The 133,944-nt window shown below is 50.5% G+C and overlaps 6 protein-coding genes, 1 long non-coding RNA gene and 1 other non-coding gene across 32 annotated transcripts; 5 read left to right on the top strand and 3 right to left on the bottom strand.

Moving 5' to 3' along the window:
* Positions 1-15,664: 15,664 nt before the first annotated feature.
* On the top strand, positions 15,665-15,736 carry Trnap-agg (transfer RNA proline (anticodon AGG)). Its single transcript has one exon. It is a non-coding gene; the product is annotated as a tRNA-Pro (tRNA).
* A 5,580-nt stretch (positions 15,737-21,316) lies between these two features.
* Positions 21,317-22,466, bottom strand: LOC111758372 (uncharacterized). The gene is made up of 2 exons (XR_002792557.2): positions 22,315-22,466; positions 21,317-21,694 (listed from the first exon to the last, which is right to left on the bottom strand). It is a non-coding gene; the product is annotated as an uncharacterized LOC111758372 (long non-coding RNA).
* A 38-nt stretch (positions 22,467-22,504) lies between these two features.
* Ccdc136 (coiled-coil domain containing 136) lies at positions 22,505-51,914 on the top strand. Of its 18 annotated transcripts, XM_063241030.1 has the most exons (19): positions 22,505-22,643; positions 23,386-23,493; positions 25,346-25,588; positions 25,672-25,746; positions 31,585-31,908; positions 34,982-35,093; positions 35,569-35,737; positions 36,550-36,687; positions 36,974-37,132; positions 37,545-37,715; positions 38,126-38,311; positions 40,346-40,540; positions 41,046-41,270; positions 42,643-43,131; positions 43,487-43,708; positions 45,035-45,307; positions 45,918-46,229; positions 48,185-48,291; positions 51,593-51,914. In XM_063241030.1, the coding sequence occupies exons 1-18, from the start codon at positions 22,586-22,588 to the stop codon at positions 48,284-48,286; spliced, it is 3,561 nt and encodes a 1,186-aa protein (XP_063097100.1). In that variant the 5' UTR covers positions 22,505-22,585; the 3' UTR covers positions 48,287-48,291; positions 51,593-51,914. The 18 variants fall into 18 exon arrangements, with proteins under 18 accessions (XP_063097100.1, XP_013013791.2, XP_063097103.1 ...); XM_013158337.3 differs by lacking the exon at positions 48,185-48,291; XM_013158338.3 differs by lacking the exons at positions 22,505-22,643; positions 48,185-48,291 and adding an exon at positions 22,779-22,966.
* A 6,525-nt stretch (positions 51,915-58,439) lies between these two features.
* Positions 58,440-85,852, top strand: Flnc (filamin C). 6 transcript variants are annotated; one of them, XM_013158346.2, is made up of 49 exons: positions 58,440-58,991; positions 63,373-63,621; positions 65,056-65,153; positions 65,305-65,455; positions 65,546-65,664; positions 65,865-65,942; positions 66,139-66,301; positions 66,471-66,671; positions 67,050-67,112; positions 67,961-68,098; positions 68,471-68,597; positions 68,724-68,860; positions 69,086-69,279; positions 69,375-69,488; positions 70,096-70,239; positions 70,440-70,563; positions 70,682-70,842; positions 71,118-71,208; positions 71,291-71,460; positions 71,657-71,774; positions 71,867-72,129; positions 72,481-73,078; positions 73,593-73,766; positions 73,865-74,027; positions 74,301-74,461; positions 75,013-75,180; positions 75,259-75,382; positions 75,803-75,959; positions 76,032-76,221; positions 76,380-76,403; positions 76,521-76,768; positions 77,122-77,220; positions 77,527-77,626; positions 77,910-78,050; positions 78,300-78,428; positions 78,513-78,686; positions 79,301-79,462; positions 79,542-79,745; positions 80,081-80,233; positions 80,319-80,441; positions 80,546-80,788; positions 80,950-81,219; positions 81,318-81,455; positions 81,707-81,822; positions 83,083-83,215; positions 83,303-83,479; positions 83,644-83,862; positions 84,633-84,842; positions 84,942-85,852. In XM_013158346.2, exons 1-49 carry the CDS (start codon positions 58,637-58,639, stop codon positions 85,127-85,129), a joined length of 8,244 nt encoding a protein of 2,747 aa, XP_013013800.1. In that variant the 5' UTR covers positions 58,440-58,636; the 3' UTR covers positions 85,130-85,852. The 6 variants fall into 6 exon arrangements, with proteins under 6 accessions (XP_013013800.1, XP_003475226.1, XP_013013802.1 ...); XM_003475178.4 differs by lacking the exon at positions 67,050-67,112; XM_013158348.2 differs by lacking the exon at positions 77,122-77,220.
* A 2,749-nt stretch (positions 85,853-88,601) lies between these two features.
* On the top strand, positions 88,602-90,717 carry Atp6v1f (ATPase H+ transporting V1 subunit F). The gene is made up of 2 exons (XM_003475181.5): positions 88,602-88,820; positions 90,286-90,717. The coding sequence occupies exons 1-2, from the start codon at positions 88,663-88,665 to the stop codon at positions 90,485-90,487; spliced, it is 360 nt and encodes a 119-aa protein (XP_003475229.1). The 5' UTR covers positions 88,602-88,662; the 3' UTR covers positions 90,488-90,717.
* A 170-nt stretch (positions 90,718-90,887) lies between these two features.
* On the top strand, positions 90,888-93,490 carry Spmip1 (sperm microtubule inner protein 1). Its single transcript, XM_003475053.4, has 2 exons — positions 90,888-91,613; positions 93,323-93,490. The coding sequence occupies exons 1-2, from the start codon at positions 91,043-91,045 to the stop codon at positions 93,430-93,432; spliced, it is 681 nt and encodes a 226-aa protein (XP_003475101.1). The 5' UTR covers positions 90,888-91,042; the 3' UTR covers positions 93,433-93,490.
* On the bottom strand, positions 93,182-96,776 carry LOC106028813 (collagen alpha-1(II) chain-like). Of its 2 annotated transcripts, XM_063240995.1 has the most exons (4): positions 94,176-96,755; positions 93,997-94,086; positions 93,793-93,884; positions 93,182-93,711 (listed from the first exon to the last, which is right to left on the bottom strand). In XM_063240995.1, exons 1-4 carry the CDS (start codon positions 95,148-95,150, stop codon positions 93,645-93,647), a joined length of 1,224 nt encoding a protein of 407 aa, XP_063097065.1. In that variant the 5' UTR covers positions 95,151-96,755; the 3' UTR covers positions 93,182-93,644. The 2 variants fall into 2 exon arrangements, with proteins under 2 accessions (XP_063097065.1, XP_013013783.2); XM_013158329.3 differs by having other exon boundaries at positions 93,648-93,711; positions 93,793-94,086; positions 94,176-96,776.
* A 3,639-nt stretch (positions 96,777-100,415) lies between these two features.
* Positions 100,416-122,415, bottom strand: Kcp (kielin cysteine rich BMP regulator). Of its 2 annotated transcripts, none has more exons than XM_063240974.1 (42): positions 122,177-122,415; positions 119,790-119,956; positions 119,176-119,365; positions 119,013-119,089; positions 118,296-118,380; positions 117,018-117,085; positions 116,693-116,789; positions 116,493-116,575; positions 116,219-116,312; positions 115,316-115,404; positions 114,356-114,449; positions 114,171-114,250; positions 114,001-114,094; positions 113,677-113,762; positions 113,523-113,604; positions 113,212-113,364; positions 113,033-113,139; positions 112,862-112,955; positions 112,195-112,368; positions 112,033-112,115; positions 111,844-111,937; positions 111,577-111,768; positions 111,194-111,364; positions 110,006-110,119; positions 109,213-109,298; positions 108,881-108,971; positions 108,664-108,746; positions 108,483-108,576; positions 107,350-107,523; positions 107,052-107,134; positions 106,376-106,496; positions 105,409-105,488; positions 105,146-105,245; positions 104,422-104,510; positions 104,056-104,152; positions 103,833-103,975; positions 103,434-103,606; positions 103,242-103,353; positions 103,057-103,158; positions 102,016-102,180; positions 101,006-101,312; positions 100,416-100,846 (listed from the first exon to the last, which is right to left on the bottom strand). In XM_063240974.1, the coding sequence occupies exons 1-42, from the start codon at positions 122,256-122,258 to the stop codon at positions 100,578-100,580; spliced, it is 5,019 nt and encodes a 1,672-aa protein (XP_063097044.1). In that variant the 5' UTR covers positions 122,259-122,415; the 3' UTR covers positions 100,416-100,577. The 2 variants fall into 2 exon arrangements, with proteins under 2 accessions (XP_063097044.1, XP_063097034.1); XM_063240964.1 differs by having other exon boundaries at positions 109,943-110,119; positions 122,177-122,414.
* Between the last annotated feature and the right edge of the window lie 11,529 nt (positions 122,416-133,944).

Below are 133,944 nucleotides of genomic sequence, written 5' to 3'. Positions count from 1 at the left end.
TATGTGAATCTCACTGAGTTAGAGCTGGGTAAACATCATGCTTTCCATTTGTAATTCCCCAAAAGCTGCCATGGTAGGACTAAAATCTGATCTACAGTAAAGATTTACCTGGAGGAAGGAGAAGCACCCTTTCCTGGCACCAAAGTCCAAGCACATTGCTAATAGAGACTGCCAACCTTGGCAGACCACCTTGCTTTAGGGCTTCTACTGACTGCAGGTTGTGTGTAAAGGACCCTGGGGGACCCTGGGAGACCCTCAAGCTATTCAGTGAAGACAGTGACCTTTGAGAATGTGGCTGTGAACTTCACCATGGAGGAGAAGGCTTTGCTGGATCCATCACAAAAGAAACTACAGAGATGTGATGTGGGAAACCTTAGAAATGTGGGTGGTATGGAAATGAAGATGTAGAGAAATGACATTAATATGAATTATGGTATCAACACAAAGAAATGGTTTTTTGGACTCTAGATGGTAATGTGTACATGAAAGTAATTGGTATGAAACCATGTGAAAGCTTTGCCTATAGAAAACTCCAATTGTACCCATCATAGCTACTACTGGACTTAAATCATCAGAGATTTGAAGAGAAGCTGTCTAACTATAGCAAACATAGGGAATCCTGCTCTGAATTCCAGTCATTTTGGAAGCATACTAAAACAGTTTCTAGAAAGAAAGCCATTATTCAATAAGCAATGTCTAAAATCCCACTCTGATTACACTGAAGAAATTAACAGAAAGAGAAGTTCTTTGAATACAAGCAAGATGTGAAAGCCTTTAGTACATTGAACTATGTTCAAATTCAAGAAAATATCATAGTGGAATGGATACATGTGTGTGCATACAGTGTCAAAAAAATTTCAGTTCTCACCATAATATTCAAATGCATGAAAGAGCTCACACTGGAGAAAAATACTAGGTAGAAGCAAGCACCTCCCCTCCCTGATAAGCAGTGGCAGTGTGGCAGACTGCAGCCCTTCCAGGGGGAGAGGAAACCAGCAATGTCTCCTGAGATCCTCACCATGCTGGAACTTCGGAGGATGGGAAGCCAAGCAAGCACCTCCCCTCCCTGATAAGCGGTGGCAGTGTGGCAGACTGCAGCCCTTCCAGGGGGAGAACTAGCAGCAGCTCCTGAGATCTGCACCATGTTGGAACTTAGGAGCTGTGAAACCAAACGACCAGCCTGCCTCCCTGCTAAGGAATAGTGAACCTACTGATACACAGCCTAGAGTCAAACATCCCACTTCCCCTCTCCCCCTTATCCTCCTCCCTCCCTGCGCCGCCCATTAGCAAATGGGAACCAGAAATCTGAGCATCTCCTGGGAGGCTGACCATAGCAAATAAGGGGCACTTCCTTCTACCATCTCTTTGAAGGCAAATATTTTTATTGCTGTTTTGCTCTATTCTGATTAATGGTACTGCTCTATTCAATATTCTGTTTTGATAAGTTCTATAATGTTCTGTATTTCATCTCATTTTGATATATGTGATTGAAAAAAACAACTATTATAAAGATAACGAAATATATTGTGGTATCTATTACTGTTATCCCGGTAAGCTGCTGTGAAGTTCTGTACCAATTTCACTGTACAATCTTAGTTGGCTTTATTCTGTCTTGTTCTGTTGTATACTTTCAAAATAAAATTTAAAAAAAGAAAAAGAAAAATACCTTGTATGTAACTACAGTGGGAAATCGTTAACTAGTAACTCTTCGTTAACTTCAAACTCTTCGTTTGAAAGAGCAGAAACTGAGAAGAAATGCTACATATGTAAGCAGTGTAGGAAAGCTTTCCAAAAACAGTGATTGTAGAAGACTCATACTGGGGAGAGACTATGTAAGCAGTGTGGGAAAGCACTTAGTACACAGAGGTATTGGCAAAATCATGAAAAGATTCACACTGGGGAGAAACGCTATGTATATACACAAGGTGGAAAAGCATTTGGCACACACAGGTATTGTCATAGACATGAAAGAACTCACACTAAGGAGAGGCTCTTACCTGTGCAAGCAATGTGGGAAAGTTTTCAAAGACACTGTCATTGTAAAAGACATGAAAGGACTCACAATGGGGAGAAACCCTACGTATGTAAGCAATGTGGGAATGCTTCTTGCACAAATAGTCACTGCAAAGCACATAAAAGAACTCACATTGGGGAGAAACTGTGTGTAAGCAATGTGGGAAAACTTTCATCACATGTGATGATTGTCCAATACATTAAATAATTCACACTGGAGAGAAACCCTATGTATCTAAGCACTGTGGGAAAGCTTTCAGTGCACAAGGTAACTGTCAAAATCATTAAAGAATTCACACAGGATAAATCCTATGTATATAAGCAATGTGAGAAAGCATTCTCCACAAAAGGTAGTTGTAAAAGACATGAAAATGCTCCCATTGAGGAGAAACCCTATGTACACAGCTCGTGTGGGATAGCTTTCTCCACCCAGAATAGTTGTCAAAATCATGAAAGAACTCACATTGCTGAGAAACTATATAAGTGATATGGGAAAGTTTTCAACAATAGTAATTGTGAAATACATTAAAAGGTACATTAGGGAGAAATTCTATTTATATAAACAATGCTGGGATGCTTTACACACTGGTGTTGTCAATTACATGAAACCAGTCGTACTCGGCAATATGCAGCAATTACCTTAAGCAAAGTGTAAAAGACTTCACAGTAAGCATCAGACATTAAAAAAGTAAGAAAAGGAATAGCTATGAATACATAAAATGTCTTGCACTGATACAAAAGGACTGACAGTGGAAAGAAGCCCTTTTGCTGTAGGCAATGTAAAAAAAATCTCTCAGTATACAGAGATATAATTACATATATGGAAAAATTCATAGTGAACCAGAATCTAAACATTATGTGAACAACATCAGAAATAATTCGTTTTTCTCAGTGCATCCTACTACATAAAAGAATTCACATGGGAGTGAAGCCATATGTAATCAAATGTGGGAAAGCACTCAGTTTTTCTACTTACCTTGAAATACATTAAACTCACACTAAAGGAAACCCTATGTAGATAAGGTGAGAAAGCATTTCATGATTTCCATCATCTTAGAACATGTACAAAAACTCTCAATGAGAGTTAGTATAAATACAGAATGTGAGAAGCCTTCATTTTTAAGTGGCCTTTCATGGAAACATGGTCCTGCATGGTGGAGAAACTTCTGTCAATGTTTGTGGAATACCTGTAGTCATTTTTTTTTTTTTTTTTGGTCTGTTTCCTTTTTATCGGTACCGGGGATTGAACTCACGACTGCCTGCTTGCAAGGCAGGCGCTTATGCCGCTAAGCTAAATCCCAGCCCCTCCTGTAGTCATTTTAATGTTATTCATGTCACAAGCAAACAGTATTGTGAGAAAACAATTAACTGTTATCTATAAGTCTTGAGTTGTTTTACATGGCAGATTGCACATTTGATTGAATCACTGAGACTATACAAAATCAGTTATAGGTCACAATTTGAAGACCCTCAAAAATTTCTCACATGATGAAAAACCTATGTAAGTAAGTCATATATAAATATGACATCAATTATTTCTCCAGAAAATACAAAACTATTGGGGACCAGGCTGTGGAAGGGTTAAGTTGCTGCACAGAGTGCTCCCTGGATGTACTGCAAAGTTCATATTCACAGCCTCTGAAGACCACCATGGTTGCTGAATCTCACTCAGAGGATTAAAGAGCAATAAGCTGTAAACGTTAGAGATCAAATAGCTTTCTTCATTAGCAAGATTTGCTGCCTTTGTTTTAATTTCTGAAGGCTCTACTTTTGCCTTAGCTGTGCCTCCACATCCTACACCCTCCTGAATTGTGAAGGACCCAGTAAATACAGGCGATCCAGAGAAAGCTTTGTCTTAGCTCCAAGAGAGTTCTGACCTCCCCAACGAACAACAAACCACACTTGCATATTGTCTTTATTTAATCCTTTCCGTAAGCTCAACCAGAAGATTGGGAGCCTGATCAGTTCTCAATACAAAACCAGATGAAATAGTTTAAATATAAATACAGTAAACTCCCTCTTAAATTAGATCTTTGGAGTAAATTCATTTTTATGAATGAATGTTGTGCTTACATAATTCTGCATATTCTTATAAGCAATAATAGGGAAATTAAATATTGTCTTTTAGTCAAACTGGGTGACAAATTATTGTTCATTTATTTTGCATCAGATTAGACCCACAGGTGAATTAAACTATTTTTCATATGACAGTAGGCTCAGTATTTTTGTTTGTTATTATTTGTTTTGTTTTATTTTTAATTGTGGAGTAATATGGTCCTCAAACCAAGTTTCTGTTAATTGTCTTCTTCCTATACTTATACTTAAAAGTTTGCTGCATATAATCAATTTTCCCATTGTTATAACAAAGAGTTTTTAATGGATATTGTTTGTATCAGGAACCAAACTCAGGACCTCATACTTGCCAGGTAGGCACTGTACTTTCTTACATTAATTGTTTTCTCACAATACTGTGTTTGTTTGTAACATGAATAACATTAAAATGACTACAAGTTTACTCCTGGCTTAATTGGATTTTATATTTTATAATTAAAATGTCTATTTTAAGAAAAAAACTTACCCTGAGATTAAGAGCAAAAACAAAACTTACACACACAAAAAGGACATGAGTAAGCCTCAAGAAGATCGAAATGACCAAAAGAGGTCTGGGGGCATATAATCCTAGATGCATGCTGAGGCTGAGGCAGGAGGATCACCAATAAGTCTGAGGTCACATTGAGCTATCTAGTGAGTTCAAGGCCAACTTGAACTACATAGTGCGACCCTATCTCAACTAAAAAGTAAAAATAAAAAATTTTATTTTAGGGTGGCCAACTAGCAATTTAACTGCCTGTTAAGATGAAAATCAACACTCCTCACTGGAAGACAGCAAAACACAGTATTACATGTACTATCTACCATGACTACTATATTATAAAAAATTAAAAGGCAAATGAACAACAACAAAAAACCTGTAGCAAAATGTGAGGAACAGCCAAAAGAAAAAAAACAGTAAGTAGAAATAGACCCTAAGATGACCTAGAAATTGGTGCCATTGGAAAGGAATTTAAACAGCTACTATAAATATGTTCAAGACCTATAAGTAAAAAAATGGTCATCATCCGTTAAGAGATCTCCACAGAGGAACAGAAAGAATAAAAAAGACCCAAATGGAAATTCCAGGATGGAAAAGTGCAGTCTGTGCAATGGAGAGCTTGGTTAATAGCAGATTGGAAAACATAAGATTGGATCAGTGATCTTGAAGACTGAACAATAAAAAGAGATCTAGAAAGCCCCAAACTCTTATAAAGTAACAGTATATATCTAAATATCCCATGGTCTAAAGAGAAATCATAAGAGAAATTTGAAAGAATTTGGGCTAAATAACAAAAATGTATCAAGATTTGAGAGATGCAGCTAAAATAATGCTGAGAGAAATTTATAACTTTAAATATTTATATTAGGAAAGAAGAAATGCAAAAATTTAAACCTTACCCCATCCTTCTCCCCTGCAAAAAAAAATTTTTTTTAATCTTCTACCTTAAGAAGCTGCAAAGAGAAAAACCCAAAATAAGGATGAAACTTTAGGTCAGTAGTAGAATATGGGCTTAGCATGTGCAAGGGGTTGATCCCCAGACCTGAAAAAAACATAAATAATCTTAAAATAAATAAAAAAGAGATACAAAGGGGCTGGGGGTTTAGCTCAGCGGCATAAGCGCCTGCTTTGCAAGCAGGCAGTCGTGAGTTCGATCCCCGGTACCGATAAAAAGGAAAAAGACCAAAAAAAAAAAAAAAAAAAAAAAGAGATACAAAAGGTAAGAGAAGAAAACAATGAAACTGAAAATGAATGAAGAATAGAGGAACCAATGACCCAGCATTCAGTGGCCTGAGGCAGAAGGATCACCACTGTGAGTTTGAGGCCAGCCTGAACTCCATAGGAAACCCTGTGTGTGTGTGCGTGTGTATGTGTGTGTGTGTGTGTGTGTGTGTGTGTGTGTTCTCTATCTTATTAGAATACAAGTGAAATCACAACAAACCCTTCAGAAATCCATCTATACCTACTTTAAAAACTTGTATTCTAATAAGATAGAAAAGACAGAAGAAATGGACAGGTGGGATACATATGAATTGCCAAAGCTGAATCAAGAAGATATAAAAATCACTCAGTTCCTGTGGAGGTGCTGGGCAGGAGAGAGCCCTGTGTTGCTTTACTTCAGGTTTCAATGCTCTCTCTCTCTCTCTCTCTCTCTCTCTCTCTCTCTCTCTCTCTCCACCCCCCCCCAATTGTTTGCCTTCCCTGGTGGATTCATTTTGTTGGGGTTCTTGGAGATGTAGTCTTATTATCTCTTTCCAGAATGTCCTTCAGAACATTTTGGAGTGCTAGTTGACAGTCATAAATTTCCTCAGAAGTTCTTTATCATGGAAGTATCTTATTTCTCCATCAATCTTGAAAGACAGCTTTTCAGGATACATCAATCTGGGTTGAAAGTTGTTTTCCCTTAGAACTTGGAGTACTTCATGAAGATCTCTTTGACTTAGTTTGTATTGAGAAGTCAGTTGTGATTCTAACAGGCTTTCCTTTATAGGTGATTTGTTTCTTTTCCCTAACAGCTTTTAAGATTCTATTGTTATGTTGAATTTCTAATCTTGGCTATGATATGCTTGGCTGCAGGGATTTTCTGATCATTGTTAACTGGAGTTCTATATGGCTCATTTATTTGTATGTCAAGTCTTTTTCTCTCTCAGGAAAGTTTCTGTCATGATGTCTGTGAACATTTTTTTTTTTTTTTTTTTTTTTTTGTCTTTTTCCTTTTTGTCAGTACCAGGGATCAAACTCACGACTGCCTGCTTGCAAGGCAGGTGCTTATGCAGGCTGAGCTAAATCCCCAGCACCGGTGAACATTTGTGGTATCTCCTGCTTGTTCATTGACTCCAATTAATCTTAAATTATTTTTGTCTCATTTAGCAGCTGCTGGGTTGATTTCTCAAAGTCCCTTGCTAGTTTTGAGAAATCTTTGTTTTCCTGGTCACTAACTGCAAGCCTGTCTTCAGTATCTGAGATCCTATCCTTACATTGGCCTAATCTGCTTTTAATATTTTCAATGGAGTATTTATTCTCCTGGATATCTGTTTGAATCTGCTCTATGGATTCTGGTTCCCTGTGCTTCCACAATTTATGTAAACTCATCTATTATTTTTTTGTCTATGTCTGCTCTAATGTTGTTAAGCATGGTGTGTATTTTGATAATCTCTGTAGTTATCTGAGAGATTATTTCTGATTTCATTTCATGCAGAGCCTCAGTCAGAGTTTTGCTGTTGCCACTTTAGAGAGACCTGGTGGGGGGCTTTTGAATTGTTCCACCTCATTGCCCCCTGGGTTTGCCTTTGATGAAATGGATGTCTGGGGTTCCATCTTGTTTAAGTGTCTTCTCATTTCTTTCCTTTTTTAAGTTTCATTCTTGGGGTGATGCTTGTAAATTGCCTATTGGTTGCTTTACTGGTGGTATTTAGGACTCTCAGGCGATGATTACTTCTCTGAGGTGTCTTCCGGGTGTAGCTGGTTTTTGAGGTTTGAATCTGTTGGAAGATCTTACCTCTTCAGTTTGTTGAAGATGAGAAGTTGTTGCTCTTTTGGCCTAGTCCCTGGTTCTTTGGCACTGTGCCACAGTATTTTCTGTGACTCTTAGTTCTCAGTCATGGATTAGCAGGACCAACAGTTTAGAATTATGTCAATTTTGGCGGTAGTGGTGCTGATAACATCAAACACAGCATATAAAACAACAAACTGAGCTAACCCTTAATTTGCAACGTTTAATCATATGAACTATATTTGTGATTATATAACAAAATGTAAAACAAACCAGATAAGTATATGCAATATATAAGCCCATAATGTGTTAATTTTGCCTTCAGGGTTAAAATTTAAAATAGATTAAGGAGAAAATAGAGAAATGGAAGAAAAGAGATTATAAGTAGGTTGAAAGACAAATGTAGATTATGCCAATTTGGGGAAACTTGCAGAATAGGAAAAGAGAAACGGCAGAGATAAAAGGAAGAACAGAACAAAACTTCACCTTCAAAGGAGGTTAGGAACCACTCTCGCATACATAAAAAAGACAATGAAGAAGAAAGAGAAAAGAAAAAAAAGTAAAACCAAGTAAACAATCAAATAAAAAAGAAAAAGAAAAACAAATAGTCTGTTTCCAGGATTCTCTCTGATTTCACTAGTAAACAGCCTGTGGAGAGAGTCCTGGATCATGCTGATCTATCCTAGCAAGCCAGCAGTTGCTTTATGGCAGAGTAGTAGATAATGCCAGTATGCCTGCCCTGAGACCAGACTCACTGGGCCTGCTGCAGTCCAAGCAGTTTCCACAGGACTGAACCCAGCTAGGAGCTGCTGGAGGAAGCCAGGAGCAGTTCTGGTTCCGGGCTTATCAGGTGTGACTCCAAAATGGCTCCCAATCCCTCTCTCCCAAAGAAGGACTAACCCTCTGCACTCATTGCCAGCCAGTGCAGTCCGCTGCATCCGCCACTCCCCTCTACTGCTGCGTCTCTCTGCAGAGGCCTCTGGGGTCACCAGCTCCCACCTCATGGTGACCGTGCGTCCCCAGATACTAACAGATCCTCTCACGCAGAGTCCAGCTCAGGGTGAAGGTGCCGCCTGCTACCACCTTCTTCTTAATTGAAGTTTTTCTTTTTAGGCTCTCTGTGAGCTTCAATTCACTCTTCAGATTCTTCCTGGGTCCAGGGGACCAGCTTCCTTCCTTCTTGTCTTCCTCATGATGCTATATTCCAGTGTCTGGACAGTGACTCTCTGAAAGGCTGTTTTCTCTACTGCTTACCACTCCACCATCTTCCAGGAACTGTGTGAGCATTAGAGTTTTCTAGTCCACTCATCACACGAATTCACCCACCATCACCTTTAAAGTTTGTGCTTTTGCTTTTGTTTGTTTATGCTGGGGGTGGAACCCAGCGCCTCTCACATACCAGGCAAGTGCTCTACCACTAAGCTACACTGCTAACCCTGTTTCAAAATTTTGCATTGATCATAATCATACACATTCATAGCATATAGTGCATTATTTCCACACATGTATCCAATGTGTAATGATAAATAGCCAATCCATCATTCAAATATGTATGTAGTCTTTGCACTGAAAACATTCAAGAGTCTCTTCTAGCTATTCTGAGGTATACTATAAATCATTAACTGCAGTCTCCTTTCTGTACTATATGTCTTCTATCTAACTATATTTTTATGCCCATTTACCAGCCTTCTCTATCCTGACTTCTGCCTACCTTTTTGGGCCTCTGATCATTGCTATTTTAGTCTCTACTTGTATAAAATCAGCTCGCTTAGCTTCCCTGTATGAGTGAGAACATGTAGCATTTCTCTTTCTGTATCTCTTTTATTTCGTTTAACATGTCTTCCAGGTTCATCTATATTGCTGAAAACTATAGGATTTCATTCTTTTTTATGACAGAATAACATCCCATCATGTACATATGCCACATTTTCTTTATCCACTCATCTATCAATGGACACTTAGATTGATTCCCTATCTAGGCTCTGTGATTAGTGCTGCAGTATCATGAGGGTATGGATACCTCTTTAACATAAGAATTTCATTACTTCTGGATATTTACTTACTAGTAGAATTGCTGTATTAGGACTATCAGCAGTTTGTATATTCCTGGGTACTACAAAAAAAAAAAAAAGGCAAGTATGTGCTATAAACTAAAACTTTGAACTTTGGAAAGAGTCTCAGAAATTTGCCAATGAGGAAAGAGAGGTTCGAGGAGCTGCTTGCTGTCACCTGCAGAGAGGCCTGGGCAGGGCCAGGACAAGCCCTAACCTCCCCTTTGTTGTGGCCACTCTCCTGGGTCTGGTCTGCTCTGGGCTTTTTGGCAGCTGTGCACAATGTGAACTCAATTGAATTTACAGTCAATAAAAGCAATGTTTTTCACATGTTGTGTCACATGAGCATGCCTGTGGACAAGGGCCAAGAGTAGGCCTTGTGTTGGCTCTGAATCTTATTTTGTTGGATGCATCCTACCATTCCAGTTTAACCAGAGCCTGCAGAGTCTCACTGGTGTATTGGCTTCAAATCTCAACTCTAGCCACTTCCTAAATACACAGCTCACAAATCCTCCAAGGGAGGGAAGAACTTGCTAGAAGGAAAACTCTGAGCATGGGTGCTTGGAGATTTCGCGGGGTGGGGTCCCAGGTCTGACACTCTGAGGTCCACCACCTGGCTGCCTTTGCTGGTGGCTCTTCTCCCACCCTGATCTCTGATGTTGTCTCACAGCAGGCAGTCAGATAACAGGCGCTACTGCTCCCCTTTTCTTTGAAGGACAAAGATGAAACTCAACCTCAGCACAAGCGTTTGTCAGGAGATGCTTTACCAGCTCGGGAGCAAGGGACGTGGGGTTCTTCTTCCTGCAGCTTTCTTCCTCCTTTTGGCTTCACTGCCTCCAGGAAGGAGACGGAGGAAAGCTGTAAGCCTGGGGGACTCTGGGGATTACTGGGTCAGCCCGAGTTGAAGGTGGAAATGGTCTTATTACAGAAGAATAATATGGGAGAAAACCATTTGCACAGAGACTTCTCTTCCCTCCCCATGGAAGACATTAGACAAAGCCAGAGACAGCGCTCTGTGGCACTCACTCCCCTAAAAGCCTCAACCCTAATTACATCTTTGGGGACTGTCCTCCAGCCATTCCTTCATCCCTCTACTATTAGCCAGCTGATACTCATTTTTTCAACCAATGTGTAAAATGTTTTCCTAAAATGCAAATACTCTCTCCTTAGGGTCTTGTTTGATAAGTCATCTTATTGGCCCTATGAACACCATTCTTAAAAAGGAAATGAATGGGGTTGGTTTGACATGATTCTTTTTTTACTCCAGGCCGGCTCCTTCCTGTTCTACCCTTTTCCTTTCTTCTCCTTTACAGAAGTGTATGTATTACAGCCAACCCACCGGGCCGGGCAGACCCCGTGTGAGCTGACTCTCACAGGGCTTGCCTATACAGATCATGCAACCTGAATGAGGCCTGCAGTGTTGCCAGCCACCAGCCTTCTACAGGCCTCCTCTGCCGCATATATGAGTTAATAGAAGCAAAACCATATCTTAGGGTTACAAGGATGTCTTCTAAGTTCCTTGAATCCTGAGCTAGAAGGCCTAGAGGGAGACTAATGAGCCACTCCTGAGAGACCAGCATTCCATGTGCAGCCATACAGGGAACTCCACACACAAGCTCTCCCACAGATGGGATCCTGGAGATTACGGAAGACATCCAAGGGTTCAGAAATTGTAAGACCACTTTGTCTCCAACAGATTGCCTAGGCAGGACCTGCAGACCAGGACCAAAGGGCAGCTAAAGAAATTTCTGCCTGAGCAGAGCACATGGCCCCGTATTAGTCTGACTTGCATGAAACAAGTTGCCCTCAGCTGTCTGCAGCCCTCTGCCAAGGTGCCCACCTCTGTAACTGGCTCTCACAGGAGGCTCTGTCATAGTTACAACTTTCTTTCCCTGAAAATAAGACGAGTCAGAAAATAATCAGCCTTGGGCTGGGGATTTAGCTCAGTGGCATAAGCGCCTGCCTTGGAAGCAGGAAGTTGTGAGTTCGATCCCCAGTACCGATAAAAAGACAAAAAAGAAAAAAAAAAGAAAATAATCAGCCTTAGCTGGGCACGGTGGCGCATCCCAGCACTTGGGAGGCTGAGACAGGAGGACTGCTGTAAGTTCAAGACCACTACAAAGTGAGCTCAAGTCCAGCCTGAACTGCATAGTGAGACCCTGTCTCAAAAAGATAATAAATTATATATATTATATATGAAAATAATCAGTTTTGAAAACTAGAGATCAAAAATGCCAGCCCCAATCAGCCTATCTTTGCTTTACCTGCCTTACAGAATCACCACTGAGCGAGAGAACAGTGATGGCAAACACTTCCTTACTGGGGTCACCATCCCGTGCATTGTGTGTGTATGGGGTTAATAGCATCCTGGATCTTTCAACTAGATGCAAATCACCATTACCACCCCAGTTGCTTTTTATCACCCCAGTTATGATAACCAGAACTGTCCTGAGGAGATGAACTCACCCACCCCTCCCCTCTGGCTGGCAGTCCCTAATTTAGATTTAAACTTCTAAGTGACCAAAATGGAATGGAAATAATCAAGGGGAAACTCATTTTTCTGGTCATTCTAATTGTTAAAGGAGGGGGGTGGTAGAGGAAAGTCCTAGAAAACGTGAATAGCTTCATGATTTATTGGATTTTTTTCCTCTCTCTATTCTCATTAGTAGTGTGTTTTTCCCCGCTCTTTATCCAGAAATAGACAAGGAAGGTTTTTAGGACTATATGAGACACAAGAAACCGTGACTCTAATCGGAAGCAAGACAGCAAACACCACCGAGTAGTTAAGAGTCAGGAATGGAAGTGAAATACTATCACCCTGGGAACTTGCTGCCCACAGTTCCAGAAGCTACTCATTTACACAATTCCAAGTGTCCAGAGAGTCAATGCAAACCAACTGTTATTGGGACTATGACTGACAAGACTGCCTCCCTGGGGACTTCTTAGAGAAGACAGCAGTGGGATACAGTAAACCACTTCCTGAACATAGTTTGCATCAAGTAAACACAGCAACCAGCTTGCCAGGATTGCATCTTTCACTGACCTCCATCAAGGACGCAGTGCAGCACCACGCACAATGTTAACTGCACAGAAGCCAAAACCATTAGGGGAAGGGCCAAATGTGAGTCTCTGCTGAGCTCTGATCCAGGGGGAATTTTGGTTACCTGCAGGCTGAATTGCATTTTCCTTATCCTAATTACTGCTTCTCTTTCTCTTAGTATTCATTATAATTTTGAGTGAAATATAGAGACACATTGATTCATAGATCAAAAATCAAAAAGTAAAAAACAATATGGTGGAAAATGTTATCCACTCCACCTCCATTTGGTTTTCCTTTTCAGAGGCACCAGTATTAGTTTTTGTTGTTGTTGCTTTGTTTTGTTTTGTTGCCTTTTTGAGACAGGGTCTCACCACACAGTTCAGGCTGGCCTTGAGCTCACTTTGTAGCGCAGGCTAGTCTCAAGCTTGCAACAATCCTCCTGCCTCTGCCTCCCAAGTGCTAGGATTATGGGTATAAGCCACCACATCCAGCTCCCCAGTATTAGTCTTTTGTTGTGGAGAAGGCGAGAGTGTGCTTGTGAAAATGTGCTGTCATCTGTTGAGTACTGTCCTGCAAGCATCTCTAGACAGGTGACGAGATAAAAGTAGGGTTGGCATGAGGTTGTAAAAATGAGGAATCACTCAAAGATTTGCCTTGCTTAAAAGCTATCCTCATGCCTCAGAGGAGAGTGGGGATCCACAAAAATTCTATCCATGGCTTCTTTGATACAGAGACAAACAAAAGATGCGGAGCCTAGAATCCTACTGCATGGTGGAAGGGCACAATAATTTCAGCTTGGAAATAAACTGAAAGGGGATACTGATGGATTTCCACCAAGCTCACTCTCCTCCAACACAACCTCTACCACTCAGAGAATTTTAAAGTGTGCAAGGGGTGTTTATGGCTGTCATAACAGCAGAGAAAGGATGACTGGTATTTAGTGGACAGGATGCTACAGACAAGACCATGCAGAGAACGACCTGGCCCCAAATTCAACATTACCCCTCAAGATGAGCACCGACTTGAGACCCAGCCTCAGTCTCAGCTCTGAAACATTTTCAGCAAAGCCTCTCTCTGAGCCATAGCTTTGAGTAGCATCACTTTCTGGCACACCCATCAAGAGGAACAATTTAGGGAATGCGTGCTGAGATGACGGAATGACATGTTAGCATGCTTTTATTAAAAGTCAGTTTAAATATTGGGAACAGCTACCCAAAAAAGTCTCTTTGGTTTGAGAATAGATGAGGCAGTTGCGTCTCTCTCTGACCACGATTAGATGGAGGAGCCAGTTGTCTGGTAGAGACACTCCTGGATGGAAACAGTAACTCTATGACTTAATGACAAAGGAATGCTGGCCAGTCCATTGTTGCAAGTGGGGGCCATTCTCCCCACCTATCCAAGACAGGTAATAAAAGCCTGCTTAATGGAAGAGGGTAGGAGCGTTCCTCCAGGTATGTATTTTCCACTCCGAGCCAGGTGGAAGGAGTCACCTGAATAGCTGTTGCACTTGTGATTGTTTTGTGCACACTCCTGAGACTTTCACTCATTCATCCGTTCACTCCACAGACATTTGCAAAGCCATGACTACAACAGTTGTGTGAGGGTTAAATGAGATTGATCTGGCTAAGGGCTTACCCAAGCTAGGCACACAGAGTGCTTGGGAATTGTTTGAATGATGGTAGGACTGCCAAGGGTGAGATACACGGTTAGACCCTATCTAAAGACCACCAAGACAGGGCTCCATCCCCATAGAGCCCCACACACAAAGAAGGCAGCCCACGGAAGTGAGCCAAACAGGAACTGATATGACGGGTGTGGTACAGCCACTGGGTAGGTACAAAACAGAGAAAGTCGGGCTGAGCCCACCAGGGTCTCCTATAAGGCCCTGCTATCTGAGATGTGACCTCATCCTTCACTCTCTTTTGAGGTGGGTTATCCCCATGGGAAGAACCCCTAGCCAGGCCACTCTTACACAGTAGGCAAATCTTTCCCTGGCAAGATGAGCAGGGCAGGCTGGGAAGGGGGCAGTGTGGGTATGTACAGGAAGTGTTCCCATCTCTGATTTTCTAGGGAGTCTAGGTAGCCGTGTGCTGCATTTAAAACAGGCTTCAAATTGAGACAAATGTGAATAAGCTGAATTTAGACAAGTGTAAGCACTCAGATAAACATGAAATGAAAGCAGAATTCAGGCAAGCTTCTTTATGTCACAGCGGGGGTGACACTGACCTCACCAGGTTGTTATAAAGTTTAAAAGCTCTACAAAGTACAGAGCATACTGTCTGGCCCTCAGCAGGCATCAAAGGGCCCCTTTCCTGTTGTGTGCTTTCCCTTGCCTTGTGTTGCTGTCACAGCCCACTTCTTGGTAGCACTTCACAGGTTTGCAGAGTGCTTTCACATGGGCCTCTTTCCTCTCAACCTGTAAGGCAGAGCGGGCAAGTGCTGCCTTCCCTGCTGGACAAACTGAATGATTTAGCAAACTGCCTTCCCCAGATGCACAATCTGAATAATTTAGCAAATGTCACCTTGTTAAGGGCAAGCTTTGTGGGCTTTTGTGTCCCCAGTTTTGAGGGCCCTCTCCTAGGATTCTAATGGATTTGGAGAACTTTTTCTGTTTGTGTGATCATCAGTGAAGGAAGAAGAATAGTTTTTAATTTGATACCACAACCCCAGACAGGCTCACAAAGGCCTGGGGCTGCCCAGGAAAACAGTAGGTACCGTGGTCTATGTCCCTCCCTGCCCTTTTCCCACCAAGCATGCTTAGAAGAATGGGTCCTGCCTGGTGCCCTGGAGCAGAGAAGTATCTGTAGGAACAAGAGAGAGTCCAGGAGCAAGGCCTGCTGGAGCGTTGCCAGCCTGGGCTAAGAGCCAGCCTAGAAGAGGCCAATCCAAGGAACCACAAACTGCTGTGGCTGCTGCTGCTGCTACTAATAATTATGTGGCAGAGAGGACACATCTGGCCAGCTACAACTACTAGAGGCTCGTTGGTCTAGGGGTATGATTCTCGCTTAGGGTGCGAGAGGTCCTGGGTTCAAATCCCGGACGAGCCCTACTTTTGTTTTTGCTTTTGCTGTTTTTGGCTGGCTGCCACATACAGTGTGTGCCTTTTCTAGGCTGGATGAAGAAATGGCTCTGAGGTGTGCAGTTAAAGGATGCTGAGGACACGCTTCTTTCCAGTCAGCTTCTGGCCTGCTGCATCCCCACTGTTTCCATAGAGGCAAACTGGGCAGAAGAGAGTCTGCGCAGCTGGCTGAGCCTGAGGAGGTTTGGCTAAGGTCTGCATTTCATTATGCACAAATACGGTCCCCTCAGAGGGCCCCAGGTGACGGGAACAAGATGGAGGCCCGAATGAGCTGGACGTAAAAAACAGGAAAGTTCTCTGTGTAAAATGTGTGCCCTGACATGCACTGGACTGAAGGTCCAAAAGCTAGGTGGAATTAAAGTTTATAGTCCTGAGACTCAGTTTTCCCCTTGGTAAGATAGGAACAATAATATTTACTTTTCAGAGTTGCTGGGAGGATTAAATAAAAAATGATAATATACTTAAGAGTCACAGTGGGGCTGGGGGTTTAGCTCAGCGGTATAAGCGCCTGCCTTGAAAGCAGGCAGTCGTGAGTTCGATCCCTGGTACCAATAAAAAGGAAAAAGACCAAAAAAAAAGAGTCACAGGACATGTTAGCAATAACATTAAAGATAAAGAGAATCTAGCTGGGCAAGGTGGTGGCACACTTGTGATTCCAACACTTGAAGGCTGAGACAGGAGAATTACAGTGAGTTCAAGGCCAGGTAGGACTACATAATGAATTCAAATTCAGCTTGAATCCACATAGCAAGACTCTATCTAAATAAAATAAAATAAAGAGAATCTACAGGGGAACTTTTGGTACCTTGAAAGAATGTACAATTATAGCTATCTCTTTATCATGTGCCCCTGAAAATACACATAGATGTTAGACAAAACAGACTTTAAACATTTTCTGAGCATGGTGGTAGGTACATTTATGTAATCTCAAGATTCTAGGAGGCGGAGACAGAAATTTCACTTGATCACAACTTCGACCTCAACCTGGGCAACTTAGCAAGTACAAGTAAACTCTGATAAAAGTTTAAAGTCTGACCAAGTGCTTGTGTTACATTTGGACTTACCGTATCAATTAGGCACAGTTAGAAATTAATAATAATAAGTAAACAACTCTCTGGATTCAATCTCCAGTACTGCAAATAAAGTAAAATAAAAACAACAATGAATAACAAAATAGAACAGTTATCACAATATATAATAAAAGTTACATGAATGAGGTCTGTCTCAAAATATCTTATTGTAGTATACTCATTCGTGTGATCATGTAAGATTATACAACGATGACATGATGGTGCCTACATGATGACATGAGGTGAGGTAAATGACATAGGCACTGTCATATAGCATTAAGTTACACTTAAGGGTTAATTTGAAGCTAAACATTATCAAAGATTAAAGGCAAGAAAATAAAATACAATGAAAATAGGGTATAATAAAAAGCAGATTATTAAAGACAAAACATTAAGAAAAACAATCAAAACTAAAGACTCAGTTATGTGCTACATAGTACATTAGACTAAGTTAAAGAAAGAATGCGTGAACTAGAAGATAGAATTGATGAAATCACTCAGAATATGAAAAAGTAGGGACGTGATGAGAGAAAATATGAAAGAATAATTAAAAGACCCCAGGGAAAGCCTGAGAGACTACTGTATCCTGAGAGAGCCTGAGAGAATGGAGGAAATGTAACAACAGTTCAACATGTAATGCGGAAACTTCCCGAAGGTGGAAAAAGAAGTCAGCCTTTGGGTTGAAGAGTTCCAAGTCCATAAGCATACAATGATGAAGCTGAAGAAAACTGTAGAGAGAGAGAAAAATCTTAAAAACAACCGAAAGCAGCTGTTTATCTACAAAGGTAACATTACATTGGCAGCTGACTTTTTACTAGCAACAAAAGATTAGAGAAAAAATACAAAAAAGGTTTATAGAAAATATTTTATTACTTATTAATTGCAAAAGATCACAGGAAAAAATCTTCAAAAGGCAAAGGGAAAGTAGCTAGAATTCTATACCTACTAAATTTCTGTGTATAGGGAGTAATCTTGAAGATACAGGTGTAGGCAGAGATTTCATGAACACAACCCAACTGCATGGGAAATACTACAGGAATCAACTGGGATCTCACTCCATTAAAAAGCTTTTGCACAACAAAATAAATCACCAACAGAGTGAAAAGACAACCCAGAGTAGGAAAAAATTACAGCCAGTTGTCCCTCAGAAAAAGGACTTATATCTAAAACATATAAAGAACTGAAAAAAGTCAGGCCCCCCAAATTCAAAAACCCAATCCAAAAATGGGCATCTAAGAGGAATACGCACTTCTCAGATGAAGAAATACAAATGGAAAATAAATATATGAAGACTGTTCAAAACCGCTGGTCATTTGAGAGATGCAAATTAAAACAACACTGAGATTCCATCTCACCCTGGAAAGAACAGCTGCCATAAAGAAATCAACCAATAACGAACACTGGACAGGCTACAGGGAAAAAGGAACACTTCTTCACTGATGGTGGGAGTGTAGACTGGTGCAGCCACTGAGGAAATCATTGTGGAGATTCCTTTAAAAACTAGGATTAGGCTGGGTATGGTGGCACACGCCTTAAATCCCAGCACTACAGAGGCTAAGACAGAAGGATTGCTGCGAGTTCAAGTCTAGCCTGGGTTATAAAGCGAATTCGAGGCCAGTCTTAACTGTGATAATAGTGAAACCCTGTCTCAAAAAAATAAACACAAACAAAAAACTAGGATTATAAGTCTCATTTAACCCAGCTATTCCCTTTCTGGGTATTTTCCCAGAAAAATTAAAAACATCATGCCATAGTAATATATGAACACCCATGTTTATAGCAGCACAATTTGTAATACCCGAATCTTGGAAACAACCCAAATGTCCATCAACTGAAGAACAGATAAAAAAAGATATGATTTTAGGGGCTGGGGGCCTAACTCAGCGGCACAAGCATCTGCCTTGCAAGCAGGCAGTTGTGAGTTCGATCCCCGGTACCAATAAAAATGAAAAAGTCAAAAAAAAAATCAAAAAAAGATATGGTTTTTTAAAACACGATGGAGTACCATTTAGCCATAAAGAAGGACAAACTGGAGACTTTTATAGGGTAAATGGATGCAACTTGAGACCATTCTTATAAGTGAAATAAATGAGACCCATATGTGTGAACATCATATTATCTCACTAATGTGAAAAGCTGAATGAGTAAATAAGATCCAAAATGAAAACAGATATTGTAAATTGGGAGGAAATTTTTCAAAAGAAGAGAAACTGATACGGAGCAGGGGAAAGGAAGGAAGAGAAAAGGGAAAATATATATATAAGACAGTCAAGGCAGGTATACAGCTAGTTTCCCTTAGTTCACTGAAAAGAAAGATTTGTGTTAATATTGTTTGGACAATAGTTCATACCTGTATCTTGTACTCTGCGTAACTACTATGAAGAAAACAATACACACATATTATTATTACTCACCTATTAGCCTGATTGGAAACTGTTTTATTTTATTTCCATTTTTCTTCTTCTCTTTAAAATAATAAATTAATAAATTTCCTTATGCAAAGGATGTGAAACAGACACTTTAAGGCAAAGACCAAGAATGCTTACCACTCAAGGACTTTCACCAAAACACTACAAAAAAATACACTTAAGAAAGAAACTGAATGAGAAGTTGATTTCAAAAAGAAATAGTGAAAAAAATGGTGTACAGATTAATTTTTATATACATGAGTAAATTTATCAAGCATAGATAACGTGGTAGTGGTGGTAGCAATGAATCATCATCATCTCGATGCTTGTCTAGATGTGCTAATGTATTTAACCTGAGTTTAGTGGAGTGAAAAACAAGGCAAAACTAAAATACTAGGTTGAAATATGGGAGATTGTGGGGAAAGATCAGAATTAACATGTTTGAAGTTTCTTCTATTATTTAGAAAATGTACAGTCACTACTGTACACTTAAGGAAGAAAGTTAAGCAAATATATAAAAATATAATCACTGAAACAACAGAAATAGAATGTGTAATGTCCAAGTCAGTGGGAACAGGAATAAACAAGATCAGTAAATAAAGCGGTAATTACTGGTATTTAAATTGGTGTGATTCCTTTACAGAACATGGCCACAACTAGCAGAGTTGTACCTATACTATGACTCTGAAATTTTACTTCTTTGTATCTGCCTTAGGGAAATACATGGGAAGCATTTATAAAACTAACCATTGCAGCATTATTTTTGATATGGAAAGTTGGAAAAAGCCAAAATGCCCACTAGCAGAAAAGTGGATAAATTGTGGCTTATTCAGCAATAAATAGTACTCATGAACTGGAGCTATAAGAAACAACATGAATTAATGTAAAAGGACTGAGAAAAATATTTGCAGAAAAACTATACAACACAACACTAGTCAGGTAGATTTCTAAAGCAAATCAAAGTGATGTATTATTTGTAGATACATACATGTAAAGCTGTAAAAACCAAAAAATTAAATGTGGCAACATATGAATAGCTGGATTTTAGTTGTGTACAAGGATATTTGTAACAGTAATCCCTATGCTATACTTTTTTGCACATTTTGAATACTCATTTTAAAATTTCTAATGAAAGGATCTAGGCATTTAGAAATAAGGGTAAAAGGGGATAAATGGCTGCATCAGTCCTCAGAAAGGATGATCTCCTGGGATGGGATTAGGAAACAGGCTGAGTCCTGGGTCCAGGGATTATGAGAATTAATTCAGATCATCCCCCTAAGCTGATCACCTGGCTGACATGCTCACCTCCCCTATACCTCTAAACTCTTTCCTCCTGCCCCCTAACTTTACCTTCACGCTCAGCTCAGCACTAGTCTGCTCCCAAGAATAGAATGGTTTAGATCTCTTGAATGTTTCCTAGATGAAGGATAAACAGTGACCTGCACCCCAAGAGCCAGAAGAGATTAGTCTTAAGGTCAGAGCTCCTCCTAAGGAGAGCTTGGACTTGTGGGTATCACAATCCACAACTTCTTCCATGTCCCTTCTGCGTCTGTGCAGAGGACAGCAGTCAAAGCCAACTGCTAATGTGCTTCTGGCTGAGGTAGAACCAGAAAGAGCCACACACTAGGTCAGGATGAACAGTTGCTGGACTTACAGAATTAGTCTGTGCCAGTCCCCAGAGCTCCCCCAAGTCCCCAGTACCAGACCATTTCCATCATCTCTGACAACTGCTCTGTGCTCCAACTCTGGACAGACCCTCTGCAGAAAGGTCTGAATAGGTTTTTTACAGCCTTTCCCATGGCTGGATCACCTTGGCCACAGACACTGAAATGGAAACCTACCCTCTGGGGAACAAGTGAAACAGCCTTCTCTGTTAATAATCACTCAGAACACCAGGTTCAGGGGTCAAAAAGAGGGAGAAAAGAGAAAGAAAGAAGAGATAGAAAACGAGAGAGACAGAGACAGTGAGACAGAGAGAGAACAAGACTTTTAGAAACTACTATTAATAGGAAACATTTAACTCAACGAATATAAAATTCTGTGTTAAATGATAAAACACACCACTAACTGTGTAGTTGGGAGATTTGTTTACTCCTTTATTCTGTGAGTTAAGGATTTTGTTAGATGCTGGCAATACAAAATGACACAAAATTCCTAAACTTTAAGAAACTGGCCAGGTAGAGAACCCCGACTATCCAGTGTGCCTAGGGCTGCCCAGAGGGACAGAAGGCAGGGTAGGGGAAGGCTGCCTGGACGTGACCCCGCTGTGAGAGCTGAAGAACAAGCAGCAGGAGTGAGCCTGGGCATCCAGGGCTGAACACAGACAGGCAGGGGATATGCAAGAGAAGGGACTGGTGTGTGTCCCTGATTCAAGAATCTCCCAACGATGTTCTCAGTGTGCTGGGCGTCCCTGGTTCCCAAGTCACCCATTTCCATCTTAAATGAGACCTACAGAGAAATGAGACGAGCTTGGTCAGGGACCAGAACCAGGGAGTCACTCCTTAAATGAAGGGTTGAAGAGGTGAAATAAGCCTGGGCTTCCAATCTTCCTCTAGGAGAGTGAACCTCAGCAGTGCCAGCTCTGAACCGGCTATCGTGGGGGCGGCCCAGCTGGCTGGCAGGTCGGTTGGCAGAAAGGTTTTTGAGTCTGTAACTTGAATGGGACCACTGGAGGACCCCTTATAAGTGGGTGTCTGACTCAGGTTTGGTAGAGGTGCGAGGAAAACAGAGATCAGGGCTCCGCGGTTAGCAAATCTCGGCCTCGGGTTCCCTGTTCTCCAGCCTCCTCAAGCGTGAGGGGCCACTGCGAGGGCTGGGGTTCGGGCTCCCCGCGGAGGCGGGGGCGCCAGCCCGTCCTGAAGGGAGGAGGGGAATGAGAGAAGCGTGGCTGAGCTTCAGGAGGGCCTTGTCTTTTCTGCTCGAATCACAAGCTACGTTACATACCCAGGATCCTGACACTCGGCGCACACGGGGTTCTCACGCGCCGCTCTCCGGGACGGGACCCACCTCCAGAACCGGTGGATTCCTTCGCTCCCTTTTGGGGGAGACCTAAGCCCTGAGAACCTCACCTCTGCGGCCCGGGGCAGGTTGCTCCCTGGTCCCATGGGGCGATCCTGGGGGCCCCCCGCGGGCACGTGCCCGGCCGTCTGCCCTCTGCCGCCCGCGACGCTGCAGAGGCAGGAGGGAAGGCTTCCGGGCGGCGGCGGGAGGGGGCGGGGCCAGGGCCCAAGCCCCGCCTCGGCCCCGCCCCCTCCCTGCGCACCGGGCTCCGGGTCCTGGGCCCCGCGGCTGCGGCTTCTGCTCCGGGAGGCGGCGGCGGCGGCGGCGGCGGGAGCGGCCATGGAGGCGGGCGGCGGGGCCGGCGCGGGATCCGCGGGCTGGAGCTGCGCGGGCCCAGGTCAGAGCCGCCCCTCCCTCATGCCCCACCACCCCCTGCCGCTGCGCGGCTCTCCTCCCTCCAGACCCCCGGTGCTCGCTGCCTTGCTGCTCTCGGGCACTCCGCCCGGACTTGGCTCCCTCATCCTGGCCTCCACTGGCTCGAGCGGTCTCCATCTTCCGGCCTGGGGTTTTTCACCCTCCCCTGAAGCGCCCCACCTCACCTCTCTAGCCTGTGGGCTTCCAAAGCCTGCACACTCCGGCGGCCCCAGGCTCCTGAGCGGGGCAAGGCTGGAACGTGAGAGGTCCTGGGAGGCCGAGGACGAGAGGGAGGAGGTGCAGGGGGTGAGTCGGGCCGGAGCCCCTTCCCGCACGCCTCCCTATATAGCCCTCCCTTTGAGCATCACCGCCCCCTTTTAGCCCTTTTCTTTCCATCTCCTGGGTCCTCTCTCCCATCCCCGCCCCCCTCCTTCCTGTCCCCCAACCTAAACACACCTTCTTTCTGTCTGTGCCAGGGAGAGGAACCTGGAACAGCCTAGAAAGGGGTGCTGAAGAGGCTGGGCAGCTCGGGGCTGGGGTCTCCGTGGCAGGCAAAGCGTGAGAAGTGGCTGAGGGAGGGGAATCGAAGAGCAGGGCATAGTGAGTTAAGCACCTCCTCTGTCTGGGATTGTAAATCCTAGGGGGTCCCCGAGCTACAAGGCATCTCCTCTCCCCCTACTCTCAGCCCCCTGGCATCCCACAATGCCTCCTCTTCCTGCCCACAGGACCCACAGTAACCAATGTAGGCTCCTTTGAGGTGTCTGAGGGTTGTGAGAGGAAGAAGGGCCAACGCTGGGGGTCCCTAGAACGCCGTGGGATGCAAGCTATGGAGGGTGAGTTTTCCCCAGAGGTTTTCTGTCTTCCCTTACCACTCCTCTCCCAATTCCCTTGCCTCCTTCTTCCCCCTGACCCTAGAGCCCTGAGCCACAACACAGCCTTCCCTTAATTCACCTCAGGCCCCTCCTCAGCATCTGAGCTCCAGCCCTCCCAGGCCTGGCTTTGATGGAAGTTCAGAGAGCAGCCCTTTGGGGCCCTCTTCACCCGGCTAACCAGGTTGTGGGTCCTGGGGGAGCTGCCAGACAGATAAAGAGGCCTTGTTGGACAGAGCTTTGAAGCAGCCCTGCAGCATGGGGTTTGTTCTCATTGCCTGCCGACCCAGATCCCAAGCTGTCTCTTATTTTAAAAAGCAAGGACGTGAATATGAGAATTGTCTTTCTGGAGCCATCATTAACTTCTAATGGAAGCTTTGTAGCTTTGGTTTTCTAGCATTTCTTACTGCATGAGAGACAGAGGCTAAGAGGAAGGCAGGTGAAGCTGAACTCCTCACACATAAGCCTTCCCACCACACCCATGTGAGTTTGCAGATGCTGCCAACACATTTCCCAGGACTTCCTGTGAAGTGTCCCCAGAACCCTCTGCACATTCAGTATGAGCAACCCTGCTCCCTGAAAGAAGGGTCAGATGACTAGGGGTCCCAGATGTACCTTAGTTAGGCTGCAGGTATTGGGGAAAGAAACCAAAGATTTAGAATTTCAAAACAAAGCAGACAGTCATCATCCCCAAGCAACATTTTACTATCTACAGCAACTGCATTGCAGTAAGGGGGGTGCTCACCAACTAGAGACGGACCAGCACCAAACCCCACTTTTTAAAAGTATTAATGTGCCAGTATTACAAAGTATTAAAAAGCATTAATATGCCAATATCACACACAAGTTCAACCTAAGACTTTCCCTGAAAACCATCTTGGGTCAGTAGGGAAATAGAGACCTCATAACACCAGCTGAGCAAAGCCAGGTGGACCTGCTAGAAAATTTTTAAAACAGCTTGGTGTGGTGATGCATGCTTGTAATTCGACTACTCAGGAGGCTAAGCCAGGAGGCTTACCACAAGTTCTAGGCTAACCTGGGCTACATGTGAGTTCAAGGCCAGCCTAAACCACAAAGCAAGACCTTATCTGGAAAAAACAAAAAAAGTTTTAAAACCTATTTGATAACACATTTGAAAGGATCACAGTGTTTGACTAGTAAAATACTTAGGATCATTTCACCCAGAAGTTTTTTTTCTCCACCTATACATAGCCAGCCAATACTTTCTTTTTTTTTATCTTTTTTCGTTTTTATCGGTACCAGGGATTGAACTCACGACTGCCTGCTTGCAAGGGAGGCACTTATGCTGCGGAGCTAAATCCTCAGCCCCTAGCCAATACTTTCTAATTATGGAAAGGCTAGTGTTTCACAACACATCCAGATAATTTTTTAACCTTCTGCAAATCCCCAAAATGAAACTCTGGCCCATTTAAACTAAAGACATCACAGTGTCTAAACCCTTTCTTGCCTACTTGTCCTATTACCTAGAACCCAGAATAGAAGAGCCAGACATCCTTCTGCAGGCTTTCACAGCTGAGCCAGCACCAGGCTGCTCCATTTGTCCAAAGGCGGTAAGGGCCAGCAAGTGTGATATCAGCAAGTAAGGGTTTGGGAGCGGGAAGGGACACCTCCAGACTTGACCCTCACACCTGCAGCTTCATCAGTCCCTGTCCAGGGCCTCCAGAGGGGTGGTAGAAGTGGTATTCTACCATCTGGGTCCAAGAGTGGTAAATTGAGTGGAGGACTCTGGAAAGACTGGACATCTGGGACAGGAAGTGGGTGTTGACTTTTTGGTGGGATGGGTATCTCTCCCTAGGGGAGGTATTACTTCCAGCTCTCTATGAGGAGGAAGAGGAGGAAGAGGAAGAAGAGGTAGAAGAAGAACAAATACAGAAAAATGGGAGTGTGAGCTCCCTGTCTGTTGGCAAGCATCGGGGCCTGAGCCTCACGGAGACAGAGCTGGAGGAGCTCAGGGCTCAGGTGCTCCAGCTGGTGGCAGAGCTGGAGGAGACTCGTGAACTGGCTGGACAGCATGAGGATGACTCCCTGGAGCTGCAGGGTGAGCACTTGTGATGGTGGGTGGGGCAGGGGCAAAGATTCTGGGCTCCTGTGGAGTCAAACTGATTCCCTCTCTTACTGCAGGGCTCTTGGAAGATGAACGGCTGGCTAGTGCGCAGCAGGCAGAGGTGTTTACCAAGCAGATCCAGGGACTCCAAGGTAATCCCCCGACTCAGACTGAGGGGACGTGGCCCACCAAGTCCCTTTCTCCTGAGGATTTACCGAAATACAGCAAACAAGCATAACCTATTCAGTATCTTCACCTCATGTTCCTGTGCTGTTCTCACTCACCACCACCTATTCTTCTCTTTGCCTAATTTCCATTCCTTGCACTTCTCCCTGGCTCTTCTGTCCTCCCTTTTCTGTTTCCCCTCCTGTCTTACGTGTTCTCTCTTCCCTTTTTCTCTCCTTAAATTCCTCTACAGTGCATCCCTTATCCTTTGTCCTGGTCAGTGCCAGGGGTGGATGATCAAGGTTGAATTCTAAGGCAGATTCTTTTTTTGGGTCCCTTCAAGGGCACCATGGGAAAGAGGAGGGAGCCAGTGTGAGTGATTGGGGAGCACTCTATGCATCTTTGAGGGAAGCAGATAAGAGTGCTTCTCTGGATCCTCAGGACCAGAGCTTGTGGCTCCCAGATCCCTCTCTTCTAGTGGCAAGCATCCCACATTCTACTGCACCACTGAATAGAAAGGCAGCTTTTGTTCTGTGGAGTTCTGGAAGGTTTTTGGGGAGCTGCCCTAGAAAACAGCAGGAATTGTCTAGGGAAAGCTAAGATCAAGCCAGATGAAGAGTATAAATGGAGAAAAAAGGAAGCCTGGGAGCAGGCCTGGAGAGAAGCAAGCCAAGGTGTAAGAAGGGGAGGGAAAGGGAAAGGGACAGAGATGTAAGCAAAAGGAAATGTGCAAAGTGTAGCAAAGAAGAGAAAAATGAAAGATGTCACACAGGGAAGGGTGCGGTGTTGATATCAGATCACCTAGATTTTTTTTTTTTTTCAGTGCTGGAAACTAACCCAGTGTATTCACACTGAGCTACATCCCCAGCTCATTTTTTATTTTTTATTTTAAGACAACTTCTCACTAAGTTGCTGGGGCTGGGTTACAACTTGTGGTGCTTCTGCTTCAGCCTCCCAGAATACTAGAATTACTAGCATGTACCACCACACCCTCCTAGAGCACCATTCTTGGGTCCAGCCTTGGCACCTAAAATGTTGTGATCTTGGGCAAGTCATTTTTATTTCTCTGAGACTCTATTTCTTGCCTATAAAGTAGGGCTAATTTATTTGTCTATGAACTGTTTATTTAGAGCCTTTATATTTGAAGGACCAGCTCTGAACAAGGCAGACCAGGTCCCCAGTGAAGAGTAGATTCTCTTGGAGAAGGCAGAAAATAAATAAGCAGCATAAGTTCAGAGGCAATAAATGCTGGGAACACAATCCAACAATATGATTTTTAGAAAGAGGAGATGACATGGGAGTTTATTTTAAGACAGTCTGAAAAGGCCTGTTTGACAAGATGGCATTTGATCTGTACAATAGGAAGAACTTAGCCATTTATGCTCTGAGGGAAGAGCACACCAGGCACAAGGAACAGCACCTAAAGAGACCCAGCGGTGATAATGAGCTTCATATGTTGACGACCAGAACAAAGGTCCTGAGGGCTGTGGAGGACCCTGGTAAGAGAAAGTTCCAAGAGGTAGAGGCCAATTACAGAGGATCTTGTAGGCCAACTCAGAGCTCTGCCTTTCATTTAAAACATAGGGAAAATTTAGCAAGGGCTGGGATGATCTGATGATCTGTTTTGCATTTTTAAGAGAGCATTTTAACCATTATGTGAAAACTTGTTGGAAGGAGTTGAAACAGTGAGTCTTAGCAGGAAATTATTGCAGTAGTCCAGTCAAGAAATAGATAATGTTTGCAGTGGAACTATAGAAATGGAGATCATTCAGAATATATGTTGAAGATGGAACCCTCAAGAGCTGCTAATGAATTTAATGAGGAATAACAAAGACATGAAAGATGACTTAGGCTGGAGAAGCTGGATGAATGATGTTATTGTTCATTGGGATGGGAAAAACGTAACAAGGAACAAATTTGAGAACTGAGGGAGCCATTTAAGATTTAAAATGTTGGGCCAGGGATATAGCTCAATGGCATAGCCACTGGCAAGCCCAAGGTCCTGAATTCAATTTCTGATACAAAAAAAAAAAAAAAAAAAATTTTAAGTTTTTCCACCTGATGAGTTTGACAACTAAGTGGCTATGTTAAGGAGGCGGTTGGATATATGAATCCAGAACCAGTGGAGACATTGGGGCTAGAGATAGAGATTTGGTAGTCATTAGCATTTTACTGGCATTAGAAGCCATGGGATGTGATGGTGCTGTCATATGGAAAATTATGGGAAGAAGAGAAAAAAGGATCCAGGCACCAGAAACACTCTACTATTCAGAGGTCCACTATAGAAGGAGAAATGAGCAAAAGGAACTGAGGTAGGAGAAACTCCAGAGCCATGACATGCTATGGAAGCCAAGAGCAGAAAGTGCTTCAAGGAGACAATGATCCACTGTCAAAAGCTGCTAAGGCAGGCGAGGTGGCCTTTGGAGTTGGCAAGATGGTGCACCCTGAGACGTTTTCAAGCAAGTAGAATGTTAGTTGAACTGGAGTTGAAGAGGAAACAGGAGGTCAAATGAAAAAGGTGAGTACAGACCATTCTAATAGTCATTTTAAAGAGAAGTAAGGAAAATAAATAAGGGTTAAGGGAGGGCTTTTTTTAAAGGTAGGAAACAGCATGAGTGTATAAAGAAAGAAAAGAGGGAAAGCAGCCGAAGAGCGCCTGGAGAAGGAACATTGTTCCAGTGGGTGGGAAAGTCAGGCAGTGTGAACAGTCTGAGAAAGTACAGCTCCAAAGCGCTTCTGTCCTGTGGCTTCCAGGGTTGTTTGTGGTGCTTCCAGGATGACTTCTGCTCCTGCAGGCCTAGGCCTTGGGTGGGAGGGCGCCACCCGCCACCCCGCCACCCCGCCACCCCGCCACCCCGCCACCCCAAGCCCGGCCTCCTCGGACCTGAGCGCCTGGGCTCGCGCAGGCGCGTTTCCCGTTTCCCCCAGAGGGGGCGCGCGCGAGGCCTCGGAGTAGCTGGTGGTCAGAGGCCATTACGGCCGCCACAGCCCCTCCGGGGCCCGGACCTGCCGGGCGGCAGGAGGCCCCCCAGGGAGAGCGCTAGTGGGGGGGCCAGCGAGATGGAGGCCATTACTTGTGAGTGAGAATCGACTTGTCCGTCCAGCAGCCTGACTCCTGGGCTCCAAGCATCGCCCCGACGGCCTGAGCCCCATGGTCAACGGACGCCAGCTGTTGAAACCAGTTCTGGCCTTTCCAACTCCTGGACGCGGCCCCTTTTGACTTCCGGATAGGCCCCGTCCCTCGCCCCCGTCCCTGCTCCGGGACTGCGAGGGCCGTTTTATTTTATATTCTCATTTTTTGTTATTTTTGAGTTAGGGTCTCACTATAATGTTCAGGCTGGCCATGGACTAGCAGCGATGCGCCTGTCTCGGCCTCCCGAGTGCTGAGATTACAGATGTGTGCCACTACTCTGGCCTCTGTTTTAGAGCCAGACCCCAGAGGGTACCTACAGGAGACTTGTACCCAGAGGTCAAGGGCATTTTAGGGAGTGGGATCTGGTCCTACCCCATTGAAAGCCCGCCCCAGGCTCTAGGGTGGGCTTTATCCTCAAAACCAGTGTTGACACAGACCTCATTGTGCTGTTTAGTAAAGAGAATTGGATCTGGCCACTACAGTAATGGGGATGACTTCCTTTCAAATGGAGAACCTAAGTGGACTTTCTGGGGCTTGCTACAATTGATAACTGGCCAAGATTTGTTGCTAGAAGCAACAAGAAAACGAAGGATTACAAGAAAGGAAGTGACTAGTGCCACCCATTTGAGCTCAGAAGTGTGGGGTCAGAAAGTGTCCCGTGAGGCAGCCTGCCTACCCAGCGTTTACATCTGTGATCTGTCCAAATCAATCAGTGTCTGTCTCTGCCTCTGTATTTGTCTCTCTTTTGGTGTTAGCTGATCCCAAACTAGGATCAAGCAGGGACCTCTCAGTCTCTGGAGTTCTTGCTGGGACTATAGGCATGCATTACCACACTCTAAATTTGTCATAAAGTATCTGAGTTTTCTTTGAATTTTTATAAAATACCTAAACATGTCATTCTGTATAGATAGGGGAAAAGCAGTGTAAGTTTGTTGAATTGAAGAACCCCTACTTCATTTATGCATGAATACAGCAAATGTTAATGTATACATTTTGCCATTCCTGGGACCTGTAATGGTGAGCAAAACAGATGTGTTCCTGCCTTCCTAGAGCTCATAACCAAGTGAGAAGGAGGCCAACTATACACACTGATAGATGCATGCGCACACACACACTGCAAACTACAGGTATATGTGAAGGTATTTCATGGAGGACTTCTGTTAGCTTTTTTCCCCTCTTAGTTTTTTGAGGCAGAAGGGGGTAGGCTAGGAAAAGTTGAAATCTGAATGGTGAGCAAAAATGAGGCATAGTGATTTTATGTCCTGGATAATTTCCAGTAATCCATACTCCTTAAAGTGCAATAAAAACGAGTGTGGTTTTTAAAAAATAAAGCATGGGGGAATGTGTTTTGCAAAGGGCATGTGGGAAAGACTTTACTCTCTAGGTCCTAATTCCCTAATCCTGGCTTCCAGATCCTGAATTTGTATTGGTGCCAGTTGGTTTTTTGTTGTTTTTCTGTTTCGGTTTGGCTTTCTGAGACAGGATTTCACTATGTAATGCAGGCTGGCTTTGAACTCGCTTACATAGCTCAAATTGACCTCCAACTCAAGGTAGTCCTCTTGCTTCAGCCTCCTGCTGCTGGGATTACAGGTGTGCACCACCATGCCTGGCCCTGTCAGTGGCTTTTATTCTCTCCAGTTTCTAGTTCTCCTGAATCTAGATGGGTATCTCTATACGCTGAGATGTTCCACAGATACAAAACTCTGACATATTTCTTTATAAGCTGAAAAAATATATGTAATATAATCACATAAAGACTTCTTATGATACGCAAACAGCACAAATACATATGAAAGTAAAATGCTGTACAATTTTTGAAGCAATTGATCTTAATAGAAATATCTAGCCTTTTTCTTTCTTAATAGAAATATCTAGCCTTTTTCTAGAAATATTTATGCCTCAAATTGCACAAATATTTCTAGAAAAAGGCTAGATATTTCCAGAATCTTTGTACATTTATGTGTTATATACTATACATACTAAGTTTTTAGCAACATTGAATTTTTCATATATTTTACTTTCTAGTTAATATATTATGGAAACTTTTTTATTCTTCACTATAGATTTGCCATTTTCTTTTAAATGACTATATGCTATTCTATTAACTATTATCAATTTAAACAATCCTTTAGTCAATATTTAGGTTATTTTTCCATTTTTGGTTATCATGTGAAGAACTAATTTGAATTCCAGCTGGAAACTAAATGCACATTGTTTTGGGTCCAGTGCTTACTATAAATGGCACGAGTGGGGGAGGAACTTTGAGGCTGTGAAATTTCTAAACTCCCAGAATGAATAGGTGAAAATCCTGTGTGACAAATTTCTAACCAAGACATTTTTAGAATGGCTGGGAGTATCAGTAGAATAGTGTCAACCAGTGTTTGTTGTTTAACTCTCAGATGATTCCTTTGAAGCACTTAATACCTTCTGTTTACAGTAGTCCAAATCATTGTTCTCCAAATGAGACCTCAAAGTCTGCCTTTCTACTGCACCTTACTATGTAGTCCCTCTGTTCTCTTCATAGGTAGTCTTTTCATTCTATACCATATGGTGCTTTACCTCTCTGATGCGGTAGGGTCTAGGTTGTTAGGAGTTTCTAGACAAGAAAAAACTCTGCTTTTAACTTTGTGTATAAAACATGCTAGATTAATTCACTTACCCTCTTGACCGTCTTAAACTTTGGGCCTTACAGGTGAGCTGCGGCATCTACGAGAGGAAATTTCTCTATTAGAAAGTGAGAAAGAAAGTGAACTTAAGGAAATAGAACAAGAGTTACACTTAGCCCAAACTGAGATCCACAACCTGCGGCAAGCTGCGGCAGATTCTGCAACCGAACATGAGACCGACATAGCATCCCTACAGGAAGATCTCTGCCGGATGCAGAATGAACTTGATGACATGGAACGCATTCGGGGGGAATATGAGATGGAGATTGCCTCACTCCGTGCAGAAATAGATATGAAGAGCTCTGAAACATCCAATAGTATAAGTCTCTCGGATTTCTCTGGGTTGCAAGGTATGAGAGCGAGCCCTCCTCCTGGCCCATAAGTCAGGTCAAGTGGAAGAGAGATCATAGATAGGAAGGAGGTAAAAGATTATCCATAGAAGGAAGGTAGTGTTAGATTATTTATTAGAAACCTCCAAAACAGAATTCCAGGATGAATTTAAGACTGTAAGAGATTAAAACATCCCCAGCTTTTACATAACTAAACCATAGTTTTATAAGAAATAGCACCATGGAGAAAATCTGTACCATGAGGATTCTTTGCCAGAGAGCAAATGGGTACTGTTGGTTTATCTACAGCAAAGTCCGTCCTGGGAAAGTATCCAGTTTTGGGGCAGACGTAGAAAGGCCTGTCACCTTGGGAAACTTCCTACTCTTCTGTCATTGTGGCACTTTTCCTGGACCACTTTAGGGAGAAACTTCAGCCCTGTTTCTGAGTCCCAGGATGCAAATTCTTAGTCTTCTTTAGCTCTCCCCATGGTAGAAGCTTTAGGGGTCAACAAATCAGAGCATAAGACAGCTGGAGAGGAAAAGAGGTTATTTCTAGTAATGCATGAGGTACTCAAAAGCTTTCAGACAGAAAGACTCTCAGCTAGTTGCTAGGATCCATGACATCAGAGAGTCTGCCTTTGCTCTGGGCTAGATTTATGATCTGGCTATGATGGAGGCCCTATATTTGGCCAGGTCAATCAGAGGTAGCAGCCAACAAGGAATCAAAGAATTGCAAGTTTTCCTAGCTGTATCAAGCCTCTCAGAAAAGCCTTTGGACTGATGGTGCTGGGAGAGGGTGACCAGCATATGGGAAAGGCTTTGGCCGGAATGAAACAGTTCAGAAACCCAGCTCCACTCAACAGGGTAAACTTAAGTTATTATTTTTCTCTGAACCTGTTTCCATCTCTGAAATACGGAACCCAAATTAGTTCATAAAACCTTACAATTAGATAGAATCCTGGTACAGAAGTTGCTGAAGGATCTCATTGAAGAAGAATTAGAATAAAGTGTAGAAGCTGGATGTGATGGTACACAGCTGTAATCCCAACACTTAGGAGGTTGAGGCAGAAGAATCATCTTGAGTTCAAGACCAGCCTAGGTTACAAAGTAAGCTAAGGCCAACCTGAACTGCATAGCAAGACCCTGTCTCGAAAAGACTAAATAAATAAATAAATAAAATACAGAGTTCAGGTAATAGTAAAGTACTTATGTTGATTCCTTAGTTGTGACAAGTGCATCATGCCAATATAAGATTTTAGCATCAAGATAACTGAGTGTCTTCCCAGGGAACTATCCTACCTTTGTAGCTTTTTTATAACTGTAAAACTTTTAAAATTTATTTAGAGAAAAAAGAAAACCTTAAAGGGCTCTTTTGGTAATTAAATGAAATGCCCATTCAAGACTGAAATCATCCAAACTAATAATTGGCATGGTTTTCATTAAATATTAGCTTCCTAGGGGCTGGGGACTTAGCTCAGTGGCATAAGCAGCACCTGCCTGGCAAGCGCGAGGTCATGAGTTTAATCCCCAGTACCGCTAAATAAATAAATAAATATTAGCTTCCTACCTTCTTTGGGAATCTGCAGTACTCTAAAGACTTATGGTTGGAATAAAAAAGACATTAGATGTGACATTAGAGCCAGGCATGCCTATAATCCCAGCACTCAGGAGGCTGAGGCAGACAGATCACAAGTTTGAGGTCAGCCTGAACTACACAGCAAGACCCTGTATCTAACAAAACAACAACAACAAAGTGACTTTTAGGATGTCGAATTTTCTAGCAGGTAAGATGGGTCTTATGTTATAATTAGGGCAAGTTAATGTTTCTTTTTTTTTTTTCTTTTTGTTTTTATCGGTACCAGGAATCGAACTCATGACTACCTGCTTGCAAGGCAGGCGCTTATGCCGCTGAGCTAAATCCCCAGCCCCAAGTTAATGTTTCTTTTTTTTTTTTTTTTTTTTTTTTTTTTTTATCAGTACTGGGGATTGAACTCACAACCGCCTCCTTGCAAGGCAGGTGCTTATGCCGCTGTGCTAAATCCCCAGCCCAAGTTAATGTTTCTTAAATGTCAGTAGAATTAATGTTCTAAAAGACGTGATTCTAATTATGAAAATATAATATGTAGATGTTTGTATCATCATGACATTAAAAAGTATTGGTAGCGGAACATGGTGGCACACATCTATAGTCCAGCACCCTGAAGGCTGAGGCAGGAGGATCACAAGTTTGAGCTAGCCTGCATAACTTAGCAACATAGCAAGACTCTGTCTCAAAATAAAAAAAAATAAAAAAGTAGTTGGGGAAGTCATTTAGTGTAAACATCCTAGGTTCAATCCCAAACAATGGGGAAAAAAATTGGTGACTGTTACTTAGGGATATATGTGGGGTATTTCTACCAGATCTCCTCTGTGCTTGAAGATGAGATTGAGTCTAGTTGGAGTAGGCTTTTCTGTCAGCAGACAAAAGGCTATAGAAAAGATACTTGGCCAGGCTGGGGATTTAGCTCAGCGGCATAAGCACCTGCCTGGCAAGCATGAGGTCGTGAGTACAGCCAAAAAAAAAAAAAAAGAAAAGATACGTGGCCATATCAGACCAGTGTTTTTGGTATGATAGTAAAAGAAGAAAAGAAAGCTCACATTCCTGGGTTGCCTTGAAAGGCAGGCTCTGGCACTATATTATTGGCAGTTCATGTTGCTCAGTTTTTTGTACTAAAATCATGATAGGAGGAAATCAATTCAGTGGAACAGTTAAGTGGCAACTTTAAATACAATAAACCCAAAACTTATTTAAACCCTCAAGAGCTCCTGAGCTCAAGACCTTGCTTCAGTGGGAGCTTTGAGGATGAGCGCCCAGAGTCCATCTTCTGGGAAGAAGAGAAGATGGGCAGCTTCTAATAGAAGCAAAGCCTCTGTACCATGGAATTTCCTGAGACCCGTCTTCTATGGCTCCCTAGTATCTCTTTTCTGTCTCCAGCAAAAGAGAAGTAGTCAATCTTCTGATCTCGGGATTCTAGGCAGGAAAACTGGGGGCTGGTCATCAGTGCCTTTGCCTGGCCCCTCCAAGGTCTCATCTCTCTCTGCTTGTACCCTGTAGAAGAACTGCAGCAACTGCGGGATCGCTACCACTCTCTGAATGAGGAGTACCAGGCTCTGCAGCAGAGCAACAGCAGCCTCTCGAAGCAGCTGGCGGAGCTGGAGAGTGAGAGGTACAGCCAGGAGACAGAATGCTATGGACTTGCCCTTGGGCACTCCCTGGAAGACAGAGGCCAGGGTCCAGGAGTATTCCTGCTCCCAGAGAGCCAGTCCCTTCCAGGGCATCCCTAGGGCAAATCTAAACTGGCTGTGCCTTTGAATAGGTCAGTTGAGAGTCCTGTTTGCACAGACACCATTGAGTTTAGTGGCACAGAGCCTACAGGTTGGAGTTGGCTTGACACCAGGCACAACCTTAAAACCAATTGGACCCGCAATCCTATGGTATCCCAGAGCCACGCATACTTCTGCACCTGAGATGCCAAAAACTCTCTGTCATTTTCTAAACGTTTTTATTTGAAAGTTGAAGCACAACTAAAGGCCCCTTACTTACCTCTTTGGCCTAAACTGAAGGCATCAACACCAAACTCACTTGGCTGGTGCTAACCAGGCAGAGCTGCTGCCATCGTAACTCTGGGTTCTGTGTTACAGGACACGAAGAGCAACAGAGAGGTGGCTGGAGTCCCAAACACTAAAGAGTATGATATCATCAGAGTCTCAGACTTCAGAAATGGATTTCCTGGAGCCTGATCCTGGAGTGCAGTTGTTACGCCAGCAGCTGCTGGGAGCTGAGGAGCAGATGCACGACATGCAGAATAAGGTAGACCATGGAGAGTAGGGAGGCCTGTTTCACCACGCTCTTTCATCTTCTCCTGGCATGTGGTAGGCACAAGGCTAACAGAGGCCTATGGTAGGCACAAGACCCCTCTAGGGTCTTGCTAGCTTGCCTGATGTAAATTTGGTCATGTGCCATATGGTGATACTTTGGCCAAAACTGGATAGTATATATGGTGGCAGTCCCATAAGATTATAAGGAAGCTGAAGAATTCCTGTCATCTCGTGATGTTGTAGTGCAACATGTTTCTTAACATGTTTGTGGTGATGCATGATGTGAACACACCTTCTGTGCTGTCAGTCATGTAAAACATAGTATATATACTTATGCACAGTATTTAAGACAATATGATAATAAATGGCTATGCTACAGGTTGCTGTATGTACTATGCTTTTATCATTAGGGTATAATCCTACTTACTAAAACAAAAAAATTTACCAAAAGCAGTATACTATGTCACAGTGGCAGCAACTGCATAGATTTCTTATTCATTGAGCCTCTTGATTGCATCTTTATCTGCTTGACTTACTCTCATGCTATTTTGCTCATCCTGGCTCCTGGAGCAATAGGCTATTGTACATATATCATAGGTCACACCAAGTTAATCTAGATTCGTGTAACATTCAACAACATTCTTACAATGATTCAGCAGCCTCAGGATGCATTTCTTAGTGTGTATCCATGTTGGGAGGCAATACGTAACTATATTTCAATCAGAAGAATGAATTTGTCCAAGCCTGTTCCTACAGTATACATGGCACCTGTGCTAAACCAGCCCCATTCCATTTCCTGCACAGTGTAAAGAATTGTGTTGTGAGTTGCAAGAACTACAGCATCATCGGCAGATCAGCGAGGAAGAGCAGAAGCGGCTTCAGAGGGAGCTCAAGTGTGCCCAGAATGAGGTGCTTCGGTTTCAAACTTCCAGCACTGTCCAGGTAAACACTGTTGGGGGAGGCACCTGGGAGGGCAGAGGTCCTATTCATTAGGAGTCTCTTCTTCAGGGGAGGTTGAACTCTGCTGATGTTCATCCTACAACCAGAGGCCCAGGCTACTATAGGCCACATACCATGGCATTCTAGAAATGTACTCATTGTTAAGTGTCTACCTTGCTGAAGAGACCATACCATAGACCCAGGCCTCTCAAGCAGTCTGAACCTGAAAGGACCAAGTTGATCTGGAGAGGGCTCTGCTGCTTCTTGAGAATAATCATTCTACCCACAGAACGAGGAGCTGAAGACCAGGCTTTGTGCCTTGCAGCAAAAGTATGATGCTAGCCAAGATGAGCAGAATGAGCTCTTGAAGGTGCAGGTACAACTTCAGAGTGAGCTCCAACAGCTCAAAATTATGAAATCCACAATCACGGAGAGCCAAAGTGAAAAGGTAACAGCACCAGTGGTGAAGGAACAACCAAAGTGATAAGACCACCAGTCTGAGGTTTTGGGGAAGGTAAAGAAGAGTAGAGTTTAAAATCACTCCAGCTGCCACTTGGGCAGCACCAAAAGTAAAGAATCTTACACTGGGTGTGGTGGCACACAGCAGTAATCCCAACACTTGGGAGGCTGAGACAGGAGGCTTGCTCTAAGTTCAAGGCCAGCCTGAACTACATAGTGAACTCCAGCCTCAGAAAGCCAAAATAATAAAGACTCTCAGCCCTCCACCCCCACCCCAGCTGCTTCAGGTGAGAAGTGGCAAAGGGAGGGACAAGTAAATCTGTAGGTCACGAGCAACAGAGAAGTTGAAAAAGAGAGGGGAATTTAACGACAGCAGCCCTACCCTAACCCCCTGCACACAGGAGTTACTTTGCCAGCTCCAGAAGCTGCAGATCCAGCACCAGAACGTCATGGGTGAGAAGGAGAAGCTGCTAGACGTGCACTGTCAGCTGCAGGAGAAGCTGCAGTGCCACGAGGCAGAGCTGCGGTGCCTCCGGGACTTGGTGGCCTCCTTGCGGGAATCTGATGAGAAGGTAAAAGGAGGGCCAGGTGAGGGAGATCGTGGTCAGGTAGAATTCCCGTAGGGTGAGCACAGAGTGGGCCTGGTGGGAATTTGTGGAGGAGCTGCTGTTGAGAAGACCAAAGAGGTGCACATATAAAACTGGTCTCAGAGAGTCATGCTGCTCAAAGCTTCCTTTTTTTCAGGTCAGAAAATTAGTCTGTAAAGAAAAACCCTTTGCTTCCCTACCCTCCAAAAAAGGGTAGCTTCACAAGGTCTGAGTTTGAAGTCTGTTAGGGACAGGTCCATCTTGTGTCTCCCCTGCTGGAATAAAATAGGGGCTGGAAAGGGCAGGGAGGACAGATCCCTGGTCCCTTCCTGAGATGAGAGAGCACAGCAGTAGGGGTCCCTGGAGTGAGGGCCAGGCCTTCCTCCCCTGCCCAGAATGCAGAGGTGCACGCCCAGCTCCAAGAAATGAAGCAGCTGTACGAGGCTAGCAAGGATGAACTGGAGTATCAGAAGCATATGTATGACCAGCTCGGGCAGGACCTTCTGCAGCACCAGCAGGAGCTCGAACAGCTCAAGACCACCCAGCCCTGTCCTGAACAGAAGGAAACATGTGCCAATAAGGTAATTATAGAGCAGGGCAATAAGCACTCCTGGCATCTGCTCTAGAGGAAGGAAGGGTGGAGCGGGAGGCAAAGTCCTCCAGCCAAGCATAGAAATAGGCAGAGCCATGTGCTGCTAACCCTCAAATAGTTTGCCTTAAAGCCAAAGCCACAGTGGGACCAGTACATCTGGATCCGTCGAATGTTGGATTGTTTGGGGTTTTTTTTGTTTTGTACCGGGGATCGAACTCACAACCTCACGCTTGCCAGGCAGGTGCTTATGCCACTGAGCTAAATCCCCGGCCCTGTTGGATTGTTTTTTTCCATTCGATCCCATGTGGTTTGCAATCATATTACAACTGTAGAGGTATCTGGTATTCATGGAGAGGCACATATATGTAGGCTCATTTGTGTAACTGTTACTGTTGGAACCAGAAAGTTTTGGAGATAGTTTTCTGAGACAGACTGTATGTATTCTTTTTATGGGCCCAGAGTGCTGATTGAGTAGAAGGACTTAGGCCTATGATGGCTAACTTTTTAGAGCTTTCAGTGATACAAACAGCCCACTGTAGCATGTGTACCATGTACCATGTAGCATGTTTGCCATCACTTGTAGGCTCTTCCAGGACTTACTTTGTGACTGGAAGTAACTTCTGTAGGCTTGCCTTCTTCAAACTGAACAGAATGTTACTTTAACCTCGTATCCGTTTAGTAATGAATCATGGTGGTGATAAATAAAGCCTTATTTACTTTTCCTTTTTCCATGGTATATAAAATGCAGGCCATTATCATTTACCCTGCTGGTACTTTCAGCCCCTGATTACCAGTAGGAAATGGGCAGGTGTTGAAGCATGTTGGAGAAGAAACACAAGACTCCCAAGAGGTGATAGAAGTGGCAACATTCTGCCAGAGTACTCAGTGGCTCCCGCCTCTGTCAGCAGCAGCCTGGGTGTGTAGGGAAAGGCCTTCAGGAGATAAAGGATTGAAAAAGTTACAGTCTACTTGCCTCTGTGCCAGGCTTATGTTTCCCTCTTTCTCCATGCATTCAATTTAAGGATTCAGGGGATCTGCAACTTGCCCATCTCTTCCTCTTCTAATGGAAAAACTAAGAAAAGAGAAGCACAGTCATACACAAAGCCAGCCTTTTCCCTGGTCACAGAGCAGCACTAAGGTTCATTTGCTATTAGAAAACTTGGTTATTTGAATCATAGGATAGTTCAATTTTAACCCAAATTCAGCAATAGCTCATAATTTCTAAAGGGTTTTTTGTTTGGTTGGTTGGTTTTGGTTTTTTGGTGTCGGGAAAAAGTCCTGAACTCAGGACTTTGCACTTAACAGATAGGCGCTTATACTGCTGAACTGTGTGCCCAGAACTTCAAAAGGTTTTAAGAGATGATTAGGAAAACAAAAATGGGAAATATTAGAGTGAAATTAAGCCCTTATTGAACAGGAACATAATTAGATCTGAAATTCACAATAATGAAAGTAGCAAAAATAAAAGAAAGAGTGTGTGTGTGTGTGTGTGTGTGTGTCTTAGAGCTGGAGTTCCTGCAGGGTGAGAAGATAATACTCCAAAGAAAAGGCCTCTTTGGTAGTACTTGGTATTTGGTAGTACTGCCTCTAAAGTCATCCTCCAAAGAAGCTGACAGAGGGAGCTCAGAACTCAGTAACTGACAATTTAAGCACCCCATAGGGCTCCCCTTTAGGATGGAAGCCTAGTCTGCTTCTGATGATCAGTCCAAGGTAACTGAATGGGGAGGGAGACCCTGGGAGCCACAGGAGGCAGAAGAGTGCACAGGTACTCTACCACCACCACCACCATCCCTGCTCAAGAGTATCTTACAAGCTGGGCATAGTGTGCATGCCTGTAATCCCAGCTCTTGGGAGGCTGAGACAGGAGGATCATGGTGAGTTCGAGAATGGCCTGGGCTACAAAATGAGTTCAAGGCCAGCCTAAATTGCATAGTAGACCCTGTCTCAAAAAGACAAAGGAAAAAGAAAAAAAAGAGTACCTTACAGAGTAACCATGCTTTGCACCCCACCCCCCACTCCACAGTGTGATACATTGCTGTCCAGGCTGACAGACTTGCAGGACAAGTTCAAGGCCAGCCAGAAAGAGATCGGGCAGTTGCAGATGGAGCAGTGTGAGCTCCTAGAGGATCTGAGGAGGCTGCAGGAGGAGCAGGGCCAGCTACAGGAGGAGCTGCACCAGCTTACATTCCCACAGCCCAAAAGTGGCATCTTCCATAAGGTACCCATAACCAGGACATAGCCACTGGTCTCAGAGAGGCTACTTTGAGAAGCTTCTCAGATGTGGTTGTCCCTGGGAAAACTAAATGGGTAGGAATTAAACATTTTCCTTTCTTGATTAATGATTCCTTCCTTTCCCATAAATCTCCCCATACCTAACAGCCCCACAGAGCTGATTCGGGGTTTTCCTCATAAGGGCTTTAAAACCTTAAAATATATTTCATACTCTGAAATCTTTGCAGCATTTTATATTTAGATATTTAGCCCATCTGGAGGAAATGCACCTGAAAGCATTTTGTAAATTATAAAATACATTAACATGGTCCAAGAGATCATTGATACTTAACTATCTGGTCTCCATAGGAAGACCCTATGTCCTCAGGAGGGCTGTACAAAGAAGCCAGAGATTTGGAGGGACAGTGCCCAAAAGGGATGTGACACAGGAGGGACCTGGAGCTTTCCCTTTAACTGCTATTCTTCCTTCCTCCTCCGTCCACTGTATTCAGAGTCAGGAACTGTGTACAAAGTTACAAGACCTGTGGGATCTACAAATCCTCTACCAAGACATGCAGGAAGAACAGAGAAAACTGATGCAGAAGCAAGAGAGTGTATTAAAGGAACAAATAGAGGCACACAAATTGCTGCAAGGTTTCAAAGAGTCTCGTTTCCAGGAAGTGTTGGTGAATCCTGAGGATGCCAAACAGCCTAAGTCCACAAATAGTGAGAAAAAGGTAACCATAGCAAGAAGAAGGGACCTCCCATGCACAACAGCATTTCAGGGAATGGAAGGGTAAGAGTTAGGAAGACATGTTAGATCAGAGGCAGAGCAGAAGTCCTGCCTTTCACCAGCCAGGACCACCATGGGCTCCATTAAAGTGTGGCATAGCATCTGCAGTACTGTGAGCACCTAGAACAGAGCTCGGGTGGCCTGGAAGTCTGTAATCTGACCACTGGATCCAATCTTATTGGCATATCATTTTCAAGAGATATAAGATCAGTTTAGTGTTTTAGAATCCTTTGGACTAACTCTAAATGTGTCATTCTTATGAAGAGGGATGTAATTTCTTCATTTTCAAACTTTTGATGGTTGTAACCTTTGATGTTCCATATGAGGCAAATCGGGATCCATTCACTCCAAAAGAAATGTATGCTCCTAGCATATACAATCACACTGACCACACTACATTCATTAGAACTATGGTGGCAGTAACAGAGCCAGGTCAGGGGAATCAGACCAGAAAATCCATGAATCTCTAGTACTACCAGGAAGTCATACATATGAGGTGGCAGGGGCAGAAATTTCCAACCAAGTCTATTCAGAGTTGGGGAGTAGGGTAAATTTGATTTGTGGATTCAGTGAAAGCAAGGAGGAGCAGATAGACAGTTTTGATGTACTACAGCCTTAACCTACTCATTCAGGTATTAATGTGAACAAGGACAAACAGAGTAATAGCAGAAACCTAAACTGAGACTCGGTCATATTCCAGGGGTATCAGATATCCAGGCTGAAAGCCTGGGTAACATAGAGACGGGGAACCAGGTATAAGATATTTCCTTAACTGATCAGATCTCACCTGGAGCAACAGCAGCCAAGAATGCAGGCCCAAAAACCTGGGAAACATGCCCATGAGCCAGATTCAGGATCTGGGCAGGAGATACAGGGACCAATAGTAATAAAACCTTGATTCTGAGTCTGTATCTTCCCCTAGAAACAATTCTTTATATGCCCACATTCAAGATTGAGGCTAATTTTAGCCTTAAGGAGCGGGAAAAAGATAGGATAATGGGTAGCCTTGATTAAGAAGGAGGTAACTCAGGGAGTCGGGATCTTCTTGAGGCCCACTCTACACTGCTCCAAGAGGAGAGAGGTGTACCAGAGTACAGAAACGGGACCCCTGAAATCATAAGAGTATCTGCCCTGGCCAGATTATCCCAAATGAGCAGGAAGCTGACACATGCCCATTACTGCAGGCTGAGTCATAGACAGGCCCCAGTGAGACTGAGGCATAGGTGTGCATACAGGCATCTGCCCCAAGTCAGGCAGCCTAGAGAGCTAAAGTGTCGTAAGGTAAGAGCTGTGTCTTCCACTCCCACCTCTGGCAGCCCAAGATGCTTCTGAGCCAGCTCCAGGTTCTACAGGATCTGTATGTCACCAGCCAGAAGGAACAAGAGCAGCTGCTACAGGAGCATGGGCGGCTCCTTGAGGAGCGAAGGAGGCTTCAGGCCGATTTGCAGCTCTGTCTAGAAGAGATGCAGCTGCTCCAAGCGCAATCCTCCTGTATAAAAACAAGTCTTGAATCCTACAAGGAAACCTGTGCCAGCAGTGAGAACTTCCACAGGAGTTATTGCAGCACTATTGATGACGAGAGCTGTAACAAGAGTTATATTAACACCCAGGCCAGCAGTGAGGGCTTCCTCAGGAGCTATGACAGCATCACATCTGGTGAGACCTATCAGAAGAGTTACTGCTCCAGCAGCAGCAGCATCACCTATAAGAAGAGCTATGGCAGCATAGGCAGCTCTGACAACTGTCTTAAGAGTTGCATCAACAGCGGTGCTGACGAGGCCCCAGCTGAGCTTGAAGACTTAGAGGTAACCATCCCAGGTGACAGATCAGGCAAGGGAAGAGGGGGTCTTGTCTTTAAGACAAACATCACCAGGGGAAGGGCACAGGAGTGAGAAGAGAGTGGCGTCAGAGCTGACCTGGGAAACTGCTGGAAGTGAGCATGGCTTCTGACCACAAGCCTTGGCCTCTCCCACAGAGTGAGGCCTAGGGCTGAGGTCTTTAATCACAGGTAAGATGCTCTTTATGGGGAGAAATAGTGTCCCCTGGGCAGCTTCAGATCCTGGTAATAACTGTTTTGTTTCCAGAAAATGGCCTAGCAAAGTGTGGGGCAGAGGTCAGGTACTTCTTGGGGTGCTGCCATTGCTCCCCAACCCTCCACAGAACTTTGAGGAAATGGTGGCCAAGGTGCTGACTAAGCTGCAGGCAGTGCAGGCCCTGTACCAGGTGAGCCAAGAGGAACACTGCCAACTGCAAGAGCGAATGAACAAGCTTCTGGACAGGCAGAGAGAGCTGAGGGAAGAGATCGATACCTGCGAAAAGGATTTCAAGGAGTGCATGGAAAATCTTGAGAAGCCCACAGTCCCCCACAGCGACAAGAACGAGGTAACTTCTAGCAAGGAGGCAGAGCTTCTCCCCGAGCTGTAGGAGGTGATGGCCATTTCTGAGAGACCAATGACAGAGCGGCAGAGTAGGGACACTGAATACCAGAAGGCTAGGTGTTCGTTGTTGACAGCCAGGCACTGGTCATTCCAACTTCTCTCATATTTTGTGCTCATTTCCTTTTTCTCTTTGCCACTTTTGTTGTCTCATTTGCTTTGTGTCCTAGAGTACTTCTGCAGAGCTATATTTTTCATTTAACAACTTTCATTTATTATTTTGTGTGCATTTATCTTATATCCTGCCAGGTTATAAGCAAGGACAGGGCCATTTCTTCTTCTAATTCTTCTTCTTCTGCTTCTGCTTCTGCTTCTTCTTCTTCTTCTTCTTCTTCTTCTTCTTCTTCTTCTTCTTCTTCTTCTCTTCCTCCTCCTCCTCCTCTTCCTCTTCCTCTTCTTCCTTTTCCTTCTCCTCTTCCTCTTCCTCGTCTTCTCATTCTCCTTCTCCTTCTCCTTCTCCTTCTTTTAAATGGCTCTTCTATGTAATTCAGACTGGCCTTGAACTCATTATGTAGCCCAGGCTGCGCTTAAACTTGTCCTAGCATTAGCCTCCCGAGTGCTAATGCTAGAATTACAGGCATACACCACCATGCCTGGCTATTGGATCTTCTTTTGGATCTCTTAATGTCAAGAAGAGTGCTCTGTGTCCACTAGGAAGAGGGCAGAAGACACTGCCTCTGGCCTGCAGTGATTCACAGCAGTGGGGAGTCACTGTGTGTGCACCTGGGAGAGACAACAGAGTGTTGCTTGCAGGGACCTAGACGGATTAGTACCTACCACGTGGATTACAAAAGGTTGCCAGTGGCCAAGAAAGATAAAACACGAGATTAGAGAGTGGGTTTGTAACTTGCTTCTCTTTCCAGGGGGAGGTATAGGCTCCCAGTCACACTCAGGCTTAGGTAGCACTTCCTTGAGTAGTTGTGCCTATTAGAGAAATGAATTGGGTAAAGTAGAAATTCCTATTAGGATAATTATATAATAAATCCTTGAGATTTGGAAGTAGTAGCATAGATATATATTTATAGATATAAATGTATATTTTTAAATTATCATTTGATCATGTTAAATATAAATCTTCAGATGCCTCAAGTTAGGGAAAAGATATTTGTAAAACTCTTAAAGCAGCTTGTTTTCCAAAGTTTAATGTTTTCTGTACTGTCTGCCTCCTCATGAACTATTTAGCAGGGATATTTCTGAAATAGTAACCCCAAAGTAAGGCCTAGGCTGACTATATGAGCCCAGCTCTGGGTAACTGGCCCCCCACTACCAACAGATCAAGGAACTGCAGACCAAGCTTCGGGACCTGCAGCTTCAATACCAGGCGAGCATGGATGAGCAGGGGCGGCTCCTGGCAGTACAGGAGCAGCTAGAGGGGCAGCTGCAGTGCTGCCAGGAAGAGCTCCGCCAGCTCAAAGAGAAGCCCTCTGTTGGCAAAGAGGCCAGGGGAAAGAATTGCAATAAGAACACAAACAAGAATGCCAATGGGACTACAAAGAAACAGGTGACCATGCCATGCAGTTCTAAGGGCAACTTAGCGACCAAAAAGGTGAGTGACAATCTTAGCAGCCAGTTAGACAAGAAGGTAGAGGAGGCCCTGGGAAGAAATGTCATCGCTACCACAATTTCTCCTAGGTGAAGTGTTCATAGGAAGGTTTCTGAGACAATTTCATCTCAGGAGAAAATTGAGAATCTTCCTAGGAGCTATAGAAAAAGTGGATACAACCTGTAGGCTGAACTACTTGCATTAACCAAATCCCATTTAGGGGACCCTGTTCTTGAATTATATACCCAAGAGAAGGACAAACAAAATGAAGAAAGAAGAAATTTCAAGTAGTTGTGTAAGAGTAAGTGAAAGAGGATTGGTATGATAGGAGTCACCTTGACAGGTGGGAAGTAAGAATTGAAGTGCAGAGCCCAAGAGTCTTTAGCCCTGGTAGCAATTTGAAATGGCTTAATAGCCAAATATGTGTTGGCACCAAGAGCCAAGTTGGTACCCTCCACATTATGCTCAGGGAGATTGGCTTGCAATTCTAGATTTCAGTGTTTCACCCTAGCATAGAAGCATGCTTCAAACAGTTTTGAGGAGATAGCATTATGAGCAGGGTAGATTCTTCACAGGTGACAGTGGCCCCCCTTCTCCCCTGCCTCCACTCTAGAGTCTGGAGGTGGTGCTGTACTACAGGTCCAGCCAGGAGCAATTAGATGAGCTAGAAAAAAAGGAGCAAAATAAGGAGGAGGTAGAAGAGACAACAAAGAAAGAAACAAAGGAGGAGTCCTGGACAAAGGAGGAGTCCTGGAATGAACCAGCAGATCCTAAGGAAGTTAAGTCAACTCAAGATCAGGAGGAAGAATATACAGAGTACAAAGAACAGGAGAATAAGGAAGAAGATGATGAAGATGAGGAGGAAGATGACTCTTCCCCTGAAACTGCAGAGGAAAGCCCCCTTAAAATTTCTGAGAGCAAAAAGGTAACCGCTAGAAGCTGGATCGGTTGGGAGATGGGCTGGGCATGGTGGCAGACACCTCTAGTCCAGCCCTTGAGGGGCAGGAGGATGGTGGTGAGTTCAAGGCCAGCCTGGACTGCATAGTGAGATGCTGTCTCAAAAAAAAAAAATTAAAATTAGGAAATAAGCCTTGGGCATAGGCATGTTAGGTGTTGAGGGCTGGCTCTGTGAAGAGTGGATGAACTTCTGCAGAAGCAGAGGCCGGTGAACATAAGGTAGGGCTCTCAGGGAAGATGGGAGTGGAGGAGGAGTTGGACAGAACAGTCTGAAGGAAATGGCAGCCTTAGACTGATTTACTGTTACCACCTCACAGTGACCACCTCTTCAGGAACCAGAGTGGGGTCTTTGAAGTTCTGTGTCCTTTCATTTACATGGTAGCCTTCATTACCTTCCTCCGTCAAGAGGGTTCCCATGGCCCTTTCCTTGGCACTGCACAAAGACCTTGACAGCATGAGGCCTTCTTCAGACATTTCTGTTAGCCTGGGAAAGTGACTCAGTGCTGTTTTCTCACAGTGCCCTGTTTAACCTTTGTCATTGCTATTAGGGATGTGGAGACGGGAATGATCTCTTCTTTGTACACTTGTATCATCCTTTGGGTTCTGTTGTCATAAGACATGAGAGTGGGGAATATGGTGACAGGAACAATGGTCAGAATTTCCATCTTTATGGCAGGAGCATTGCCTAGTCCATTGCCAACCATAGCTGTGTCCCTTTAGTTGCTGTATCAAACATTGAAGTAGGGTCTTCTGGGGTATATGCCAGGATGGTAGGAGTCATTTGCCCACTGTATAGAAGTTCTGGTATCAACTGAATACCTACTTTGGGATTAATTGGGGTCTCTGAGTACTTCCTGAGTATGTCCTACTTTACAGGATAGGTCTTCACTATAAGTCTGTTGTGGGATTACTCAATCAACTCTAAAGATATCTGGGTTTTTCAGCAATTCAGTCTGTAGCACTGGCTGAGGATCCCACATGGAGTTCTCTGTTAAACTTGTGACAGAGGCCCACTACTCATAATGTAAGGACAGCAGCTGAACCTTTTTCCAATGCTATTATTTTTTGTGCTCCTCTTATGCCTCATAGTTTTCTTGACCTTTGGGGTCACATTTCTAAAGTCAGACCTGATTTTTGTACTTTACAGTCAGGTCCAGTGATGGCAAACCTTTTGGAACTCGCAGTGACAACACACAGCCTGCTGCAGCATGTGTGCCATAAGTCTGCCACCACTGAGTCCTTTCTATGTCCTTTTGGCCCAGTGGATCCTCTCTTCTGCAGGCAGCTCAGCTGCAGATTCATTATTACCTACAGGTTCAGTTTCTCTCTTGACGATTGTTGCAGCCTCAGAACTAGCCCTTCCCAATTGTCAGCTTGTCCATTTTGTATCGCAGCTGAAGCGTCAGTCTCCTAGAGTATCTGAGGCTAAAATGCCAGAGCTTAAAATACCGCGGAACTTGATGGAAAATAGAGCAGGCAGGTGGCTGACCAAAGACTAGCTCTTCCTAGAGTGATCCAGGAAACATATCCTCTAAGAAAGCCAAGTTTTTACATCTGGGCCTTCATTTTTCCCACCGACATGAAAAGTTGAGGCTCAGATTACACCTGTTTGACAAGATATCAGAGGTACACAACAGGACAGAAAACTGGCCTCACCACCTGACTTGGACCTGTCCACTGCTTAACTTTTCAGTTTTGCAGCTTCTGCAGCTTCCAGTGGGAAGACTTCTCTCCTCTCCTTGAGGCTTGAGGAGCAGAGAAGAAAGATTACTGCTCTAACTACTTGGTTTTTAACATCTTGATTCTTTTTCTTTTCCCTTTGTTTTCTCACCTTCATTATCTGTTGGATTCATGTGTTTGCATCTTTTCATACCACTTCACATCTCCTGGTCTCTCCTCATGCTTCTTTCTCATTTGACATAGCCATCCCCTATCCCCGATCCCCCCATCTTTTCCTTGCCTCTTGTAGGCCTGGTGGTCATATCGGCTCTGCTCTGGTGCTGGTGGGCTGAGACGTCATCCTAACACAGGTACAAGTATGGCTTCCTCTCCTCTTTCCTCCCTCAGCTGCTTGCTCGTTACTTTTTCCATTTTACAGAAGGCAGTGCTCAGGACTCGGTTGTAACCCTGTCTTTTCCTCAGGCTCCTGCAAAGCCTGTAACTTCTCAAGCATGTTTTGTGATGCATGTAATTCACAGGGAGTTGGAATGCTTACCAGACGCGAGGTTTGAGTTTCTGTCCTTGGCTGGGAAAAACTTGAATAGTCCCAGCACTATTGCTACTGTCAAAGCTGTCTGCCTACTTCTGACATCTCTGCAAGATTGGCCTGGTGTCTCTTTGTCTTTAACTCTAGAGCCAAGCTCTCACCTTGCCTCTACACAAGATGGCAAAATAAGGAATCACTCCCTCTCCTGGTGGGTGAGGGAGGAGATAGTAAGAGTTATGATCCTGCCAGGGGTATTTGAATGAGGGGAGCTTAAACAGGTCCTTCCATCTTGAGGAAATAGAACAGAACCCCTACTGTATTATGTACTTTCTCCTCAAAAATTCTCTATTTGGGACTTCTGGTCTCCACAAAAATTAAAATAAAATGCCAGGAAATATTTTATAGCTCTCTGTTTATCCCTTTTGGAAGTCAAATTCCATTGTGATTGGCTTCCCAAGAGAAAATATGGTATTGATGAAAAGTTTGTGCTAGCTAGAGATGCAGCTGTTTTCAGGAAATCAAAACTGATGTATTCTGGCAGCCCCAGTTGGCCCTAATTCACTTAAATCTGATCTGTCAATGGAACACTGGATTTAAGAGACAGATTATGGTATCTTAGCCTGAGGGAGAACCTGGGGGGCTCCACATGCCTTCTGAAACTCAAAGTTGTTCTCTTTCGTCCTGTTTTGGCTGTAGTCTCGTGCTTTCCTTGCCACTAGCACTCCTTTGTCTTTTTCTCATGTTTTCACAAGTGAAGTATAATTGGCTTGGTCCTGGGTACAGAAGTGGCCGAAGTATTTGCTAGTGGTGCCTTTACCTTCTGCCCTTCCTTGCATTCCCCCTTGTTCCCCTACTTTGCAGCCCTTCTACTTTTTAGGCATGCCAGTTATTCTCCCATGACAACCTTTAGCTCCTTTAGTGACCAGGGTGTCTCCTGATACCTGTTCCTCCCCTGAACACCCGCAGTGTCTTCGTCCCTATGGGATGAGAACCAAAGCACTACATTTTGCCAACTCCAACACTGCCAGGTACCATCAGAGTGAGAGGAAGAAACTGCTAGTCAAGAGACCTCTTGGAGATTCTGGTATTATTCCCAGAGCTCTGGCTAAGTCTCAGTGTGTAGCTCCTCTGCAGGACTTGAAGTAGCTAAGTATAGTTTTAAAAAAAAAGTGTGGCTGATAGGTGGAGAGAACTTGTTTGAGTCTGTTCCTGCTTACAGGCTTTGTCCGGGAAAGCAAAATGCCTTATCTTGTATGTGTTCCAACTCCCCATGATGAATGCAATCAGTATGTACTGCAAAATAAAAATAAAGGTGCCTCATCTGAACTTCAGTTTCCTCAAATGTAAACAAAGGATAATTAAGCCCTGTCTTCCTCACAGAGGTTCTGTAAGGATCAGATGAGTTAGTGCATATAAAGGACTTTATAAAGTGCTGTATCAACAAAAAGAGCACACAAATATAGTACAATGAATCTTATATGCCAGGCACTGCTCTAATCACTTTACATATATTAACTAATTAAATCTTTGCAGCAACTTTAGAGGAAGCTCTTACTATTGTTATTTGTATAAGATAAAACTAAGGTATAGGGAGAGCTGAATACAGCCAAGAAATTGGGGCTCAGATTGTAAGGGCTTAATATTAGCAACAGATAATATCCTAATCCTGTTTCCGCCTGTTGTGTCTCCTCATTTTGAGCACTTTTCCTTGGTTGTCCCCCAAGTAATTAGGAAGTTACCGTATTTCTGTTGATCCAACCTCAGATCTCATCAGCTCTTTTACTATTTAACATCATGTCATTAATTTAGCATTCTCTTCCTATTCTATACGAGTTTAATTTTGGGGAGTCCAAAGGCAGAATTTTCCATTCCTGTCTATTATATAACATTGTCTAAACCTGTGAACTTTTACGGAATTTCTGTTTTTGTTTTATCTAAGCCTGTGACTTTAAAACATTCTCTTTCTCTGCAACTTCACGTCATTCCTCTGGGTGACAAATCCACTTCCCATGTTTATATCCAAGTTACAAATGAGGACTGAATCTTACTTAGAGTATCATCTCACAAGGTGCTTCTTTATCAGCTCCTCAGTTGCTTAATGATAGGCTTTCGTGGGTCAGGGATGTAGCTCAGCAGCCCAGCGCCTGCCTGGCAAGCATGAGGTTGTGAGTTCAATTCATGGTACAAAAAGAAGAAAGAAAAGAAAGAATAGGCTTTCTTGTCATCCTAGTTTTATTTGCACATGTTAGCCTCAAGGATTTCAGTGAAACTTGTTAAGTATCTTGGTTAAGTCCAAAACCATGATTTTCTTTATCTCTCTTTTTAGTAACATAGTCTAAAAGAAGGCACTTTCTAGAAGCCTGTTCCTTCCTCTGCTGGGACACCCAAACCATCCCTTTACATATCCAATCCAGTGTAAAGTGCACCAGTTCACATTTATGGATTTGTGGATTTCAACACTTACTTCCTTTAAGAGCATCAGACTGACATTTTTAGCAGTGCTTATAAGGATATAAATATCTGAGCATGTAAACATTTTTCTAGCTTCCTTCTCAATTATTTTCTCACATGAATTCTTATGGATATTATTTTGCTTTCCATTTCATTCCTATTCTCCTTAGTAACTATTTCTACAAATTTAGGAGATTTTCTTTGCTCTTTATAGTTGGCATTCCACAGTAAATCTGCTTACTCCTAGTTTCTTTCCTTCCTCTTAACTCTGGGTTCACTTGCCCTCTATAAAGCTCATGAGGTGCTCCCACTTTTCCCAAAGGCCCGGTTTTACCCTCTGCTCTCTTGCTATGACACCTCACTTTCCTCCTGCACGTACATGGAGAATCTGCAGTCTGGCCTGCAAACTTGCTTCAGTACAGGAGCCAGCTGTGGCTCCTGTGGGGAGAAGTGGGGGCATAAACACAGGCATCACCTGACATGGTGCACACCGTGTCATGCCATGTACCTGTCGTGCCAGAACAAACAGACTACATCATCTCTACCAGTCATGAGAGAGACTGAGCCATGCTGTTCTTGAGGTGTCCCTCTCCGGCACCGGCAGGCAGGTGATTTCTGGCTTAGGGAAGGGTTCAGAAGGCTGGGCATTCACCGTTTCTCTTTGGTCCCCACAGAACATGTCTGGGATGTGGAAGCCTATGGTATTCTTGGCTATTGCAGCTGTGGCTCTGTATGTGTTACCCAACATGCGACCGCAGGAGAGAGAGTCCTGGGCCAGCTGAGAGGGCAGATGCCCAGCAGCTACCACCCTCACCTTTGGGCAGGACACACTGTGCCAGAGGCCCCACCCCACCCATGTATCCCATATGTCCCCATCTCCTTAGCCTCAGTCACTCAGGCTGGAAAGGCTTATGGGAGCTTCTGGCTCTCACTGGCTCCCATTTCCTGCCTTGTATAAGAACCTGGGTTCCTTGTAATTAAATATCAACCAAATTACATGAGACTTTGTGGCTTTTTATTTGCTAAATGCTGCTTTACACAAAACAACACAGCAATTTCCCTTCAACCACAGATTTCACAAAAGCACCTGGCTCTTAAATATGATTTTTCACCCTGAAGTGCAGAGGGGTTGATCTGTCTTTTAACCCTATCTCAAGGAACTCCTCTGAGCATGGGAAAAATGGAGGGAACTGGGTACTTTGGGGGTCAGGTTCTGTGCCTCCACCATCCATGTAAGAAGGAATCACTGAAGATCAGCATGGGAGCCTTGGTGGCTTAGTCCTTGTGATTTCTCAAGGGATTTACTCAGAGATGACTTTAATCAGTCAAGGTCCTGGCAGTAAGCAGGATGTTCAAAGCCTTAACTGAAGAGTATTTAATGAAGGGACTTTGCACAGAATGCACAGTTAGGAGAACCAGCAAGAATTTGTGAAGTACCCAGGCCCTTGTGGCAGTGAAAAGCTGTTACTACCCCAAACTGGAGCCAGAGGACAAGGAAGCAAGAACTGGAGCCCTGAACTGGTGGACCCAGACAGGAGCTCTATGCGAGAGCTTGATGAAGTGGAAAGGCTCTTTAGTCCCCTGCCCTTCCTCCAATCTGCCAGCTTTCCATAATTAACACCTCTCAGTGACTAAATCCAGGTGGGAGCAGAGGTGCTCCTGGAGCTCAGCAGTGGGTCTAAGGAGACAGCAGAATGGCTGGGGTGCTTCATGCATGCCCCTGTTTACTTCTGTTTCTGTGGAGTTCTTTCTGATTGATTGATCTCATCATGGGTGTTTGCATGTGAAAGACTATTTTTTTTTTAAATTTTATTTAAAGAAAAAAAGGTACAAGTAATACAGAATTTCTTTTTTTTGTTGTTTTTGTTTTTTTGTTTTTTTGTTTTTTTTTGTCTTTTTTGAGATGGGGTCTCAGTTCCAGCTGGCCTTGAGCTCACTTTTTGTAGCCCAGGCTGGTCTCAAACTTGAAATGATCCTCTCACCTCAGCCTCCCGAGTGCTGGGATTATAGGCATGAGCCACCACGCCCAGCTCAGTAATACAGAATTTCAAAAAATAAACAAATCACTAGTTAATAGATTACATATTGTCATCTTAGAAATAGTTGCTCAAATCACAGTATCAAAGCATACAAAGTGGACATTCAAACAGTGAGACTGCAAACAGTTGTGTTCAATGAACCAACAAAAACAGTCATATGGTTATCTATCTTACACAAACATACATGCAGTTGTATCCTTTAGAGCACTTTCTTTTCCTCTCTTTTTTACAATAACAATTACACATTTTGGATTTTATTTTTTAAGCCACAGTGCTTAGAATGGGCTCTATGACCACCTTGGGCCCTTCCTCTTGCCTATCAGTTGACAGCGAAGGATTTTGTCCCATTCAGCCAAACATCTGAAGAACGCAGAGGTGTACTGTGGTGGCTGGGCACTAAATGAATCCATTTCTTCCCCCAACCCTTTCCTAAGGGGGAGTAGTAGGAACATTTAGGTGAAAAACCTTTCAAATTGTACCATAGTCCAACCTGAGGCCATACTGACTATACAGCCCCTTGCAAACTCGGCTGCAACCAGGCAGTGCCCTTTTACCTCCAAGTGATCTTTTTATCTTTGAGACAGGGTCTCACTATGTAGTCCAAGCTGGCTTTAAACTCACTATGTAGCCCAATCTATGCTCTAATTCACGGTGACCCTCCTGCCTTTGCCTCCCAAGTACTAGGGTTACAAGTGTGCACCACCACGTGCAGCTACAAGTGACTCCTCTTTGAAGATCATCCTTATTTAGGGTAATCTAGCCCCCTTGCTACCATGTGGCCCAGGTATGAGCAGTCTCGACATCTCCTGAACCTTTTTACAGTCTCAGCCCTCCTGACACAGAATCAGCTTTGTAACGTACCCCGCTGATTAGTAAGCCCAGTAAAACTCTGGAAGCACTGCCCTCCCAATTATTTTAAGGTGTATGTTCTTAATTGTAACCCAATTAGAAAAACTAGCCACCCCTGTGGTGCACATCTATATGCCCAGCACTTGGAAGGCTGAGAAAGGAGGTCTGTGGCAAGTTTGAGGTCATCCTGGCCGATATAGAGAGTTCAAGTGTAGCCTGGAATATGTAGCAAGACCCTGTCTCAAAAACCAAAAAATAAAACAGAAGTTCCTTCAGAGTTACCTAGTGCTAGTTTTACTCTGCCACCAGTTGCCTGAAAACATGTAACAGGAATGTCTGGAAGATTGGCTATAGCCAAGGATTATAGTCTGAATATTTGTGTCTCCCAAGATTCATGTTACAATCCTAGTCCCCTATTAAGAGTTGGGCAGAACCTTCATGAGTGGGATTAGTATCTTTAATGAAAGAGACCCCAGGGGCTGGGATTTAGCTCAGCGGCATAAGCGCCTGCCTTGCATGTACGTGGTCCTGAGTTCGATCCCTGGTACTGATTAAAAAAAAAAAAGACTCCAGAAGATCCCTCAGCCCTCCACCCATGAGAAGTCACAGGGAGACAGTGAAGGAAAGGGTACCCCCCATATAAGAAATCTGCTCAGTGGCATAAGCACCTGCCTTGCAAGCAGGCAGTCATGAGTTCGATCCCTGGTACTGATTAAAAAAAAAAAAAAAAAAGGAGAAACCTGCAGGTGCCTTGATCTCAGATTTTGCAACCAGCAGAGCTGTGAAAAATAAATTTCTCTTGTTTACAAGCCATCTAGTTGGTGATATTTTGTTACAGCAGCTTAGAAAAAGTATCAAAGATCATGGTTTCAACTTGGAATAAAACATGAAGATGAAGGCTAGGTTCTGATAGGCAGTTTGTCTCTTTGGAGAATCTGAGCCTAGAATATGGGCCTGCTTTCCCCAGCATTCTGCTTAGAGTACACAGCTTTTCCCTATAGAGCACTTGTACCTCTACTCAGTTTAGTATGTCTTCTTCCTCTTCATTTGGCTTGAATTGGTGCTCCGTTGCCTTGTTGATCCAGATTATTATCAAAGCTTGAAAAAGTTGTTAAATGTGAAACATTCACTAACTTTAACTGTGGGAGAGAAGTCGTTAAATCTAAGCCTATGTGGTATGTCTTAGAGGCCATAGGTAGGTATACCCCAGCTGAGGTACGGCAAAAACCAAGGACCCCAGGCACTTTCAGGAGCCTCCATCTCTGCTAGCTATTGCTCTCTGCAAAGCTGCCTGCTTTCTACCCTCTCCCTGTAGGCTGGGCCACTCTGTCCCTGCCCAGCGCTGCACCTGCCACTTCTGCCAAGGACCAGCTGCTGCTGGGAGCGGGGTGAGAGGTTCTAAGGATCACTGTACCACTGGTTCTGATTCCAACAGGCAGAGTGTCAGTTTGCTTTCAGGGAAGAAGCAAAAGGATCAGCATGGAGATCCGGCTGATGGATATATAGGGCTCCGACTTGACACAGCACTCCTCAGAATTCACTCAGTGCCCTAAACACCAGCAGAGGAAGCTGATTTTTTCATTTTCTATTAGACACCAGTACCATGCTAGTTATCCTTCATGTATTTCTTTTCCATACATTTGTTTAAATCCCTAGTAAGAATATTGTTAACCCCGTTTTATACATGAAAAAAAGGAGCCCCCCAAGTGTTATATAACCTGTCCAAGGTGACATAGCTAGAAGTGAAAGGGCTGAAATTCAACCTGTAGCTCTTTCTGCTCTACCACACTGTCCCTGGCAGCCAGGTCAGAGCCACAATTAGTGTCATTGATTGTCAAAGTGCCTGATGTAGTTCTGGCCAGCCCAGAATCACCACAGATGACTATGGTAATGTCCTTGATTTCAAGAAAAAGAAAATTTTAAATGTGGCTCATTGCACCTGTTCAGGCAGATTCAGTCCAGCCCACATTAGATATGCTTAATGTTGGTGGCTGACAAGCAGTGCCTTTTGTTGGGAGAGGCAGCCTCAGGTGGGAGCCAGACAACCTGGTCTCCAGAGACAGGTCAGCGGGTGGTGAGTCGAGGCTATAAACAGGCTATGGGGCCCAGCCAGTGCTGCCCCACACACTCAGCTGATGAAACCCCTTGTGAGCCCCTCTCTGTGCCCCTGCCTGGCTTGCAGAGGTACACATTAGCTCTCCTCAGGGAGGGGGCCTCACTTGGCAGGCCCTACACAGCATTGCGCACGGTCTGTTCTGGGCCTGCATGGCCGGGCCTGGGACCTGGGCTCATGGGCTATATTGAGGGCTGAGTCACCAGCCTGTGCCTGGGTAGGCTGGCTGACTGGCTGCTGGGGCCTGACTCAGGCCCCGATTTATCCTGGAGAGCAAGAGACTCAAGTTTCAGGAGCGGGTGACAGGAACCATCATCCACTGGCACTCTGCACCCTGCTCTGCCGGCCATTCATTGCTCTTCTGAGGCAGAGTGTCGCTTTCTCCTGGAGTGAGACTAAGTCAGAGAGGTAGAGCACAGGCTAGCCTCAGAGTTCTTTCTTCCACACAGGTTTCTGTCTGAACCCTCCCACCTCAACAGAGGCCTTTAACTACTGGAGTGCCCTGATAATGCTCACCAGACAAGACTCTGAGCTGTTAGGGTCTGGCAAGTCCCCTTTCTTCACCTCCCCAGTACCTCAGGGAGGGATCTATTCTTTCTTAATTCTACCTCAGTTTCCTCCTCAAAGCTTCAATATAACACTGGGACTCTGGGCTCTTGACACCTCAGGTTGGCTGTCACATGGCTGCCTTCAAATACACACACACACAAAATTCTCTGTGAGCCCCAACTATGTGCCCCAAGCCAAGCATCTCTCCACGGAAGCTCAGCCTCTCCAGTAGACATCGCTGGTGTTGATGGGTGGTTTTGGCCATGGATGAAGGTGGCTTGGGGAGAATGAGTGTTCTAGAGAAAGGAGAGAGAGTTGCCAACAGGAGAGTGGAATTCCTGAGCACCTCGTCACAGGCAGCCAACAGAACATGAGCTGTGGAGCCCAAGCTATTTATACCTCGCCTGTCACTATCAGGGCCCCTGCCCCCCCACCCCCAGCCATGTATAGCAGGTCCCTTTTCTGTTTCTGGTTCTTTCTCTACTCCTCCCCTTTCCAAACAATCTCATTAAAAGAATACATGAGAAGGAGATGAAATGAGTCATGAGACCCTGTCCTAATAAGCTTTGCCCTCCCTAAAATCCCTACGCTTCTCAGTATGTGATGTCCTCACTCTGCCCTTGAAGAAGGAGTCTTCAAAGATGTCCACCATTTCCTTTCTTTTCACCAGCTAAGAAAAGGAGCAGAGTAAAACAAAATAATTCACCCATAAAGTTCCAGAATCTTCCCAAACCTCAAAAAAATCCTGTGGCTTGAGTTGGAGATTGTCCAACTTGAAGAAATTTGTCAGACTCAGACATGATGACCTCCCCTGTTGAGCTTACTAGCTCTAAAAGGAAGGAGAAAGGACAGGGAAGGTGGGCTAAAGAAGTGATAGGAGATATGGAATATATGCATGCTACATAAATGCCAAATAGATTCGGTGGCTCTGTTCTTCTCTTCCTGGCAGCCTCCTTTGAGTGCCTCAGTTTCCCTGCTATTCCCATCCCCTACACCTCTAGCTGCCCTGACTTACCCTGAGCCCAATCCTGCCCAGACATTTAGCCTGGCTCCCAGCTCTTCCTGCCCTCTCTACCCAGGCCCTGCCCTCCCCTTTCCCCAGGCACGTTTCCCCTTGGCTGCACCACCAGGGCTCTCCTGCTCCTGTCTGGTTGGCCCTTTCCCTAGGAGGATCTGCCCTGTGGCAAATTGCCCAGGGGGCTCCCCTCTCATCACCTTGGTTGAGTCAGACTGGTGATGGAGGGGCACACACAATGTGACTCACTGGGCATCTTTTCCCTGAGCTCAGCTTCATTCTGAGACAATGAGCCAAATGGCTGGTGACAGGGACACTGAGTCAGGGGCAGGAGCCTCGATCTTTCCCTCTGGGACCCTGGGTTTGGGCTCTAAATGAGGCCTTTCTATCAGTACAGTGGAGCAATGGGGGCGGCACCCCCAAAGCCTTCTTCCTAATAGGCCTGGACACTGTCCCTGCTTCCTCTCACTCCTTCTCTGCACTTCCTTCCCTGTCCACAGGTGGACAATACCCCGGGCTGGAAGCCAGCGCTCCCAGGCCCTGTCAACAACCTCCCCACGTCCAGAAAATTCTGTCAACACCAGAGCAATGTGTTTAGCCTTAACCACTGGCCTCAGTTTCCCCATTTATCTCTAATCCCTTCTGGGTGTGCGGGAGCATATTTCATCCCTGAGTGACGGTGATTAGTTTAGGGGTGTTTGGTTGCACACTGGGACTGCCGTCTTCACCCCATCTTCCCGCGCTGCGGCCACTGGCCAGTGAGCAGGTGGGTGACCCCGTCCCTGCTTGCTGGGCAGTGTGGAGGAGGGGCGGGGGGGGCGGGGCATGGGGCTCGGCGCGGCCCCCACCCGCGGGCCGGGCGGCATTCCTGGGAGGCCGGCGCTCTGACGTGGACCTGGGGGCCGCGGGCGCGGAGGGGGGGCAGCGGCCCGGGGGCTTCTTAAACCCCCCGCTCCGGCCTGTCCCGCACTTCCCGAGCACTGCTCCGCCCCCGGAGGAGACAGCGAACAGCGAGAGGCCCGGAGCCCCGCCAGTCAGGGCGCAGAAAAGTTGGAGAGGAGCGCAGCGGAGCGAAGAGTCCCGCGGCAGCGACCCGACAGTACCGCACCCCGAGCCCCCAGACCGTGCAGTCCCGACCCCCACCGCCGACAGCATGATGAACAACAGCGGCTACCCGGACGCCTCCGGCTTTGGCCTGGGCGACGAGGCAGACGAGATGCCGTCCACCGAGAAGGACTTGGCCGAGGACGCGCCGTGGAAGAAGATTCAGCAGAACACGTTCACGCGTTGGTGCAACGAGCACCTCAAGTGCGTGGGCAAGCGCCTGACCGACCTGCAGCGCGACCTCAGCGATGGGCTGCGGCTCATCGCCCTGCTCGAGGTGCTCAGCCAGAAGCGCATGTACCGCAAGTTCCACCCGCGCCCCAACTTCCGCCAGATGAAGCTGGAGAACGTGTCCGTGGCCCTCGAGTTCCTGGAGCGCGAGCACATCAAACTCGTGTCCATCGGTCAGTGCGGGCATGGCCACAGCGGGGGAGGGCCAGTCCCTTAGGATCTGGGAACATAGGTGCTGAGTGGGCCCATGGGGAGCTGAGATGGAAAAGGGAGGGCTCCCTGGAGCCTGCCTCCCCGACCCGGCCACTGCCTTGACACCTTTCTGTGACAGGAGACATTCCCTAGGTAGCCAGAAAGTCCAGACCTTAGGCTTTCTGAGCCCTGCAGCACAGCCTCCCTCAACCTCCCACCAACCTGGGGCCATTCATGGTCTCCTTTCTACTAGGAGGTCCCCAGGCAGGCTTGAGAGGGCGTTACTGATTCCAAGGGGGCATTTATCCCATGCCAACAAAGCAAATGGCTTCCCAGACCCTCCACGGGGAAGGAGTGGATTGAAGACAGCTCCTAGCCACACATTTCCAGCCTGGGTCACCCTGCTCTGAGGCCAGGGAGAGCCGGTGTCCGTTCGGCCAGCACTACTTAGGCTCTATGCAGGCTGTGCTCAGCAGCTGGGTTCAGGCCCAGGCTAGGACAGGCAGGGCCCATCCTCAGAAACCTAAAAAGGCACTGAACAGTGGCAGGCAGCTTAACTCTAGCCTGCCCTTCTCTTGTTCCGCCGGCCCAAGGGGGGCTCCTGCCTTGAGTGCCCTGCCCCAGCCCACACCCTACGCCTGGGATTGGCTGCAGCTAACAGTCTGCGCTTGGGGAGGGAGGGAATGGCCTGTGGAAGGGAGGAAGTCATTGAGTGTAACCAGATTTGGAAGGTGTGTCTGTGCTGGGTGGAGGTGGGAAGGCTGGAGGCCTTTAGCCCATTAGCCCAAGGTAGGCTTTGCCTAGTAAGAAGCTGACATTCCTGCCTCCATCCTGGCAGGCTGGGGGCCTGCCACAGAGCCTTGTCCCATAGCTGTGGTGAGCTTTTAAGAGCCCTAGCATGATTTACAGGAAGGACCCTTTGGAGAGCTCCAGGAGGGAAGTTGGGCAGAAGCCAGTGCCCACCCCTCTAGAGCCTTGTCTAGATAACTGGTTGCCTGGCCATCCCCTCTCTCCTTTAGTGCCATCTCCAGGCCTCCTGAATTAGCAGCTGAGGTCAGTCCAGGGGCCCTTTGCCCTGTCCAGTCCCCTCCCTAGGCCTTACCTCCTCCTGCCCCAGTATTGCCCCCCCACCAGCCAGCCCTGGCCTGGAAATAGCCCTGTCTCCGTGACACAGCAGATGTCTCTGAGCTTTCCAGAAGGACAAGCCTGAGGGCAAGGGGTGGGGGAGGGGCCCTGCTGTGTGCAGTGAGGTTGAGGGGTAGGGATGAGGGGAGGATGGGGGCTGAGAGGTAGTCCTGGAGCTGTCATCCCCTCCATGCTGGAATCAAAAAGCAGGACAGATTGTCCCAGGTGGGGTCTCCTGGGGAAAGCCTGGGGCCTCTGCAAGACATTATGAGAAACTACGCAGCCTCCCCTCCCTCGGGCTGCGGCTGCGGGGGTGGCCGGGCCCCTCTCCAGGCCTCATCCTTCCCCGGAGCACCTCTCCCCTCCCCCATGGCGGTGCCTGGCTCCAGCCCCCTTGGCTCAGCTGTGGAGGGGCCAGCTCCTAGCTGGGGGAAAGAAGCCAGAGCTGTTTGGGGGTGGGAGGGAAGTTCCCTGGGTTCCCGCTGGGAGGAAGGGGAGCTGTGCCCCGAGTGGGCCAAGAGGCTCACTCATGCTGATGAGATAAGCTGTCAGCAATTCAGCTGTTGGGCCAGAGCTGCGGCTGCAGGGGAGGGGCACAGACACCAGCCCTGAGACCCCATGTGTAAAGGGGCTACCTGGAAGAGGGAGCATGCTGCTTCCTGTAGTTCCCCAGGTCTCATTTCGTGCCAGGGAGGGGCCATTCATAGGCCTACTGCAGGACCTTGTCTCAGGACTGAAATTGAGCATCTGGGCATTTGGGATGTGTCATAAAGACCCCCTCCACACACACTTCTCTTTCTACACAGGAAATCAGGGTTTGGGATGGGAGCAGGGAGGTGGGACTTTTCAAAGTCCACCTGGAAGAGGAATTCTCAGCCCAGATGGCAGGAGCTGCATGCCCTTCTTACCCCCAGAACCCCCTTCTCGGCCCCCACTGCTCTCTCAGCCCCTCAGAACAAAGAGGCCTATGAAGCAGTTCTCTGTCCCGCAGCTGTTCCCCAGTTGCTATTCCTTCTCCTGGAGCCAACAGCCGAGGAGGGGCTTGAGGGGGCAGCAGCTGTCCCAGCGCCTCCCTCTGCTCAGCCCTCTCTCCCCCTCTCTCCACTAGAGGCAGTGTGTACCGGGTCTCAGACTAGCTCTTTGGTCTCTCACACTCTGGGAATGATGGGCGAGTGGTGGCTCAGTCCGGTGCTGCACTGGGAAGCAGCTTGGGTTTGGGCTCCCTCCTCTGCCTGGCTTCCAAGCGGAGGGGAGGGAGGAAGGTCATTGCTCCCAGGGTGGGACTGGAGCCTGCTGTCCCCATCCTGCCCCACACCATGGACCACTTGCTGTGTGGCCCAGGGCCAGTTGCTAGGGAGAAACCTCTCTGACCAGCAAACATGAATGACCCTTTCTCCACCCTTCACCTCCTTCCAACCCCGGGCTTCAAGGCCTGCCTCCCAGGGGTCTGACTTCACTTTGAAATGAGCACTTCTGGATATGGGATCCCTGGCTTTGATGGCCATCAAGGCTATGAGAGACTGGGGGCACTGGGACATCCAGACTGTGAAAGTGGTGCGGGCTTGTGTGTGAGAGTGAAAGAAAGCACTGAGGCCGACAGACAGCGAGTGTGTCATGGAATCCAAGAGCTGCCAAACCATTGTGCTGCAGTGAAGCCAGGGGAAAGGGGCGGGCTGGGGAGCTGCTGGGGAAGGAAGGATGAATCAGTGACAGGGTGGGGGAGCACAGGGGCCAGGGCCCAGAAAGAGCAGGATTCCTCCTCTGAGGCAGGGGGGCGGGTAGGGTGGAAATGTCAGGGGTTCCCCTGGCCCTTGTCTTCTCACATCCTTCCCAGGGATCTGGAGAGGGGAGCAGGAACCCATGTATAAGGTGAAAGTTTCCAGCCCCGCCTTCTCCCATCTCTCAGGCAACATCAGTAAACAAGTCTTTGCCCCTCCCAACCGCTCAAAAGCAGTCAGTGCTTAGAGAAGCCAGTGGATTTCAGGCCTGCGTAACGCAGTACAGTAGGCATGACGCTTTACAGTAGGCTGGATTCTGAAATCTGCACTCCAGTCCCCTCCCTCCTGGATATTTTCCTCAGACTGTTAGAGGGGAACTGGGGCTCTAAAATTTTGGGGAGCTTGTTCTGGTCCAAAGTATTACTCAGAGGAGGTGATGGGTAGAGTGTGTCTCAGCCTGAGATTGACCCCACCCCCCCAGAGTGACATTTCCTTCTCCTAGTTTTTTGAGATCCCACTGATGCCCAGCATTGGCAACGTCCCTTTCACACCTTAGCCCAGCATGTGCTATGCCCCGCCCCCCCAAGAACCCTTTTCTTCCAAAAGCTGTTATGGCCTTTAGAGTAGATTATGGGTGGAATAGAGCTGGTCCCATTCCTGTCTAATTTAAACTTTCAAAATATTCATTCTGTCACTTTTCTTGAGACCCTGATAAATCCTAGGCATTGAATATAGAAGATAAAACACAGGGTTGAGAGTGAAAGAAGTCAGGCCAGGTATGATGGTGCATGCCTGTAATTCTAGCACTTGGGGGGCTGAGGCAGAAGAATCGTCATGAATTTGAGGCCAGCCTGAGGTACATACTGAATTCAAGGCCAGGCTGAACTACATAGTGAGACCTTATCCCAGAAAGAAAGAAAGAAAGAAAGAAAGAAAGAAAGAAAGAAAGAAAGAAAGAAAGAAAGAAAGAAAAGAAAAAGGACCCCCCAAAGTTGATTCTATGATCCCATTTATATAAACTTCTAGAAAAACAAACTAATTTACTGTAATAGTGAACAGATCAGGAAGAAAAGCCACATGCAAGGAAATTTGGGGAGTAGTGGCCATGCTAATTCTTGATTTGTGGCAATGGCTTTGTGGGTATATGCTTAGGGTCAAAAGTTATCCATCTGTACTATACTATGTGCAGTTCGTTATCTGTCGATAAAATGATTTTTTAAAAAAAAAAATAGTGTCTATCCCTGTGAGAAACTGGCTTAGATTGGAAGTAGCCTCAAGGTGCTGAGGAGGTGAAGGTACCGTGGAGGACAGAGGACCAGCGCACAGCACACGGGCCGGGCCTTGTCAGAGGGAGGGAACTTAGTAGGCAAAGAAGCGGGCAGGTCCTGGAGGTAGAAGCCTGACACCCTGACTCCCTAGCAGCTGTCCCAGGAGCTGGGCAGGTGTGGGTGGGCACTCAGGACAGAGGTGTAGTACAGGGCGGACTTACCTGATCCGGCTTGTTCCCTCCACTCTGCAGACAGCAAAGCCATTGTAGATGGGAACCTGAAGCTGATCCTGGGCCTGATATGGACACTGATCCTGCACTACTCCATCTCCATGCCCATGTGGGAGGATGAAGATGACGAGGATGCCCGCAAACAGACCCCCAAGCAACGTCTACTTGGGTGGATCCAGAACAAGGTGCCTCAGCTGCCCATCACCAACTTCAACCGTGACTGGCAGGATGGAAAGGCCCTGGGTGCCCTGGTAGACAACTGTGCCCCCGGTGAGTAGGTCATGCACAAAGCCCTCAGCCTGGAAGGACAGTGGGAATGAGGTGAGGCTGGAGCTTGTCAGGGATTAGGAGCACCGTGGAGTCTGTTCCTCCTCCTATCAGGAATCATTGCTGGAGTCAGGCCAGACCAGTGGGTGGGCCCGATTCTGCAGGGGCAGGAAAAGATTTTACAGGCCAGGACAGTGAGGTTCAGATAGGGCTGAGTTGTCAGTGATCACACAGCTCCCACTGGAGGCCAGAGCCTTATTTTTCTGCTTAGTCACATGGGTGCCACTCCCTCCAAGCAGAGACAAGAGAAGTGCAATGGGACTTGTACCAAGAAAGATCAGTTATATCAAGAGCAGGCTCTACTTGGTAAGACCCTGGAAGAGTCTGAGAAGGGGTTGAGGCCCAGGATGATGTGGGCTGAGGCAGTACTGTCCAGAGGCAGGTGACCCAACCCTGGCCCCTCTGGCTGTGGGCCCTGACCACGTCAGATGAAAACAGGTCAGGACCCTCAGAAAACTGAGGCTATGTAGGCCAGGGCCCTACCCTGTGCACAGCTCCTTCTTGACCTTCATATCCTGAGAAGAGAGGACTTCTTCCACCTTTTCCACTGCCTGAGGAATCACAGCGCCTTGGGAAAACCCCACCCCTACCCGAGGGTCAGCCAGGCAGCACAGGGTGGGAGGTGGGGGCACGCCGCCTAGGAACCATTCCCAGCTGCTGAACCACTGCCCACAGCTGGTGCAGCTGCCAGCAGTGAGCTCAGCTGTTCTGGGCAGTCATGGGTTCCAGCCTTTGAGCCGGCCCCCTCCCCACTAATGCATAAGGCTTTCCTCCAGCTCTGGACCAAGCATCCCCCGACCCTGTACAGCTTCACGGCTTCACAGTGTGATCTGGAGCTGCCTCAGCATTTTTTTTTTTTCTGCTAGAAGGGTGAAATCTTTATGGTTATAGAGAAGAATTCATCCTCTTCCAAGGCAGTTAGGAAAGGAGAGTTGGTGCAAGAAGTGTTAGAGACTGGGGCTGCAGCTTAGAAAGCAGAGGCTGTGTGGGATGGGACTTCAGCCTCTCCTCCTCAGCCCCGAAGCAGCTTATATGAGGCAAAGAAGTCTGGCAAGGGTCCCTCTTGGGGGCTTGGTTTTCAGGGTCTTTGCTGGGTGCTGGACAGGCAGGAGGCTGGCTGGCAAGGCTGGTGCCAGGCTGCGTCAGCTGGAGCAGAAAGCCTTTATTGTTGGTGCTAGTGAGGGCTGCTGTACCTCATTTGGGATCCCAGTGAATGGGCTGCGACATCAGGAGGCAGTGGGATCCTGGCTGATCGGGGCCTCAAGCTGGGCAGTAAGGGTGCGAAAGCTGCAGCCTCTGAAGAAATAGGGAGTACAAATGCTCTGCGTCTGGCAGGCTGCTTCCCCCTAACTTTTGATCTTTCCACTATCTCTCCAGGCCTCTGCCCAGACTGGGAGGCCTGGGACCCCAACCAGCCTGTGCAGAACGCCCGAGAGGCCATGCAACAGGCGGACGACTGGCTCGGGGTGCCCCAGGTACACTGGCAGCTGGGGTGGTGCATGGGGCATGAGGGATGGGGGAGCAGAGCTACAGGTTGGCCAGTAAGGATACATGGAAGGATGCAGGTGAGAACTGAGGCAGCCGGATAACAGGGGCACTGGGAGAACATCATTCCTCTCCATGCAGGTGATTGCCCCTGAGGAGATTGTGGACCCCAACGTGGATGAGCATTCGGTCATGACCTACCTCTCCCAGTTCCCCAAGGCCAAGCTCAAACCTGGTGCCCCTGTTCGTTCCAAGCAGCTGAACCCCAAAAAAGCCATTGCCTATGGCCCTGGTATGTGTGAACCCCTGCTGTCCTTTGCCTGGGGAAGCTGGGGAGGAGCAGGGTCCTATTGTGTAATTCAAATTCTGCTTCTGCTCCTAGGCATCGAGCCCCATGGCAACACGGTGCTGCAGCCTGCACACTTCACCGTGCAGACAGTGGATGCCGGTTTGGGCGAGGTGCTGGTCTACATTGAGGACCCTGAGGGACACACGGAGGAGGTATGGAGAGCCCCCCTGGGATGGAGGGATTAGCATGAAAGTTGAACCAGATTCCTGGGGTGGCTTCCAGAGCAGCCATGTGTCATGGAGGCTAGAGAAGGTGTCACCATGGGACTGTCTGGGGCTGGGGAGTCCTAGGTACTGTGGAGTCAGCTGGTGCCACAACCACTGTGGCTTCCAATCTTTTTCCTTTTCAATAGGCCAAGGTGGTTCCCAACAATGACAAGGACCGCACATATGCTGTCTCCTATGTGCCCAAGGTCGCTGGGCTACACAAGGTATCTTCCTGTAGGGCCTCCTGCCTTGCCTGCTGTGGGCATCCATGGCTCTGATTCAGTGGACCCCTCTCAGCCTACACCTACCCCTTCCAAGCATCAATCATTCACCTTTCACCCTCTTTGGCTCTACTGTGCCCCTGTACCCCTCTCAGAACAGCCCTGCATTAGAAGCTAATGTTTGACCTCTGATCCCTAGGTGACTGTGCTCTTTGCTGGCCAGAACATTGAGCGTAGCCCCTTTGAGGTGAATGTGGGCATGGCCCTGGGGGATGCCAACAAGGTGTCAGCCCGTGGCCCAGGCCTGGAACCTGTGGGTAACGTGGCCAACAAACCCACCTACTTTGACATCTACACTGCTGGTATGTGTGGGTCGCAGGGCATGTCAGATGGGCAGCCCCTAATGGGATGTGGGGTGTGAACAGTGGGCTTGGGCAGAGGTTCTAGGCAGAGGATGGTTGGTCCAGAATGGGGGAGCCCGATCAGCTGTGTGTGTCCAGAATGGTCCCTGACAGCCTTTGTCTGTGGCAGGGGCTGGCACTGGTGATGTTGCTGTGGTGATTGTGGACCCACAGGGCCGTCAAGACACAGTAGAAGTGGCCCTGGAGGACAAGGGCGACAGCACATTCCGTTGCACATACAGGCCTGTGATGGAGGGACCACACACAGTGCACGTGGCCTTTGCTGGCTCCCCCATCACTCGCAGTCCATTCCCTGTGCACGTGGCAGAAGGTAAGGAGCTTTACTATGATTCCTCAAATAACCCTCACCAAAGCCAGGATGCAGAAAGCCTCAACACCAAATTCCAGGTCTGAGGATTGATGGGAAATGCAGCACCTAATCCACAAGGCGGGCAGCTAGCTGAGGGCCAAGATGGGCAGGAGGAACACCCAGGTCAGGCCCTGGGGAGATCTTGGCCTTATCATTTGCCTACCAGGGAGTCTGGAATGGGAAAGAGGAGGGCAGGAGACTGCACTGAAGGACACAACAGGTGCCACCATGGAAAGGTTGAGGGAGGTGGCAGGGCCAAACTGGTGGCCAGTAAGACCCCACCTGCTTGCCAGGCCTTTGGCTGATGTCCCCCAAAACTGGTTCTCTCCCTACACTCAGTGCCCCTGCCGCCACCTGCCCCCTCCGTGCCCATCGTCCACCAGGCCAAGAGAGTGGCGCCACGTTAGTACTCGCCAATGGAGGCAAGGCTGGGTATAGCCCTAACTGACTGGCCTCACCTGTATTGTGTGGCATGACCCACATGCTGTGGTTTGAGCCTATTCCGTGGCATTCTGTGGCAGCCCCAGGTTCCACGCCATTGGCTGTGTTCCATGGCGAGTTTCCTTGCCGTTTGCCTGATGATTTCTGTGGTCAGCTCAGGGTCTGTGCTGCAGCCCGTGTTCTGTGGCAGGCCTTGGATTTTGTGCCACTGCTTGTGTTCTATGGCAGGCCTTGGGTTATACCTCATTGCCTGCTTTGTGGTATCCCTTGGGCACCATGCCATTGTATGTGTTCTGTGGCCAGCAGAGATTCCCACTGTTGCCCGTGTCCACGGCAGGCCAGGTTCTATGCATTGCCTGTGTTCTGTGGCAGGCTTCATGTTACATGGAACAGCTCTGGTTCCATGGCATTGCTGGGTGTCTTGTAGCATGACCAGGCTCCTGAGATTGCGATGGTGGCTCTGAGAAGGCTCAGATGATTGGGCTTGGTGTGGATAAAGGGGCTTTCCCTGTCTCAGCCCACTCTCAGCCCAGGCTCTGTCATGTTTTTGTCCCAAGTGGCTCTGAAGACCCCAGCAGGAAGGGTTTCTTGTAACCTCCCTGATCTGGGGCCAGCTCTCTGCTCAGCACGGCTGCCGGCAGCCCAGTTGCGTGGGAGACGTAACAGGGAATAGGGCAGGGTTGCATGGGATCATGGCCTGTTCTTGTTGGGGGGGATCAAAAGGACTGTGGGTAGTGACGGGGATAAGTGGTCAAGGCTCTGTCTGAGCTCCTCAGCACCTCCAACCTCGCTTTCCTTCCTCTCCCCAGCCTGTAACCCCAATGCTTGCCGTGCCTCTGGACGAGGCCTGCAGCCCAAAGGCGTACGTGTGAAAGAAGTGGCTGACTTCAAGGTGTTCACCAAGGGTGCCGGCAGTGGGGAGCTCAAGGTCACAGTCAAGGGGCCAAGTAAGTGACAGGGCAGTGCAGGGACTGGGATGGAGCAACAGGGAAGAACTCTGGCTAGTTGTTCTGACAGTCTGAGGGTGATGACAGCCAACCCCACACCACACTGGGCGAGGACTCCAAAGGGGCACCATAGTGTCTTGACACATTGTCTCTGGCCTGCCTCAGTTTCCCAGAATGCAAACTAGAGCTAGTTTTCTGTCTTGTGTGACTCACTGGGATGAACACTTGTGGGCACAGGGATGACATACTTCCTGCCCTGAGTTTCAGCTCTGCCCGTAGTCACACTGCCCTTCACTCCCTGGGTCCCAAGCCTTTCCTGAGAGGACTGAGGAGCTGGGACTCACAGGATATTTTCTGCCCCCCTCCCACCAGAGGGCACAGAGGAACTGGTAAAGGTGCGGGAGGCTGGAGACGGTGTTTTTGAGTGCGAGTACTACCCTGTGGTGCCTGGGAAGTATGTGGTGACCATCACATGGGGTGGCTACGCCATCCCCCGAAGGTAAGAGTCATCTGAGCCATCAAGGGGCAAGAGGAAGGGAGGCAAGCTGCAGGGTGAGGGCGGAGAGGAGGGGGCTTCTGGCAGGGGCACTTGCTGACACTGACAACGGCTCCCTCTTTGTCCTAGCCCCTTTGAGGTCCAGGTGAGCCCAGAGGCAGGGACACAGAAGGTGCGGGCCTGGGGTCCTGGACTGGAGACTGGCCAAGTGGGCAAATCAGCTGACTTTGTGGTGGAGGCCATTGGCACAGAAGTGGGGACACTGGGTAAGTAGCTGGGTGCCAGAAAGTGGGAATACTGGGGAGAGGTATGACATGATGGAAGAACACTAGAGAGTGACTGGGGACAGAGGCAGGAGTGCTGGGGATCATCAGGACAAGTAGGGAGATGGGATGCTGGGGTGACTAGGGCTGTTGCTATGGGGCAGGATGGGAAACACGCCTGAGAGTCCAAGCTGCCTCCTACACCCTTTGACTCTGCCTCTCTCCCAGGCTTCTCCATCGAGGGACCCTCACAGGCCAAGATTGAGTGCGATGACAAGGGTGATGGTTCCTGCGATGTGCGGTACTGGCCCACAGAGCCTGGCGAGTATGCTGTGCATGTCATCTGTGATGACGAGGACATCCGCGACTCGCCTTTCATCGCCCACATCCAGCCAGCCCCACCAGACTGCTTCCCGGACAAGGTGAGAGCCCAGCTCCTGCACACAGGCTGGGCTGGGAGGTGGTGAGCTAGCGCTCCTTCAGGCCCCAAACCAACTCTCGTCTCTTGCCTGCCCAGGTTAAGGCCTTTGGGCCTGGCCTGGAGCCCACTGGCTGCATTGTAGACAAGCCCGCTGAGTTCACCATCGATGCCCGAGCAGCTGGCAAGGGAGACCTGAAGCTCTATGCCCAGGTGGGTGCCACACACCCTCTGCTGCCCCCACTCTCCCTGACAGGGCCTCTGGAAGGGAGGAAGCCACATCAAGAAAGGCAGGACTGGGTCTCATGGGTCCATAAGCAAGATGAAAAATTTAAAATGTGTTTTCTTACTCATGGTAATTTTAGAAACATATTTTACCCAAAACTAATTTTTTTACTAATAATTTACCATTGAAAGATGATTCTATGGACACTGGTTTCATTTTCTCAAACTTGTATCTATTGACCTCCAGAGGTTAATGAACATTTTCTTGAGGCTCCAAGGAAATGATGACTCAATTTTAGGAACACTGATTTCACTCCACTTCTCCCTGACTAACACATTTCAGAGATGACTAAAGGTCAGTTGGCAAAGCAGGCCACATAGATGGCCTTGAGCCAGGTCTCCTGGTTCCCAGGATGGGCCCTGGCCACCATAGCACATCAGACACAAGTGATGTGATGTCAGGGACAGACACGGCACCAATGTGTTAGTGTCTAGGAAAAGAGAGGTGCTGAGTCCTTTTAAGGTGCCAGGAGAGGGGGTGCCAAAGTGCTCGGAGCCACAGCCACTAAAAACCTTGCTTGTGTGATGCCCACAGGATGCAGATGGCTGCCCCATCGACATCAAAGTGATCCCCAATGGCGACGGCACCTTCCGCTGCTCCTACGTGCCCACCAAACCCATCAAGCATACCATCATCATTTCCTGGGGAGGCGTCAACGTGCCCAAGAGTCCCTTCAGGGTGTGTCCTCCAAGCTTGCCCCATGCCTGCTGCCAGGGATGCCAAGAGGGAGGCAGAATGGTCCCCGGACTCTTTCGGCCCCTCCCATCCCAAAAATCCCTCCAAGAGGCTAAAACTGACCCATCAGGCGGGGGCAGGTGCTAGGCAGAGATTGGGACTTGAGAGAGGTACACCATCCTGAGCGCTGACCCCCTCCACAGGTGAACGTGGGAGAAGGCAGTCACCCTGAGCGAGTGAAGGTGTATGGCCCTGGCGTAGAGAAGACAGGCCTCAAGGCCAATGAGCCCACTTACTTCACAGTGGACTGCAGCGAAGCAGGCTCCGGTGCGCACAGGCACAGAGTTGGGTCTGAGTGGGAGGGGGCTTGGACTCCAACAGGATTCTGTGACTGGGGGGTGGAGGGATTTGGGCCCCACTCAGGCCCCTGCCTGCCTTCCCTTAGGTGATGTGAGCATTGGCATCAAGTGTGCCCCTGGTGTGGTGGGACCTGCAGAGGCCGACATTGACTTTGACATCATCAAGAATGACAATGACACCTTTACAGTCAAGTACACGCCCCCAGGCGCTGGTCACTACACCATCATGGTGCTGTTTGCCAACCAGGTACCCCAGCCCTCTGCTCTTGGCAGTTACCATGCAGGCAGTGGCCTGCATGTCAGAGGTCTATGCAGGCAGCTAGAAGTGCATGGTTTTGGGGGGAGAAGGCACAGCTGTGCAGACCCTTCTCTGAGTGTGGGCACTGTGGCCAAGAGGACTTACCAAGGCTGTGCAGAGGTCATCCTCTTCCACATTCATCTGCTGGGCATTTTCATCCAAAGCCAGGCTGATGCAGGAGAGTGATCTAGTTAGAGCTCTGACCACCCCTTTTCCGCATCCAGGAGATCCCCGCCAGCCCCTTCCACATCAAAGTGGACCCATCCCACGACGCCAGCAAGGTCAAGGCTGAGGGTCCTGGGCTGAACCGCACAGGTAGGTGTCTGGAGGCAGTGGGGCCGGTGTGAAGTTGGGCTTGGGGTTAGGTCCTCACCACCATCTCTGGGTGGCCTCTCAGGTGTGGAAGTTGGGAAGCCCACTCACTTCACGGTGCTGACCAAGGGAGCTGGCAAGGCCAAGCTGGACGTGCACTTTGCTGGCGCAGCCAAGGGCGAGGTTGTACGGGACTTTGAAATCATAGACAACCATGACTACTCCTACACTGTCAAGTACACCGCGGTCCAGCAGGTGCGTCCCATCTTTACATGTGACTGGGGACCTGGGATCCCTCCTCTACTGTCTCAGCACTGTTCCAAGTCCATGTTCCTTTCTTGCCTACCAAGCCCTCTTTTGCTATATCTCAGCCTGAGTCTACATAGGCCCAGGGGATATTGCCAGGCTGTAGCTAAGTTACCCAGTTCTGACTTTCTATTATACCCAATAGGGCAACATGGCAGTGACAGTGACCTATGGTGGGGACCCTGTCCCCAAAAGCCCCTTTATAGTGAATGTGGCACCCCCACTGGACCTCAGCAAAGTCAAAGTTCAAGGCCTCAACAGCAGTAAGTGGGACAAAAGCCACCTCAACAGTGAGGGGTAGTGGGGTGGGGTAGGCTGGAGACTGTGCTCATGGTGTCCCTTGTGCTCCATGCAGAAGTGGCTGTGGGGCAGGAACAGGCATTCTCTGTGAACACACGAGGGGCCGGTGGTCAGGGCCAGCTGGATGTGCGGATGACCTCACCCTCCCGACGACCAATCCCCTGCAAACTGGAGCCTGGGGGTGGAGCAGAAGCCCAGGCAGTTCGTTATATGCCCCCTGAAGAAGGGCCCTACAAGGTGGACATCACCTATGATGGCCACCCAGTGCCTGGTAGCCCCTTTGCTGTGGAGGGTGTGCTGCCCCCTGATCCCTCCAAGGTGAGGAGACAGCGGCCGGTTGGAGCCAGGACCTGGGGGTTTGTGGGGAAGGTGGGCAGATCAGGCACAGAGGGCAGAAGGACTTATGTGCCAGGAGTAGGCATGGCCAAGGGTCCAGGCCCAGGGCTATCCTCCACCCTACAACCTGCCTTGTAGACAATTTAGTAATTAAGAGCCTTGACTTAAATTCTAGGTCCACTAACTAGGACAGATTATTTCATCCTCTGAGTACTGATACTTAGTCTGCCACAGCTGCTCAGCTGAAGGTTCTCAGCGTGATGGGGCACCATGGAGGTGGGGCAGCTTGGGAGAGACTGGCTATGGGGAACTCACACACCTGCTCTCTCCTAGGTCTGTGCTTATGGCCCTGGGCTCAAGGGTGGCCTGGTAGGCACTCCTGCACCATTCTCCATCGACACCAAAGGAGCTGGCACAGGTGGCCTGGGGCTGACTGTGGAGGGCCCCTGCGAGGCCAAGATCGAGTGCCAGGACAATGGTGATGGCTCGTGTGCTGTCAGCTACCTGCCCACAGAGCCCGGCGAGTACACCATCAACATCCTGTTTGCTGAAGCCCACATCCCAGGCTCACCCTTCAAGGCCACCATTCGGCCTGTGTTTGACCCAAGCAAGGTGCGGGCCAGCGGACCAGGCCTGGAGCGTGGCAAGGCTGGTGAGGCGGCCACCTTCACTGTGGACTGCTCCGAGGCAGGAGAGGCTGAGCTGACCATCGAAATTCTGTCCGATGCTGGTGTCAAGGCCGAGGTGCTGATCCACAACAACGCGGATGGCACCTACCACATCACCTACAGCCCCGCATTCCCTGGCACCTACACCATCACCATCAAATACGGCGGCCACCCTATCCCTAAATTCCCCACCCGCGTCCATGTGCAACCGGCTATTGACACTAGCGGTGTCAAGGTCTCAGGGCCTGGAGTGGAGCCTCATGGTGAGTGAAAGAGGAGAGAGGAGGGAGGGAAGCAGAGCTGAGGGCTGGGATCCAGGGAAAGCTCTTTGGCAACCCTGAGTCCTCAGGGGTCTGGACATCCCAAAGAAAGCGCAGAGGTGACAAGCAGAGGATGGCCTCTGCTCTTGTGACAAAATGACATCTACCTCTGGGCATTTTCCTGGGGAGTTTTTTGCACTTACTAGCTTAAGGGATCTTAGACCCGGGAAAGGGAAGAACCCTGCTCAGGAGGGAGCTCTAGGACAGAAGATGGTAGGAGTCAAGGGACAGTAGCATAAGTGGGCCACCGCAGGAGCCACATTCTGGACTGAGCGTGGGGGACCTGGACCTGGTGGAACAAATGATATAGGCAGAAAATCACCAAATGGTGATGGGAGTGGAGGCATATGGCTGTGGGGGACAGCCTGGGGCCCACAGGGGTACAGAGAGGATGATAGGGCTCCACTGGGAAGATTAGGGCTGATACCTATGCTGAGAATGTCTCTCTGGGATCCAGGTGTGCTGCGGGAAGTGACCACTGAGTTCACTGTGGACGCAAGATCCTTAACAGCCGTGGGTGGCAACCATGTGACAGCTCGTGTGCTCAACCCCTCCGGTGCTAAGACAGACACCTATGTGACAGACAATGGGGATGGTACCTACCGAGTGCAGTACACAGCCTACGAAGAGGGTGAGCGGCTGGGTGGAGGCCCGTCTGGATCCCAGCATGGTCAGGCTGGTGGGGTGGTGGGGGTCACACCCCGCGCTGACCCTGTGGCTGCCTTCCAGGAGTGCATTTGGTGGAGGTGCTGTATGATGAGGTGGCTGTGCCCAAGAGCCCCTTCCGAGTGGGCGTAACTGAAGGCTGTGACCCCACCCGAGTCCGGGCCTTTGGGCCAGGCCTAGAGAGTGGCCTGGTCAACAAGTCCAACCGCTTCACTGTGGAAACCAGGTATCTTCACCCTTTTATAACCTTAACTTGAGGTTGTGGCCACCTTGATCTCGTCTCTCCCATCTGTGCTTCTGTCCTTGTCTCACTCCATCCCATCCTCTCTGAGGGGTGACTCAAGAGCAAACCTCCCACAGTCTCCCAGGCAGCCACCATAGCTCATCCCTTCCCTGCTGGACTCCAGCTACCTGCTCTCATTTTCTTCCCTATCCCTGCAACCCCCTCCACTCCACACTCACTGGTCCTAGCTGAAGGCATGGGGGTGTCATCTTGCAGGGGAGCTGGCACTGGCGGCCTAGGCCTGGCCATCGAGGGCCCTTCGGAAGCCAAGATGTCCTGCAAGGACAACAAGGATGGTAGCTGCACCGTGGAGTACATCCCCTTCACCCCTGGAGACTATGATGTCAACATCACCTTTGGGGGGCGGCCCATCCCAGGTGCACAGAGGAGTGGGGGCGGGGAAGGCTGCTCTGGGAGAGGGGAGCCAGGCGTGGAGACTGGCAGAAGGGCATCCTGGAGCACATGGGGGCAGGAGCCCAGATGGTGGGGAGGAGGCCTAGGGATGTTGAGCCCTGGCTGAGGCCGGGCAGGGGGTGCTATGGACATGACAGCCCCTCCCATTCATTCCATCAGCTCTTACCTAGAGTGTTCACTCTTACTTAGAGAGGCTTGGTCACTCAGATGGCCCAGGTCATTGTCATTGGCTGCCAGGTCAATGTCAGAAAACATTTTAATGTTTTATTGTTAGGAAAACCTTCTTCCTGACCCTTAGCCCAGATGGGAAGTTTTGCCCAGCCTCAGTCCATAGCCAAGTTCATTTATTCTTATGTATGTTTTTTTTAGAAGGTTCTTAATTATTTTTGAATGTTGATCTGGCCTCACTGTGGGCATCTTGAAGGCAGGGAGGCTGCCTCTTCCTGGGCCCTTGGCCTCAGGGATACCCTCCCAGGCAGATGGGCGGAGACTGAGGTCCTCTTCTTCCTCACAGGGAGTCCATTCCGGGTGCCAGTGAAGGATGTGGTGGATCCTGGGAAGGTGAAGTGCTCAGGGCCAGGGCTGGGGGCTGGCGTCAGGGCCCGGGTACCCCAGACCTTCACAGTAGACTGCAGTCAAGCTGGCCGGGCCCCCCTGCAAGTGGCTGTGCTGAGCCCTACAGGTATAGCATGTTCGAGGTGGGAGAAAGGAGGGGGACAAGGTGCCAAGAGGCTCTGCTGACCCTGCTCCTCTTGCCCAGGTGTGGCTGAGCCTGTAGAGGTGCGTGACAATGGGGATGGCACCCACACTGTCCACTACACCCCTGCCACTGATGGGCCCTACACGGTAGCTGTCAAGTATGCTGACCAGGAGGTGCCACGCAGGTAAGGAGCAGCTCAGCTCTGGAGTGCTTCTCCTGGGGCCACTGCTGACCTTGGAGGGAGCCCCTCCCATCTGAGCCTCATCTGTTGGCATCTCTGCCCTGCAGGTGGACCTTGACACCAAAATTAGCACTTACCACCAAAAGGCATAATGAGAGAGGGGGAAGGACACTCCTGGCCCTTCTGGTTAAATAACTATGGCAGCCTCCTCCAGGGAATGGCAAAGAAATGCTCAGGCTGTGTCAAGGGAGTCCCTGGGTGACCTGTCCCGTGACTCAGGGTGTGACCTGGGTCCTGGAAATGGGCCCCTCTTCCCCACAAAGACATCCCTCCTGCCTTGTAGGGCAGGGCCCATGGCCAAGATGAGATGAGACCCCCTGTCCCCAGCCCTCAGCTAACCATCCATCCTTCCTGTCACTCAAGCCCTTTCAAGATCAAGGTGCTTCCAGCCCACGATGCCAGCAAGGTTCGGGCCAGCGGCCCTGGACTCAATGCCTCTGGCATCCCTGCCAGTCTGCCAGTGGAGTTCACCATCGATGCTCGGGATGCTGGAGAGGGGCTGCTCACTGTCCAGATCCTGGTGAGTCCTACACACCTGCCTCCCAGTAAGGCCCTGGGGCACAGGCAGGTCTTGACCTCTGCTTCTCCTCAGGACCCCGAGGGTAAACCCAAAAAGGCCAATATCCGAGACAACGGGGATGGCACATACACTGTGTCCTACCTACCAGACATGAGCGGCCGATACACCATCACTATCAAGTATGGTGGCGACGAGATCCCTTACTCACCTTTCCGCATCCATGCCCTGCCCACTGGGGATGCCAGCAAGTGCCTTGTCACAGGTGGGCACCCAGTCCACATCCCTGCCCTTCTCACCATCCAGCCCCCTCAGAACATGTGCTTAGGGATTGGTGGCCAGAGAGCCTGTCCCCCTCCAGCCCCTTCCCACTCCAGACCCACCCTGAATACTGCAGGGCCTAACACTCTTCTCTGTTTCCAGTGTCCATTGGAGGCCATGGCCTGGGTGAGTGTCTTCCTCTTCTCTTTTGCAGGAGGCTGGGGGCTTGGGGACAGCTGAGAATGCAGGACAAGGACTGGGCACAGCCCCTACAGCCCCTGACCTGGCTTTTCCATGTGGTAGGTGCCTGCCTGGGCCCCCGAATCCAGATTGGAGAGGAGACGGTGATCACAGTGGATGCCAAGGCTGCTGGCAAGGGGAAGGTGACCTGCACAGTATCCACGCCCGATGGGGCAGAGCTTGACGTGGATGTGGTTGAGAATCATGATGGTACCTTTGACATCTACTATACCGCGCCCGAACCGGGCAAGTACGTCATCACCATCCGCTTTGGGGGCGAGCACATCCCCAACAGCCCCTTCCATGTTCTGGTAAGCTCACAGCCTCACCTGGGACAGACAGTAGCTGGTGGGGAGTGGCGAGGGGACCCACACTCTTAGCACCAGCAAGGCATTCTAGAACCTGTCCTCACCTGTGGGATCCTTGGAGTCCTGAAGCCTCCCAAAGTGGGAGTTGAGCACAGCTCTGCTTTGGGCTGGGTTAGGGCCAGAACTCTAGAAATGCCGCGCTCCCCTCTGCCCAAGGCTATTGTCCTTGGCTCTGTTTCCACAAAGGGAGCCCTGCAGGAGAATCAGGGTGGAGCACTGGAGATACCCACCCAGGACCTGCGTTCCCCCAGCTATGCTCTGAGTCACACCCTGTGCCCCATGCCTTGCCTCCCTAGGCGTGTGACCCTCTGCCCCACGTGGAGGAGCCCTCTGAAGTGCTGTCGCTGCGCCAGCCCTACACCCCTCCCCGGCCTGGCACCTGCCCCACACACTGGGTACTGTGCCTACCATGGTGGACCTCACCTCTGTCCTCCTCCACTTCATTTCTTCCTTCTGTTCTTCTGCAGCCAATGCTGGGGCATGGTTTGGGGGCCTCTTGGAAATCAGGCGGGCAACAGGCTGGGCAGAGGGAGCTCAAAGCAGGCACATCACCCCACTTCTTGCAACTGGCACACCTCTCAGACCCTCGGGTTTCACCACTGATCATCCTGTTCTCTCCTTGCTCTGTCCAGCTTTGGTCATGAGGCAGCCACACTCCAGGGCCCTCCACGGCTAATGACTGTTTCTTCTATCTGCTGCAGGCCACAGAGGAGCCCGTGGTGCCTGTGGAGCCATTGGAGTCCATGCTGAGGCCCTTCAACCTGGTCATCCCCTTCACCGTGCAGAAAGGGGAGCTCACAGGTATAGCTTGGGGCCCCTGACATGAGACTGAGCCTCTTAAGAGTTGAAAACTGGGGCTCTGGAAGGGGAACAAGGAACTCTAGATCACAAACCAAGTTGGACAGCACTAAAATTCAGGCTTAGGCCACTTGTTTCCCAGTCCAGCTTTCACTGCTGCTTCAACCTGTGTCCCAGGACCTGGCCTCTGGGGTGAAAGCAGAGCCACACAGGAGCAGGGCTTGGAACAGCAGCGGCTTATGGTGGAAAGAACCAGGTCCCCTGTGTAACTGTGTCTGCCCTGCAGGGGAGGTGAGGATGCCCTCTGGGAAGACTGCTCGGCCCAACATCACTGACAACAAGGATGGCACCATCACGGTGAGGTATGCGCCCACCGAGAAGGGCCTGCACCAGATGGGGATCAAATATGATGGCAACCACATCCCCGGTGAGTGGGCTGCAGGGGCCCAGAGCCAGCCTTTCCCTCCCTCCTAGAGCAGTCGAGCTCCACTGTATGTAGACACCATGTGGGACTCAAGGAAATCTTATGTCCTGGTGGGTGGCAGACCTCCACTAACCAAGTCCCCATAGCGGAGAGGCAGGGCTCAGCAGAGAGGCTGCTGGAAGGTGCAGGACCAAGGTGGGCACAGGAAGCCCCTGTCCCTGTGCTGACCTGGCCCCCACCGTGTCCCCCCAGGGAGTCCCCTGCAGTTCTACGTGGATGCCATTAACAGCCGCCATGTCAGTGCCTATGGGCCAGGCCTGAGCCATGGTATGGTCAACAAACCAGCCACCTTTACCATTGTCACCAAGGATGCTGGGGAAGGTAAGGAGAGCTGCAAGGCTAGGCTGGAGACAAGCCAGATACATAGGGAAGGGGCTCTGACCTCAGCCCCATCTCCATCCCTAGGGGGTCTGTCCCTGGCTGTGGAGGGCCCATCCAAGGCAGAGATCACCTGCAAAGACAATAAGGATGGTACCTGCACCGTGTCCTACCTGCCCACAGCACCTGGAGACTACAGCATCATCGTTCGCTTTGATGACAAACACATCCCAGGGAGCCCCTTTACAGCCAAGATCACAGGTGGGCAACATCTGGACACACAGTCTACAGCATGGACATATAGACGCACATGAACACATTAGGAATATGCAGTTTACTCAGGGCATCTGTGCAGAAATCCCTTGAAGGTGGAGGAGGAGTTCTTGGATAAGCACAAAGAACACTTCTCCACAGCAAGAAAGGCTGTCCAGCCACCCCCAGGCTTAGGCAAGATCTCACTTCATTATTGAAGTTACTCTTGAGAAGGCAGAGAATTGGCTCTCTTCTGGCTGATGAGAAAACCCATCTCAGAGGGGCTAAGCACTTTGACCAGAGCCACACAGCAAGAAAGGGGTCTGGCGATCTGTCCTGCATCTCATTTCCATGGTATCTCAATATCAGATACCTAACAGTTCATTTAGGGATTTAACCCTCTCAAGACTGAGGCAGCCTAGGAGGAATTGGGGTGCTAGGCCCTTCTGTGGTTGCTGCCAGAGAATGTGATACAGAGCCAGCTCTCGAAGGCCACAGCCTCTGTGGCCAGGAGCAGCCTGGGGCTCTGTTGAGTCCAGCAGGGTGTGTACTAGGGGTCCTGAGCCCCATGGGTGCAGAGGCTGCCCAGAGTCACCACAGCTCAGTGCCCCATTCTTCCCCAGGTGACGACTCGATGAGGACCTCACAGCTGAATGTGGGCACATCCACGGATGTGTCACTGAAGATCACAGAAAGTGACCTAAGCCTGCTCACTGCTAGCATCCGAGCACCCTCAGGCAACGAGGAGCCCTGCCTGCTGAAGCGCCTGCCCAATCGGCACATTGGTGAGCTTGGGTCCCCAGGGGCATCTCAGGGGGAGAGGAGGCCCTGAGGGGTGCGCTGCCTGATAACCCCTCTCCACAGGGATCTCCTTCACCCCTAAGGAGGTCGGCGAGCATGTGGTGAGCGTGCGAAAGGGTGGCAAGCATGTCACCAACAGCCCCTTCAAGATCCTGGTGGGGCCATCTGAGATCGGGGATGCCAGCAAGGTCCGAGTCTGGGGCAAGGGCCTGTCGGAGGGGCACACCTTCCAGGTGGCAGAGTTCATCGTGGACACACGTAATGCAGGTACTTCTTGTCCCGAGACCACCGTTCCAACTGGCCCCTCTGGCGGGTGCCTGGCTTTCTTTCCCACCCCACATCTGCTTTGCCACACTCACCTGGACTTGCTGGCCCATCTTTGTTAAGCTTCACAGCTTGGGTCCATTCAAGGAGGTGAACATCCCATGAGTTCTCTCACTTCTAAGAGAAAGCTCACTGTCCTTGGGGACAGGGTTGTGCTCACCCCTGCCTGCCTCCACAGCATTTTGCTTAGTGGTTACTACATGCATTGAGTGTCCATACTGGACACTGTGGTGTGCATGGCATGGGGCTAAGGGAGACATGTCCCTCCCCCTTCCCAGGTTATGGGGGCCTGGGGCTGAGCATTGAAGGCCCTAGCAAAGTAGACATCAACTGTGAGGACATGGAGGATGGCACATGCAAAGTCACCTATTGCCCCACCGAGCCTGGCACCTACATCATCAACATAAAGTTTGCTGACAAGCACGTGCCTGGTGAGCTCTGGGCGTGGGCCAAGTGGGGCTAGACCAGGGGGTGGGTGACAGGCAGTTTGTGCACCTGACCACCTCCACCCCACAGGAAGCCCCTTCACTGTGAAGGTTACCGGTGAGGGCCGCATGAAGGAAAGCATCACCCGACGTAGACAGGCGCCTTCCATCGCCACCATTGGCAGCACCTGCGACCTCAACCTCAAGATCCCAGGTAGAATGGGGAGGGGCTGGGGTGGAGAGTGGTGGGAGAGGCCCAGACCCTTGGCCTCTGTGCCCCTTGCTTAACTGCTCAGCTCACCTCCCTGGACCCCACAGGGAACTGGTTCCAGATGGTATCCGCCCAGGAGCGCCTGACACGCACCTTCACACGCAGCAGCCACACATACACCCGCACAGAGCGCACGGAGATCAGCAAGACACGGGGCGGGGAGACCAAGCGTGAGGTGCGGGTGGAGGAGTCCACCCAAGTCGGCGGGGACCCCTTCCCTGCTGTTTTTGGGGACTTCCTGGGCCGGGAACGCCTGGGCTCCTTCGGCAGCATCACCCGGCAGCAGGAAGGTGAGCAGAGAGCAAAGGGCTAGGCTGGGGTCCTTGCAGGGAGGCTGAGGGGGGAGACTCGGCTCAGCCAGCCTAGGCTAGTCTGAGCAGAGGATGGGGCTTCACTGGGGGTCGGGGACAGAAGCAGCCCTTGTTGGTCCTAACATTTCCCAACCCTGCAGGGGAGGCCAGCTCTCAGGACATGACCGCACAGGTGACCAGTCCGTCTGGCAAGACAGAAGCTGCAGAGATCGTTGAGGGGGAGGACAGTGCCTACAGTGTACGCTTCGTGCCCCAGGAGATGGGGCCTCATACGGTCACTGTCAAGTACCGTGGGCAGCATGTGCCTGGCAGCCCCTTCCAGTTCACTGTAGGGCCGCTGGGTGAAGGAGGTGCCCACAAGGTGCGCGCCGGAGGCACAGGGCTAGAGCGAGGAGTGGCCGGTGTGCCAGGTGAGGGGTGAGGGCCCAGGGGGGGAGTTTGGGGCCAGGGCAGCCTGCATGAGGGGCAGCACTCAAATATCACCTCTGCCCTGCTTTCCTAAATTCAGCTGAGTTTAGCATCTGGACCCGAGAAGCCGGTGCTGGGGGCCTGTCCATTGCTGTGGAGGGCCCAAGCAAGGCAGAGATTGCATTTGAGGACCGCAAAGATGGCTCCTGTGGTGTCTCCTATGTGGTCCAGGAGCCAGGTAAGTATCCAGTGGTGCTGTGCCAGCCTGACCTTTCAGACAGTGTTCTGCTCACAGACCATGCTGAAGATGCCCAGGGACTCCCCTCACCAGCCCTGCTTTTCTCTCCCATCTCCCTGCACCCCGGGGGTGCTTGTCCCTCCTCAGAGCCAAGCCCTGCCCCAGGAGCTTATCCTGGGATGAGGCTGGGAGTGTGGCTGTGGCCCCACCATCCCACAGCTGTATCCTTGCTGACTGGCTGCCCTTCCCAGGTGACTACGAGGTCTCCATCAAGTTCAATGACGAGCACATCCCAGACAGCCCCTTCGTGGTGCCCGTGGCCTCCCTCTCAGATGATGCACGCCGCCTCACGGTCACCAGCCTCCAGGTGTGTCCTGGGCGGGGGCCTCTCTGCTAAATGGAAGACAGGCGGGTCGTCTAGGGTGGCAAGCCCGTGTGGCCAGGAATTTAGCAGTGACCTTGGGAGGGCCAGGTGGTAGAGGTCCACAAGGGCAGGACACTTGGGGAAGAGGGTCTGGGTCCCCTGACTTGCCGCTGCTGTGTCACTCTATGCCTTGTCTCTCCCTTGCTGCCTCCTGTCATTTCTTGTACTGAGTTTGTTCCACTTCCTCCCCAAAGTTCTAATGATTTTTATGACAATAATATTAAAATCAACACTAAGATAACCATGTGCCATAGAACAACCATTGTCAAATTCCTGTCATCTTGTTTTGAAATCCGGTGTCGCCATTGTTTTTTGTTGCTGTTGTCATTTTGCTTTTGTTGTTGTTTTTTGTTTGCCTCTTGATTTTTCTGTTTTTTTCTCTTTAAATAAATAAAGATATTCTACTTGAAAAAAAATCAACATTAAATAAGAGTAAACCAGTTTGTAGAGAGGCCCTGCAAGCTTCTACACATACGCATGTAGCCTTGGGACCAGGCTGCCTTACCTGGTGTGCGGGTGGGGTAGAGGGCAGCCTAGGGCGGGGGCTCTGCTTTCTCCCACCAGGATTTCTAGAGAGAGCACATCTTCCTTTCCTTCTATTAAGAGAAATATATGCCACACAGGTTCTCAGCAATCACACTGACACATGCAAGGGGCACATGGATAGGAGCTTGCTAAGGAGCAGGGAGGTGTACTACCCCCCACACGGCCTCCTTCCAGCTGTCCTTTAGAATAGTCCCAAAAGCCCCTGACGAGCCCTCCTGCATCTGTCCCCACCCTGGAACCAGTCTCCACCCAGCCCAGGCTCATACCCACCTCCCCAGAGCCCTCCCTGTGCTCCCTCCAGTTCTCTTTTGCCCATCTCCTCCCAGAAACGCTCCCGAGCCAGGCCAGACACAGCTGACCACATCTGAGCTCTGGGGCGCACACAGGCCACACAGTACTGTGAAGCCATTGCCTCTCTTCTACTAGGCCAGCCTTTGCTTCCTCAGCCAGGACAGGAACACGCTGTCCATTGCCTGCTGAAGTACCCAGCATGGCAGGCAGATGCAGATGTCAGAGCAGCCTCAACCCTCTCTGTCCCTCCCCATAAGCTGGGGTGACTGGCAGGCCCATGTGGGGCTGGGAAGGCTGGTGCCTCTGCTCAGCTCACAGGGAGAGCAGGCAGGGCAGGAGTCTGAGCATCTTCTGTGGTCTTTGCAGGAGACAGGGCTCAAGGTGAACCAGCCAGCATCCTTTGCAGTACAGCTAAATGGTGCACGGGGTGTGATTGATGCGAGGGTCCACACACCATCAGGGGCAGTGGAAGAGTGCTACGTCTCTGAGCTGGACAGTGGTGAGCTGGCCCTGCCCCTGCCTCTCCTTGCCAGACAGGACCTCCTAGGAAGAAGGGATGTTTACCCACCAATGCTCTGTCCCACAGACAAGCATACTATCCGCTTCATCCCCCACGAGAACGGTGTCCACTCCATCGATGTCAAGTTCAATGGTGCCCACATCCCTGGAAGCCCCTTCAAGATCCGTGTAGGAGAACAGAGCCAGGCTGGGGACCCAGGCTTAGTGTCAGCCTACGGTCCTGGGCTTGAGGGAGGCACCACTGGTGAGTGCTGGACCTGGGGCACAGGGTGGGTTTTTGGGTACTTAAGTGCTCCTTGCCTGGATGCAGGAGTGAGGCTCACTGAGCTCTGAGTTCAAGGCTTGGGGCCCAGCATGCTGTGGGCTGTATCTCTTCCTGCCTACAGCCTTGCTTCCTTTATCCCCCAGGTGTGTCATCAGAGTTCATCGTGAACACCCTGAATGCAGGCTCAGGGGCCTTGTCTGTCACCATTGATGGCCCCTCCAAGGTGCAGCTGGACTGTCGAGAATGCCCTGAGGGCCATGTGGTCACTTACACTCCCATGGCCCCTGGCAACTACCTCATCGCCATCAAATATGGTGGTCCCCAGCACATCGTGGGCAGCCCCTTCAAAGCCAAGGTCACAGGTGAGTGCCCCAGGTTGGGGAGGTCCACAGCCCAAGCCAGTGTGGACAGTGCTAGTGGGTGTTCTAGTCTTCCACCAGACATCATGGCCAAGTTACCAGGAAGGAAAATAGGCCTGGCTTTCTGAATCACTCAATTATACGAAGGCAGGCATGGCCATTTAAAAAAACTCCAACTCTTCTTATTTTTGTGCCCCCAACATTAGCTTAATCTTCTTTTTCCAGGTTTCCCTTATGTCTTGCTTTGAAAAAGATAAATGTTTGGCGAGTTTCCCTTTCTAAAGCTGCTAGAAGGACTTTGTTAGCTATGTAGTATGTTCCTTTTTTTTTTAATTATTATTCTATTTTTTTTCTTTTTTTTTGTCTTTTTCCTTTTTATCGGTACTGGGGATCGAACTCATGACTGCCTGCTTGCAAGGCAGGCGCTTATGCCGCTGAGCTAAATCGCCAGCCCCTCCTTTTCAAAACAAGGAAAACTTACGATGTGAGTTAGCTTGAGTTTCCAGACAAAGCCTAGCAGGACAAGGGACGGAGTCCTCAGACGCACGACCTAGGGATATGCAGGAGCTGGAGCTGGCAGTCTGGACATGTGTTTGAAATGGGGCTGTACCTCTTGAATGTCATAGCTGAGAACAGGATGTGGGGGAATGCAGTGCAGGCAGTGTGGGCTGGAAGCCTGAGTGCCACAGAGGTGTCAGTGCTGGCCCAGGGCTGACCTATGCAAGGGCAGGACCCCTCTGACTGGGTTCACGGCTACCCACTCTGCCCCTCAGGTCCTCGGCTATCTGGAGGCCACAGCCTTCATGAAACATCTACTGTTCTGGTGGAGACTGTGACCAAGTCATCCTCAAGCCATGGCTCCAGCTATAGTTCCATCCCCAAGTTCTCCTCGGATGCCAGTAAGGTGGTGACACGGGGCCCCGGGCTGTCCCAGGCCTTTGTTGGCCAGAAGAACTCCTTTACAGTGGACTGCAGTAAAGCAGGTATGCTCAAGGGGACAGGAGTGGGGGCCGGAGCAGGGTGTGGTGGGGGTGCAGGCCTCTGGGCCCTGGTGTGAGTCCATCACACTGTCTCCTTTCCAGGCACCAACATGATGATGGTGGGCGTGCATGGGCCCAAGACACCCTGTGAGGAGGTGTACGTGAAGCACATAGGAAACCGGGTGTACAATGTCACCTACACCGTCAAGGAGAAAGGGGACTACATCCTCATTGTCAAGTGGGGTGACGAAAGTGTCCCTGGAAGCCCCTTCAAAGTCAATGTGCCTTGAATCCCAGAAGTGCCTCCCCTAGCCTCAGCCCCCACCTCTGGCCAAACACTCACACCTGTCCACACACCAGTGCGCCACACCCAGATACACTCGCAGAGCCAGCACTGCAGACACCTGCCTTGGGTGTGACTTGAATGGCACAACCTCCCTGCCCTCCACGGGTGGAAGCTTTATCTGTCTCAGGCCAATGTCCTCTCTTGAATATGCTGTGAGGGAAGACTGGGGCCAGGCTCAGAGGCAGAGGCTGTGACATAGGGCAGCACAGGGGGTTGGGGGAGCCCTGAGTTTCCTGGTGGAGCCCTGGCCAGTGGGAGAGCATGGTGTTGGGTGTATCTGTGCATTAGAGAGATTACCCTCAAGTCACCCTGCCAGCCAGGCCACCTGGCCTGAGGACTGCACTGGGCCTCTGTGGTAGTAGCCACCACCCTGGAGTGTTACAGACTTGGAAAAGAAAGCACAATCAGAGAACAGACCCAGAACACACAGCATGTGGACTGCCCCAAGCTCTATATACCCACCCAACCAGGCTTCCTGGGGAACTGATATCTCTTTCTCCCCCTTCCCCTCCCTCCCTTTTTTTACGGTTGCACAGCTCTGCCCCATGGGGGCCCTTTTTTACACACTGCGAGGCCCAGCTTTCTGGGGGGTCTTTTGCACATGTCATGCAGCTCAGCTGGGAGCTGCTTAGGTGGAAAACTCCAAATAAAGTGCGGCTGTCGCAGAGGCTTGACTGTTCCTTGTGGGTATGCTCTGGGTGGCTGGCCATCACCTGGCATTGTGGCTCAGATTCACCCTGGGGAGGCAGAGGCTGGATGACTGTCTCCTGGCACAGTCAGAGGGCTGGGATGTTGGCAGAAAGCTTGAGAGACTGGAGTGGGGGTAGAGGCTGGGTCCTAGCCAGCGGGAAGCTGGAAGACGGTAGAGGGGAGTGGACACTATGTCCTGGAAGGCTGCCTGCCCCAGGACTTCCAGAAGGCCAGTTTCAGTTCAGCCTGACCTGGGGAATGCTCTTCAAATGAGGAATCTAAAACAGTGGGAACAGACGCAAATAGGCATAGTCTCCAGTCAGCAGGCAAATGGGACCTTCATTCCAAATCCTGGGTCACACCTGCTGCAGCCCCGCCTTCAGCCCTGACCTCACTCAGAGCTCTTCCTGGGCTCCTGCGCCCACTGAACCATTCTCCACGTCCTGGCTCCCTCCATTCCACAGTCCATGCTATAACTCAAGGGGTCCCCCTCCAGGCAGTATGCCCTTCTTCGGTTTGTGGCTTCCTCCTGCTCCAGGCTAAGTAGTCTACCCCTAAGGAGGCATCTGAGATCCCCCCAGGTTCAGGCACCTGCTCCCTATCACTCAAGTGGGTCAGTGTGCCCACTCCCCACTGCACCCTCCTGCAATACCCTTCATGGCCTCTACTTTCCCAGGTACCTATGCTGCAGTTTGGGCTTCTACTTGGAAACTGTCTCCTCTCTACCCTTGGCTTCCTGGTCCAGAGGAAATTTTCCTGGACCCTGACCTTAGGCATCTCTCTGATTACATTTACTACCCTGATCCACGACCAAGTATCCACCACAGCCTTGTGTACCAGCCTGAGCTCCCTGATCCTGAGAGATCTACTAAGGGTCTGAATGAACATGTGAACGAACAACTCAGTGGTAAAGCAGGAAAGACATGTTTCTCTCCATGGATCTGCAACAACAGGCTAGCCCTCAGACCCTTAGTAGTGGGACTGCCAGAAAAAACCCCCCAAACCCTTGGCTCCTGCTCTGACCACCCTCCTCCTCGTCTCTTCACCTTGGCCTGCCTGCTCCTCATTCCTCTCCGAAGTTTCTTCTTTCCCTTCCTGCATCTGGGAGGAGACACTTGTCCTTATACTGGATGTGCCTCTCAGGGTGTTTTCAGAGTTTCTTTTTACTCTATGTCGTCCCCTCCCTCTGATATTTCTCACCTTCCCCCTAGTCTTTCAAGGAGCCTCTAAGTGCAGAAATCAGATTTTATTAATCTTATATTTAACTCCTAACTGGGATCACATTTGATAAATGACAGCTGAATGAAGGAGTGGTGATGAATGTGATGGTATCCCAGATCCATTATCTGGCAAACTCATTAAAGGCAGATTTGTTCACCTGTGACCACTGAGGGCCAGCTGTGCCAGGTGACAGACTCCAACACCCTTGCAGCCACCTCACTCTCTGGCCCTCATCCCCCAGCCTCTGCAGTGAGGCCTTCCCGACTGCCTAGCTGTCCTCCCGCTGTGGACTGGTGCAGAGCTGTTCTCTCTCAGTCGCAGTGGGACACTGGGAGCTCAACCCTGAGAGGTGGGCCTCCTGTTATATGAAGAAACCAAGAATCTCAGTGAGATCAAAATGCAGAGTCAGACCCAAGTACCTCCAAACCTCAGGCTTACTGTGGGTACAACCACTACACCAGACCACACTGATATTCCAAGTGCTCCAAATTCACAAACTATGTATCAGTGCCAGAGGTTCCCATTTCTCGAAAGGCAGGAGAAAAGAGTAACCTTTCTCTTAGGATCTGTTTCTCTCACAGACCCCACTCCATCAGGATGCTGCTCCTATCCGTTTAGCTGCTCAGGCCAGATACCTGGAAGTCACTTGAGTTACTCTATCTCCAGCCCCAAACACATCCAATCCAAAAAGCAGTTTTGCCCACCCCTGCTCTAAATATTGTTTGACTTCGTTCATTTCTCCACATTCTCATTACCACAATGACTCCCCAGTTTGGTTTCTCCTCACTAAGTCTTGCCTCTGTCCACAACACAGTTCAATGGTAGCTCTAAAGCATAAATCCTATCATTATCTGCCGTTTGCTTAAAATTCTTTAGTTTTCAAGGAAACACGCAATTGTTTTTCTTTATTCTTAAACTCTCTAGTTGCCAAACCTTTGCATACGCTCTTTCTTTTGTCTAAAGCACCCTCTTGCACTCACTTCTATTCCTTTCACTTTGCTGGCCCTTCAAGTCTCAGCTCGTGTGAGGCCACTGTCCTTGGGAAGGTTTCTCCAAGCGCTTCCTCTCCCGAGGAATTATTTTCCAGGTTTGTGTGCTTCCATGGGCTTCTCACATTTTAACAACCAACAGGGTGCTTTTTACTCGCCTGTTCCTTGACTGTACTTCGCAAGACCGTACCATTAGTAACTTGTTCACTCCCTTAGTAATTACACTGCCACACTCCGACCTTCCTTAGGGTCTCAACGTCTAACAGCGCTGAATATAAAACATCGATGGAGCAAGACAGACAACCAGGACTTTTTGAAAGAGTGAAAAGCCAGAGAAACACTCCTTGTGTCGCACAGCCCTCTGGGAAGCGTAGTCTTTTAGTTCGGGCCTCTCAGTTTAGCGCAGGCGTATTCTGTAAGAGGCAGTGTTGCTACTAAAGCGCATGTCCCGGAGTGGTGACGGTGGAACTGCGCATGTCTAAAAGGCGGGGCTAGGTCCGCTTAGCTACGCTCTGCGGGGGCGGGACTTTGGCGACTTCTGGTTTTGGTATTGGAGCTGTCGCTGCCAGCTGCGGTGATGGCGGGGAGGGGGAAACTAATCGCAGTGATTGGAGATGAAGACACAGTCACTGGTTTTCTCCTGGGCGGCATAGGGGAGCTTAACAAGAATCGGCACCCTAATTTTCTGGTGGTAGAGAAGGATACAACCATCAATGAGATCGAAGACACCTTCCGGTACGGTAGCCTGCGAGGCCTAGAACGGGCAGCTGCCTGGGGGAGTGCGGGAGAGGGCAGAGGCGACCCGGGCTCCGAGGTGTCAGACCCCTACCGGGATGGGAGGCGACCCTCGAACTCTGTCCGCCCCTCTGAAGCAGAAGCCTCTGCACCAAGTTCTCTTTTGGGGCCCAGTGGTCTCGGGTCTGTGACAGGTCCTTAAACTCCCCCTCACATGACCGTGTGTCAGGAAAGAAGAGGAACCGAACTTGAGGGCTGTCCCTGTCATAGCTGGACGTCTGGGGCGCCCGGCCCGTGGAGACGGCCAGCCTCAGCAGCTCTTGCGGTCCCCGACCTTGACCGAAGAGTGGTCTGTTGGCTTTTACAAATGCTCGGCTCTTTTGCCAATTGCACCCTAAAGGAAACACTCATTGAAAATCTAGGCATTGGGCTTGGGCCTTGTACTCGCATCTTCCTTAGAGGCTCACAATCCTCTTGTATGTTGGAGGTTATTATTCTCACAAGTGAGAAAACTAAAGCTCAGGGAGGTTAAGACGTGCCCAAAAACACACCAGTGGGAAGTCATAGCTGGGATTTGAACTAAGAGCCAACGCTTTTCTGCCTGTACACACTCAGCTTGTGAAGTTGTCCCCAGTCTGCCTTGGAATTTTCCTTTGTCTTAAGCACAATCTGGGCTGTCTAGTTTTCAACTTAAAACCCTATACTTCTTCCTTCCCTGAACCAAGGATGATAGCTTCAATGTGTGGATTCAGGTGTGTCCTTTAATCTAGAAAATGTCTTGGTGATTAGAATCGATGGCAGATTTCTATTCTGTCCCTTGCTCTTTCTCTAGAGATCTTGTACCTCGCAGAAATACCCCCACTCACCTGTTTCCTCTAAACAGCTCAGCCCAGAGCTACTGGCTGAAACTGGTTCCTGCTGCCAGGGGTCTGATAGACCTTGACCTGAGAGCCTGCTATCTCCAGATCTCCAAGCAGTTGGTAAAGTGGCCCAAGTAGTAATGGAAGGAGGAAAATTGGTGATGCATACTTGTAAACCCAGCACTTAGAAGGCTGAGGCAGAAAGATTTCTGTGAGTTCAAGGTCAGCCTGGGCTACAAAGTAAGTTCAAGGCCAGTCTGAACTGCATAGTGAGACCCTGCTCAAAAAGACCTTTTTTTTTTTTTTTTTGGTCTTTTTCCTTTTTATCAGTACCGGGGATCAAACTCACGACTGCCTGCTTGCAAGGCAAGCGCTTATGCCGCTGAGCTAAATCCCCAGCCCCTGGCCCCCAGCTCTTGAGTAAAATTGCTTTATTCAAGGAAGAACAGACTGAGTTGAATGTAGCAGCCTTTCCCTTTGTCCTGTGCCCAGGTCCCTCTCATTCCCCTCCATAGCCCAGTGCTAGCACTTAGAGTGAGCTGCCTGAACGAAGGGGACAACTCCTCCCCAGCTGTCCTCAGCTTCTTTCCCATCTCCCGTCACAGGCAATTTCTAAACCGGGATGACATCGGCATCATCCTTATCAACCAGTACATCGCAGAGATGGTTCGACATGCCCTTGATGCCCACCAGCGCTCCATTCCAGCGGTCCTAGAGATCCCATCCAAGGAGCACCCCTATGACGCTGCCAAGGACTCCATCCTGCGCAGGGCCAAGGGAATGTTCACTGCCGAAGACCTGCGCTAGGCCACCCTGGCCCTGCAGCTCCCCATACCATGGCCAGGCCTCTCCCAGCCCCTCCCCTTCCCCTGCACTGCTGGATGGGTGATGCTTCTAGACCACCGGGGCTCTGCTGTTAAAATCAGCCTACTTAGGGACAGGATGTCCAACCATCTTCTCCTCTACCTCTTCCCTGTGCTGTTACTCAGTGACACTGTCGATGTTAAATTAAAGTGATATTCTTGGTTCTCTCCAAACTCAGGTTGGGTACTTGCTTGGGAAGGACTTGTTGGGCCAAGCCTTTGGGAGAGATTAAAGTATCAAGGTTCTGCCAAAGAAGTGCTAGGCCAAGAAGATTGGTCCAAGAGGCTGTAAGTCAGGATTGGTTATCTGGATCAAAGAAGACCATCTTGGGGGGCAGCGATGGAATTGAGAACTCCTGCACCCCAGTCTGCATGGGACTGGGGATAGAAAAAGCCCAGGAAACCAGGACACCTGTAATTCCAGATCGAGCTGGGTCCTGTAAGAGGTTTGAGGGTCCTGGCCACTTCAGAAAGGGTGGCATGTGAGGTCTACTGAGAGATGTCAAGTAGAACCCCGGCCCTGTGTGAGGTGGGGCTTGGTTGCCAGGTGACTGTCCCAGGGAAGCCACCTGCTGGCAGAAGGTCCCCACTTGCTGTTCACTCCTTGGTTGCATCTACCCTAGTACTGGTCCATCCTTCCTTTGCCACCTTATCTCGGCAGCTCAACATGGATACGCTGCGACAAAATTTCTGGAAGGAGGAATATCTAAGGGAAAAGATGTTACGGTGTGAATGGCACCGCAAGTATGGGTCCTTGGTGAAGGCCAAGCAGAAGGCCAAGGCTGCAGCCCACCTGCCCCTCAAACTGCCTGCCTTGGTCTCCAAGGCCCCACTCTCACCTCCACCTGTCCCCAAAGCAGTCCCTTCCAAGGCTCCCAGCCCTGTCCCGGAGGCTTCTTTCCAGTCAGAAATGTACCCAGTACCACCTGCCACGCGGGCCTTGCTGTACAAAGGCATCTCCCATGACTTGCAGGGGCGCTACAATTACCTCAACACCCGAAAACTGGACCTTCCAGAGACGCGCTACCTCTTCCCCATCACCACCAGCTTCACGTACGGCTGGCAGCTGGGTGAGCCCCAACCTCTCAAACCAGACACTTGCCAAACCTGGGCTAACAACCATGTGCCAGGGCGTGGGCATTCAGTGGGGGCTCCAGACCATAAACACAGAGCAAGGAAATTCACAAGAGAGAGAAATTCCAGGGGCTAGGGAATGACTGGGCAGAAAGACAGGGGAGAGGTGGTGCTTCAAATTCCATAGGAGGAGCTAAATGACAAGGGGGGAGGGCTTCCAATTTTAGTATAGTTAAAGGGAAGTCAGTGGAGGGGTTTGGGCAGGCAGGATGATGATTTACTTTTTTTTTTTTTTTTTTTTAATCTTTGAGACAGGGTCCCCCTATGCAATTCAGGCTAGACTTGGACTCATTTTGTAGCCCAGACTGGCCTTGAATTCATAGCAGCCTCCTCCCTCAGCCTCCCAAGTGCCTGATTTACTTTTTAAAAAGTTACCCTGTGTTGTAGGTAATAACTTTTCAGGGGAAGCTGTAGACTCTTGTAAGTTAGACATCTGCTTTGAGTTATCTTGGTAAGAGGTGCTGGTGGCTTCAGATCAATAGATTAACAGGACAGCTGAAGTTAATTCTGAATGTTTTAGAGGAAGACTCATTAGAAATTTTTGATGGGTTAAAATGTAAGAGGAAGAGAGAAATCACTGGCAGTGCCCAGATATTTGGTTGTAGCTGCTTCAATAGGGAAGACCAGGGGAGGATAGACTGGCGGGTACATGAGATGGGTCAGTTGGCCAAGGTAACTTGAGGTGTTAGGCCTATATATGAAAGTATGGCTCTCTGAATCAGCTCAGAGCTGAAGAGCAAGTTTGGGGGTCATTAAAATATATGTAAGTATGGGGCTGGGGATTTAGCTCAGTGGCACAAGCACCTGCCTTGCAAGCAGGTGGTCGTGAGTTCGATCCCCAGTACTGATTAAAAAAAAAAAAAAATATATATATATATATATATATATATATATATATATATATATGTAAGTGCTATTTGAATCATTGCAGTTGGATGAGGTCACTTGGGGAGCTCAAGTCACTAAAATCTCATCTGAGGGTTAGGTGGGCAGGACCATAGGCCAGCAGCAGTGGCAGAGGAAGGCTATCCACATGCTCGGAGTCCTTTTCCAGTGTGACTGAGAACTGTCTTCAGCTAGGAGGGAACCAGCCGAGTCAGTGTGGTATTTCAAAGAAGAGTGAAAGTGTGGGGCAGAGAATATGGCACTGAGTGTTGCCAGGTTGCTGGTGGTGGTGAGTGGGCCCTTTGTGTCGTGAATTTCAAGGGAGGTCACTCAGTCATGAGTTTTTCCAGCTGCTGAAGTGCCTGGGCCAAAAAGGCAGATGGCTGGGAGTCAGCACGGTTAAATTTCACCCGGTTTCCTCATTTTCCCCAGGGCCCTAACACAGAAGTCAGGGAGGGGAACAAGGTTTCAACAGAAGCAAGTGGGAAGCCCCAGAGGGGATGGAGGTGGAAGGAAGCCCATGGCAGTACCTGTCCCTGAGACAGCAGGGCTGGGGTACTGATGCCAGACAGCCGGTGGCCATACCACCCTCGCTGCTGTATTCAGCATCCAGCCTGTGTTTGCCTGTAGCTCCCACTCCTCAAAAGCTCTTTTTATTTTTTCATACTAAGTGGATACAAGAAGACCATACAGACAGACAGGGCTCCTAGGGTGAGTGTCTTCCCTGGGAACCTATTGCTGCTCACTTATCTTTTCCCAGGCCCCCCAGTGAAGCAAGAACTGGTCTCCTGCAAGATGTGCCGTATCGAGTCTTTCTTCCGCAAGAATGGGGTCTTTGCGTTGCTGGACCCCCGGGACCTGGCCCTTTGATCCCCGGCCTGGCAGCGGGTTACAGGAGGGAGGAAGAAATAACAGGCCTCTTGCTGCAGAGACGTTGTGCATGTTGTCTGCTGTCTGGGCTCCGAGGCTGTTTTCAGGGTCTTCCAGGACTGACCTCTGACTTCTTTTTCCTTAATGCTTTCTTCTTGCATCATCTCTTTGGGTACCCAGCAATGACTAGAGGGGGCTGGGAAGTGTGGGGGCTATTCTCCAGGCACAGGGTCTTCAGCATCTGGGGTCCACAGCAGCTCCTGGAAGTTATGGGTGTTCCTAGGGGGAAGAGTGACCTGTCGTTTAGATGAGAAGGGACCCCCTTTCCATCACCCCCAACCCTCCCCGCCCACCCCTCACCTGGCCCCAAGGGTCCGAAGCCGTCCGGTCCTCTCCTGGTACACTTGGTCCAGCCGCTCCCGCAGTGCGCGTCGCCATTCGGCGGCGTCCTCCTGGATGGGTAGGGTTCGGTGGGGCCCGCGCAGGCCGAACTGCGCCCCGTCCCGCCCCGCCCCGCCTCGCCCCGGTCAGGATCCTGATGGCACCACCTCCCCTGGTTCTTGCCTGAGTCTGGAGGTGTGCGGGGCCTGAAGGGAGTCCCAGAGGGTGGACCCGGCAGTGACGGTTCCCGGCAATGCGGAGTCGCTCCAGCACCTGGGGAGGCAGCGGTGAGCTCGGCTCGACCTCGTTGTCCGGCCCACCTGCCTTGCAGGCAGCCCCGACCCACCCACCCGGGGACGCACCCGGAGCCGCTGCTGCTCACGATCCCGCCACCGCCGCCTCCGAGCCGCGCCGTGCAGCTCCAGCAGTCGCTGCAGAGCTGACTCTTGCTGCTCCGGGCTCAGTCCCGGGGGCGCAGGCCATGCGGCTTTCGAGGTGGGGAGGCCCCCAGAGCCGCCCCTCCGTTCCCCGAGTGCACCGGGGAAACTCGCTTCCCCCACTGTCCGGTGCGCCGGGCCGCTGCTGCCTCCTGGCACAGGCACGGCCAAAGGGAGCTCGGGCCGCCCAGCGCTCACAGTGCCCCGTGTCGCCGGCATTCCGGCTCCTAGACCCTGGAGGGGAGCCCAAGCCTCCTCCCTGGGGGCCCCCAGCGTTGGCACAGCCAACTCATGACACTTGCCCTCGGTTTTGTCCCACTTCCCCTGAGTGGCCCTTCCCCTAGGGCCTGGGTTCCCCCTTTCCAAACTCGGGGGGCTCTGTTCTCCCACCGACATAGGGATGTCCCTCCACTGGCCCAGGGGGCTGCCTTCCTCCAAGAGCTGGGCGGTTGCTGCCCTCTGAGCCACCTCCCAGGCTGGTGTGATGTATCCTTCCCACGACTTCCAGGTTTTCATATCCTGACCCTGAGGATCCCTCTCTTGCAGGCACATGGGACTGTTTCCTGTTTGAGGACCTTCAGTGCTCTCTCCCTGGGGTGCCTCTTCTCTCTGACTCTGAGGTGACTTTTCTCCCTGACTGGGAGGGACTACTTTGTTCTCCCTTTGGGCAGCCTCCGCCCCCTCACCCCCAGGGACTGCCTCTCCTAGACACTGTGGAGAGTCCAACAGCAGCAGCAGTTTTTGAGGTTCTGCTCTCTCTCCCTCCAGGCCCAAGCCCAACCCCTTGGTTGGATATTGGGGTGCTAACAGGCCCTGGGAAGCCAAACTAGAGGGCCCTGGGGCTTCCTGATTGAGCTTTCTTCCCTCTGGGCTTCTAGGTGTTGCTGACCCTTGGATCATAGCCTCTGCTTGGCTCTTCTGTTCTCTCTGGACCAGGTCCTGGGAAGAGAGAGAGAGCACCGTGGGTCCAGTCTTGCTCCTAGTGCCTGTGGAAAGGCCCCTGGCCCAGTGGGGTAGGGGACGCAGGGGGTAAGACACCTCAGTGGCCCACTTGCCTGATTTCTGAATTTGTCGAGGCCATTTTATGTGTTGTTAAAGTTGCTCAGTGATGGGCCTTCTTCCACTTGGTGCAGGAGGCAGCCCCACCTCACACCAGCAGCCTGTCCCCAGGCAAACCCGTCCCCAACCAGAGAGAGGCCTTGCCCAGATCCCTTTGACCCTTTCACCTTGAACACTGAATTTCCTGGCTCCTCAAAGCACCTGCTGGTAGTTGGATTCATCTCCTGTAAGCAACCTGAGGGAGAAAGACCAGTTTTGAGAGCTCTCGGTCACGCTGCAACCCCTCCCACACATGCTCTGAACTGGTCCCAAGAAGCCCAGTGTAAAGGAGAGAGGGGCAGCCTAAGGGTGCTGCTTCAACTTCACGGCTGTCACAGTTCATTATCCCACCTGTATTCTCAGCCTGTCCTGCATCTGCCTGTCAGGTGTGCTTGCCAAAACTGACCTCATCTCCCTCATCCTGCCAGCCAGGGCAGAGCACCCTAAAGCACCCTGAGTTTGCCTGGGAAGGAGAAGAGCTAGTTTTCTGGGGCCTGTCTGCACAACGACACTCCATTTTGAATTGGTGTGCCAATTCAGACCCAGAGAGAGAAGGAGAGAGAGACAGAGAGAAACCCATGTGCATACTTTTTCCTGTTAAGGAAAATTTTCCTTAATAGGAAATTCAAATTTCTGACCCCAAACTCAAATGAAATTCAAATTTCTGACCCCAAACTCAAATGAAATTCAAGAAATGAAATTGGAAGATGAGCCTGGCCTAGAAACTGCAAATGTTCCTCATTAACAAAAGAAGTCTAAAAAAAGAGGTGCTGTCGATACTGCCTTGCAGCTGTGGAGGAAAAAGAGATGTTCTGCATCCATCAAACTAGTTCATCAAACCTGATTTCCTAAGTTCTTAAATTGAGAGCTTTCACAAGCATAGCGCATCTTGTTCTGCTGGGCAATACAGACATGTGAATATTCATAACTTTAACCAAATGGATATGTTCTCTGTGAAAATAGATCTTTAAAAAGGTTTTTAAACAAAGGAGTTTGGTAAGACTCCCGGCCTTTAGAAATGATTGCCATGAATTTTGAAACAACCTCCCATCCCTTGCTCTGGGATGCTGATCTGTTGTCTTTCACTAGAGAGTTTATTTATCAGGTAATAGTGTAATTAATATCTGTCTTCCCAAGAGATAAAATACTTGCAAGAGCTTCCGTCAATCAGAAGAGTATTGTTGCTCTCCTATCCTGTGTGCGAAGGAAGAATTAAAGCATACTGTTGTTGGGTTTGGTGGCACACATCTATAATTCAAGGCTCAGAAGCCTGAGGCAGCAGAATCGCCATGAGTTTGAGGCCATCATGAGTTCATGGCCAACCTGAACTACATAGTGAGACCCTGAAGAATGACCCAAGTCCTTGGACTTGAGCTGCGAAGGTCCCTGTCTTCCAACCTGGTCTGACTTTTCCAACTCCAGGGTCTCCCTGTTAGCCTGGCTGCCTGATCCCCACCCCCACCCTGTCCACGTACCAGATGTGGCCTTTTCAGGTGTGCCAGAGCCTTCCTGCCTTGGGTCTATGTCACGCCTGGCTTCGTGCAGATCTGATACAGGTGACCAGCTTGGTGCCTGCCCCCTGCAGGAGTCCAGGGGCTGCCTCAGGTGCATCTCAGGTGGCCTCTGGGCTCAAGAGGAGGGAGGAAGCCTAGTCGTCACTCTCCCTAATCTCCACCAAACAGTGTCCAAACACTGAGTTCAGGGTGGCCACCCCCAAGCCCTATACCAGCTAGATCCTGGGAACTGGAACTCAGGGGTCTCCCTACCAGGGGTAGTAGAGCAACCAAGTGTGCAACTGAGGACCTGGAAGGAGCCAGAAACATGAGTAGGGGCACAGGGCAGGACAGTGGAAGGAGTCGGAAAAGGGCCGGGTCCTGGGTCACTCTGAAGTAACACAGGAAATACGAGGTTTCCTAGGAAAGAGATGCACCCTTCTGAGCGCTGATGGGAGTCCTTGGCTGGAGGTGAAGGGCATAGCCTAGAACTCTGAAAGGGTTGGGGAACCCAGATCCTCAGGACAGCACCCCACGGTGAGGAAGGTAACCCCTAAGATGGCTCCAAGGTGCCTGCTCCTGGTACTCAGGCTCTTGTGTGACATTTCCTATCCACAGAAAGTGCATAGAACATTTCCTTCCTGCTCTCCTGAGTCTTGCCAGGAAACTGCAGCCCTGGCCTGACCCTTCCTTAGTGAGCTTCCCTCCTGTAGCTGAGATTGCCACCACCCAGAGCTGCTGCTGCCTGGCTTACAGCGCTCAGGCAGCCAGTGGCTGAACTGGCACTGGGATCCACATCCCCAGTTCTCAACTCTATTTCAGGGCCCATCTCCACAGCAACCTCCTTTGGTGTCTCTATCCATCTCAGGGCAGCCTGGGCATCAGCGCCTCCACCCTCTTAGGACCCTCGGTAGCCACATTAAAAGGCTTCCTGGCCAAAAAAAATGGGCTGGGGAGTTAGCTCAGCGGCATAAGTGCCTGCCTTGCAAGCAGGCAGTCTTTGATCCCCAGTATCGGTAAAAACGAAAAAGACCAAAAAAAAAAAAAAAAAAAAAAAAGGCTTCCTGGCATTGGCACACAGTTGATTGACCAGTCACTGTGGAATAATAGCAGCCTCCTAGTAACAAGCATGGGTGTGTGCCAGGCTCCATGCAAAGTCCTCTAATAAGTTCACAGGTAATTCAGCAGGCTTGGAGAAAGATCTACCATCATCCTCATTTGATAGCTAAGGAGACTGAGGCTCACAGGCCTCACAGGGGGCATCAGAGCAGATTTGTGGGCAGGGCTGTCAGTCTCCAAAGGCCATAAACCTTCCATTTCCCTCACCTCCACCATGGCCCTCAAGCCACATGTGCCCCTGCTCACCTCACTTACCTGCTGCTCAGAATTCCCACCCATCCTACCGAGGGGCTGGCTGTACTGGCTCCGTGTGTGCTGGGCCTGGTGTCTCTGATACCAGAACCGGGTCCAGGAGGGCCAGAAGAGGCCCAGGCCTGCCCCAGTCAACAGCTCCAGGTCCCAGAGGAGCTGTAAGAAGGTGGGGAGCCAGGATGTAAGGGGGCACCGGCCCTGTCCCCTACCACCCACCCTCCACCCTGTCACCCTACCTGCTCCTGGGCCCGCCGGCTCCGCTCCATCTCCAGCAGCACAGTGGGCAGTGCCAGCCCTAGGGGGCAGTCTTCACCCAGTTGTACCTGGGTTGGGCAGAAAAAAAGCATCAGGCCCCTGCCCACCCTCTCAGAGGCAGTAAGTACCAGCCTCCTCACCTGACGCAGTGCAGCCTGGAGCTGGCCCAGCCTTGCAGGGCGCTGAAAGAGGAGCTGGTACAGGGCCAAGGCCTGCTTGGGGCTACAGGGGAGCTCTGGGTCCCCAGGAGAGGCTGCCTGTGCCATGGGGAAGAAGTCAAGGCAGATGTCCCTCCCTGCTCTGCCTCTACCATCAGAGCAAAGAGGTGGAAGATGGGCAGTGAGGACCAGGAGCAAGGTGGAACAAAAGCTTTGATCTCAATAATGCAGGGCCCTGACACTTGAGCCAGGGCCTAACAGCACCTGAGCCTCATGATGTCACGCTGAGTCCTAGACAGGTTTCTTGGCTTGCAGGTGGCAGTGTGGAACACTGAGTGTGACCTTTGCAAAGAGCTATGTGCATACTGCTTCATGGCCCCCATTGAGGACTTATACACACACACACACATGTGTGAACTCTGTCATGTGAGCATACAGCGGCGGTGGCTCCTGGCAGGTTGGAGGACCCTCTCCACAGAATCCCTCCTGCCTGTGCTGCAGGAAATAGGTGCTGTTGTCATCCCGGTTTACAGAGAAGCAGCCTGGCTCCAGAGAATCACTTGCCCTGAGCTATGGCCATGTTTCCTTAACCTGGATATGGAGGACCATGGCAAACAGGCTCTGGGGAAACACAGTCCCAGGAGATGACCAGAGCGGAGACGGTGTGAGCACACGAGGCTGTGCAATGGCGAGCAGGGCTGGGCCTGCTGCTACGAGCAGTCTGCAGTCAGTTCAGCAGTGCCTCCTGCTAGATGCGTGCTGTTGCCCCATTTTACCGATGAAATCATTTGTGTAAGTATTAAGAAGGCCAGGGACAAGACATAGGAGACATCTGGGCTGTTGAGTGCCCCCCCAAAGGCCACTGTGAAAGGCTTGGTTCAGAGGGCGACACTACTGGGAGGCCCTATCATCACCTTTAGGGACGGGGTCCGGTTCTTAGTTCACCAGTAGTGTATTCTGGAAGGAGGCTGTGAGAACCCTGCCCCATCCTGTCTCTCCCCATTTCCTGCCTCGTGATAGAAGCTCTAACACACACTCCCTGCCATTGCTATCGAGTGCCCTCAGCAGGGGCCCAAAGCAACAGGCTGCTTGATCTTAGATGGAAATCTCTCTCGCTTAATTAAGTCACAATAAAGAGCTTGGCCAGGCCCTCCTCTGGAGCACTGAGCCCTCAGTCCACATTACAGGGGCCTGTAATGACCATGGAGTTCCCCTAATTAGCTGTGATCTGTAAGCTCCAAGGTCACACAGCTGATACACGGCAAGGGAAACTAGAATTGTGAAATTTTCCGTTTTGAGACCCATGTCCTCTCCCCTACGCCATCCTCACGGGCAGGTGCGCATGCTCACACTCATGTGTCCCTGAAGGTGTCTGTGCACGTGTGTCTGTATTTTGTCACTGTATATTATCCCTCCCTGCCTTCCCCCATGCATGGGGTCCCTGAATCACCAGCTCTTCAGGCAGCCCAGAAGGTAGCCGAGTACTTAGTACCACCAACCATAAGGAAAGAAAGGGGAGCCATGTATAGAGTGAGCTTCTTAGCAGCTGCTCAGGCCATGTCCGCTACAGACCAAAAAGGACAGCGCCAGGATGCCTGGGTCCTCCTGCCCATGTCAGAGTTTCCCAGATAACATCAGAGAGTGGCTGGTTGGAGCAGCCCAGTGTCTCAGGCATGAGGACTGAGCAAGGCCCTCTGACTCTGGGGACAATGAGTGCTGGCTCCATGTTCCCAGCTGCTCGACCACCTCCCCAGTGCCAGGAGAAACACACACACACAGACACACACAAGGGAGTCTTGAGCAGGCCCAGAGTTTACTGCTGTTTCTTTACAAGACAGAGGCCCAGGCTCGCAGGGCCTAGCAGGGCGTTATCCCCACAGCTCTGACTGGGGTGGTTATTACTGTAGCCAAGAGAAGACTTCTGGCCCAAGGAGGCCCAGCTGGGTATCTCTCTAGCTCAGGGTGGAGCTAGGGGCTGCTCCTGACCACGCAGTGTTGAGTGGCTGGGCCCCTGTGAACAGGACTGGGGGGCAAGCATCAGGGGGGATACAGTGGCCCTCATGTTCCACCAGGCCTGCCGGGCACTGGCAGCCAGGGACACAAGGCCTCACACAGTGGGCTGCCAGTTCTTCCAAGGGGATGTGCTGGTTGAAGCAGGTGCGGGGACAGGGTGGGCCACATTCATCAAACACGAAGCCTCGGTCCAGGGGGCAGCCCACCACTGCAGGAAGAATGGAAGGCAGGGTCATGGGGGTCCCCCCATCAACATTGCTTACATCTTGTAGACCTCTCCCTGTACCCACCCCATGCAGATCTGAGTCCCCTGGGCCACCATCCTTGCACCATCTCCCCCCAACCTGCAACCTCATCACCCCCTCACCACACAGGGTAGGGCCCCTCCAGACAGGTGTCACGCCTGCTTGGCGACAGTGACTGGCATAGGCCTGCAGGGCATCACAGAGGCAGGCATCGGCTGAGGGGCCAGGGCCACAAGCACATAGGTCATACACACAGGCAGCAAAGAAGGGCTCTGGGGGCACCACAGCATGGCAGCGGCTGAATGAGGAGGATTTCAGCTGCCCACACCGAACATTGGCCTCACGCCTGGCACGGTACCCTGCTGCCCGACATGGATCCACTTCTCGGCCTGCAGAGCAGGGCTGGCCAGACTCTGGCCCATCTGGGACCTACATGGAGACAACCTTAGTGTGACAATAGCCTGGCAGGTGATGTTTGTGTGCTGTATCTTCACAGTACTTCCCACCCAATCATTTGCTTTAGCCTCAAAAAAGAAAGAAAAAACAAACTCCCTTTAAACTGGGTGTGGTGGTGCACACCTGTAATCCCAGCACACAGGAGGCTGAAGCAGGAGGACTTCCATGAGTTCAAGGCCAGCCCAAACTAGAGAGCAAGACCATGTTTCAAAACGAAGCAAAAAAACTGCCTTCAAGAAGAGAAAAGGAAGGGGCTGGGGGTTTAGCTCAGCGGCATAAGCACCTGCCTTAAAACCAGGCAGTCGTGAGTTCGATCCCCGGTACCGATAAGAAGGAAAAAGACAAAAAAAAAAAAAAAAAAAAAAAAGAAGAGAAAAGGAAATCTCATCTACTTTTTCCTTGTCCTCATTTTATAGATGAAAAAAACCAAAGTAAGTAACTTGTCCAAGGTCACACAGCCAGTAAATGGCAAGGCAAGACTTAGGGCTTCAGCTGATGAGGCTTCCTTCATTAGGCAATCGTACTGTCTACCACATGCATGGGGCCCCCAAAGCTCCCTGAAAGCCCAAAAGCCCATCTGGGGCCTTCTTGTCATACCAGAGACTATGCTGGGACTCACATTTTGCTGTGCTCAGCTCCTTCCACCTGCCCCAGCTAAGGCCTCTATGCCACTCACCTGCCAGCTATTCCCAAATGCAGCTTCTGTGGGCAGGAGCAGCCCGTTAGGACCCTGCAGATCATCCTGGGCAAAGCCATTGAAGTTCCCACAGAGTCCACAGGTGTGGCCCCGGTAGGAGCCGGGTACCCTCACCTCCACCTGGGACCGCCCGTCCCACAGCACCTGCACAGAGAGGCCTGAGACTGGGGAGGAGGGAGTAACGGAGCAGAGAGACCCCCAGGAGCCCAAGGTCCACCATGGGCCTGCATGTGTCAGCATGTACTGTGCCATAGCGGGGAAGATGGGCCAGTGTAGGTCCCTGGCCTCGGCCAGGTCACCACCCATGACACAGCCCTGGGAAAACACAGGTGACAGTGGAGCTGCCCATAGCTCCTAAGTGAGGGCAGTTTCTCCTTTGCCACCCCTCAGCTGGGCCCCGGTACAATGCCACCCTCTTCTGAGATTCAGTGTCTCCTGACCTTCAGGCTGTACAGTTACAGCCTGGGTCAGAAGAACACACAAGCCTGATTTCATGACTGAGGCAGCAGGGTAAGTCACTTTTCCCTATGAGGTCAGGAGAAATCTCACACATCCCCTACGGTACCTTAGTTGACACTTTCCCCACCCCTACTTGCCCTCTCCTCACTTTGCAGATGGAAAACCTGAGTCTCAGAGATTTGCAGATGAAAAATTTGCAGATGAAAAACCTGAGTCACAGAGATTTACTCCAGCAAAAATGTGGCTGAGTCAGGAGTAAAACCAGGGACTGGGAGTGTAGCTCAGTGGTAGAACACTTGCCAAGCAAGTGAGGCCCTCGGCTGGATCTCTCACACTACTGAACAAAACAAAGTCGGGCCCCAAATTCCTCTGCTTCTAGTGGTCTCTAGCCTGGATTTCTTTCCTGGGAATCCAGCTGCATCCTCTTACTCAGCTGCCTCACTGGGCCCAGGAGGCGGCTGGTCTCCTATTCCCTCTATCACACAGAGCCTAGACAGGCCCATGGATCTCAGATCTTCCCTTGGGGAACTCAGCCCGAGCCAGTCTCCCCTCAAGCCTTACCTGAAGTCCAAGCCAGGCATGCAAGATCACAGTTTGTCCCCACAGCTCCACATACAGCAGTGGCTCCTGCAGGAAGGGCAAGGCCACTGGGCGCTGGTCCACCTGGGGGAGAATAAAGAGGGTGCAGTGTTGGGCAGATGAGAGGACAGTGCTGGACAGCACCCTTCCCCAGGTCCTCAGCTCACCAAGACGGTCCTGCCCTGCAGCAACTGTACAGCCACGTCTCCCAACAGCACTGCCACCTCCTGGGTCCAGGCCACACCACTCCGGCCCCGGTCATCGTTGGTGACATGCACACTATGGGCAAGAGAGGCCTGGGTGCCCGTGGTCAGCAGGGCTGGATGTGAGGTTCAGATAGAAGGGAGAGGGGTGCGCACCTGAAGTCCCCACCATGGCAGTCCTTGACCAGGACGTAGCTGCAGCTGCCCTGGAAGTGCAGCAGGCGGCCGTCGAAGGTGCGGTAATGGGGGTCTCCGAAGGCCATGCAGGAAGCAGGCCGGGGCAGGCAGCGTGGGCAGCAGCTGCCGGGACTCAGGGCAGGGGCCTCGTTCTGGCCTCAGCCCCAGACAGCATCAGATCCCAGGTGTTCCCTGTCTGGACCCAGTCACCCACCCAGGCTCACTGCAAGAGGGATCAGGGCACCACCTGTGGCCGTACCTGGAATAGCACCTTCCTGGGCTACACCACCCAGCACCCTTCTCTCAAGCCTGGTTACTCTTGGACACAGTTGTGTCCAGTGCACCTGCACCCCACTACCTCGGTGACCATGTGCTCACCGAGCTGCAAGATGGTGGCGGGCAGTGCTGGCTGTGGCAGTGTACGGTGCCAGCCACGCAGGAGCAGTTGGTGCAGACATCTACAGTCCAGTGCTCCCCAGAGGCCACCTGACGGCCCTGGTGTTCACATGACTGGGTGGAGGCTGAGGGGACAGGAGGCAGGCAGGCTCAGGGACTCCTCTCTTATCTTGCTTATGCCTCCTCCATCCTTCTGGCCCCTCACCTTGACATTTCTCACAGCAGCTGCCATCTTTGAACACCCGGCCATGGGGACATGAAAGGGGCTGGCACTCCTCCAGGTGACATTCCACATGGCCCCGCTGAGGACAGACATCATTGCTCTAGGCGTTTCCCTCAGGCCCTGGGGTCCCCCCTGGTCTCCATATCTGGGAACCTTTTGGGCAGTCTTTAGGCAGCATCCCCCGTCTGTCTGCTCCCGACCCATCACGGTTCAGGCGGGAAATGAAATCCAGCCCTCAACTCCTTTCCCAGCACAGAATACTGTGCACCTCAAGGACCACATATTTGCTGATGGATGTCACACCTTCCCCTCTTTATCCACCTATGAAACACCCCCCCCCCCCATTACCCGGCAGGTGCAGGCAATACAGGCATTGCTGGGGTCCCGCCAGCTTTCTCCATCTGCCACTCTCCGGCTTCCAGCCTCCACCACACATTCTGAGGGGAACGAATGGCCTGGCTTGGCACTGTCCTTCGTTTTGCATCTCCCTCCCTGGACTCACTCTGTGCTCTCCAGCTGAGAAGTGCCCACACCATTCCACCATCACTCAGATGGAGCTGATTTCTTCAACCAACATCCAGAAAGCCTGGCCGGTGCTGGGCATTGCACTAGTCCTCTGGATGTCTCCAGGGTCATGGAGACCCAAAGAACCAGACCTAGAACCTGCGTCTGGGGCTGCTGCTAGTGCTGCACTGCAATGCCTACTGGTGGGCCAGGGTTCTGTAAGCACCACGAAGGCCTATAGTCCAGGTCTTGAAAATCCAGGGTAGGGGGCTGGGGATTTAGCTCAGCAGCATAAGCGCCTGCCTTGCAAGCAGGCAGTCGTGGGTTCGATCCCCAGTACCGATAAAAAGGAAAACGACAAGGAAAAAAAAAAAAAAAGAAAATCCAGGCTGACCTCCCTCCCTCCTTCTGCCTCATAGGTCTCCTCTCTTCCCCAACAAATGGCTTCTTCATTTATTCAAGAATGAAACCTACATTCAGAGTGCAGACCCCAGGCTCATGAATGCCACTGCATCCTGTCTGTCTCCCTCTGGGGTTCCTCTCTGAGGAGGTGAAGGCTGACACTTACCCTGGCACACAGGGCAACAGCTCCCAGGTGGTGTGTGGTGCTCCAAAGGGGGACAGCTGAGCTCAGGACAGGTCCGGCGAATGCAGAGCCATGTCAGGTCCTGCCCGTTGTCATGGCAACATCATAGGCAGAGACAGCAGGTCTCAAGGAGTTGGCAAGGTGCAGGAAGGGGAGGACACAGGTAGGACAGGACATTCGGGGGGTGAGCGAAGATCAGAGAGGGTCTCAGCCCATGAGGACAGTTCCCAGGGCAGAGGGCTCACCTGGCACCGGCAGGTGTAGCAGGGATCTGTCGGGGCTAGCTCAGACCCCAGGAGGCTCTCGGTGCAGTTGCTCAGCGCCTCTGTGGAGACAAGAAGCTGGTATGGAAGAGGCTGGAAAACAGAGCCAGGGTCACACTCGCGGCTCTGTCCTGAGTTCTTGGGCCCAAGGTGTACCTATATCCCAGGGATCTTGACTCCAGGGAGGACACATCCTCTTTCCCTTTCACTCAGTAAAGAGAAGTTTGGTCTCCTAACATGGATCTTTGCTATCCACTAAGGAGCAGGAACTGCAAACTGACAGTGTGGCTCCCTCAGTCTGGGGTCCCTAAGAACAGCCAGGCTGCCTGGCCTGCTCCCATGCCACTTCCTTTCACACAATCTGGCTAAAGCAGCACGGGGAAGTGCAGGAAGGCAGGCACCCCAGTTCTCATCCCAGCACTGGCACTCAGTGCCTGCATCATCATGAGCAGAATAACCAACCTCTCTTGTCTCAATTGTAAAAGGGATAATTTTCACTAGATAATTGTGGAAATTGTGGAAATTGAATGAGATACCACCTCCATCTTTTAAAATCCTCATTCTAAAGGGAAAAACAAAAACAAACAAAATACAACAGCTCTCCTAAACCTGTCAGCCTGCGGCCCCTCTAATCCTCACCTCACAAGCCCCAGGGAGCCTGCAACTGGCACAGTTGTCACTCTGCAGCGCCACCTGCTGGGTAAGGTGCTCCACAAACACGTCCAGCTGCTGAGAGACTGGAGTCCCTGTCAGCTCACCTCACTCTTCCTAGTTGCCCTGTGACTGTGTCCACCACACTTACCAGGGCAAGGGCCACCAGAACAATCCACTGGAGTCTGGAAAGGCCTGGGGCTGGGCCCAGGGAGGACAGCTGACTGGCTTTTCTTGCATCACTCTGTGGGTGGATCTCTACCCTCTTAGCTTATCTACCATGTACCCCAGGACTCACGGGCACAGGTAGGGCAGCAGTGTTGGGGCTCAGGGATCAGGAGTTGGCTGGGTGGGCAGCCCACCAGACTGGGACACTGCCGCCGATGACAGCGAAGGCTGGGAGGCCCCTCAGGCTGTGGCTATAAAGGCAAATGCGTGAAGGTTGGGGGCCAGTCCATGAACACAAGAGGCAGCCCTCTGCCTCCCCGATGTGCCTTCTCCAGGGTGTGTGCAGGCACAGCAGAATCAAGTCTGAAGGCAGGCTCAGTGTCTCCCTAGACTTGTGCCCCCCCCCCCATGTCTAATGCCAGCAGGGACAGAACTCTCAGGTGTCTTGTACTGGAGCTCTCCCACCACCCTGGCCATCTCCACTGCCTGTCTTTTGGCCCATGGCATCATTCACCTGCTCAAACTCTTCGATGGCTCACCACTGTCTTCCATGACATCTGCATACTCTAGATGGCTCCCCATACCTCCCCCAACACCCTGCCCCTCAGAAAGCCAGAAGAGTCGCACACTGCTTCCTCGACTCGGACCTTGTGCTCCATGTTTAATGTGCTGGCCCTGCTGGCCCCAGTCCTGCTCAGTCCTGACCGCAGGGGCACTCTTCCATCTCAGACCCCATGGTGCCTTTTCCCCCCAGCAGTGACTTTGCCATCTACAGCATCTCCCTTGGGGTGCCCCCAGCCTCCTACCTCACAGATGCACACTTCACAGGGGTCTGCCCCGGGCTGGAAGCTTTCACCAGCCTCGTATTTCCGGCCCTCATGCTCACAGCCTTGGGATGAGACAAGAGCAGGGCACCACCAGGAAGCCTTCAGGCAGGCAGTGATTCCAGGGATGGGGTCCTCTGCCTTTGAGTCCCCCCGCCCAGGACTGCAGAACGGAGGCTACTTCTAGAGGATCCCTTCTCTTCCACTCACTCCCCACCAAGGTGGGGAGGTACGGACCCCAACCCATCCTGTCCCCATTCTAGGGTCCCAGCACCAGTACCAGAACATCGAGGGCAGCAGTCACCAGGCTCCAGGTGAGGCTGGGCACAGGAGCTGACACACTGGATGTGGGCACAGGTGACGATGCCCTCGTGACACATGCAGGAGGAGCAAGGGCTGTCAGGGAGCACCCAGCTACTGCCTTCAGGGTGCTCCTCCCCATGAGCCAGGCAGCCTGCAGTCCAGAGGCAGGACTAAGCTTTGCATCTGAGATCTGACATCTGTCCTGCCCCCTCCCCCAGGTGATCAGCAGGACGTGTGGGCACCAGGGCGGAGGTCTGCTGGGATGTGGCAGGGAGGGAAGCAGGGATAGAGTTCTGTCTGTGGCAGAGGGGAAAGGCACGGAGCAGGGTCACAGCACCTGGGATGGCCCTGTCCTGTCTGCCTGCTTGCTAGAGCGAGCGGCACGCAGCAGGCACTGTCCACTGCAGCCCTCGTGGATGCATGGGCATACAACAGGTCTGTAATAAATGCATGGCCCTCGCCAACTGTGTGCCCCAAGAAACCTAATATCTTCAAGCCTCAGCCTCCTGCTCTGTTAAACTGAAACTGTGTCTGTCCTGCCCACTCACAGGGCAAGTGGCCCAGCAGGCTGGTTCATGTTAACTAGGTGGCACCGGGCAGCATGTGGCACCAGGGACAGCAGACAGGCTCAGACATGTTCTGAAGCCAGTGGTCTCCAGCCAAGGCAAATTAGGTTACCTCTCTGTAACTCTGATTCTTGTTTGAGGGTTTATTTATTTATTTCATCTCTGGGAGGTGAACCCAGGGAGTACCAAGCATATCCAGCCCTGTGTTTTTGGTTTTTGTTTGTAAAGATGTAATAACAGCATTTATCTGATAAGGCTGCTGTGTGGACTAAATGAGATAATAGGAGTGACGTGCTTAGCCTGGCCTATGGTATGTGATCAGTAGATGCTAATTATCATGATGATTAGTGTTATGAATGGGGTGTGGATAGAAGAGCAGAGCTTTCAGGACTCTTAACCAGCACCTGGCAGGCCAGGACAGGGAGAAGGTGGAAGAGCTGAAGGAGCCTGGGGTGGCAGTCCAGGACGGACTCTGGAGGGCCACTTGGCAGGCAGGCCTGGTGGGGCTGAGCATGGGCGTGGATAGCCCTGGGGGCTGGCCTACCTCTGCAGCGAGGACAGCAGCTCCCCGGCTCTGTGACCTGGTGCAGGCATGGCAGGGGTGGGCACTGCAGCCGCGCACAGCTGACCTGGCCAGCCTACAGGAGATGTGGGGCCAGCAGTTTGCTACCAAAGTCAGGGGGCACCAACGCCCTCACCTCATACCCTCCTGATCCTTGCAGTACCTGACAGCGACACCGCTCACAGCTGCCTGCAGGGCCCTCAAATTCCTTTCCATCTTGGTGCTCCTGGCCCCTAAAATGGCAGCCTGTGGGAGACACACTTCCTGGGTGGGAACCTGTGCCACCCTGCCCTGCCCTGCCCTGCCCTGCCCACCCTCAGCTGGGCAGGAAGGGAGGAAGAGGGCACAGCATGAGGCTAGGGCAGCAGAAGGCAGCTCACTGCGGCAAACAGGGCAGAAGCAAGGTCCCGGTGAGGGGTGAGGGCAGGGAGCTGGGCGGCATGGTCTCCTCTGGCAGCGCATGGAGCCTTCCTGGCGGGGAGAAGACACATTACTACTTCTGCCTCCCACTCCAATGCACCCTCAAGCAGGCTTGCTGTCTCTTGGTGGGCCTGCGACTGAACTGCCAGGCCCACACCCGCTCTGCTGGCCCAGAAGCCCTCAGTCCAGTTCCATCCCCAGAGAGGTCAGCCGGGTGAAGGAGATGCCCTCCCCAGCAGGAAGGCAGCATATGGAGTGAAAGGACACCAAGGTCCTGAAGGCAGCGCCTCACCTGGCAGGTGCAGAGGGAGCAGGTGGGATCAAGTGGGTCAGGAAGGGTCTCTCCGGGGGCAGCAGTGACCCCATGGTAGAAGCAACCTGGCAGAGAGGGGAACACCATGAGGGCCATCATAGACAAACCCCTCTGATATCACACACACAACCACGGCCAGGGACCTCCCAAAAGCTTAAGGTTAAATGACTGTCTGGGACAGGCAGGGAGAATGAAGTGTGGCAGAAAAAACAGGGCATCGGCCAGGCCGCAGAGAGCAGGATTTGCGTCCACGTGGGGCTGGAGGACAAGCAGATGGCACGAGGCATATGAAAGATAGCTGGGGACTTCCTGCCAGGGGGGAGCCCAGGCACACTGGACATGTAGCCAGCTGGGCTGGGCCAGGCAGGATGGGCTAGTGCAGCTGTTCCTCCTGATTAGTGAGTGACTCCAGAGCAATAGGACAGTTGTGAGCAGGATGTCATATTTTAGGAAGGCAGTGAAACAATCTAAGAGTAGGAAGGATCGGAAACCAAAGGATCAATTATTTGCTGAGTGTGAGTCTGGAGTGAGGCGACAATACAGAGAGGAGAGCGCACAGCGACAATACAGAGAGGAGTTGGGAATGAGTGTGATGGTATATGTTTGTCTCAGTAGAGAGCTGAGTGGCTTAGCTGGGTGGCAAAGTCCCTGACCACTGGAGGCCCTTGGGAGCCCTAGCAGGGGGACAGAAAGGCAGGTATAGCTCTACCCTGGCAGACTGGGCAGCAGTGCCCCAGTGGGGTGAGGGCATGAATGCAGCCTGGAGGCTCACAAGGGCGGCGACTGCAGGTCACGAAGCCTCCAAGGCAGGTGCACACGTTGCAGGGTTCTTGGGGATCTGGGAAGTCCTGGCTGCTCAGGTAGGACTCGCCCAGGTATTCACAGCCTGCCAAGGTGAGAGGGAGAGGGTGGGCTGGAGGGAGAGAGCATTGGGAATTGGGGAGAGAGGAGGAAGAGGAGGAGGGAAGGAAGGGGAGATGAAATCGAGGGGAAATGCCCGCTGGCTTTGAGCTCAGCCAGGCAGAAGGCCAGACCCTGGGAGGCCTGGCACAGGCAAGCTTTCTTCCCCTAAGCCTGCAAGAAATCCTTTTCATCTCTAGGAGACAAGCGTCAAGCCACTGCAGAGCACCAATTTCCCCAACCTCAGGAGTGGATGTAGCTAGTACACGGCCAAGGGCTCCGTTTTTCAATGCCCTTCCAGCCCTCTGGTTAAATTTTTCAGAGGTTGGGCCAGGTGTAGTGGTGCACACCTGTAACCCTGGCACTTGGGGGCCTGAGGCGAGAGGATCACCAGTAGTTCAAGGCCAGCCTGAGCTACAGGGTGAGTTTAAAGACAGCCTGAACTGCATAGCAAAACCCTGTCTTGGAGAAGAAGAGGAGGAGGGTGGGGGGGAGAGGAGAAGGAGGAGAAGGAAGGGAAGGAGGAGGGAAAGGAGGAGGAGATAGAAAGAGAAAGGAGTGGGGGAGAGGCTTCCTCTGAAAGCCTTGACAGGGAAAAGTTAATAATCTCTCTAGAAGTTAATAATATTGTATATCAATTATATTCATTTTTATAATAATCTATTCCTGGCAAGTCTAATTTTCCACTTCCTGTGTGATATAAAACTGTCTAAATAAATTTAAATTAACAAATGAATTCGAGGAAAAGTACTGAATAAATAAAAATCCTGTTAGTAGAAGTTTTGTAGCAATAATTGCTAAAATAGTACAAGACGGTGGGAACTGGGTCTGTTCAATTCCTTTTCTCTTTTAACAGCAGTTAAAAAGCGCAAAGAGGTTATGTGATTTGTCCAGAGTCACATAAATAACATCAAAAGCAGGAGAAAAGATAGCCTGTAGTTCATAGCTTTTTTTCTTACTGTAAAAAAAATAAATAAATGAAACGTCCTCGTCCATTCCAGGGCAGTAAAGAGGACTCTGACCGGATCTGCACCCCCGCACCCTCTGACCCGACCCTCACCATCACAGGCAGGGCAGCAGTCGCCCCTGGCGGGGAAGGGGCACTGTGCAGGGGCACACGGCCTGGGCTCGCAGGTGACAGTGCCCTCCCAGCAGAGGCACTCGTGGCACGCGGCGCCGGGCTCCGGGAAGCGCTCCCCGCTGGCGAACTCCTTCCCGTGGTACCGGCAGCCTGCGGAGGCGAGGAGGGGGCTGGCAGCCCTGGGACGCGGCCCTGGGTCCCCCGGGGTCCCCCTAGCATGCACGAGGTGTGGGGTCTGCTCTGCCACGCGCCGCACCCCGCGCCCTTAATTCCTAAGGAGAACCCTGGGCCGAGCGCGGGCCTGGAGGAAGGGGCTCCCGGGCGGCCCGGGTCTCTGGCCGGGCCGGGCAGCGGGGCGGTACCGTCGCAGGAGCGGCAGCAGCGGCCCTGGCGCGGGTGGGCGCAGGGCGCGGGCGCGCAGGGCAGCGGCCGGCAGGACACCGCGCCGTCCAGGCAGAGGCAGCGGCTGCAGGGGTCGCCGGGCGGGGAGAAGCGCTCCTGGTGGCGCGCGGGGGCGGCGCCGGGCCGCGGGCAGCCGGCGGGGGCGGGCGCGGCTGCGGGAGAGGGGGGTCAGCGGGGTCCGCGGGGTCCGCGCGGCGGGGAGCGCGGCCGCGGGGGGCGGTGCCTACCCGGGCACTGCGGGCAGCAGCCTCCGGGGGGCAGCGCGGGCTCGGGGCAGCGCAGCGGCGGGCAGCGGCGGGCCAGGCACTGCACACTGCCGCTCTGCGGGGGGCGGCGGGGCGACACCAGGCTGGGTGAGATCCCCACCCCTGCCAGCCCCACCGCCACTCCCCTGGGCTCCTGCAGGGCACATTCACCAGACAGCGACACAGGCGGCAGGGGTCCGAGGGGTGCGGGAAGTCGGCTCCGCTGGGGTACTCTTTCCCGCCGAAGGCGCAGCCTGGGGAGGCGGCAGCTCTAAGTCAGAGGAGGCCCTCTGTGGCCTAAGCGAAAAGGGCACCGTCCCCACCTCGCCTCACCGCTGCAGTCGCTCTGGCAGCAGGTCCCGGGCAGTGGGTGGGCACAGGGAGCCCGAGGGCAGGGACGAGGCTGGCAGCGGGCAAGGCCTTCCTGACAGTGGCACTCTTGGCAGGGGTCTCCAGGGTGGGAGAAGCGCTGGCCGTCTATAAACACCTGTTTCTCCAGGATGCAGTCTGGGCAGTAAGTAGGGGTGGGGATGGAGGGAAAGGTGACAGCAGGTGACAGCTCCTCTTCTCCGGGGAGCCCAGAGCTGCCAAGATGTTCTGGCTTGAAAGCTGAGTCCGTGCAGGGAGGAGGCTGTCTGCACGTGTGTGCAGACACTGTATGTCTCTGAGCATACACGTGTGTGTGACAGTGTGTATGTGTGAGCATCTGAACCCTGTCACCCCAGCATCCTTGCACCCCAGCATCCACTCCCCTACATACAGATGCACACATAGTGCGTGAACCTGTGTCACGCAGGTGAACATGTGCGTGTATCTGAGAGGCGAGGCACTGGAAGAGGAAATGCAGGACAGGAGGGAAGGGACATCAAATCTCTCCTCCCACCCACACCCCGTGGGTACCAGAGAATTTTTTGTTGTGTGGGACCAAAAGTAGTGCAGAAAGCCATTGATTCAGGAGGTATCTGATGTGTCCACAGGCCCGGTTAGAAGTAAGCTGTACCTGGACACCTGGGGCAGCACTGGCCAGGTTGACTCTGGGGCCTGGCACAGGTGGTGGGAGGGCAGTTGATCACAGAGCACCTCACAGTCCCATCCTGAGAGCAGGAAGATGCTGTGGGGTGGCCGCAGGAGGGGCTCAGCCGGGCAATGGCGAGCCAGAGCGGTACTGTACCTTGCAATGGCAGGCCTGGCAAGGGTCTTCCGTGTCTGTGAAGTTCTGCCCACTGGCGTATGGGTGGCCATGGTAGGTACAGCTCTCACAGCTGGGGCAGCAGGCACCTGGATGGGGCAGGCTGGTCAGGTGGGCAGGTGAAACAGGGGAAGAAAGCCAGGGTGGGCTGGGGCACTCACCAGGTAGTTGGGTGGGGTGTTGGCAGGGGGGTGGGGAGCAGAGCACAGGCCCACAAATGGGCACCCCATCTTGGCAGGAGCAGGTGGTACAGGGCTGACCATCAGGCTCCCACTGGACCCCTTCAGCAAACTCCTCTCCATCAAGCACACAGGCTGCAGTGAGGGGGTTGTCACAGAGCAACCAGAATACTTGTCACCCACCCTCTCTTTCCCAGCCCTCAGGGTCCCCAGTTTGACATCCTCCTGGGGCCTCTGTACCCCCTCAACTCTCCTCTTTACTGCAAAGAAACAGCCTCCTCCCATACACCCACCTGGGCAAAGCCTCGGGCCAGAGCCAGATGGGGCACAGGGGGTGACTGGGCACTCCTGCTCCTCACAGGAGACCTCGCCAGCCTAAGAGGAAGGCCAGGTGAGAGGCCCCCAAGGAGCAAGACAGCCTGGGTGGGACATGATGAGACTGCCCACCTGGCAGGAGCAGCGGACACAGCGACCACTCTCCTGGAGCCTGAAGGTCTCCTGGCTCTGATACTGGAGTCCCTGGTACTCACAGCCTGGATGGGAGGACAGGTGGCTGGGGGGGATGAGGCTGGCACCTGAGGCATCCAGCCCCTTGTCATACCACAGCAGCACAACTCCCACCAGTCCTTACCCCCCCCCCCCCCCGAAGGTGAGGTACAGACTCACCTGTGGGAACAGCAGCTTAGGTGCAAGGAAGCCACGCCCATCACCACCCAGAAGCCCTCCGCAGCCAGTGCCTGCCTCTCAGCAGCAGCTGCAGCTCCCACTCACCATCGCAGACTGGGCAGCACTGCCCAGAGATCCTGCCTGGGTGTCGGCAGGGCACAGGTGGGCAGGGCAGAGGCTCACACTGGACGCTCCCGTTCTGCCAACAGGGTGTGGTCAGTGGGCAGCAGGCAGTCCCAGAAGCCAGGCTGGCCCTGCCAGGCAGCCACACTCACAGCACAGTGACAGCGCAAGCAGGGGTCCCCGGAGCCCACAGGCTCCCCACTACGGTGCTCCCTCCCGTTCAGGAAACAGCCTAGTGGGAAGAGGTGCACAGGCTGTCCTCGAGGGCCTTGCCACCTCACTCCTGGCCGTTACGGGAAACCCAGGCTGGACCGGCAGTCAGGAACCCCTGACTCACCATCGCACACCGGACAGCAGGTGCCTGGGAGGGGCCGGGCGGGGTATGGGCACAAGCTGGCACATTCTCGCTGGTGGCACTGGATGCGGCCCTCCTGTGGGGGTGATGGGAGGAAGCCAGGGCAAAAACAGTGCAGGAGTCCCAGCTTTTTGGGCACTGGGTGCTATCAGTGAATTGCACCGCACACACAATTCTTAGGTTAAAGTGCTGACCCCTGGCCCCCTCAGAATATGACTTTATTTGGAAATAAGGCTGCTGCAGTTACTATTAGTTGAGATGAGCTCACACTGGAGCAGGCAGGTCCCTAATCCAACTGACTTGTAATGAGGCAAATTTTAGACTAAACACACAGACAGACAAGCAGTGCCATCAACCACACCACCACCTGCCCCACCAAGCTGGGAAAGGCACAGAGCAGATTCTCCTGCACACCCCCCAGAAGGAACCAACCCAAACACTGATCTTGGATTTAGGTAACATTTCTACTGTTTATGCCACTTGGTCTGTTGTCTTTTGTTACATAAGCCCTAGGAAACTAATACTGTATCAGTATAAAACCTAGCTTGGTACTCAAGTACTCTGTACATTAACCAGTGCAGGATATTAATAAGAAATTTTACATCCCTTGGTTCCAAGTCTTTGAAATTGGTACAGCTACACATGTATGTGCATCTCAATTCTGATTGCCACATTCTAAGGCTCAGAGGCCACATGTAGTGGTGCCCACCAATTGGATGTCCCAAGACAAGCTCCCTGGAGCTTTTGCTGCCATCATATCCCACTCTGTCTCTCCCCCTTCTTTGAGAGTGTGTACAGCTGAGCACACCAGGCCGGTGCACACAGCACCCAGGATTCCGTCTCCATCTCTGCCCCGTCCCAGTCCTCATGAATACACTCACTGGAACAAGGTTACCAATCCCGTGAAGCCAAAGGAAGGATGGGGTGAGTGACAGGACTCACCAGGCATTGGCAGATCTGGCAGGGGTCGCCGGGTGCAGTCCACTCTTGGCCATGGTCCCTGTGAATGCCATCTTCTGTGCAGCCTGGGACTGGGTACAGAGGAAGCCTGGTAGGAGGTGTCCCAAGTCTCCCCAGATGCCTTTAGCAGACCAGGCTAAGCCTCTGCATAGGCAGAGAGAGGCCCCCATGGCAGACTGCCCCCCATGGCCTTCCTCCACAGCACAGCCACCCCCACCTGCCCCTGCTACAGGGGGTGCTCCACACCTCTCCCTAGCTCCCACTCATAGCTACTTGTACTGCACCCCTAATGTTCACACACACCCCAGTCATGCTGAGGGTCAGGTCCAAGCCTTGCTTACATTGCCCCTCTTCCTGGAAGGTCCTCTGCCTTCTTTGACCCATCACCTAGCTAACTGTTCTTCATCTTAAGAGTCCCCTTCCCACTGGCTGCCTCTGAGCCCGCCTCCCGGGCCAGCTGGATCAGAAAGTCTTCTGAGTTTCCTCAGTACCTGGCCCTGCTTTTATTCCTGACTGTGACATTTGTTTCACAGTATTGGTGTCTGACTCAGGGTCACCCTAGTGGTCATTGCCGAGGGCATTTCCCTCATTTTTGGTGTTGGGGTGCTGAAAGCAGGTTAATAATGGCCATTTATTACCCAACCCTATGAGGTCTAGAATATCACTATAGTAGAAAAATGGGGAAACGGAGGTATAAATTGACCTAGAGCCACACAACCACTAAGTGACAATTTGAGCTTAGACACTGCAGCTCCAGATCAGGCCTGGACTGGCACTGTTCCCCCGAACCCCAAACCAAATCAGTTATCAGAGTGGGCTGTGGAGGTGAAGCAATGACATGAGGGTCTGCTAGGGGCTCCATAAGAAAAAGTCAAGGGCTCTCACCTTGGCACACTGGGCAACAGTGCCCAGGCCTCTGAACTGGCTTTGGGCAGGGGCTGGGTGGACACTTCACAGGCACACAGCGAACCAGGCTCCTCTGTAATGCACCAATAGCTGCAGCTGCCCACAGGTCTCCCAGAGGGTACGAGGCGGGCAAGAGTCAGGCAGGAATGGAAGGACCACCGTGGCACCCACTCTCACAAGACATACTATAAATGACTAAGAGCAGCTGGCATGGCCCAGCCTGGGGCCTTGGCAGTGGTGGCAGAGAACTTACCAGGCAGGAGCACTGGAGACAAGGGTTGGAGATGGAGAGGAAGCTGGCCCCCTCTTCGTAAAGCTGTCCCTCATACTCACAGCCTGGGGAGGGTTGCCAGGGTGACAGGTGGGTCACTACACAGTGAGCATCTCCAAGGGACGGCATAACCCCCTAGTGGGAACTGGACCCACTGGGACTAGAGCAGAGCAGGAGGTCACCTGGCCGGCAGACAGGGCAGCATTCCCCAGGTGGGGTGTAGCTCTCCAGACAGTTGAGCTTGGAGCATGAGGGCCCCTGGCACTGCACGGTCCCTGCCTGCAGGGCAGACATTGAGCCCTACCTCACTCCCTCCGCACTGCTGGAGCCAACCTACTCTCCCAGCCTTGCAGCCTAGCAGGCTCCAGGCCTCAGGCCCTGGGTAAGGCAGCAGCCAGGTCTGCATCCAGATTAGGATGGGTCGGACCTGGGGCGGCGGGAATGCAGGTGGGGGCTGGGGCAGCAGGGGTGCAGCAGATAGCTGGGGCCACGCCCTCATCCTCTTACCTGGCAGGTACAGAAGACACAGGGCCCTGGATGCCATGTTTCCCCTGACCTGTGACCCTCAGGGCAGTCTGCAAAACCAGACCCAGGGCACTGGGTGCCACACCACAGTGGCACCATTCAGGACCCAGGTATCAGAGAGTTTTATGTTTATTACAGCTTTCCAGCTGGTGACAGTCAACTCTCTCACTCTAACATAAATATTTGTTTATTCCGACAGGGTCCCCCTATGTCGTTGAGCATGGCCTTGAACTCACTATTTAGCCTAGGCTAGCCTTGAACGTGTACCCAACCTCCTGCCTCAGCCTCCCACAGTGTTGGGATCACAGGCATGCACGACTATGCCTGGCTCCTCAGTGTATTTAGTTTATAACAGGTAGGAGTAAAGTGTTTTGAAAGGAGTGATTTCTTTTCTTTTCTTTTCTTTTAATTAAAGGCCATTATTTCAGGGATTCAACCAGTCACCAACTCCTGCACATTATTTAGAAACACCTGCCCTAGCAGTCTCTTTTTTTTTTTTTTTTTTTTTGTCTTTTTCATTTTTATCGGTACCAGGGATCGAACTCACGACTGCCTGCTTACAAGGCAGGCGCTTATGCCGCTGAGCTAAGTCCCCAGCCCTCCCCTAGCAGTCTCTTACCATCCCTGGCTCCATGCCTAAATGATGGCTGTAGATCCCCCCACTGGTCTCTGCGTCCAGCCCACATCAACTGAGTATTCCTAAATATTCTAGCCACACTCTAGCTCTTCAGCCTTCCACCACTCCCTTCTGCCCACAGAAGAAAGTCTAACTGCAGGGCTTATACCAGCTGGTTTCCACTGGCCTTCACAGGCTGATTCCTGGAACCTATTTCTCTGTGCCTGGTTCCTGTGCACCAAGGGGCCTCTAATACTCCTCCTCATGGGGGAAATCCCACCTTCTTTTGAAGATCCAGCTCAAATGACCCCGGCCTACAAAAGCCTCCATGACTGACTGGCTACTCAGATGGGCATCCCCTGCCCTCCTGTTCCTTCCTCTGGCAAAGTATGTGCTGTCTTCTCCATCTCTTAATCTATTCTTTGGATCTTAAATCTTATGTTAGATTAGCTGTAAATTTAGCTTCTCAACTAGACCAGATGCTTCCTGAAGGTCTGGATAAGCTCTGAGGCAGTCACAGGCTAAGGGTCAGCTTTCCTGGCCTCCAGCACTCCCCCAGCATGGTCATAGTGTCCTCTCACTCCCCCGTTCTCAGGTCCCCCAGAGCACAAGCAGGAGGGAGAGTCAGACCTGTAGCAGGCTACCTGGTTCACAGTGTGGGCAGCACACTCCTGGCTCAGGGCAGGGTGATCCTGGGCATGGCTTCTGGGTACAGGTGATGGCCCCTTCCTGCGGAAGCAGGTTAGGGTGATTGCAGGGCCTTCTGAACCCCAGGTAGGGACTTGTCCAGAAGCAGAAAATGAGTTGGCTCAACCTACCTGGGCTATCCTAGCCCAAGGGCAGAAAGGAGATATCCCACCCCATGCCATCCTTCCTGAAGCCCTGGACCCTGAAAACCCTCTTTTCCAGGTGCCAGCAACTTCCCCAAAGTGGAGAGATCCTCGGAACAGAGCCAAGGGCTTTCTCAAGGGAGGAGTAAGAAAGAAAAAGCCAGAAGAAAAGTCTATGGAGGCAAGTGACAGAAAGCAGGCAGAGGGGAATGTGAGATAGCAGATGGGCGAGGTGAGGGGAGCAGCACGGTCACACAGGCGAGGGCCCGAGGAAAGAAGACAGCACCTGCATCTTCACCCTCCATGCCACTATGTGCCACGGCCAAATCAGGGGCCTTGGGGTCTCTGGAGGTGGTGGTGCACTTCAGAATGCAGAACCCGTAAGAATCAGCCCAAGGCCACAGTCGCAAGGTTGAGGAAAAGGACAGGCAGAACCCATCCCTCAAAACCTAACAATAGCTCTTCGTGACACACAGCTAGAGGAGAGGATGCGGGACAGGGACGGGATGCCTGGTGGTCATGGGAGCTCACCAGGCAGCGGCAGGTGATGCAGGCATCTGGGGAGAAGGCCTCCCCATCACCATAGACCTGGCCATTGTGGCTGCAGCCTGAGGAAGAAACATTGTGGCATTCAGGCCCCAGCATCATCTCCAGGCCCTGAAGTGGCCCAGCAGGTCGGTGGGGTGGCACTAACCCTGGCAGTGGGGCAGGTCGGGCTGAGGGCCACAGCGTGCCACCCCATTCTGGCAGATGCAGGCGGTGCAGGCGTCCGGCTCCCAGCGAGCACCCTCGGGCCATGTGCGCCCCAGCCCCCAGCACTGGGCAGAGGTGGGGCGGCACTCGCAGGACTCCAGCTGCCTCACTCTGGCCTGCAGCTCCTTGTTCTGGGGAAGGGTGGGACTGCAGCTCAGGCTTCCCCACCATTTCACATGGATTTGTGAGGTGAGGCAGGATGAGAGCTTGACAACTCTACAGAAGAGGTGAGACTCCCCGCTTTGACATCCACTTCAAATAGTTCTCAGGGAGCAGAAGTCCATCCTTGGGCAGAAAGGGGACTCGTCCCCACCTGTGCCTTGCACAGAGTAGGTGCTGCATCATGAAGGGACAGAAACCCAGACCAACACAACAAGGACCGGAGTCCTCACTCATGAAAGAACAGATGCAAGGGGCTGTTCAGAAGAGACCTTCTCTGTGTGCTTTTACAATGAAATTATTTTAGGGTCCCCAGGTCCTCCCCAAACCCTCTCTTTTCTTCCAATATGCAGAAGCCCACCTCAACCCAAACATGCAGCCCTACATCTATGGTACCTGCTCTCTGAGCTTGGTCACCTCAGCCTCCAGTCGCCCCAGCCGTTCCTCCAAAGGGTGCCACTGTTTCTGGGGGCTGCCAACAGCGACTGAGGAGTGGGCAGGTGTCTCGTGCTGGTAGTTGTGGATGTCAGCAAGCCCGGGGGGCTCCCTGAGGACAGTCCCACCTGAAGGGCACAAGAACCCACCAGAAGGCGAGGGCTAGTTCTGTACTCTACCAGCCAGGGAAGGGGACGTGGTCTGGGGATTTTGTTTGGTTTTGAATTTATTTATTTATTTATTTATTTATTTATTTTTTGAGATGGGGTCTTGCTCTGTAGTTCAAACTGCCCTTGAACTCACTAGTAGTTTCAGGCAAGCCTCAAACTCTTGATGATTCCTCCTGCCTCGGCCTGCTAAGTGCTGGGATTACAAGCGTGGACACCTGTCTGGTGAGGTCTGTAAGAGTTGAAAGCTAAGGGAGGGCATACAAATAGGTAAGGAAGCCCTGAGTAAACAAAAGTGGTCCAGAGCAGCTTTCCTTTCTTGTCAGTTTGAACCTCTGGGACACTGACCTGTGAGGGGACACAGTACCCAGACCAGGGCCTCCCTGCAGCCTGGCGGACTCTGTAAAGACCCTTATTATAAGAACATGAGGTCACTGCTCCCAGGCTCACAGTGACCTAGGAACCTAACCTGTCCCTGACATGTCATGCTGGGAGAACCCAAAAGCCAGCACAGGCTGAAACGCAGGGTGGGTAAGGCAGCTACCTTTGTGGAGGTAAACCCTGCACACCTGTCTGAAAGGGCACCACCTCCAGCCTGGCCACTGTTTCTTAGGCCTGCGGCCGTGGTCTAGGGCTCCACGTGGTGGGTAGGTGGGCTTTAGAACTTGAGACCTGACTGTGTTTTCTGAAGGGTTTGGAGGAAGTGCTGGCAAAGCCGCCATGAGCTTCCAGCACCCCAGGCCCAGAGAACACAGCCTGCCCCTGGTTCCGGATGACGCTGAATGAGAGAAGCGGGAAGGCCTCTGAGTTCAGGTCTGATGCTGGAGAAGGGCCGTGTTGCCTTCTCACCTTCATCCTGCTCTCCCCAGTCAGGAAATAAAGTGGGGTGGGGCAGGCAGACCCCAGCGGTCACTTCCCACAGACACCCAGGTGGGGACAGGAGTGGGGGGTGCTACAGAGGGGCCTTGAGGAGGAGGTAAGAGCCAGAGGCCCAGAGAGAGGAGTGGCCTTTCCCATGCGGCAGCTCAGTAGCAGGCAGCCTGGGGTGGCTGGAGGGTTTCTCACTGACACTGAGGCAGGAAAACAAGGTCATCCTCTCCTCCCCCCAGCCCTGCCACCACCAAGGAGAGAGGGGACTCTAGTCCAAAACCTGCTTTGCCCAAGTTCTTTGGCTTGGATAATGCCACCTCACCAATGCAGTTACCTAAGCCAGAAATGTGCAACTCTGCGCCCGTCGTCTGCACCCTCCTCAGTCCCATCAGCCTCTGATCTCCAGTCCCCACCTCTCCTTGGGTCTTCTCCCAGCTGACTACAGTCCTTCTTTCTCAGCTGGACCTTTCTAAATCTCACAGGATGGGGGTCCCCTGCAGCAAGTTCAAACACGACCTCCCCCCCAACAGGACCCCTCTTTCCACCACCCCTAAACTGAGCCCCTAAGCTCATTCAGCCCCTAAGCTCCTACCACCAACATTGGAGCTCCCTGTTACTGCTCCTGTCACACCCACATACAGGGCATCCTGTCACCAGCAACGGCACTCTGTCCTGGCCCCGCCCTTGTGCTCATCTTCCTCCCCATCCACATGAGGGCGCTCAAGGGCAAGGTCTCCGAATCTGAAACTCCACCAAGCTGGTCCCCCCCCACCCCCCTTCGTATCCTGGCTTGCTCCTTCAGTCCTGTTAAAGACCAGGGGCCTGAGGGCTCCTCTGGCAGACTTACGCCTTCCGCAAGGGCTTCTGAAGGCGGCACAGTCCCACTGCTGCTGTGGAACTCTCCCCTAGCCCAGCTCCCCTCCAAGCCTTCCTCCACCTCTCCCTGCAGGGCCCCCCCCCATTCCTGCCTGTCCCCCTTGGGGGAGGGATGGAGAGACTCCAAGTCTGCTCCCACAGCAAGCTCCATTTCCCTCCTCCTTTCCCATGACAAATAATTAACTTCAGATTCTCAGATGCCAGAGCAGCCTCTCCCCCGCCGCGGCCTGCAGGAGTCTCAGGGGGATAGAGGAGCCCCCCCCCCTCCTGAGCCCTCACCAAGGCCGGGTTCCCCCATCCTCTCCCCGACCGCAGATGAGAGGACGAGGGGCAGCCACCAGGTGGAGCCGGGCGGAGCAGCTCGGTCCCGAAGTGGCTCGAGCTAGGCGGAGCAGGGTGGGATGCCTGGCGCTCCGCGCCCTCTGCCCGACTCACCTCCCGCGACCCTGCCGGCCGCCAGGGCCAGGCTGCAGAGGTGCAGCAGCAGGAACAGCGGCGCCCCGCCGAGCTCGGCCATGCTCCTCCGCCAGCCCCGTCCGTCGTCGTAGTGGCTCAGCAGGCCTGGGGGAGGCGGAGTAGGAGGACACAGGCCACCTCCCACCCAGTCTTTGTTCAGGGAGGGCCCCTGGCGTCTGTCATCCCACTCGCAGTGCCCGCCTCTCCGATGGCCACCTCGCCTGGGGCCCCAGCCCAGCCCAGACCCCAGCCCACAGCCCCAGCCCCGGGCCTGGTGGTGGCCCCATCTCCTGTAGATCACCCAGCTGGAGACACCGAACATAAACAGAGTCACAGCTCCGGGGCTCTGGGACCGCCCTTCTCTTTGCTCCTTGAGTTGTCCTGGGGTTTCTCAGTTTAGCTCTTTCCCCATCTCCTGGGTTTACAAGAGCAAACTGAACTGGGCTCCAATCCCTGTGTGGTCAATTCCATGTGGCCTAAAACAGACCTGCTATCTTCTCTGTGCCTCAGTTTCCCTGTTTGTAAATCTCCCCTAGAGACTTGCAGCAAGGACTAAGTGAGATTATGCAGACAAGGAATTTAGGGTAGTGCCAGTAAGTGCCAAGTGCCCAGCTAGTAACATTAGGTGCTAGGCTCTGTCTTTGAAATCAAGGGCCCAATCTACCTGCTCTCCACCCATGCCTTTTCTTCCTGATTCTACTCACCCCTTCTACCCACCCAGCAGCTTCTGGATTGGCCCTGAATGCTGAGGCTCCCCCTCACTGGCTGATCCCAGCCCCACTTTCCAGCTGCTGAGCTGGAGTCTGGCCTGTGGGGTGAGCCTGGGCAGGGGCAGGGCTGTGCCTGGGGCTCAGCAGACCCGAAGCCCAAGGGAGGAAATGCGGGAGGCTGGGAAACTCCTCAGTGCAGCTGGAAAGCAGAGGGAGGTCGGAATGGGGCCCCTAACTCTCAGCAGTGAGGGACCTTGAGGGCGGAGCTGTGAATCCTGCCAGCAATCTCCCTCTGCCTGCAAAACCAGGAGGGGGAAGCCACCCCTCCCCCCGCCAGGCAGGGACCAAAGGTCTCCCCCAGCCATCTCTGCCTAAAGAGTGGCTGACAGCCCTTCCCCAGGCCTGTGCTTCCTCCCCGAAGGAGGCCTGAGCAGAGTGCAGCAGGGAGAAGGGAGGCTGTGACTCAACCTGGCCTTGCGACCTGGAATCAGGGTCACAGGGCAGAAGAAAGTCGGGGCCAATCATCTGGAAAAGAAATAAGGAAATGGCAGCTGTCTTCCCACGGGGCTCAGCAAAATCATTTCTGTTCACTACAGGCCTCATTCGAGGCCAGTCCTGGGAAGCCATGACCACAGAGACCTCCAGGCCTCATCCTGGGTCTGCTGCTTGCTGATGTGTGACTTCAATAAACAACTCGTGGATATAGGGTTAAAAAAGAGTAACATCCAAAAAGAGCACCTCGCACAGAGCCTGACTACACACGTGAGGTCTTTCCTTTTGGGATCTCTGATCTGTCCTGAGGCCATGCAGGTGGGATAGCTGTGGCCTCATTTTACACCCCCCCCCCAGAGATACTGGGCAAGCGCACTGGGCACAGACCACAGAACCAGGATTCAGTGCAGGTCACTGGCAAACTCATTCTCCCACTCCCAGAGAGGAGCATTTCCTGTGTCCCCATAGTTCTCCCTTTATCTACTGAACCATCTTGGCAAGTTAGTAAACTTTCCTCAGGCTCAGCTTCCTCCCTGAGAACCCTGGAAGACGAACACTTCTGTTAGGAGACATTGTGGTCCAGGTCTGTAATCCCAGCACTCAAGTGGCTGAGGCAGGAGAGCTGAGAGTTCAAGGTGAGTTTGAGCTACAAAGTGAGGACCCTGTCTCCAAAGACAACAACAAAAACAGAGCGCCTCTGTCATGGCTATTGTAGGGATTGTCTTAGCCTGGGATTCCTGAAGGCAGAGCACGGAGCAAACAAAGGCTTAGGTCAGTGACTTTGGAATGGGATCCCAGTGGGAGCAATGAAACAGGGAGGGATGGGCAGCCATGCCAGGTTGCAGATGAAGCTGGCCATTGCTACAGGCATCTGAGTGTCCAACCCCTCAGAACCACCTGGGCAGTGTAACAGTCAGGCAGGGAGCACAAGCACCAGAGGAATCCCAAAGTGAGGGAGGACACAGCAGCAGCCAGGCCTGAGCAAGACACCAGCAGGGTGCACCCAGGTGGGGCTGCCTGCAGCCTGTGGAAAGCTACAGTGAGGCGGCATCAGGATTTGTACCAGAGGGGTCCGACACAGTGTTCTAAACAAAATGATGCACAGAAAATGCTTCTTATGTGCCCGGCATGTTTTAAGCACCACCACCACCACCACCTCCCCACAACCCCGTGTTACTACATTTATTATCACAACCATCATCTTCCTCCACGGCCCAAACTGAAAAGCCCATGTTAACATGCTTTGTCTGCAACGGAAAGTAAGAAAGCTTCTGGAAAAACCTTTGTGAAATCAGAGCTCAATCTCCTGGGAGACTGAGTTCATTTGAGTTCCAGGACTCAGTGACCAATGTAAGCCTCTTTCATGTCAGGCACCATCCTGCCCTGGCACAACCCTGAATGAGACGTGGTTCAGCCCGAGCCTCAGTGCAGGCTTGGTGAAGGTGCCCAGAGTCCTGGCAGAGGGAGGCGCAGGAAGACTCAGTGCCTACAAGTAAAGGGCTCCGCTCCTCCACTGGTCTGGGGAACCACTGCAGCCTCCCTGGCTCAAGGAGGAAATCTCAGCTGGGTAGAGGACTTGAGTCGCTGCTTGGCCTAGAGGGCCCCGGTGGGAGGCTGCTGGCTTCCTCACATGACAAGGGGACCTCAGGGAAGGCACTGGCCACACACAGGAGCGCACAGTGCTACCAAAGAGGGTGAGCCACTGACTCCCGACTTCTGTCCCCCCCTCCACTTCCTGCGCTGTTGCTCTGTTTCTTGCCCTCCCGTTCTCCATCTATTGCAGCTCCTACAGATCACATCACGGCCGGCCTTCCTCTCTGTCTTCATCTCTTCCGGCACAGGCACAACAGAGTCCCGCGGACAGGAGAGGGACAGGTGGGAGTTTTCTTTCCTGGCCTCCTGCTGCCCGCGTGGGCTCCATGGCACCTCCTTTCATCAGGAGGTAGTGATGGTTCCCTGCTCTTGTTAGTAGTCCCTGATGCCTCCTTTGTTGGTTTCAACTATGTCTGCAGATAGGAAGTCATCCTTTTAAATTTCCTGTAACACTGGGTGTGGTGGTTGCATGCCTAGAATCCCAGCACTTGGGAGGCTGAGGCAGGAGGAACACTGTGAGTTCCAGGCCAGCCTGGGCTACATAGTGAATTCAGGGGCAGCCTGAACTGCATAGTGAGACTTGTCTCAAAAAATAAAATAAAATACAATAAATTTCCAGTAGCACTGAGCAAAGTAGCACACGCCTGTAATCACAGCTGCTCCAGAAGCTGAGGCAGGAAGATGACAAGTTTGAGCCATGTCTGGTCAATTTAGCAACTTGGTAAGATCCTCTCTCAAAATAAAAAACGAAAAGGGGGCTAGAGATGTAGTTCAGTGTGAAAGCTCTGAGTTCAATGCCTAGTACCCTCCTTCCTCCCAAAAAAGAAGAAAAAAATTTTTTTCTTTAGCTAATCTTTAGCTAAACCAAACTTTTCCATCTGTAAAGTGAAACAAAAGCCCGTTCCTTATGTGCCTGTGTGTGCACGGCATCTGCCACACAGGAGACCCAGACACGAGCCACTTATTCCAGCCTCCTCCCAGTTGTACTGTCAACAGCAGCAGGGTGGTTTTCTGTCTGCATTTGGTGTCTGGAAGCAAAAGGTTGTTGTGGGAGGGCGGGAAGGCATTAAATAAATGGCTAGCTTTTTCTATGTCATTTGATACCTTTCAAATGGCAACGTCTGGGACCAGTGAAACAAGATGCATACAAGGATATAAAGCCAGGGCTCTGGTTGCTGCAGTCCCTGGTCGGGCCATTGCTCCCACGCCGATGTAACCAATGGTAACAGCCCGAGGTGGGGTTCACCACCCCTCACAGCCAGAGACAAGCATGTGCACACACATGGTTCAGTTTTAGGAACAGGCTGTGTAGGATCCAGCTCCTGCCCCACATCCCCCACGACCCTTCCAAATCACCTCCAGACCACCTCTCTGAGTAGTTTCCATCTCAACCCTCCCAAGCCCCCACCTGCCCCCACCCAGACTTGAAATACCGTGTTCACCTCAGGCAAAAAGATCCTGGCTGAGTAGCTGCGGCCTAGGCCTAAGGAATGTTTCCATGGAACTGAGATTCTGATTCCACAGGGCAAACTCACACCCCAGTCTGCCTACGCTTCCTCCAAATTCAGCCAAACACCTTGCAGCTTCCAGTGGGGTCTCCCTCACCTGCCCTCAGAACACCTCCCCCATCACCCCCACCACCCCTGGTCCACCCTGAGCTGCTGCCGCTTGCTGAAGCAGGATGTGCAAGCAGGAAAGTTCCCTTGGAACCTGCTTCCTCACCAGCTGGAGCCTGCTAGGAATTTAGGAGGGTCCTTTTCATTTTGTTTCATGTCTGATAGGGAGAGAGACCCGTCACGTTGAAATGCAATCACAGCCAGCCCCGGGTCCCTTCCAGGCGTTCACATCGTGTCTGTCATCCAAGCCCAATGTTCTGCAGCCTGGCAACCTGCCACCCACTTGGTCTTCATCACTCAGGGCCCCGCCCTGAGCCTTACACAGTGCCTCCTAGTGGTCCAGTGGAACTTTCGGCAGACATCAGGACTGTCCAGTGTGATGGCTGCCTGTAACGTGACCAACGCAGCTGAGCCACTGGTTTTCTGGGTTTTTTTCCCTTCCTTTCTTTCCTCTTTCTCCTCCTTCTTTTGTGTCAGTACCAGGCACTGAACACTGGACCTCACACATGCAAGGCAAGTACTTTACCACTGAGCTATAGGCCCAATCTCTTTTTATTTTTCATTTTGAGACAGGCTCTTGTTAAATTTCCCAGGTTAAATAACAAATGTTGGTAGGGTATGTGGGAGAAAAGGAATGCTTCTCTGCTGTTGGTGGGAGTATAGACTGGTGCAGGCACTGTGGAAATCAGTGTAGAGATTCTTCAAAAAACTAGGATTGGAGGTCCCCCAGCTATTCCCCTTCTTAATATCTTAATATCATGTCACAGTGATATATGTGCACCCATGTTTATAGCAGCACAATTTATAATAGCTAGATTTTGGAAACAACCTAAATGCCCATCAACTGAGGAATGGATAAAAAAAGATATGGTATTTTTATACAGTGGAGTACTACTCAGCCATTAAGAAGGATAAGCTTGTTTGTTTTGTTTATCTTTTTCCTTTTTATCCATACTGGGGATTGAACTCACGACTGCCTGCTTTCAAGGCAGGCGCTTATGCCGTTGAGCTAAATCCTCAGCTGCTTTGTTTTGCTTTTTTGGTACTGGTGATTGAACACAACGTTGCATTTGCCAGGCAGGCATTTGTGCCACTGAGCTAAATCCACAGCCCCAAACTTGAGACTTTTATAGGTAAATTAATACAACTTGGGACTATACTCATAAGTGAAGTAAATTAGACATACATATGTAAGCATCATATTGTCTCCCTAGTGTGAAAAGCTGAAACAATATATGTATATGTGTATATATATACAATTGCAATGTATATACCATTGTTACCTCCTAATTATTATATTTTGAAATTTTGTTTTATTTTTGTTTTCTCTTTAAAAATGCATGGTAGTTTTCATGTAATTAATTTAATATTAATAGCTGAATGTAACTAGTAGCACATACTTAAATCATAAGGGAACTTTTTTTTTTGTCTTTTTCTTTTCTTTCTTTCTTTTTTTTTTTTTTTTTAATTGGTGCTGGGGATCGAATTCATGACCACATACTTGCAAGGCAGGTGCTTACGCCGCTGAGCTAAATCCCCAGCCCCCCATAAGGGAACTTTTATATGAATTGTGAAAGTCATTAGTCCTCAAGATAGTTCTTGTAAGTTAGCTGAAAGTTTCTGATAGACCACAGGGAGTGAAGTGAATGAGACCCCTAGAGTTATGCAGCCCACATCCCTGGGCGGCAGCCTACCCAGCCCTATGGCAGTGACAATGACAAATGCGCCAGGTGTCCTCAGTGAAGCCAGCCCTATGCTGGGGCAGAGGGTTCAGGATAACTGGGTAACTGGGACTTCGCTCCCTGCTGTGAGGGGCCCCAGGAAGCTGGTGCTTGGGGAAAGGAAGCAGCTTCACCAGAGGACAGGAACCAGCTGCACCCCAGCCCTGGCTGTTCAGATTTGCAGCTGGACTGCTCTGCTCACTGAGGCCCAAGCTTCTCCCTGTGTGCCCCAGTTCTCTCCAGCACTGGACCTCTCTCTCCTCAGGGAACTCAGGCCGAGCCTACCCCACACCTTGAGGGTGGGTCTTTGACAGCTTTGCTGCACAGAAGACGTCCATGTGCCATGAGCAGGTGGCTGGAAGCGGACTGGCTGAGTAGGGGTGTGGGCTGCTTGTGCCCAGGCTGTTCTGTTTTGGGTTAGTTCAGCACCTCTGAGCCACCCTGTTGAGCCCTAAGCTCCAAGCTGCTGGTGCCCATCTTCCCAGAAGACTGGCCAGAGGAGACTCTGTCTCTCAGGAGTTTGGGCCAAGACTAGTTAAGGAGCTCTCGGGTCCAGAGTTTGATCTCACCCAGCACCGTAAGTTGCACCATCCACTATAGGCAAATAGGACCTAAGGCAGGGGCCAGAAGGATGGCAGTTTCTCCTTCCAAGTGACACAAGGGAGATTCCAATGGCAAGAGGATAAAGGCCAATGGGCCAATACTGACATCCTGGAACCCAGTGGGCCAAGTGACCCCTTATTTTTTTTGTCTTTTTCCTTTTTATTGGTACCAGGGATTGAACTCAGGACTGCCTGCTTGCAAGGCAGGCACTTATGCCGCTGAGCTAAATCCGCAGCCCCAAAATGACTCCTTATGGTACTGGGGTTGAACCAGAGTTCTTTACACTGAGCTGCACCCTCAGGCCTAATTTATTTATTTATTTTTGATATTGGGGCTTGAACCCAGGGCTTTTGCACTGAGCAACCTCCTCAGCTGAACCCCCCTGCCCAGGTCTCATTACATTGCTAAGTTGCCCAGCTGGGTTTATTATTTATTTGATATCAGGGATCAAACTCATGACTTGCCAGGCAGGTGCTTATGCCGCTGAGCTAATTCCCAGCAGCCCAGCTGGGTTTAAATTTGCTATCCTCCTGCCTCAGCCTCCTCAAATGTTGTGGCAGGGATGTGCCACCACACCTGGCTATGACCCCCATTTTTGGTAACAAACTTATTGAGATATAATTCTCACTCCATATAATTTGTCCACTTCCAGTATACAAATCTGTAATTTACCATCCAGTTGGCCCTCCATATCCAGGGTTCCACATCCAATCATGATCTGAAAATATTTTTTAAATACTGTATTTGCAGCTATACTAAACATGCACAGACTTGAATCGTAACAGCTGTTTACAGTGTATTAAGTATGGTGAGACTTGGAGCATACATGAAGGTGCAAATGCTCTACTATTTTCTATATGGGACTGATCTGTGGACTTGGGTATCTCTTGGGATCCTGGAGCTGATTCCCAATAGATACTGTTGGACAGATGTACACACAGACTTGTGCATCACTATGATCAATTTTAGAAATTTCATCGCCCCAAAAAGAAACCCTGTACCCTAATTTCTACCACATCTTGGGCCCCAGGCAAGCTATGAATCTATAATTTTCTCACACGAGTTGCCTGTTCTGAATAGCTTATAGAAGTGAAAGTATGTGGTCCATCATGATCTGACTTCTTTCAATTAGCATATTTTCAAGGTTCATCCTGCACCCTTGGACAGTCAAGGCCAGGGGACCCCTCTGCCTCTGTCAAACCTCAAAGTCCACTGGGAGATGAGCCCTGTGCAGAAGCAGAGACTTACAAGTAGCCCAGGACCCGTGTCTGGGTTCCCTGTGCAGGACAGAGAATGCACACACACAGGTGTGCAGGTGCCCCGTGGTCCTGGCAGGCCAAAGAGAAAAGTACCCCGCACCCCTCGACCGGTCCAGCCTCCCGGGCTTTGATACTCGTGTCATGTCCCCCTATCCCCACCAGGGGGCGTGCGCGGGGCGATTCAGCAGCCACCCTAGGAATGCGCTCCCCATGCTAATCACGCTGATTGTGCATATCCTTGAGTGGCCCGGGTAAAGGAGGCCCGGTGTCCAGGGAGAAGAAAGAAGGGTGAGGCCTTCTCTTGTGGACTGTGAAGGCCCCGCAGGCCCTTTGGGGCACTCTGGCCCCCATTCCACCCACCTCAGGCCTGTTCTCTTGCTCAGGATCCTACACAGGGTCTGGAAGGGAGCACTCAAGAAATAACTCCTGAAGGCCTGGAAGGGTAGGAAACAGTCTACCTGATTCTTAGCGCCTGTGGGAAACGGCCTTTCCTGGTTCCTTCCGCCATTTATCCATCCGTTTCTTAATCAATTCAAGCGTTCCCAGCCTGGAAAAGGATCAGATGATGTGCTTTGCTGGGGTAACCTTGGACCTCAGGGTGTGCTCCCCACATGACTCTGCCCCCCCCCCCGTTCCATCTTCTCTGCCTTTTCTCTCTGTACCGCAAAGTGACTGATTACAGGCACACACCTGTAATCCCAGGACTCTCAGAGGCTGAGGCAGGAGATGGCAAATTTAAGCCTTGCTCAACAAACTTATGAAACCCTGTCTCAAAATTAAGGGTAAAATAGAGCTGAGTAATAAGTAGCTTGGCGCAAAGCCTGGGGTTCGATCCCCATATACACACATACACACGTGGAGGTGGCTGATGTCCTCGATTTATGTGACCCAGGTCCCATCTGAGTGTAGATTCTCAGTGAATCTGGCTACTGAAAGGCACTGGCGAGAGTTAGGAAGGCAGAGAGTTCTTCTTTCGCCCCGACCCTGCTGTGGCTACAGATCCGTTGACTCTGGACAGGTGGTTCTTTGCCGATGCCAAGCCCTGGATGCCTGAAACTTTCTGGGTGGCCTTCTTATTCTCCTCAAAAAGACCGAAGGTATTTCCTATATCAGTTTTCTGTATATATATACAGAAACATATATATATGTTTGTTTTTGTCCTTTTGAGATAGAGTTATACCGTTCAGGCTGGCCTTGAGCTAGTCTAAAATTCACAACAATCCTACTGCCTCAGCCTCCCGAATGCTGAGATTAAAGGTGTGTGGCACCACACCTGGCTTTCTTTTGTATATATTAGAAGGCCAATAAAAACCAATATATTTAAAAAAACCCAATATATTGTTTATTCTAAAACTCCTTGACATTTAGATTATCTTTTTTAAAATTGACATACAGTCAAATCCACCATTTGCAATGAGTTTGGGCAAAAGCCAAGTCATACAAAGACACAGAACTGCTGTCACTTTGCACTGCCCTCTGCGGCCATCCCCACATCCTTCCCGGGAATGTTCTCAGGTCTCTGTTTCTGGGAGGCCGTTCTCTAAGCGTCTGGGGATCCATAGGCTCTCTTGGGGGCCACTAGCCTTCTCTGGACACACTGGGCACACTTTCCACCCGGACCACACACCGGGCCTGCTGGCGCGGGAAAGGAGGGCCCTGGTACAGCAGCGCCCCCTGCAGGGCAAAGCGGGGCCTGTCCGGGACACCTCGCTGCACGGAACCACCGAAATGCAGGACGCCCCTGCCAGCAGCGAGGCTGTTTCCTGCTGTCTCCTCTACTGTGTGCCGCGTGCTCTGGGGTAAATTGCTTCGCTTTTCTGAACTTCCGTGTTATAAGGCCTGCTTAGTACAGTTGCCATGAGAATAAAGTCAACCCCAGTGCTTGGTGCAGTGTAGGTTAAGTGTTAAAAACTACTAAGGAGGCTCAGCAGCTGCGTAAGCCTACCTTGTAAGCATGCAGTCATGAGTTCAAACCCTGGTACCACAAAAACAAAAACCTGCTAGGAGTTGAATTGTTTTGATTTGGTTTGATTTTGGTTTTTCGAGACAAGATCTTGCTATGGAGCCCAGGCTGGCCTTTAGGAATGGCTACCCTCCTGCCTTGGCTCCCTGAGTGCTGGGATTACAGTCCTGTCACCACACCTAGCTCTTAGGAATGAAATGTGTCCCTATCTCCCAAATTCATGTGTCAAATTTGTAACTCCACTACTTTAGGATGTGACCTTACTTGGAAATAGGGTCACTGTCCATGTAACTAGGGGGTTCCAGATCCACTACAACTGGTGTCCTTAAGCGAGGGCACATTTGGGCACAGAGGCACACAGAGAATGCCCGGGGAAGGGGAAGGCAGAGGTTGGGGTGCTGCTTCTACCAGCCGAGGGACACTAAATCTAACACTAAGAAGGCAAAGAAGTAAGCTGAGGACCTTGCCAAAGGGCACGAGGTCAGCAAGGTTCTTGCTTACTTCTTTGCAAATGGGGCCAAAAATAACACCTGACTCCTCGTGGCTAACTGGTGACTAAAAGCAAAAGTGTATGAAAAGGCCTTAGCGGTGTCAAGGCCCATAGTGGTATTCATTGTCCTATTATCAGGTTACCCATCTGACTCCAAAGTGATACACCTCACTCATGCTTTTTTCCTTTTGGTCTTGAGATAGGGTCTTGCTTTGTGGCCCTGGCTGGCCTCTAACTCACAGTAATTCTCCTGCTTTGGCCTCCCTAAGGCTGAGAAAGCAGGCATGTGCCACCATGCCCACTCTGAGCCAAACTTTCTGGATGCTCTGATGACCTGCTGTCGCAAAGCCAGCCATCATTATAGCTGGGGGCAGTGAGGAAGCCCCTCTAAATTCTTTCCTGCCTGAGCAAGTGCCTCTCCTTCCCATCTGCCCTTCACATCCTCAACAATGGCCCAGACCGAGATAATCAAAGCATCTCAGCCTCCTATAACTTTGGAAATGCTGGCCCAGAGAAAGAGGTGGGGAGGCTGAGCAACAGGAAGGCTCAGCCTTCAGGACTGGCCCAGATGAGCCGACTCTCCTGAATCCCACATGCTCCTCCAGCACCCTTATGGCTCAATCTGTCTAGCACAGGGGTCTGGGTAAGTATCAAGGTTGCAACTGGCTCCTAACTTGAGAAGTTATAAAATGTTGAGGTCCCTTAATCTCACAACTGTAGCCCAGCACTCGAGGAGGCTGAGGCAGAAAGATTTCAAGTTTCAGCCCAGCCTGAGCAACACAGTGGCTTAGTGAGACCTTGTCTCAAAATAAAGGTTTGAAGGCTGGGCATGGCAGTACGTGCCTGTAATTCCAACACTTGGGAGGCTGAGACAGGACGATCACCGTTTGAGTTTGGACTACCCTCAGCTACATAGTTTTAAGGTCAGCCTGAACACATAAGACCATCTCTCTCTCTCTCTCTCTCTCTCTCTCTCTCTCTCTCTCTCTCTCAGACACACACACACACACACACACACACACACACACAGAAACAAAAAAGAGCTCAGTGTCAAGGACTTGGGTTCAAACTGCAGCACCACAACAAACAACAACAACAAAACCTGAGGTCCCAGGACACTGCCCCACCCAGCTCCCCTAACCTCTTACCTGGGAGGACCCAAGAGGGGAGAGGGTGGCTCTGGCATCTCCCAGTGCCCTGAGGCCCAGCAGTGGACTGAAGGGAGCCCAAGGTCTAGGGCCCGCCCTGCCATACTGGATAGGACTGAGTCACTCCTTTTCTACCTCAGTAGAACATCCTG

This window comes from Cavia porcellus, unplaced genomic scaffold, assembly GCF_034190915.1.
Source record: "Cavia porcellus strain 051 isolate PalLab524CR breed Dunkin Hartley unplaced genomic scaffold, mCavPor4.1 scaffold_2, whole genome shotgun sequence".
In the NCBI taxonomy this organism is placed as follows: domain Eukaryota; kingdom Metazoa; phylum Chordata; class Mammalia; order Rodentia; family Caviidae; genus Cavia; species Cavia porcellus.
Note: the sequence above shows the minus strand (reverse complement) of the source record. Positions and strands in the feature narration are given on the sequence as shown.

Coding starts and splice junctions, on each gene's coding strand:
- Ccdc136 (XM_013158337.3), top strand. CDS start 22,586: ATGGAGGCGGGCGGCGGGGCCGGCGCGGGATCCGCGGGCTGGAGCTGC. Junction 35,094..35,568: donor GCGGAGCTGGAGAGTGAGAG/GTACAGCCAGGA, acceptor TCTGTGTTACAG/GACACGAAGAGCAACAGAGA. Junction 40,541..41,045: donor AAAGTGGCATCTTCCATAAG/GTACCCATAACC, acceptor CACTGTATTCAG/AGTCAGGAACTGTGTACAAA.
- Flnc (XM_013158346.2), top strand. CDS start 58,637: ATGATGAACAACAGCGGCTACCCGGACGCCTCCGGCTTTGGCCTGGGC. Junction 76,222..76,379: donor CAGCAAGTGCCTTGTCACAG/GTGGGCACCCAG, acceptor CTCTGTTTCCAG/TGTCCATTGGAGGCCATGGC. Junction 78,429..78,512: donor CACCAAGGATGCTGGGGAAG/GTAAGGAGAGCT, acceptor CTCCATCCCTAG/GGGGTCTGTCCCTGGCTGTG.
- Atp6v1f (XM_003475181.5), top strand. CDS start 88,663: ATGGCGGGGAGGGGGAAACTAATCGCAGTGATTGGAGATGAAGACACA. Junction 88,821..90,285: donor GAGATCGAAGACACCTTCCG/GTACGGTAGCCT, acceptor CTCCCGTCACAG/GCAATTTCTAAACCGGGATG.
- Spmip1 (XM_003475053.4), top strand. CDS start 91,043: ATGTCAAGTAGAACCCCGGCCCTGTGTGAGGTGGGGCTTGGTTGCCAG. Junction 91,614..93,322: donor CACGTACGGCTGGCAGCTGG/GTGAGCCCCAAC, acceptor ATCTTTTCCCAG/GCCCCCCAGTGAAGCAAGAA.
- LOC106028813 (XM_013158329.3), bottom strand. CDS start 95,150: ATGATCCAAGGGTCAGCAACACCTAGAAGCCCAGAGGGAAGAAAGCTC. Junction 94,087..94,175: donor GTGAGCAGCAGCGGCTCCGG/GTGCGTCCCCGG, acceptor CTGCCTCCCCAG/GTGCTGGAGCGACTCCGCAT.
- Kcp (XM_063240964.1), bottom strand. CDS start 122,258: ATGGCCGAGCTCGGCGGGGCGCCGCTGTTCCTGCTGCTGCACCTCTGC. Junction 119,957..122,176: donor GGCCGGCAGGGTCGCGGGAG/GTGAGTCGGGCA, acceptor TGTGCCCTTCAG/GTGGGACTGTCCTCAGGGAG. Junction 103,354..103,433: donor TGCCATGGTGGGGACTTCAG/GTGCGCACCCCT, acceptor TCTTGCCCATAG/TGTGCATGTCACCAACGATG.